General features: G+C 48.5%; 3 protein-coding genes, 2 long non-coding RNA genes and 1 pseudogene across 5 annotated transcripts; 4 read left to right on the forward strand and 2 right to left on the reverse strand.

Moving 5' to 3' along the window:
- Window positions 1-12849: 12849 nt before the first annotated feature.
- Window positions 12850-14602, forward strand: LOC139356944 (uncharacterized). The gene is made up of 3 exons (XR_011609483.1): window positions 12850-13242; window positions 13504-13633; window positions 13979-14602. It is a non-coding gene; the product is annotated as an uncharacterized lncRNA (long non-coding RNA).
- Window positions 14603-27514: 12912 nt separating this feature from the next.
- Window positions 27515-33665, forward strand: LOC105464158 (uncharacterized). Its single transcript, XR_011609631.1, has 3 exons — window positions 27515-28217; window positions 31327-31440; window positions 33475-33665. It is a non-coding gene; the product is annotated as an uncharacterized lncRNA (long non-coding RNA).
- A 7114-nt stretch (window positions 33666-40779) lies between these two features.
- LOC105464156 (cryptic protein) lies at window positions 40780-81956 on the forward strand. Its single transcript, XM_024787466.2, is given in 10 exon segments — window positions 40780-41249; window positions 67010-67419; window positions 67726-67775; window positions 67870-68043; window positions 68712-68826; window positions 68959-69068; window positions 73462-73625; window positions 73627-74094; window positions 75938-76124; window positions 81800-81956. Coding segments are annotated over 7 exon segments (687 nt in total). The 5' UTR covers window positions 40780-41249; window positions 67010-67396; the 3' UTR covers window positions 73678-74094; window positions 75938-76124; window positions 81800-81956.
- LOC139357037 (putative uncharacterized protein encoded by LINC00242) lies at window positions 40878-41499 on the reverse strand (annotated as a pseudogene).
- A 911-nt stretch (window positions 81957-82867) lies between the features above and the next one.
- On the reverse strand, window positions 82868-93533 carry LOC105464155 (serine protease 40). Its single transcript, XM_011711818.2, has 5 exons — window positions 93370-93533; window positions 92515-92701; window positions 89449-89723; window positions 87295-87470; window positions 82868-84008 (listed from the first exon to the last, which is right to left on the reverse strand). The coding sequence occupies exons 1-5, from the start codon at window positions 93491-93493 to the stop codon at window positions 83694-83696; spliced, it is 1077 nt and encodes a 358-aa protein (XP_011710120.2). The 5' UTR covers window positions 93494-93533; the 3' UTR covers window positions 82868-83693.
- A 20910-nt stretch (window positions 93534-114443) lies between these two features.
- LOC105464154 (G protein-coupled receptor 148) lies at window positions 114444-115774 on the forward strand. Its single transcript, XM_011711817.3, has one exon. The coding sequence runs from the start codon at window positions 114576-114578 to the stop codon at window positions 115617-115619; it is 1044 nt and encodes a 347-aa protein (XP_011710119.2). The 5' UTR covers window positions 114444-114575; the 3' UTR covers window positions 115620-115774.
- The last annotated feature ends 9591 nt before the right edge of the window (window positions 115775-125365 follow it).

Here is a 125365-nt window from a genome sequence, read left to right on the forward strand (position 1 = left end):
AATGGGTTCTAAAGCAGGGAAGACAACTCACAACATCAACGCATTTGGCCTAGGAACTGCTAATTAATGTACCTCGCAGTGGTTCAAGAAGTTTTGCAAAGAAGGCGGGAGCCTTGAAGATGAGGAGCGAAGTAGGCAGCCATCGAAAGTTGATAACGACCAATTGAGAACAACCACTGAATTCCATCCTCTCACAGCTACACGAGAAGTTGGCGAAGAACTGAATGTCAACCATTCTATGGTCATCCGGCATTTGAAGCCAATTGGAAAGCTGAAAAATCTTGATAAGTGGGTGCCTCATGAGTTGACCAAATATTTTAAAAACCATCCTTTTGAGGTGTCATCTTCTCTTATTCTATGAAACAACAATCAACCATTTCTTAACCAGATTGTGACACGCCACAAAAAGTGGATTTCATACAACAGCCAACTCAGTGGCTGGACTGAGAAGAAGCTCCAAACCACTTCCCAACGTCAAACTTGCACCAATAAAAGGTCATGGTCACTGTTTGGTGGTCAGCTGCTGGTCTTCTGATCCACTACAGCTTTTGAATCCTGGTGAAATTATTACATCTGAGATGTATGCCAAGCTAATCGAAGAGATGCACGGAAAACTGCAGCACCTGGAGCCGGCACTGGTCAACAGGAAGGGCCCAGATCTCCACAACGCCTGACCACATGTCATACAACCAGGGCTTCAAAAGTTGAATAAACTGGGTTATGAAGTTTTGCCTCATCTACCATATTCATCTGACCTCTCGCCAATCAACTACCACTTCTTTAAGCATCTTGACAACTTTTTGCAGGGAAAACAAGTACACAACCAGTAGGATGCAGAAAATGCTTTTCAAGGGTTCATCCAACCTTGAAAGCACAGAATAAACAAGTTTATTTCTCATTGGCAAAAATGTATTCATTGTAATGGTTTCTTTTCTTTTTTTTTTTCTTTTCTTTTTTTTTTTTTTTTTGACAGAGTCTCACTCTGTCACCCAGGCCAGAGTGCAAAGGTGCAATCTCAGCTCACCGCAACCTCTGCCTCCTGGGTTCAAGAGATTCTCCTGCCTCAGCCTCTTGAGTAGCTGGGATTACAGGCCCATGCCACCACTCCCGGCTACTTTTTGTCTTTTTAGTAGAGACGGGATTTCACCATGTTGGTCAGGCTGGTCTCAAACTCCTGACCTCCTGATCCGCCTGCCTCAGCCTCCCAAAGTGCTGGGATTACAGGCGTGAGCCACTGTGCCCAGCCCATTGTAATGGGTTCTATTTTGATTAATAAAGATGTGTTACAGCCTAGTTATACAAATTTAAAATTCATGGTCCAAAACCACAATTACTTTTGCACCAACCTAATAATTTAAGAATTAAAAGAAGCCTTTATATTAGAGAGCCCATGGATGATAAAATCATAAAGAATATTACAATCTCCATAACCCACAAACTTGGTAACTTAGACCAACTGGATGAATTAAAAGACACAATCTATTAATACTAAAACACAGGAGAAATAGGTAATCTATATATATAGATATCTATTAATAAAATGGAATCAATACCTAATAACCTTACAGAAAACCTATATATTCCATAAATCTGACATTCTGTCATATTATTCTAACTGGTGGGATTCAGGGATTTCCATTTTGATAAGAACATAGGTGAGTCGCACACACTTAATTTTAGTGCTCATTGGTCAGAAAAGCCATGTCCACTATAGGATACTGTAGAGCGATGCGTTATGGAGAATTTAGGCAAGATAATATGATTTTCAGAGTTAAAGGAAGACAACCTGATTTATGTAGAGTAATTCCTCATAATATCATAGGGGATACTATATTTAAACTTTGGGGTATCCCCAGGTATAATTCTTATTTGAGCCACATGTGAATTTCAGACGCGGAGGCTTCCCAACTTTGGTGGCTTTCAATAAATGTGGAAGTTAACTCACAACCTATTTTGTGGAGGCATAAAATTCAATGAGCACTCATTTAACCTTTTATTTTAAATATTATTTTTGTAAACTTGCATTTCCAATTAGTTGAAATTTTAAACCTGTCTCAGTTCTTATCCACTTTTTTTTTTTCCTCCCTGAGACGGAGTCTTGCCCTGTCACCCAGGCTGGAGTGCAGTGGTATTGTCTCGACTCACTGTAACCTCTGCCTCCCAGGTTCAAGCGATTCTCCTGCCTCAGCCTCCCGAGTAGCTGGGATTACAGGTGCCTGCCACCACGCCTGGCTAATTTTTGTATTTTTAGTAGAGATGGGGCTTCCCCATGTTAGTCAGGCTGGTCTTGAACCCCTGACCTTGTGATCTACCCACCTCGGCCTCCCAAAGTGCTCGTATTACAGGCCTGAGCCACCGCACCTGGCCTCTCCACTCATTTTAGGTGGAGGGGAGTAAGGGTTTCTTGGAATTAGGAGGAACTCCCAGGTACTCAACCCATTTGGGTAAATTTCTTCCTTAAGAGTTTTTCAAATCAGCATCACCATTGTTAAAGGCCTCCCACATGGTAATAATTGTGCTACAGGGTTTTACAAACATGAAGTTTATGTTTGGCTGAATGAACCTCCTTGCTGTGCACAAGGGGGCCACAGGTGTTTTCACCAATTATGAAGCGGGTTCACTGTGCAATGGCTACCAACTTTTCTGAGTACAATGAGGCCAAATACATTCATAGATAAATTCCATGAAGTGAATTTATTACTTACAAATAGCAAACAAAAGACAACAGAAGTCTAGGATTCAATATGAACCGCTACCACAAGATCAGGAAGGCTTCCCAGAGCAGATGGATGGAGTTTTGACTGTAAATGCTTCACTTGCACTACAACTGAGGGACCCCAGAAAGAAGCCCACATTGAGTTTTCTCCCAGGATGTGGTTTGCTGGACACAAGCGTTAAAGGCCATTCTGTTTCAGGTAGGGACTATAACAGAGCCTGGGCTGTTCTGATCAATGTCACTTGATTATCAGGATATTGCCTTCCCAGCATATCATACAGTTATCTTGAGAACTACCAGTAAGAAAGGGAGGAAAATGGCCCTGCACCCTTAAAACTGAAGGATCAGGATATTTGCTGTGACAGAGGCACAGACAGTAGCGACAGAGTGTTCTTGTGAGCCATCTACTAGTTCTCTTAACCGGAGCGTGGCACCAGACCGCTTTTCTATTTCCTTTCAATGGAAACTATTTCAGAATATTTTGAATATTTTGAATTTCCACATCTATAGAGTTGTGGCACATGATCACTGGCAATGTAGACTCTCTGCATGGTTAAAGGAAAGAGTTCAGAAGCCCATGAATCCTCCAGAGAGTGTCACTCCATCTTCCTGGGGTTAGCTCCACATGCAGTAAGGCCACTATAACTAAGGCCATCAAGACTTGCAGTCCGAAGATGAGACTTTTGACATGCTGATAAGCAGTAGTTATAAGAAAAGCCCACACACTGGCCAGGAATTTTTCAATTAAAGCAGCTGAGACGCTTCTTCACATGCTTCGGTAGGGGCTAATATCAAACTATTTCTTCCCATTTTCTTTACTCAGCAGTGCCTGAACCATGAGGCACCATAGACGTACACCTCATCAGGAGGGTGTATGGTACAGCAGCAAGGGGAGCAGCAGCACAAGAAACAAACAAGGCCACTACTTCTGCTTACATAATAACTATTGTCTTGGAGTGTAAAATAATTAATAATGTTCACATGGCTGCCCTAAGCACACAGAGATGGTGACCAGAGCAGATGCAGGGACTAGAGATACAGCCTGATTCTTGCTAATTAGGACTTAAGTGTTGGCTTATGTGCTGTGCTTTTGTGCATTCATAAGCCAGGGCCTCAAAACTGCCTGCTAAGCACAGGCCAAAGGTCATGCTGGGGTGCAGTTAAACATTGATGTCTAGGAGATGAGAGCATTTTAGTGTGGGAAAAGATGACAACACCTGAAGACCACAAAACACTGTGCAGACCAAAGGGAAGGCCCATCGTCAGCTCACGGTTCTGACCCAGGTGACTGCTGATGTGTTACGGAACAGTCAGCCCACAGCAGGTAGGTCAAGTTGAGCAGGTGTCCTGCATGAGGGCTGATCCATTCCATTCGTGTTGCCAATTGTTTCAATAGCGTCTCATGCACCCCACTGTTGAGGAAGGAATTAGCACCCTACGTTTACTGGCACCGTTAAACACATAACATCTATTACTAAACAGATAAGCCAGACATCAATTATTAATTACATAGAGGAGGATGGTGTAAGCTCCCACAGGCCCAAACAGGGATTAACTTGAGCACAGACAGTGGTATAGCATTTAAAAAGTGAGGATATTCCTTTTTTTTTTGACACAGAATCTCGCTCTGTCACCCTTGCTGGAGTGCAGTGTGTGATCTAGGCGCACTGCAAGCTCCATCTCCCGGGTAAACTATATGTACTTAGGAATTAATACCAACTCATTATTAGCAAAAAATAAATATCTTTACATCAAGAGTAGTTTTTCATATAATAAAAATAGGTGGGATGTATATAATGGACAAGGGATAATCAAAATTTGCCATACGAGGCTAGTAAGACAATCCCAAGAATTCACAATCATTATTCACTGGTCCATTAATCACAGGACAATACATACAAATGAAACTTACCTGGCCAGGCGCAGTGGCTCATGCCTGTAATCCCAGCACTTTGGGAGGCCGAGGCGGGCAAATCATGAGGTCAGGAGTTCAAGACCAGCCTAGCCAACATGGTGAAACCCTGTCTCTACTAAAAATACAAAGATTTAGCTGGATGTAGTGGCGTCCACCTGTAGTCCCAGCTACTCGGAAGGCTGAGGCAGGAGAATGCTGAGGCAGGAGAATCGCTTAAACCCAGGAGGCGGAGGTTGCAGTGAGCCGAGATCACACCACTGCACTCCAGCCTGGGCAACAGAGTGAGACTCCATCTCAAAAAGCAATAATAATGAAATAAAAAAATTAAACTTACCTACATATTAGAAAAACATCCAAATTCAACCATGAATCCAGCACATTATCAAATGAATAGACAAAAATTCTACCAACAGACTTAAGAAAATATCATTATCTATGAAATTCAAGTACTACTGCTTAAAGAACATTTACAGAACTCTCACCTCAAGGTTTCCCTGCAAAACAAGGTGAAATGCACACTCAAGACTCTTTAAGAATGGGCCACTGATAAAAACAATATACTTGTAACTTGTGTAACATTTCATAGATTTTTTTCAAGCACTGCACGATAATTAATTTGCATCAGGCTTTCCAAATTAGAAAACCTTCACTTATAGAACTTCTTTCCAATGGGAGTTTTCACACAGCTTTTCAAGTAAATGTTAAAACTGAAAATATTCTTGCAGTTTCTAAACTGTTAGAGTTTTAATCCTGTGTACGTTCTTGTATTTACAAGGTCCAGCCAGCTACAGTGTGCATTTTCATATGTCCTTGAGTGGATATGAGAGAAATTAAACACTCAAACATTCTGGACATTCACAGGGTTTTTCTCAGGAATCAGCTGATGTCTTCAAATGGAACTAATACAACCGAAGGCCTTACCACAAATTTAAATTCAAAAGCCTTTTCTCCACTCTGAGCCCTCCCAAATCTTCAGGAAAATCTGAAGGCTTGACCACATTTCCTACATTCTTAAGGTTTCTTTGCAGTGTGAGCTCTTTCATGTTTATGAGGGAATGGGAAAGAGTAAATGTTTTACCACATTTCTTACATTCAAGGGGCTTTATTTATTTATTTTTGAGATGGAGTCTCACTCTGTCGCCAGGCTGGAGTGCAGTGGCACAATCTCGGCTCCCTGCAACCTCCGCCTCCTGGGTTCAAGTGATTCTCCTGCCTCAGCCTCCTGAGTAGCTGAGATTACAAGCATATGCTACCACACCCAGCTATTTTTGTATTTTTAGTAGAGACGAGGTTTCACCATGTTGGCCAGGATGGTCTCGATCTCCTGACCTCGTGATCCGCATGCACAGGGCTTCCCCCCAACCCCCCGTGGCCTTTTATGTCCTTGAAAAAGAACTAAGACAACTGAAATGTGCCACCATGCCCAGCTAATTATTTTCTTTGTTTTTGTTTTGAGATGGAGTCTGCCTCTGTCGCCCAAGCTGAAGCGCAGTGGTGCGATCTCGGCTCACTGCAAGCTCCGCCTCCCGGATTCACGCCATTCTCCTGCCTCAGCCTCCTGAGTAGCTGGCATGAGCCACCGGCCCGGCATTATTTTATTTTTTGTAGAGACAGGGTTTCACCACGATGCCCAAGTTGTTTCACATTGTTTTAATCCAGACTGGTTATGAACTCCTGGGCTCAAGTAATACACACACCTTGGCCTCCCAAAGTGCTGGGATTATAGGCTGAGTCATTACACCCAACCTCTATATCATGACTCCTTTAGTGGCACATAAGGTAACTGGAACAAGTGTAGGCTTTACCGCATCTCTTACATTCATAGGGTTTTTCTCCAGTATGAATTCTTTGGTGGAGGTGAAGGGAACTGAGGCGACTGAAGGCTTGGTCACATTGTTTACATTCATTGGGTTTCTCTCCAGTATAAGTACTTTTATGGTTACAAAGGGAACTCAAATGACTAAAGGCTTTGCCACATTGTTTACATTCATAGGGTCTCCCTCCAGTATGAATGCTTCCATGGTCATGAAGGGAAGTGGAACAGCTGAAGGCTTTATCACATTTGGTACATCTTTCTCCAGTGTGAGTCCTTTCATGCATCTTAAAAGAACAAGAAAATCTGAGTGTTTTCCCACATTCCTTACATTCGTAGGGTTTCTCTCCAGTGAGTTCATCCATGTATTATACAAGAACCGGAAACAGTGAATGCTTTACCACATTGTTTACATTTATAGGGTTTTTCTCCTGTGTGAGTTCTCTGAGGTCTTTCAACTGATTTGAGAAAATGAAAAGCTTTCCCACATATGGTGCATTTATAACTGGATTTCCACTGTGCATTATCATGTGTCTTCTAACACCCGGAACAGAAACGAAGAGTTTCCCACACTGTTCACATTGGTTTGCATCCTGAGTGAGCTAGGATGTGCCTATTAAGGAGGGAATGATGTACAAAGACTTTTCCACAAACACTGCATACACATTGTTTTAATCCAGTAGAAATGTTCTCATTCAGATCAAGATTTGGAATGTGGCTGACAACTTGTCCATACTGACTACCTTCTTTGCTTTCATGCAGTCTCTGTACCATAGGATTTCTGTAAAAAAAAACGACAAGCACATTATTATTGGTTGGTTTAATAACTTTCTACTCATTCATAGGTCTTCGACTTACACTGCTACCAATACCAGGGAAAATGCATTTTGTTTTTGTTTTTGTTTTTGTGCCATGACTGAATTATTTGAAAGTAAATGGGCTACTACTGAAAACACAGCTACCACCTGCATGGCTATGACCAAAATAGTAACATTCATATACACAATTTTGTAGTACTATTTTCAAGTAAACTGTTTTCCAAACACTGACTGCTACACTGATGTACGTTACATTTTGGGTGAAATTTTTCTAACAGGAAATGAATTTCAAGTGATTCTTATTTGCTTTGCTTGTTTTTAAATTCATGACATGCTAAGATTCCTTCAGAGGACTTTATTTCCTCTTCTCGGTGCAAATTATCTGGAATCTTTCCCAAGTTTTTTGAAGTGATCTTCAATATTCTGGTCTTCCTGTTTTTTCCTAAAATGCAGATGCACAAAATTATCATGAATTATTTCAAACTATAGAAACATTACTAGATTTCATGTTCATTGTACACAGTGCCCATGCCTGATTTATTCACCAAATCATTCCCTTGCCCCATTCCAAATCACAAATAGCACTGATGATAGGGAAATACCTCTGTAATTAAGTGAAATGTGTTGTCATTCTTACCTACAGAAGCCAGTTTCCTGCAGGTTTCCTGCATCACTTCTCTGTAGAGATTCTTCTGAGAAGAATCTAGCAAAGCCCATTCCTGCTGGGTAAAGTTCACAGCCACATCCTCAAAAGCCACGGAGTCCTGGAACATTCCACATATGTGGATAGAAGGATGAGTGAGACTGAGAGCACTGGGAATGTATACTCAATTCATAAGCTGTTTACATGATTCTAAAATTTCCAAGCATTTATTCTATGACTTGACTGTCACAACTCTTACTCTGTTCACACACGCTCCCTCCCACACAGCAGTACTAATGCTAGAATTGAACTATTCAAAAAGGCAACAGCAAAGTAGAAACACCCATCTCATTAGAGAATCCAGGGAGTGAGATTACGATATGCTGCTAGGAGTTACCTTTTAACTTCACTTTGTACATTTCTAGTATCTGTCATACTAAAGTCCTACCTGATGTGCATAAGTGAGTTAATATTATCAGTCCTGAGACTACTTATTCTTAAAAATGCCTGCTCGCAAAGTTCAATCTTTGTTTGTATTAGGAACTTACATTTTGAAAGGGATTCCACCAACCCAAGTAATAAGAATGACTCACTGCATCTAAATGTCTTATGCAGTGTATTTTCCAAAACTTCTTCTGCTGAAAGTCTATTATTTTGTGTCACTGCAGTGGTGCTTAGGGAACCAGACACAAAAACACAGTCTGAACACTAAGTGTTCAATGAATTTCCCTGGTAGACAATATTTTACATGTGCTGTCACTTGTTAACTGGGGAGTTGAGCCCATTCCATGTGATTACACCAAGAGAGAAAAGGCTTATTAAATTTAATTGAGTAGTAAATAAAACCAATAATTGATATTTAACAATACTAATACAACCATTTTTCAAATTTCTATTGCACAATATCAAGGCAGAAAGGAATAAGAGGACATAGGACACATGCTTTTTAAAATGACATTAATGTCACCACTTCCAGATGCTATTCCTATGAAACCACATAAATTCCCAAATCAGGTGGTTTTAGGCAAGAAAAGCTACTCTTTCATATGTAGTAAAAATGACCAATGTCTAATCATTTTTAGTCATCTAAAAAAGGAGTGATGGCTTATCTAACATACTTCTAAGATTTTCAAACAAAAATATTCAGGACAGCACAGTGTTAGCAGAGAGATGAGCAAGCAGACCAAGGGGAAAAAAAGTTTTAATGACCCAGCATCTATATGGAAAGTTGAGGAATGATAGAGTAGGCACTATAGAATAGAAAAAGAAATTACATGCACTTTAAAATATGAGGGAAACCAAGCTGGCATCTACTTGGGAAAATGCATTGCATTCTTCTCTATTCCATGAATAATAATCATCTTATTATATATTCAAATACAAAAGATAAAACCAGAATACTTTCAGAAGTCACTGGAAGATTTTTTTTTTTTAATGAAGGATTAGGCAGAATTTTTTTTCTGTAAGAAAAAAGTGATAAAGGAACAGACAAACTCAAACATATTAAAATTTAGGGAATAAAAAGAAAATAGAGTGGGCCAGGCGTCGTGGCTCACGCCTGTAATCCTAGCACCTTGGGAGGCTGAGGCAGGGAATCACCTGACGTCAGGAGGTTGAGATTAGGCTGGCCAACATGGCAAAAATCCCGTCTTTTTGTTGTTTATTTGTTTGTTTATTTGTTTTTGAGACGGAGTCTCGCATTGTCCCTTGGGCTGGGGTGCAGTGGCAAGATCTTGGCTCACTGCAACCTCCACCTCCCGGGTTCAAGCAATTCTCTTGCCTCAGCCTCCCGAGTAGCTGGGATTACAGGTGCCTGCCACTATGCTCAGCTAATTTTTTCGTATTTTTAGTAGAGACAGGGTTTCACCATGTTGGCCAGGCTGCTCTGGAACTCCTGACCTCGTGATCCGACCACCTTGGCCTCCCCAAGGGCTGGGATTACAGGCATGAACCACCGTGCCAGGCCTAAAACCCTGTGTTTACTAAAAATATGAAAATTAGCTGGGTGTGGTGGTGGGCGCCTATAATCCCAGTTACTCAGGAGGCTGACACAGGAGAATCACTTGAACCCGGGAGGCGGAGGTTGCAGTAAGCAGAGATGGCGCCACTGCACTCCAGCCGGGCTACAGAGTAAGACAGAATCTCCAAAAAACAAAAAACAACACTCAGACACCCAGATAAGAGGATACACATGTGTCCACTGTCATAAATTCTTCACCAAGCTACAAGAGGGGAACTGACATTTTGGTGAATCTTTATAAATCATCAATTTATCTATCACACTTTTATTTCACCAGTAGCATTTACAAAGCTAAGTCCTACAATTCCATTTGAAATTACCCTTAAAAAGAACAGAACTTTAAAACTTACTACACTCACTCTGGGGAAGAAATAAATACGAATTTTTAGCAAATGAAATACATCATTTTACCTTGCCTCTTTGGAAATAGTATTTTTATCTTTCAAGCCGTACTGACAAAATGTATCTTAGTCAGTGAAAACCTGAAACTCAAATAAGCGGACAAGCCTTTGCAAGGTAACAAACTCAGGGAGAGGCAGTGCTGACTCCAACGTAGACCTTTCTAAGTGTCACGGCAGGCCATTCTATCCCTTAGGACACCCATCCTGTTCCATAAAGTACTCAATGACCACCTAGGAGGCACTGGCACTGCTCTTTGTCCTCCTATGTGCCTTAAGTGCATTTTAATATTCAGGTTCTTGCACATCCTCTCTGGGGTGGGTTTTCCTTGTCCTTTGGGACAGTTTTTCTCTCTTCACAAGTCTGAGACAAGCTAGAGCGCAGAAATCATTTCTGCCTTTTCCTCTCAATATCAGCATCCAATTGGCAAACCATCAATGTGTCTTCGAGGAATAAAAACTCGGGCTGGAGGAATAATTTTAATGACCTAACTTTCATGACATTACATTGTATTGTCCATTCATTTTAATGTCCTAAAATTTTAATGACCCTCAGGGGTCACCATTTTAGATGAAACTATACCAGGAGATTCCTCTAAGGCCAAGAGCATCCAGCTGCTCCCCTGAGAGACTCTACCCCCTACCTCAGGCTGTCCTTGGGGATGAGATGAGGCAGGGGCTGATACTCATAGACCCTCCAATAGACATGGCCACTGTGGGTATCCTGGGTCATCCCCAGACAGTTCTAAAATGCCAGGACTAGGAAAAGACAGGAGAGTGGCTGAGGACACAACACCCTGTCAAGTTTTCACGGGGGGACCTCAACCTAAAGACATTTGGGTAATATGTACACTTAGGAAAGATGAAAAGAAGAGAGGCACAAAGATTTTTTTTACAGTAGAGTGTTAGATGATTTATTCTCCGCTTTCCTCTCCTGTAAAATGTTTGGAAACAGAAAAATATTTTGGCCAAGGTGGCTCACGCCTGTAATCCCAGCGCTTTAGGAGGCCGAGGAGGGTGATCAATTAAGGTCAGGAGTTCGAAACCAACCTAGCCAACATGGCGAAACCCTGTCTCTACTAAACATACAAAAATTAGCTGGACGTGTTGGTGGCGCCTATAAGCCCAGCTATTTAGGAGGCTGAGGCAGGAGAATCGCTTGAACCCAGGAGTCAGAGGTTGCAGTGAGCTGAGACTGCACCATTGCACTCCAGCCTGGCGACAGGGTAAGACTCCGTCTCAAAAAAAAAAGAAAAAAAAAAAAAAATATATATATATATATATGGACATATGTGTATATATATGTGTGTATATGTGTGTGTATATATATGTATGGTTTGCTTCCTCATTCACCTTATCAAAGCCTCTCATTTACGCCCCTCCCGTGGACCCCAAACCACAAACCATGACTGCGGTACCCGTTTATGAATCGCGTTTGCTCAAACACGCCGTTTAACGTTTTAACAAAGCCTCAGGTTAATTTTAGGGGGAGAAAGGTGGGACCGGAAGCTCCATGAACCACAGCTCCTCCCACGCTGGAACCACGCACACCGAGTCGGGGCTCTCCCGGATCACCCTCCCGTGGTCACTGCACTACCTGGGTGGGGGAGGCGCGGGGTTCCGGAGAGGGCTCCGGCCGGCGGAAGTGGCGCCCGCAGGTACAGACAGGACGCAGGGGTCCAGCTCCCCGCGCCGCCCGGCCCTGCGCAGAAGGTGGCTGAGGCCCGGCTGCGCCGCGGCGACTCGGTCCGCAGGTTCAGCAGCCCATGGCTGGTTCCAGCAGGTTTCAACCAGCCCTCTTCCCCACTTCCGGAAGCCAGGTGCAGTCCACTCACGGTTCCTCGGCTTCCCGGGTGTCCCGGGGTCAGCTAGGGATGTCCCAACACCCGCAGGTCACAGGGTGGCCGAGGCTGCTGCAGAGCCACCGGGCCTCCCAGAGCCAGGAAGTAGCAGCGGAGACTAACAGGAAGAGCCTACGGTGGCGAAGGCGAGACAAAGCGCCCGCCAGCCGGATCCCGGAAGCCGCCCTCTCCTTTCCGGCGGCGCGCCTGATTGACGGGTCCCCACCCCAGCGCCCCTGATTGTATGGGGCTTCCGGCCCCGCCCCCTCAGGCCCTGAGTGACAGGAGGTTGCGATCTCACGTGAGGCTGGATGTGGCCAGAATGACCGTTTTGGCCTAGCGGTTTGTAGGGGGTGCGTCCTTCCTGCGCTGGGATCTGACCATGCAAGGAGCACATTCGCATTTAACCTTGTATACAAGATTATAGCTATTTGTGCATAATATAGATATAAAATTGCAAGCAATATAATGGCAATTCTGTAACTGCTCAGTGGGTTCACCTTGCCCGCTACCTAGACAGAGCCGGTTTCTCAAGAAGGGGGAATAGCGATAGAGAAGGAGTAATTCACGCAGAGTCGGCTGTGCGGGAGACCGGAGATTTGATTTTTATTTTATTTATTTTATTTTATTTTATTTTATTTTATTTTATTATTTCTGAAACAGAGTCTTGCTCTGTCGCCCAGGCTGGAGTGCAGCCTCGGAGTTTTATGATTATTCAAATCAGTCTCCCTGAGCTTTGGGGATAAGAGTATTTAGAAAGTTTATTTTGCCAAGGTTGGGGATGCTTGTGCATGACACAGCCTCAGGATGTCCTGATGACAGTTGCCCAAGGTGGTCAGAGCACAGCTTGGTTTTGTTGGAGATAAATGCTCGGTGACGCAAAGTGAAACCAGCACTTAAGCAAAAGTTTTCTCAGCAACGCAATTTACCTCTGCGGAAGCGTGCTGCTCGCATCAATCACAATCGCAAGAGCACACGGAACAAAGGAAAGCAGGGGTTTTTATTCCTAATGCAATCCCTACCTCTGGCATGGGCTGGGGCCAGACCTCAAGATCTAAACTGACCCAGTTGGCTATTTGTGAGTATTTTCCCAAATAAGGAAGGGGGAAGGGGGTTGTGAGTTACAACGGTGGGACGTGTGGTTTGGAAGGGAGAAATGGGTGCAGAGCAGGTAACCGAGGGAACAGATGTGAGTGATTGATTAGAACTGAAGGGGGGAAGGTTGTTTACAGTAACTAAGGGCAAGGAGGCATGGAGAACAAGAAAGTTGAGTTCGAGAACAAAACACAAGAACGTTAACATGCCAAACCTTGGAAGAGAAACTGACTGTATCTGACAGTTTTACACATTTTAGGGAGACAGGAGACATCAATCAACATATGTAAGATGAACACTGGTTTGATCCGGTACAACCTGAAGCAAAAGTGGGTCAACTGGAAGCCAGGAGGGGGCTTCCAGGTCACTGGCAGGTGAGAGAGGAACGGTTGCATTCTTCTGAGTTTCTGAAGAGCCTTTCCAAAGGAGGCAATAAGATATGCATTCTTCTCAGCGAGCAGCGGATGACTTTGAATAGAATGGGAGGCAGGTTTGCCCTAAGCAGTTCCCAGATTGACTTTTCCCTTTATCTTAGTGATTTGGGAGGCCCAAAATATTTTCCTTTCCAATTTCCCCCTTTTGTTTTAAAAATATTTTGGAGAAAGCATTTTAGAAGAAAATCAGTCTCTAGTGGCAGGTTTTGTCTGACTTCTCATGGAGTAGCTGACATTACAGGCGAGCGACACCACACCTCGCTAATTTTTTTTTTTTTTTGGTAGAAACGGGGGTCTCCCTCGGTTGCCGAGGCTGTCTCTGGTGCCCAACGCAGGGCTCCCCGTAATCTCTACAAATAATCCAGTGAAGGAACACCAGAGCGTGGAAAGCTGAGGACGACCGACAAAGGACTCCCGAGTAGGTTTTCACTTCAAGCTCTAGGGTAAGGAGGGCGCTCGGGGAATTCCAGGGAAACCTCGGGAAAATGTGGGTCGAGCTGAGAGTAAGTTCGCTAATTACTTAAGCCTTGTGCAGGAGTTACTGCGCCGTGGAGGGGTAATTGTCAGTACCCAAAATCTCACATCTTTGTTCCGCCTGGTAGACAAGTATTCTTCTTGGTTCCTGGAATATGGAACCATGAATGTAGAAGATTGGGACAAGGTCGGATCAGACTTAAAACGAGCACAACAAGAGGGCCGTGATATTCCCGTCTCTGCTTGGTCTGTGTCGTCTGCAATTAAAACAGCCCTGGAGCCCTTCCACACTGAGGAGGAGGAGGAGGATTTTCAGGATGACATAGGAAAGTTGAATAATCAGGAGTCTAATTATCAGCAAAGTGAACCATGACAGTCTAGTTTAAAAAAGGGCGAGAAATGGGAAGGTATGTATGCTAATCTCCAAAAACTTATAAAAGAAACTGTGCCACCTACTGCGCCTTTAGGGAAAGGTCTGGAATGGCCACCCCCAGGCCAGCCTCGTGAATACTTGGAAGGGGAGCCTGAGACCCGCACCTTGCCGCTCCCAGGCCCCGCCAGTAACTATGGCGAAGGGAAGCTTCAGGCTTGTCCAACAGCCAATTAGGATGAGGGAATGATCCAGGCTTGCCCACCTGTTAGTTATGGTAGAGGAGTGCTGCTGCGAGCGGGTCCAAATACAAATTATGGCACAGGGACAATCCAGGCATCCATTCGCCAGGCACAAGAAATGGGGGATTTGAATGCTTGGCAGTTTCTGGTAATTATTTCACCAGCTCAGGAGGCCAGAGAACTTACTCAAGCATGCTGGGAGCCATTTCCTTTTAAAATATTAAAAGACTTAAAGCAAACAATTGGACAATATGGGCCAAATTCCCCTTATGTTCATTCCTTGTTACAGTGTGTGGCTTATAACAGACGTTGAATACGTATGGATTGGGAGGCATTAGCGCGATCCACCCTGTCCTCCTCTGAATTTCTCCAATTGAAAACCTGGTGGACGGATGAAGCAACAAATCAGGCAGAAATGCTCAAGCCCAACGTCCCGTTAATATCACACCTGATCAATTGCTTGGAATCGGACAGGCATGGGGTACTCTAAATCAACAGATGGTAATGGGTGATGAGGCTGTTGATCAGCTCAGAACTACATGCCTAAGAGCCTGGGAAAAAATTCACGATGCTAGTTCTGCTTATACTTCTTTTAACACAGTTCAACAGGGTCCAAGGGAGCCTTTTCCAGATTCTATCACTCCTTTGCTGGATGCGGCTCAAAAGGCTATTTCCAATTCTCATGCCAAGAAAGTGATCGTTCAGCTGCTTGCTCATGAAAATGCTAATACAGAATGTCAGGCAGCAATTAGACCTATTAAGGGAATGACAGATCTAAATGAGGAAAAACTTTAAGTGAATACATTAAAGCCTGCGATGGCATTGGGGGGCACTTATATAAGGCCAGCCTCCTTATATAAGGCCAGGGGGAGAGAGGGGGATGCTATTACTCCCCATATCGTGGGGGGTTCCTCATGCCCTGCGATGTGGATTGTAACAGTGAGGGGGAGAGAGAGGATCGCTATTACTCCCCTTTACGATGTAGATCTTAATAATTGTTCCCCCCTGAAATGTCTGTTCATTATTAGCAGTCTCTTTTGTTCACGATATTAGGAACAATTTCACAGGTTATGTGTACACAGCCTGCGATGGGAGAAAGATTACCATCCTCTGCACCTCCCGATATTAGGAACCATATCACACAATGGGTGTACACTTTTTCGGAGATTTGGGGTAATGTCTTCCTATTTTTCCCTGAATATTCGGAGACATATCACAGGGTGGCTGTACACCCACTACTCTCTTGGCAGGAACATCATACTTTACCTACTGGAAATTAGGAGCAATATCACAGATTAGGTGTCAAGCCACTGTCACACTGGAAGTAATATCTTGCTCTCCCCCCAAGTTATGAGGAACAATATCACAGGGGGCTGTGTACCTTCTCCGGTAGGGGGAGTAGTATCATCATCTCTTCCTTTAGATGACAGGAACAATATCACAGGGTAGGTGTACACCCCGTGTGTTTTTGGAAGCAATGTCATTCTCTCGTCTTCTAGGTTTTCGGATTCATATCACAGGCAGGATGTACACCCCTTGTTGTATTGGAGAGAATCTCATCCTCTTTCAACCTGCATCTTTAGAACAATATCCCATGGGGGCTGTCCATCCCTTCGATATTGGTACTAATACCATCTTCTCCTTTCCTGGATATAAGAAACAATATCACAGGAGGGGTGTACACCCCTTGCAATATTGGTAGTAATATCACCTCTCCCTTGTGGTTATTAAGGACAAAATCCCAGGGTGACTGAATGGTTCCTACTTTCTTGGGAATAATATCCACTCACCTCCTGGATATCAGGAACTATATCACTGAAGAAGTGTCCACCCACTTCGATATTGTCAGCCATGTCATCTTCTTCCCACCTGGATATTAAGAACGATACCCCGGGTTTGGGGGCGCTATACACCCACTGCGATATTGAAAGTAAAATCAGCCTCTTTCCCACTGGATATTAGGAACTCTATCACAGGTGTGTGTGCACCTTCTGGGATATTGGGAGTACTATGAGCCTCCACCCTGCTGCATATTAGGAACAATATACGGGGGGGCGGGGTGGTTACAGCCTCTGCGATATTGAGAGCAATATTCTTCTCTTTCCCCTGTACATTAGGGTCTACATCACAGGGGTCTGTACACCTTCTGCGATATTGGGATTAATGTTGTCCTCTCCCCTACTGAATGTCAAAAACAGTATCATAGAAGGGTGTACACCCCCTGCGATATGGCCAGTAATATCATCGTCTCTACCTTTGGATACTAGGAACAACATCACAGACGGTGTGTACACTCCCCTGCGATATTGGGCATAATGTTATCCTCTCTTCCCCTGGATATTAGGACTGATATCCCTGGTGGTGGGAGGTGGAGTACATTAAGAACAATATCACTGGATGGGTGTACACCCCCTGCGATATTGGGTGTAGTATCCTCCTCTCTTCCCTAGGACATTAAGAATAATATCACAGGAGGGGTGTACCTCCACAGCCCCGGTGTTATTGGGAGCAATAGCATCTTCTCCCCCTCTCGATATAAGGAACAATATCCCAAGGTGGGTGTACATCCCCTGTGATATTGGGTGTAATGTCTTCATCTTCCAACGTGGATATTGGGCATAGTGTCACAGGGGAGTGTACGCCTTCTTCGATATTGGGAGTAATATCATCCTCTCCCCTCAGGATTGTAGGCAAAATATCGAAGTGGTTTTACAACTCGTGTGATATGGGCAGTAATATCATCCTCTCCCCACCTAGATGTTAGGAACTATATCACAGGCGGCTGTAAACTTCTTTTTTTTTTTTTTTTCTTTTTGAGACAGAGTCTAGGCCTGTCACCCAGGCTGGACTGCAGTGGCCGGATCTCAGCTCACTGCAAGCTCTGCCTCCCGGGTTTACGCCATTCTCCTGCCTCAGCCTCCCAAGTAGCTGGGACTACAGGTGCCCGCCACCTCACCCAGCTACTTTTTTGTATTTTTTAGTAGAGACGCGGTTTCACTGTGTTAGCCAGGATGGTCTTTTTTTTTTTTTTTTTTTTTGAGACAGAGTCTCGCTCTGTCGCCCAGGCTGGAGTGCAGTGGCGCGATCTCGGCTCACTGCAAGCTCTGCCTCCCGGGTTCACGCCATTCTCCTGCCTCAGCCTCCCGAGTAGCTGGGACTACAGGCACCCACAACCGCACCTGGCTAATTTTTTGTATTTTCAGTAGAGACGGGGTTTCACCGTGGTCTCGATCTCCTGACCTTGTGATCCGCCCGCCTCGGCCTCCCAAAGTGCTGGGATTACAGGCGTGAGCCACCACGCCCGGAAGCCAGGATGGTCTTGATCTCCTGACCTCGTGATCCGCCCGTCTCGGCCTCCCAAAGTGCTGGGATTACAGGCTTGAGCCACCACGCCCGGCCTCGGCTGTACACTTCTTGTGATATTAGGAGTCCTATCCTCTCCCATCATGGATATTCAGAACAGTATTACAAAGGAGGTGTACACCCCCTGCCATACTGAGAGTAATATGCTCTCCCCTTTGGGATATGAAGAACAATACCGCAGGAGGTATGTACAACCCCTCTGATAATGAGAGTAATATCATCCTCTCCCCCTGAATATAAGAAACAATATCACAGGAGGATGTACACCTCCTGTGATATTGGGAGTCATATCATTTTCTCTTTCTGTGGATATTCGGAACAATATCACAGTGGGTGTGTATACCCCCTGCGATACTGCCACTAGTATCATCGTCTCCCTTCAAGGATATAAGGTATACACCCCCTTGTGATATTGGGGATAATATCTTCCTCTACCCCGCTGGCTATTAGGAACAATGTCACGGAAGGGGTGTACACCCCCTGCTCTATTGGGAGTGATATTGTCCTCTCCGTCCATGGATATTAAGAACAATATCACTAGGGAGTGTACACCTCCTGCAATATTGAAACTAATATCATCCTCTTGCCTCCTGGATATTAGGAACCATATCACAGGGGTGGTGTACACCCACTGCGAAATCGGAAGAAATGTCATCCTTTCCACCTTTGGATGTTAGGGACAATATCACAGGGGAGGTCTACGCCTCCTGCGATATTTGGAGTCCTGTCATCCTCTCCCACCCAGGATATAAGGAACGAGGTGACCGAAGGGTTGCACACCCACTGCGATAGTTTCAATAATGTCACCCTCTACCCCCTGGCTATTAGGAATAACATCATAGAGGGGTGTACACTTTCCTCGATATTGGGAGTAATATCCTCTCCCCGCCGGATATCAGGAACAAGTCTATTAATTATTAATATTAATAAATATAAGAAAAATTAAGAGTAATCATCAATGTTAATAATCACAATAAAGATAGTAAAAATTAATACTGGTTAAAAATGTTAACGATTAGTATTAATAATTAATAGTAATATCACTGTTAAAAATAAAATAATGATATCAGCAATTAATGTTACTTAAATCAATACTAAGTGATGGTAGTAATAAAATAATAATTAATATTAAGAACTAATAATATTGTTAAACGTGATTAATGTTAATAATTAATTTTAAGTGTGCATAATCATATATTTAAAATAATTATCCATAATTAATAAATGGATTCCTATTAATAGTATCATTGATAATTATTAAAATCGATCATTGATGTTTAATAATTAATTATATTATTACTCGTAATACTGCAGGGGGTGTACACCTACCTGTGATGCTGTTCCTAATATCCAGGGACGGAGAGCATGATTTTAGTTTTAATATCGCAGTAGGTGTACACTCACCACGTGACACTGATCCTAATATAAACGGGGGTAGAGTATGACATGACTCCAATCATAGCAATGAATGGACAGCCAGCCGGTGATACTGCTCCTAATATTCATGGAAAGTGCGTGTTATATTACTCCCAATGTCACAGGGAGGGTACAGCTCTTCTGCGATATTGTTCCTACTATCCGGATGGGGAGAGGATGATAATAATTCGCAGGCTGTGTTCACCCGCCCTGCGATATTGTTATTAATATCCTGGGAGGGAGAGGATGATATTACTCCCAATATTGCAGGGGTCATAAACACTCCTTTGATATTGTTCCTAATATCCAGGCGGGGAGAGGATGATATTCCTCCCTATATTGCAGAGGGTGTACACCCGTCTTTGATACTGTTCGTAATGTCTAGAGGGGGAAATGATATTACTCTCAGAATCGTAAACATGCTGTGTGTCCACCGTGGATCCTAATATCCAGGGAGGGAAATTACTCCCCAAGACGTGGGGGGTGTCCACCCCGCCTGTCACATTTTTTCTTATACCCAGGGAGGAGAGGATGATATCGCTACCAATATTGAAGAAGTGTACACGCCCCCTGTGATGTGGTTCCTAATATCCACGTTGGGAGAGGATGATATTACTCTCAATATCACAGGGGTTGTCCATCACGCCTGTGGTATTTTTCCTACTATCCAGAATAAGAGAGAATGATATTACTCCCAATAGTGCAGGGGGTGTCCCCCCCCATGTGGTATTGTTCTCAAGAGCTAAAGGAAGAGAAGATAATAGTATTCTTTGTACTGCAGGGGGTGTACAACCAACTGCAATATTGTGAGGCACCCCTTGTGAAAACAAGAAAGACTGGAATTTGATGAGACTCCAGTACCACCTGGGCAGCTCTGCCTTCCCCACAGTCTCTCCAGCTCCCTTTTCTGTCCCGTGGGTGTAGGAGAACAGCTCTCCACAGCAGGGTCCCACCCAGGGCTTCAGAGGACTTGATGGATTCACTCTTTCCTTCTGTTAGCAACACCAGGCACGGCTCTCTGCTGCGGATACTAACAAAACATTTTCTCTGTTTAATTTCTGAAAGGAATTTCTCTGGGATTTCCTGAACCATCAGGAGGGTCCCCGCATAAGAGATCATTTAAGCCACGGGGAGATCAGCTTACATGAATTTTTAAAAGAAACAACTAATCAGTTGCTGCATTTTCTGTTGTACTGTTACTCAGATCTGTTGATGAAGGTCTACTATCAGTTTTTAAGATAATTTACAGGGAAGAAAATCATTAATTAGATTAACTCATTCAGCTATGAAAGGATGTAGTTTATTTTTCAAATGTAATTAACTATTAATCATCTTTTAGTATATCTGAGTTACAGTATCCTCCATCAGAAAAAAAAGTGACTGGATTACACAGAAGTTTATATTCTCTATCACAGATCAATCAATATTAATCTTAGCTAAAATAATTTAACTTGTTTCTTAAAAACACATTTGCTTTTGTATGTAACAGCAGCTAAGTATTGAAAATCAAAGAGCAAATTATAAAACAGGATTAACCAAATATTAGGAAATTTTTACAGATGTTTGCTGCATCGATGGGGTAGGATATTTGCATCATCAATAAACTATTTTATTATTTCAAAGTAAATAATTTAGGTTAGAATATTTGTTATTGACATTTTAATCTTTTTTTTCAGATTATACATGTGACAGTTATTTTAAAAATGTTTAAATGTTCAAAGAAAAATTACTAGAAATAGAAAAACTAATGTGAAAAGTAACAGCCCTCAAGAATTCCATCTCCCAGAAATAACTACTGTTAATAATTAGGTAGTGTTGCTACCACATTTTTGCTATGAGTGTACCAAAGTGAGTTCGTAGGAAGGTACGTTGTGTTTTATAGCTAGCATTTTTTCATTAACAGCGTGTTTTTGGCATCTTTGTTCTGCCTTATTCTTTTTGTCAGCTGTTTGATATTCCATTTTATCAATATGTTATTATTTACCTAAGCAGTCCTTCATTGATGGATGAGTTGTAATGTTCCTGATGTAGAAAATTCCTAATTATTATGCTGAAATGAACATCTTTGTTCATTTGGGCACTTATGTAAATACTCTTAAAAAGTAAAGTTCTAAGACAAAAGATATCAATAAGGTTTTTTAAATTCTTTTCTTTTATTTTTTTATTTATTTTTTATGAGACAGGGTCTCACTCTGTCGCCCAGGCTAGAGTGCAGTGGTGCAGTCATGGCTTATGATAGCCTCGACCTCCTGGGCTCAAGCCATCCTCTTGCCTCAGCCTCCTGAGTAGCTGGGACCACAGGCGCGAGCCATCATATCCAGCCAAGATTATGTTTTTATTTTCATTCTTTTTTTATGTTTACTAGATGTTTATAATTATTTCATTAATTGCCTATTAATGTATTTTCTCCATTTATTTCAGTTTCATTTTTCCCACTGGTTCATTAGCCTTATTTGTGTACATATTGCTTTGTTATTTGTTCATAGGTTTTGATTTTTTTTTCCTCTGGCTTCACATTTGGAGTCATTCTGAAAAGAATCTTAGCTTTTCAAAATTAAAAATATAGGTATACATTTTCTCTGGTACTTCTATTTTTTCTTTTTCTTTTTCTTTTTTTTTTTTTATTTTTTTATTATTATTTTTTTTTTGAGACAAAGTCTCACTCTGTCACCCAGGCTGGAGTGCAGTAGCACAATCTCAGCTCACTGCAACCTCTGCCTCCTGGGTTCGAGCAGTTCTCTGCCTCAGCCTCCTGAGTAGCTGGGATTACAGGTGCCTGCCACCATGCTCGGCTAGTTTTTTTGTATTTTTAATAGAGGTGGGGTATCATCATGTTGGTCAGACTGGTCTTGAACTCCTGACCTTATGTTCCACTCGCCTCAGCCTCCCAAAGTGCTGGGATTACAGGCATGAGCCAACGTGCCCTACCTATTTTTTCTTTGTTTTCCATTTACGTCTTTGGATCCAACTGGAATTTATTTCATCTTGAGAGTAAGGTACAGAGTCTAGCTTTACTTCAAAAAAAATTAATAGTTATTATTCTGTGTAAACTTGGACAAACATAAAACCCCAGAAACAAATAAGAACACCTCATGGATTGAGTTAGGGATAATTGACATTTTTCACAATATTGAAGCTTATTCAGGGACACAGTGTCTCCCCATCTTCGTTCCTCAAGTACTCCCATCTACGTGGCACCTCCAGCCTCCCAGGTGGCTGCTCAGGTTGGAAGCCTCAGATTCCTCTCCTCTTTTCATACTCCATCCTTGTAACAGGTTTTAGAAATATGTTCCACAGTCCAGGCACGGTGGCTCATGCCTGTAATCCCAGCACTTTGGGAGGTCAAGGCAGGTGGATCACCTGAGGTCAGAAGTTCGAGACCAGCCTGGCCAACATGGTGAAACCCTGTCTCTAATAAAAATACAAAAACTAACTGGGCATGGTGGTGGGTTCCTGTAGTCCTGAGAATAGCTTGAACACGGAAGGCAGATGTTATAGTGAGCCGAGATTGTGCCACTGCTTTCCAGCCTGAATGACAGAGCAAGACTCCGTCTCAAAAAAAGAAAAAGAAAAAAAAAAAAAGAAATATGTTCCACATCTGCTTCTTCCTGTCCCTCCTGTGCCACCACCTGGCCACACCGCCTTGGTCCCTCCCTGGAATGTCGCTGGCACTGACTGGTCTGCCCACCGACTTCTGCGAGCCCTTCCCCTTGTCATAACACAGCAGCCAGACTGATCCTTCCCCAACATGTCATCCTCTCCTCAGAAGCCCTCAGATGGGTTCACGTCTTGGAACAGAAGCCAGCTGCTCTGCAGTGGCACACATACGCCGCTCTGCAGTGGGATATATATGCTGCTCTGCAGTGGCACACATATGCCGCTCTGCAGTGGGATATGTACGCTGCTCTGCAGTGACACACATACACCACTCTGCAGTGGCACACATATGCTGCTCTGCAGTGACACACATACACTGCTCTGCAGTGGGATATGTAGGCTGCTCTACAGTGGCACACACACGCCGCTCTGTAGTGGGATATATGCACTGCTCTGCAGTGACACACATACGCCGCTCTGCAGTGGGATATATACACTGCTCTGCAGTGGCACACATACGCCGCTCTGTAGTGGGATATATATGCCACTCTGCAGTGGGACATATATGCCGCTCTGCAGTGGGATATATATGCCGCTCTGCAGTGGGATATGTATGCTGCTCTACAGTGGCACACATATGCCGCTCTGCAGTGGGATATATACGCTGCTCTGCAGTGACACACATACACTGCTCTGCAGTGACATATGTACGCTGCTCTGCAGTGACACACATACACTGCTCTGCAGTGGGATATGTACGCTGCTCTGCAGTGACACATACACTGCTCTGCAGTGGGATATGTACGCTGCTCTGCAGTGACACACATATGCCGCTCTGCAGTGGGATATGTACGCTGCTCTGCAGTGACACATACACTGCTCTGCAGTGGGATATGTACGCTGCTCTGCAGTGACACACATATGCCGCTCTGCAGTGGGATATGTACGCTGCTCTGCAGTGACACATACACTGCTCTGCAGTGGGATATGTACGCTGCTCTGCAGTGACACACATACACTGCTCTGCAGTGGGATATATACGCTGCTCTGCAGTGGCACACATATACCACTCTGTAGTGGAATACATACACTGCTCTGCAGTGGCACACATATGCTGCGTGTGGGTCTGCCCTGTGGGGACATCACCCGTGCAGGCACATGTGTGTGCCTCCCGTGTTCTGCCCAGCACACTCCCTGGTGCACTCCAGGCTCTCACACCTCTGAGTGAAGGGAAGGCCAGCACATTTCTTCCATAGTTAACATCTAGCTACTTGAGTTGTTTGTTTTGTGCTTTTAAGAATTGTAGGTAGCGGGCCGGGTGCAGTGGCTAACACCTGTAATCCCAGCACTTTGGGAGGCCAAGGCAGGTGGTTCACCTGAGGTCAGGAGTTCGAGACCAGTGTGGCCAAATGTGGTGAAACCCCGTCTCTAATAAAAATACAAAAAAATTAGCCAGACATGGTGGTGGGTGCCTGTAATCCCAGCTACTCAGGAGGCTGAAGCTGGAGAATCACTTGAACCTGGGAGGCAGAGGTTGCAGTGAGCTGAGATCACACCAGCGCACTCCAGCCTGGGCAAAAAGAGTAAGACTCTGTCTCAAAAAAAAAAAGAAAAAAGAATTGTAGGTAGTTACAGATTTTTTAATTTGTCAACTATCAATTCACTGACTTTGTTTCTCATAGGTTTCAGTTCACTGACTTGGATTTTTAAGTTATGTGGTTATATCAGCTTCAAATAATGTAATTTTTATGCTTGTAAAAATATGTATGTGCTTAGCAATTAAATGATTATGTGATTTTTTTTTTAGTTGTATTGTTTTTTAGTGTTTAAGTAACTATTTCCTAGTTAAATTTCCAATTGTTTGGAATCCTTTTTTTCTTATTTATCTCCAGTTTTGTGCACAGAAGGTGGGTGTGGCATTTGTGATCTATTATTGTTAATGGCCTCCATTTAAAATCATTTTATTGGCTGTGATTTCCTTGCCATGTTAAACCTATTTTAATGAAGCGTTTGCTTTTCTAGCTGCAAAAAATTGTTTGAAGAAAGATAATGAGAAATGGGGACTCTAATTGGCCTACAGTTCGATAGAAGAAAACTAAGTCTACCCAAACACGATAGTAGCCACTGTTTTCTCTAAACTAGGAAAAAGCAGCAGTAGAATTGTTGATTAGTCTTGAAGAAGGCTATAGTTCTCCCTGCCATCCGGTTTTTCAGCCTAAAAAACAGGTATGCCGAATGCAGGGTGCTGGGAGGGGTGTGTACGTCTCTGAAACCACCTGTCTTTTGCAGAGATGCTGGAAGGGTGCAGTTTGCCTGCTGAGTTAGACTTTGCCTGCTGAGTTAGACTTTGAGTTGGGCAGATCCAGATTTCTAGCCAGCGTGGTGCTTGCTGTGGCCTTGGCCTGGTTGCTCAGTCTTCTGAGCCTCAAGTTCCGTGTCTCGCAGTTGAAAGTAATGCAGTGCTGATGGCACTGAGGTTTTTAGTGTTAAATGGATGAGCACTGGGAAGTGTTTTTGCTGAATCCCCTGGCAGGCTTTTATTGCTGTAGGCAGTAACGCAGAGCTGGGAGCAGTTTTTATTTGTCAGTGGTGAGTAATGTCAGTTTTTCTTCTCCTACATGGACTAGCTTTTGTTAACTTACTGAAACAAACAATTTTTTAAGCATTTCTGCCAGGAAGTTCCAATTTGGCAATCAGTAAAGTTGCTTTATTCTACTTACGGGAGGATACAAGGGTAGTGCAAGGGGATGAAAAAGACAGTCCCCAAGAATATAAGCATCATGACAGCTGTGCAGGTGAATATTCATAAATGAGACTACCTTTAAAAGGAAGCTGTAAAATCAACATACAGCGGGTCAGGAGAGATTTGCAAAGGCGCTTTAAAGAAATGGTGCCTTGAGGGCCGGGCGCGGTGGCTCAAGCCTGTAATCCCAGCACTTTGGGAGGCTGAGACGGGCGGATCACGAGGTCAGGAGATCGAGACCATCCTGGCTAACACAGTGAAACCCCGTCTCTACTAAAAAATACAAAAAACTAGCCGGGCGACGTGGCGGGCGCCTGTAGTCCCAGCTACTCGGGAGGCTGAGGCAGGAGAATGGCGGGAACCCGGGAGGCGGAGCTTGCAGTGAGCTGAGATCCGGCCACTGCACTCCAGCCTGGGCGGCAGAGCGAGACTCCGTCTCAAAAAATAAATAAATAAAAAATAAAGAAATGGTGCCTTGAGAAGTCGGAGGCCTCCCTTAAGGAAAATACTGTCAGAAGGGGGTTGTCAGCAGTGAAGTTGGGAAAACAGCCTCCTGGAGGTGTGGCTTGGAGGCAGAGCATCGGGCTGCACTGGTCGGATGCCATTCCTGGTTGGCGCCGCAGACCAGCTTTACCAGTGGGGATGGCCGTGCTTTCCAAGCGCAAGCCCTTAGGAAGGTAGAGGTGGGCAGGTAGGGAGGAGGGAAGATTTAGGAAGGAAGAGGAGCTTCAAGAAGGCAGCCTTTGTCTTCCAACCAGAGCTGCTGAGGCTCCAGACCATCCTCTCCTGCGCCCCACGGTGGCTATTTGGGTCCTTACCACTTCCTGTCCCCCTCCTGGCATCTCACAGGTATTCAGGCAGCTTTGCATCCTGGGCTTCGGTTATTCCTGCTGTTGAGACCACTCACGCTCCGTGGTGTCAGCAGCCACCGTTTGACTTGCTCATGTGCTAGTGGGTTAGAAATGGGGAGCATCTGCCGAGGGATCTGTTCTGTGGCCTGGCCTGGGTGTGGACAGCTGTGGTCCCCCAGGGCTTCGTGGATGTTGCGTCTGAGAAGACTGGAAGTTGGCCAGAGGCCTCATGGGGGTCCTGCAGGGGTCAAGGTGACAGCGGCTGCACCCCGACTGCGGCCTGAACTGGAGAGGCACCTGCGCCTCTGACATGGCTTTGCATAACGTGCAGCATCTTCACACCTGCTGTGTTCTGCTGGTTCCAGGCCAGTCACCAGAGCTCGTGCAGATTTGGTGGGGTCCTCCCTCTCAATGGCAGATGTCGAAAGAACCTGTGGATATGGTCATAGCCACCCCCGACGTTCACTCCCTACCAATCCCCTGGCAGTTTCCCCAGCCTTCCCCCATCTGTACTGAAGAACTGACACCCACCATCTGGTTTTAAAATGTTTAGAATTTGTAATAATTTTATAGATACGTATTTTCTAGAGAGTGACATAACATCCATAACAATCTAAAAACAGATTTTCTAGGAAGTTACTGTGAAATCTACAAAAGCAATAAAACATTTCATCCAGGTGCTGAGCTTTGAGGAGAGTATCAGGGTTTGGGCTCTGCTGCCTTTCCCCGAAGAACTCATTTGGGAAGCAGTCAGGTATGTGGCATCCTGGGGCCTGGCTGACCTCAAGCTTGTCTGGTACTGTTAGTTTCAGCAGCATTTCTTCTTTAGCGAGGCTGTTGGAAGATAAAAGGGGAAGGAGGAATTTCTGGGCCTTGGTGGCTGTGAGGAGCTGCAAGTGATGCTGAATGCGATCTTCCAGCTGGCCTGGGGCCCTGGTGGAGACTGAACATGGAACGAGAGGCAGGTTTTGTGGGTAGACAATGGCGTCCATGAGAACTACTGAGTAGGCAGAAAGAAAGATGGGTCTGAAGCTCAGGAGAGAAGTGGGGATGGAGGCATGCATTCTGGAATCGTAGACAACAGCAGACATACTTGTTCAGCAGGAGGAATATGCAGGTGGTTCATTGTCTCGTCATCAGTTATCATTGGACTTTGCTTTTGGCATAGGGCATCGTTTCTTTCTCCACTGTCCCGTGATGGTGGCTTTTTACATTTTATATTTGGGGAAACTAAGATTCACAGTCAGGTTGCTGCTCAGTGAACCATTAAACATTATTGCGCATGGGCACTACTGTGGGTATTTTAATTGTCACGTATCTTTAAATATTTTCTATTTTTCAGATTAGAAGATAATTCTGAAACAAATGCCAGCCACTCTTTAATTACAAAAATGACGGATGAGCTGTATCACCATGTGCCTGAGAATCATTGTGTTTTAAAGGACTTGGATCATCTTCCTACTGAGACGTAAGTTCCAGGACATCCTGACAACTGCTGAAACATTGATTCTGCAGATTAGCATAGCAAACTTAGACATTTTCTATGTTTTAGATTTTATAAAGTAGTCTTAGAATCCCACTGTTACTGCTCCAAGAGGAATTATGAGATCAGTTTTGACAATCTCTGTGCAAGCGTGGCACATCTGATGAGGCTGTGAATGTCACATTCTGTTTGCCACAATTCAGTGTATTTAATTAACACCTGCCACATGTCACGGTTGTCCCTGCAGACCCACCAGTGATATGCAGCTAGCCCTGGCTCCCAGAAAGCCGCAGCCTTGCAGGTACAGAAGGAGAGTGAGGTACAGGTGAGGATCACAATGCCTGCTCCAAGTCTGGCTCTGTTTGCAGGTGGCCCCAGCTGCTCCGTGAGCTCTGCAGCACACCCTTTCCTACCCTCTTCTGCCCCAGGATTGTGCTGGAAGTGCTGGTTGTGCTCCAAAGCATCGGCAAGTAGTGTCACCATGAGTCTGGCCAGGTCACCATTGCCTCGGAGCTGAGACACAGGCAGTGGGTGGCGAGGACGCTGCAGTCTCGCCAGTGGCAGAACTACCTGCGTATATGGAGTAGGTGTGCACTCACTTTCCTGTTTTGGAGGGGCACTGTGGGGCAGGAAGTTGTCACAGATGCAGTTCCAGTCCCCACTGAAGACACACACAGTAGGCACCTCACTGAACCCATCGACAGGTGTTGATATACTTGGAGTTCACAACTGATAGTATGAACCCAACGTATCTGAGACAGGTCTCAATCCTTTTAGAAAGTTTACTTTCCCAGGGTTAAGGACGTGCTGTGACAGCCTCAGGAGATCCTGACAGCATGTGCCCCAGGTACTTGGGGCGCAGCTTGCTTTTACACATTTTTATACATTTTAAGGAGACATAAGACATCAGTCAGTAGGTGTGAGGTGTACATTGGTTCCATCTGGAAAGGCAGGAAAACACAAAGGTGGGGGCCTTCCAGGTTCTAGGTGGACAAGAGACAAAGGATTGCATTGTTTTGAGTCTTTCATAAGCCTTTCGGTGAATACATAATTGACTTGTGAATGGGGGTAGAGGAATAGTGACTTACACCTTAGTGTGGCTCAGTGAAGCTGCATTTTACACAGGGCAGAGGAAGCAACCATATAGGTATTTGTGTCAGGTGAGCTGAGGGATGATGCCCTGTCCCACCCCTGGGAAGATCAGCTGGCAACTGCATTGCCAGGGTGAAATTCAGCAGAAGTCTTTCCGGGTAGAGATCTTGAGGCCCACGAGGCATTTCCTTGTGGACAAACTGTGAGGGAGGTCTGTATGTAGCTTTTTTCTCTTGTAGCCACCTTATTTAGGAATAAAATGGGAGGCAGGTTTGCCTGAGGCAGTTCCCAGCTTGACTTTTCCCTTTGGTTTAGTGAGTTTGGGGTACTGAGATTTATTTTCCTTGTACAGTGGAAACAAAAGTTAAGTTCCCACAGCATGATTCTGGTCATAAAAATATTACCAAACTTCTAAAGAAAGACCCAAAGCACTTACAGTGTTAAACATTGAGACACATGTGAGCTCTATGGACATTTAAGAAAGATGAATAGAAACAAGTGAGAACTACTCAGTGTTTGGCGAGGCAGTGAGTGACGGCAGTCCTGTGGTGGTTAAATGAGGCAGTAAATGTTTGCAGAGCGAGACCTCCCCAGGCCCCCCCTTCCCCCCACCCACAGCTCCAGCACCAACAGGAACAAATGTGTGGGTCACTGAGCACTTTTGTACCGACACGCACCGTCGAGCACTTGTATGATGATGGTAGACTTTACAAGTTCTTATAATTTGTATTCATTCATTCATTCATTCATTCACTCATTTTCCAACCTGCTCATTCCAATTCAGAGTTGTGGGTGGCTGGAGCCTATCCCGGCAGTTCCGGGTACAAGGCAGGACCCACCCTGGACAGGACGTGGTTCCTTCGCAGGGCCAGTCACACACCCACACTCACTCTGGGACCATGGAGATGCACCAGTTCACCTAATGTGCACGGCTGTGGGATGTGGGAGGAAACTAGAGGACGGGAGAAAACCCATGCAGAATGTGCTTCTCCACACAGACCGTGGCCTTCACGGTGTATCGATTTCTTTTCTCACTGATGTTGTGATGAAACGGTGTTGAATGAAATGATGTTATCTGAGGACTGTGAGGACTCCCCATGCTGATTTTCATAGAAAGTTATAGTACATACTATTTTAAATAGTGTTTGTAATTTGGCCTATGGAAATGTGGGTTCTATCTACCTAAATGAATATTTGGATTTAAAGTATAACAGCAGATTAACTGGATTTGGATTTAAAATATAACAGCAGATTAACTTAATAGCAGATTAACAGCATTATGGTTCCTTCACTTACAGTGTATATTTTAGAATGTGCTACATCCTTAAAAAATGACCATTTTGGATACATTTCTAGAACTTTTGGGTTGAGTGGTATCTGTGTTTTTAAAGCTTTAAATAGATATCACTGGATTCCCCTCCAGAAGGGTACTACTCAATTTACACTCTTACCAGCAGTTTATAAGACAAGATCATTCTCTTATTACCACTCTCCAAAACCAGAATATTTTTAAATGTCTCAACTAGTTTCATGGGAAAAATAAGATCTTACTTTAGTTGGGATTTCTTTAATCTGGTGGCATTGAGCCTGCTTTCATATTGAGGCCATTTGTTTTCCTCTGGTGAGAGTCCCTCCCTAGATGTCAGAGGGCAGGGAGCAGGGGGGCTGCTGGGCGCAGACTGGGCCTGCCTGGTGCCCCGTGAGTGTGCAGAGCCCCTGGCAGCCCTGACATAGACCGTCAGATGTCTGAGAGTCTCAGACGATGACTGATGAGCAAGGAATGCGGACGTGCAGGATGGGCCGGGAGCAAGGGCTACACTGGGCACTCCCGCCAGCCACGGGCCTGGGGGCTGGAAGCAGGCATTGGGCTCTGAGGATTAGGAAAATTAGTTTTTGAGAAATTGGGACTTAAGGATGTTGATGAGGTGAAACATCTTTTTCCTGATGAAGGTGGAAAATACCAACGTTCCTCACGTTTGAATTTCCTTTCATCTGTTTTTAGTATCAGACTACTGTCCCCTGTGCTCAGCCTGATCCTGTTCCTCATTACGCTGGAGTTGGTCAACGTTCATGCTGTTCATGGGAAGAATGCGCATGAGTATCAGCAGTACCTACAGTGAGTATGTTCCACTTCTCTGTAGTCGCATTGCATCGTGGGCCAGATTGGGGGTGAGCCTGTAGGAGTGAGACTGGGGCAGCATGAGGGCCACCATCTCCTTAGTGGCCCCACCGCCATCTCAGGCAAGGGTCTGACATCTGGCCTGCAAGAAGAACTCCCACATCCAAATGTCTCAAAACCACATTTTGTTTGTTTGTTTGTTTTTCGGAGACAGAGTCTTGTTCTGTTGCCCAGGCTGGAGTGCAGTGGCATAATCACGGCTCACTGCAGCATCGACCTCCCAGGCTCAGGTGATCCCCCCACCCCAGCCCCCTGAGTAGCTGGGAACACAGCCATGCCACTGTACCTGGCTAATTTTTGAATGATTTTGTAGAGATGAAGTCTCACTGTGTTGCCCTTCAGGGATCATCCCACCTTGGCCTCCCAAAGTGCTGGGATTAGAGGTGTAAAAGCCACTGTGCCCAGCCAAAAACCAAATTCGCGTATGTAACTAATAGTTTCAAATTCGGGAAGTCCACTTTTAAGACCATCCCTATCTGGGAGTCTGAAGTAGTGTGACACTTGTGTGACCCACTTTACATCCAGAGATTCCAAACCAAGGAGGCTTCTGGGCAGCGGTGACACAAGCTGTCATCTGGGCTTGAGTGCAGCTCCAGCTCCAGCCTCCCTTGGCTGCCAGGAAGTTCTGGATATCTTGTTGGTTTTAAGCCAGAGTTTTGCAGGTGCCAGGCACCTCCGTACACATTTCAGTGAACATGAAAATACAACTGGGGTGTCTTGTGGAAAGAAGCATAGACTCCTGCTGAGAGTGAGGGGAGCAAATGTGCAGACTGTTAGCAGCTGAGGACTCCAGCTCAGTGTGCCCCATGCTTGGCACTGCTGGTATTGTGGGGCTGGTGCAGGACTGCCCTGCTCATTGTAGGACATTCAGTAGCAGCCCTGCCTCTACCCACAAAATACCAATGGCACCCCTACCCTCCGCATGACAGTCAAAAGTGCCCTAGACATTGCCAGATATCCCCTGGGGGACAAAATCACCCAGTAGAGAACCCTCCTCTAGACAAAGTGTTCTGTGGCTTTTCGTTATATTATCCTTTTAGCTCCTCTTTAACTTTGAATATTTTCAAGATAAAATGTTGGTGAAAACTACCTGGCAAACGTAGAAAAAGTAAAGATGACATTTGTTGTCATCAGTCAGAGTGACCCCGCTGTTAACATTTTGACAAATATCTTAAGTAAAATCTCTTTAACAGCAACAGCTGTCTCTGGCACATGTCTCCTCTGAGCCGGCCCCTCCATCGTGGGGGATGGAAGCTGGATGTGTGAGGAGGGGGAGGGCACGTTGCCTGCTTGTCATTGCAGCCGACCCCTGGACAACGCAGGTTAAAAGGTCTGCTTGTCATTGCAGCCGACCCCTGAACAATGCAGGGGTGCACTGCCCAGGTCCACTTGTCCAGGGAGCTTTTTCAGTAAATACAGTTGGTCCTCTGTATCAGCAGGCTCTGCATCCCATGCAAACACAGGATGAAATTGCAGTGGTCTTGGTTGCAAACATCAATGTGGGGAAAAAAACAAAACACAAAAATCTCATTGCGAAACCTGCATGTTCAGGGGGCCGATTTTTTCACGCTGAACTTGAGTATGCTTGGATTTTGGTATCCAATGGATGACTGTGTGTTGTGTGTTTATTTTGTATTGTGTGTTTATTATGTGTTAAGTGTCAGTTTGGTGCAGATGACCCTTAAGTTCCTTCCTGGAATGACGGCTGTCATGTCCGGGCTGGAGAAGAATGTCTGAAAAGGTGCTCGTGTTGGAGCCTGTCCAAGTGTCCAGTAGCATTTACATTTCAGTATTTTTCTCTTTCCTCTAATTTGTATTCTCTTATTTTTGTTTTATATGGATTTATTTTTCTTGAATCCTCAGACATAAATCAAGTGCAGTTGAGGAATAATTCCAAGAATGAAGAGAAGACATTTAATTCATTGTTTCATTTTATAATGGAATGGATAAAGAAATTAATTTTTTTTATAGGTTTGTGAAGTCAATCTTGCAGTACACTGAGAACCTGGTGGCTTACACCAGTTATGAAAAGAACAAGTGGAATGAAACTATCAATCTTACACATACAGCTTTGTTGAAAATTTGGACTTTTAGTGAGAAGAAACAAATGTTAATACATTCAGCCAAGAAATCCACAAGTAAAGTACTCATGAAAACCTATAAGTCAGGATGTCTTTAATTTTAACAGATTTTAACAGCGTGCAAATTGAAAACCCAAAGGTAAGGTGGAGTTGAGGGTCTGCTTGACCAGGGTCCAGGTTCTGTTTCTCTGCAGTGTTCTGATCTACCCTTTCCGAGTGGTCAATGTGAGTCTCAGTCTGGCTTCCTTTGTGGTAACCAAATGGCTGCTGTAGTTTTTGGATCCATCTCTCCATAACACACTGTCCAGAGGAAGAAGGGGGAGCTACTTTCACCCGACTGTTACTCAGAAAGGTGTAGTTCCATTGTTACTGGCCACATGCCTACTCTTGAGAACGATTGCTGTGGCTGGGACCTTCCCCTGCATTCACCGGCCAGGCCTCGGGAGACATTGACTCCTAGACTAGCCTTCAGGGCAGGGAGGGTGAGGCCCTGGGACTAAGGAGAGGACCGATAAATTTAAGCTTCCCAGGTCAGTGCTGGAGACCAGCTCCTGAAAGGGGAGGTGGGCAGGCATGGGTGCTGGACAGCAGGCCTCCTGGCCAGCGTTTGGCAAAACTAGCAGATGCCCTTCCCTGTTTTTAGATGTGGGGGTTTCACATCCCAGGGTCTGGGAGAGCTGGGGGAAAGATTAGGGAAGCTGCTATTCACAGGCCCTGCTTGACGAACCCAAGTCTCTAACTCGAGGGTTCCTGCAGCTGCTGCAGCTCTCGAGGGTGCCTGAGAGCCCCCACTGTCTGAGTTGGCAGCTGCAAAGCTGGGGCTCTCCGGAAGCCTCTGGGCGGCCACCCTGACCTCATGTCTGCTTGGGCATGGGCCACCCTGCCCCACCCTCCGTGAATCACTGCTTCTCTTTTTCCACCTTCCAAACATTGACAGGGTGCAGCTGGCAGCCATCGAAGGACTGGCATTCTGAGGCTGCTTCAGCTGAGGAGACCTGGGGGCCATGGGTGGCAGCAGAGCTGAACACATGCTGTTTGTCCTCTGCCGGCTCAGCTCCGGCCCCTTGTAAACAACACCTCTGGGGAAGCGTGATGCTTCTGGCTAATGTGATACAACTCTCTCTTGTGCAATTGAAGACGGTTCCTCCTCTTCCCAAAAGTGGAGACACAAAGCACAAATCCCATGTGTCAGTATTCCCACTCTGGGACTCTTCTTTTATAGAGCCATCACACCTTTCTCTGATACACTTGCATGTAGGGTGACTACAGGGTTGACTATCCTGCTAATGGTGGTGCTGGGATGGGAAGAGGGAAAGAAAGAACTGACTGGTAGAGTTAGCTCATAGATACCGGTGTATCTTACCAAAGCAGTGAGGAGACCACACAGAGCTGCTGCGTGCCCTGTTTTTGCAACCTGATGATCTGGCAGAAGTTTGTGTTTGAAAATTCCTTTCTGCCACTGTTCCATGTTCCTTTCCTTTGCCTCTCTGGGTGGTGGTTTTTCACCTGCAGAGTTAACCCAGCCCTCATTCCTGAAAGGTCTTTCCCATTAGAAATCTTTCTTGTTTTGGGTAGCTGTAGGTTTCCATTGACTTGTCCCTGGACTTAGGAATACTAAGAGGTTCCCTAGAGAATCCCGTAAATTCCAGACCCTCCTCCCAGCCCCCCAATCTGTGGTGGGAGCTGTATTTCCCCAAGACAATTGAGAACAGTCCCCTCGCCATAGCAGTAAACTCTTCTGGCTCATTGGCACAAGGCGTCCAGTGCGGCTGGGTGGCAGCCTCTGCCTGCAGGGCAGTGGGCACCTCGTGTCCGTCTGTGGAAGCATCTGAGGAATGAAGACACCCAAACCAGCAGAGTCCAGAATTGTGAGTGGAGAATCCAAAACCTTGCTAGTTGTGTGGGGGCGTAATGAGAGGAGCCATTCCCGTTCCACGTGTGCCTCCACCCGTGTTTTCCGGCCATGGGAGAACCCATACCACTTGTTGACTGATGGCTCGGAGTACAGGGCACATCTTGGGCAACCCAGCAGCCTTCAAGGGGGGCCTTATCACAGCCAGCACTGCCTGGTGCTTGGGAGGCTCCCCGAGGTAGTGGGGTGTGCGCCGGGATCACGATTGTCACAGGCCTCACTGCTGAGCTCTGCTGTCAGACAGGTCTCCTGGAAGCAGTACTGGAAGCAACTCGTGCAGCAGATGAGGCTTCTGTGAGCCAGGTGCAGTGGCCAAGAGGTGTCTCTGTCCCTCCCAGAACACATGGCCCGATGTACTTGGGGGCTGGCTCTTCTTTCCAGTTGAGTTTTTCATACTAGGAATTGTGTTGGTGTCTCCCACTAGCAGATTTATACATTTAGCAGTGGACCTTAGCCAGACTAGCCTTGGAGTGAGGACGTCCATGTGGTTGAAGCCATTGACAACATCCTTCACTGCCTCCATGGCCACTTTGTTGATGAGAACATTGAGCAAGGCTGGGTGGCTGGAGAGAAAGGCTAACATGCATGAGGCAGCCATCGTGCCACCTGCCTACTGAGAGCATGGGCCCCCTCCCCTGCTGTTCTTTAGGGCCACTCAAATGAGTTAGAACGTTGCCAACTTTCACCTTCAAGTGGTGTCAGCTGTCAGCATCTTTTGAAGAAATCAAATCCAACTTTTAATTCGGGTGAGTGGTCCTAGGGAAGTCCCCGTGGGGCCAATAGGTGCATGGTGAGGGGTGCTGTCCATGCAGCTGTGGGCTCGAAGAGCATCGGAACCACTTGCTTGTGTATCTTGTGTTCCAGAACATGCCAAAGCCTAACCTGTGTGTGTGTGCGTGTGCATGCATGTGCATGCATGCTTGTGTGTGTGTGTACACCTATATACCTATTAAATATATACATCTTGCCTGAATGTAATGAAGGCATGCTCCTGCAGTTGACTCACCTGGTGACATGACAGGTCAGAAAACGCAGTCTTTGGTGGTCTGCTCAAGTTCCAGCTAGCTGTCACTAGCTGTGCCATGGTGAAGTATAGATGTTCAGTGTCCATCAGGGCCTAGAGGACAAGCTGAGAGCTGGTTCTCAGAAGAGCAATTATCTGCAGAGGAGGCTGTGGTTTTGTCCCAGAACCCTAGGTGTCTTTGCTCTGGGCCTGTCTGTGACTCTGCCATGCATCATGGGATCTAATTGCCACCACGGCCTGATGGGGAGACCAGCTTTTACATCTACCTGCTCTGGAGGCTTTGCTCTTTCTAGGCCTCATGTGAAACTGGCAGTTTGTAGGTTAATTGGAAAGTGAGCAGAGTAGCGTGTGTGGCCTAGTGGATGTTGCTTGCAGAGCTCCAGAGAGACTCAGAGTGCCTGCCCGTCTCTAGTGCCGGTGGACATGGGCACAGCACCCTGTCCTCCCCCTCACAGAGTGCATCCATACCTTCCTAGATCACGGGCCTCGGAAACTTCAAAGCAGCAGCCCTGTGCATTCTTACGAGAGTTACATCCCAGCCCAGGTGGTCATAATTTCACCAAAACAGTGGGGTGTCTTGTTTCCTGTCCACATCACTAATGTGATGGGCCATGGTGGCGTCTTGTGGAATGGCAAGACAGCCGACAGCCCTGAGCTCTAGGTTGCATGGAGGAAGTGGAGAGGTAGCACAGCCCTGATGCACTCCCACCAAGGCTGCTGCTGTCCCTGCCAGATGAGAACAAGACAGCTTCTGGACATGAGATTGCAGAAGACAAAACCTCAACCTATATCAGTAGGTACAGAGAAAAATCATCTGCCAGATCAGTGGCTGCAGACCAGAGATCTGGGACTATATTGATTTGTTCCAATAAAGAGACCACATCTGAAGTAGCAGATGCTCAGGCTCCTGGGCTGGGGTCTTGTGTCCCTGGGAGGCTCTGCTGTCTTAAGCAGTGACTCTGTTCCCTGCAGGTGCGTGGGCAGCCATGCTGCTGGGCTACCTCACCTTCCTTTGGTATTCTTTCCCCAGTTGCCCATCCTGCTTCTGATGGACACTTCCTTGGTCAGTTGCAGTATATGTCCATTCAGGTTACAGTCACAACGTATATGGCTGCAATTTGTTGTTTTTCCTTAAACAGTGTTACATGTCTCTGCTCACAATTGAAGTAACTTAGAGTTTAACCTTTAAGAGGCAAATGTCCTCTGTTCTCACCTTCCTGAGGGATCCCGCCACATTGACCATCTTGCTAGCAGGGGTCACAGGTGTAACAAGAACGGATTTCTGCTGGCTGATGGTCCACGGTATAGCGTGACTCGGGGAACCCAAGAACTCAATGGCAAAGCTACTTCAAATTCTCCTGCATGCTTGTTCTTTTCTTTTTGCCCTTTTTTCTTCTTTCTTCCCCTTCCTTCCTCTCCTTCTTCCTCTCCTTCCTTCCTTTCTTCCTCTTCCTCTTTCTCTCTCTTTTTTCCTTTCTCTCCCCCTCCCCTCCCCTTCATCACCTAGGCTGGTGTGCAGTGACACAATCATACCTCACTCCAGTCTCCAACTCATGGGCTCCCATGCTTTTTCTTTTCTTCCTTTCTCTCTCTCTCTCTCTTTTTTTTTTTTTTTTTTTTTTTTTTGAGACAGAGTTTTGCTCTTGTTGCCCAGGTTAGAGTGCAGTGGTGCGATCTTGGCTCACTGCAACCTCTGCCTCCCGGGTTCAGGCGATTCTCGTGCCTCAGTCTCCCGAGTAGCTGGGATTGCAGGCATGTGCCATCACACCCAGCTAATTTTGTATTTTTAGTAGAGATGGCGTTTCACCATGTTGGTCAGACCGGTCTTGAACTTCTACTTCAAGTGATCTACCCACCTTAGCTTCCCAAAGTGCTGGGATTACATGTATGAGCCACTGTGCCTGATCTTTATTTTCTATCTCTGCTGGCTGGCTGAATACCTTGAGCAGACCAGAATTACTGGAGGCAAAGAAAAAATGGAAGATTAGCTAAATTTGCTTTCCATCAAAAGCAATGATGAAAATGCTTCTTTTCAAAGAGCAACAGTAAATATTGGTTCAAATTCACAGGTGTTCATCCGACAGGCCATATTGGAGAGTAAAGGTAGTTGTGCCTGGTCCTGAATGCATGAACATGGAATTTAGCTACAGGATGAATATTCTGCTTTCGTAAGCTGTTTTGATGAGATGTGAAGACATGTTCTGAACAATATTAGAAGAATGCATCACCTCAGTACTTTTGGCACCTGCCCTGCCCCTGACTTTTTCCTGAGTGAACAGGAGTCACCTCCCCTTTTAAATTAAATGATGGAATAGCCTGGCCTGTTCCAAGCCCTTGCTGCTATCTCCTGTGCTCGCTCCTCTGGGTCTCCAAGCATGTGGCTGAGAATCCATTTGGGACGTCTGTTCCCCGTCCCTACCTGTGTCTATCGTTAAACGAAGTGAAGATAGTCCGGTGTGACTGGCTCTCCAAACTCTTATTTAGATTCACTGTAATGTGGACTAAACAAATGGCTTAAAATTCACTGTTTGCAGACACCCCATCCTCTGCTCCACTCAGTAGAGACATGACCTGCCCCTCGAAGCTCTGCTCATTCCACCGCCTTCCTGACAGGCGTGTGCACAGCTTCAGGAAGCTCTCTGAGGTCAGAAACCCTGTCGTTTTACCTGTTTGCACCCCCTCTTTGTGTGTCCTGAATATTTTTACTACCTTAAATGCATGCTCTTTCCCCCACAACATTTGTTTTAAATAATTTTAAAGCTACAGAAATGTTTCTAGAATAGTCCAGTGAGTTCCCACATGACAATTCAACTGTCGTCGGCATTTTGTCACACTTATTTTCCCCTTTTAATTGCACATATGTCATTCTTTTGACTGAACCATTTTGGAAGTTAGTCATTGTGAAATTTTGCCCCCAAATACTTGAGCATTATCTGTTGAGAACAAAATCATTCCCCTTCAGTTACCACACGAAGGAAATTTAACAATAACACAGCACCGTTATGGAATACATGGTCCATATAAAGTTTTTCCCAGTGTGTCTAATAATGTTGTTTATACCTTCTGTTGTTTGTTTTTATCCAAGCACCACAACTGCTTTTAGTTACTATATCTTTTAGTTTTAAAATCTGGACTAGCTCCCTTTTTGTTTTTTTCTTTCAATGTCAGAGACATTTTTGAAATATTTATGTCACCTTTACAGAATGTTCATCAAGTGACTTTTGTTAGATTGTTTCCTCAAATTTGACAGTTTTAAAGAAACATTGCCTTCGTGATATTGTCTGAACCAGTGCATCACATCAAGACACATGATTGACACAATAACGCTATGTACCACTCGGTGCATCACAGCAGGACACATGAGGCACATATGTGCTGCCATGCACTCTTCAGTGCATTACTGCAGGGCGTGTGGGCGGGGCCAGGTGTTGTTACGTCCCAGCTGGTTGCTCTGCCCTCTAGACAGTGACTGGATGGGCGCTGGACACCTGCTCCGTGCAGCCTGGGCAGCAGCTGGAGATGATGCAGGGAGGGCTGCTCAGTTGGGGCTGGAAGGTGAGGAGGACAGGGCTGGGCTGGCCGCCTTGTGGAGATAGCAGGACATGTTGAGGAAGAGTCAGGCCAGGGATGCAAAGTGTGAGGAGAAACTGCAGCGCCCTGCATGGCCTCAGCTCCCTTCTGAGGCCACGTTGACCTGAGTGCTTTCAACAAGCCCTCGAGGGAATCTCTGCTGCTTGCAGCCAAAAAGTACTGACCACTGGAAGATCCAGTCCCTGTGAGGGGATAGAGGCATGGCAGCCATCAGAAGGCAGGCAAACCCCAGAGAAGGAGGCCACGGAGGTGGCAGTGGACGACTGGTGTGCGATCTCAGCACCACAGGTTACTGGTTTTGTGGCAAGATGTGGACCTGCTGACAGCTTGGCTTCCTCGTCTGCAGAGTGTGACAGTGACATTCCCTGCCTCATTAGACAGATGTTAGGATACAGTGAGGTGGGTGCTGACCCCATTCTGGACACGTAGCATCGATGAACACCAGCTTTTACCGGATCGTTCCCTTATGCTGGGAGGAAAGAAAGGATTTGGATTTCGTCTGTCTAGAAGTCCAGCTATCTGCATGTGTGTTCAGAGGACGTTCTCGTATCTCAGGAGTGAAACCAGAGCATCCCCTGTACATCTTTCCCCCACCTCCACTCATAGCCTCGGATTCTCTGCACAGCTTTAGGTAAAGGAGCTGATGGGGAATCGGATGCCTCACCGCGTGTGCTCACTCTGGGGCCCGAGCTTAGACTAACATCAGGTTCAGCTGAGAAGGCCTCTGAACTGTGACCCCGCGCCGTGGCCGCCTGCGTCGAAGCTGCTACCTGCCCTTTGCCCTTCTCGAGGCCAGTGCTTGCCTGGAGGAGGGCTGGCAGCAGAAATGCAGCTGACCAGGTTGCATTTTCCGTACAGCCTACTCAAGGGGATACCCGTGGAGACTCATTTGTCGTTTCAGTTTTCGATGATTTGGTGGAGAAGCTCCTCTGGTGAATGGACTTGGGATTTCTTGGAGCTGCGCTGCGGGTCCACAGTGTGGCTTTCGGCCCGTGTTGCGGGGGTACTTGCACTTCCTCTGGCGGGGCACGGGGTGGCGCTCCCGGGTAAGGCAGCGGCCGGCGGAGCCGTGAGCGAGGCGCTGCCTCTCCGGCTGAAGCCAGATCCAAGGCCACCGTGAGGGGGACCCGCCATCCAGGTAAGACGTGTTGTTTCCTTGTTCCTTGGCGAATCGATGGGGACCAGGCTTCCCCAGGCGGTGAAATGAGGAACAGGGACCGCGGGGCTCGCCTGACCAGTGGGGTCTCCATCCTTCTCTGTGTTGACAAAAGACAAGAACAGACATCGCCTGAAATCTTCCCGCCTCCGTGAGGGAACCTGCGTCTGGGAAGGCGCTGCAGAGAAGTGATCGCTGAGTGAGGAAGGAGGTGCCGGGCCTCATTAATCATACCTCGGGAGGCAATGCCGGGAAGGTTCTTTGTTTAAAGAAATACTCATTTTTTTTTTTTAATTTTTAATTTAAGTTCTAGGGTACATGTGCACAACATGCAGGTTTGTTACATATGTACACATGTGCCATGTTGGTGTGCTGCACCTGTTAACTCGTCATTTACAATAGGTATATCTCCTAATGCTCTCCCTCCCCCATCCCCCCACCCCACAACAGGCCCCCGTGTGTGATGTTCCCCTTCCTGGGTCCAAGTGATCTCATGGTTCAGTTCCCACCTATGAGTGAGAACATGCGCTGTTTGGTTTTCTGTTCTTTGGATAGTTTGCTGAGTTTAAAGAGCACTTGTTGCGGACTTGCTGTGGCCATCGCCTTCAACAGCTCATCTGTAGGAGGTGCAGGCTGAATTCACACCTCCGTGTCATCCATGTGTGCCTGCTGGCAGAGGAGACAGGAGAGGCCCTCCCACCCGCGGCTTGTACGGGAAGCTCTTCGTGTCGGCTAGAGGGGTGTGGTTTGGTTTATAGCCACACCAAGTCATTTTAATACAACTCAGTTAACTGTGTTGCCTTGCAGGCTCCGAGTGTTACAGGCAGACCCGAGTCCGAGTCTTCCTACCATTCACTGTCCCCTTCTGGATTCCTAGGGACCCCAGATACGATGGCATCAATGTCAGTTAACTTGGCACTGTTTAAAATAGATCTATGATCAAATCTTAAGTTTTTCCAAATAAGACCCTGGATGAATGCAAGAAGGTCATTTGATTACTTTAAAATAAGAGTATTTTATGTTAAGTTTGAAAAAGCCAGTCATAAAACTAAACCCTGTACCAATGAATATAGTTCGTGAAGCCAGCAGCACAGGCTTATTATTATAAATATCAAGCACCACCGTTATGAGTAAGCTCATTTATTTTCAAATGAGCCTTTGCAATCGTTAATTGTTCACGTCTGTGAATATCCCCGAGACAGACAGTATTATTAACTCCATTTGAAAGGAAGAAAACTAAGGCACCGAAAACCCGTAACTCATTGCCCTGAGGGGAAAAGGAGACACTGGCAACACTGGCTGTCCTTTCACTGCATCTTCTGTTTGGTAGAGATCCCAGGACATCTGGAACATCCACACTCTCTCTCCCACTCACGGTCATGCCACCATCTAGTGCCGCATTGACATTTCCTCTCAATCTCAGGATAATCACATCGATGTAGCTCTTGGCAGGTTTGTTATCTCAATGTCTATTATCTCAAAAATTAATCCTCATAGCAACCTTAGAAAGAGGCAATATTAGCCCCATTGCATAGGAAAATGAAGGATCAGTGAGAAAGTGACAGTTCTGCCACTGGCGATGGAGGACAGGGCCATTGCGGCGAGTCAGGCCTCAGCTGCAGGTCTGACTTTATGCCACTGCCCCCATCTGTGGGCTCCAGGAGGCTGCTGTCTAAGCAGAAGGCATGGCCCATCAGGGGCCATGGGTAGTGGGCACAGAATTGAGTCATCTGCCTGCCTTCCCACCCACCTGTGTGTGTTGTTTGTTTGATTTAAGTCCTGTGAGCGTAGTTTAGGACCTTGTCCCTTCCCACAGCATAGCATAGAAAATTGGGCAAGTCCAGACCATGACTAAATCCACTTAAACCCCCCCCACCAAGACCGGCGGATTCTCTCCCTCTCCGCCTGAGATATGATGTTGCCTTAAATGGTCCAGCAGTCGCGGAGTCTCAGGGGAGCTCTCTGCCTTAGTTGGTGCATTCCAGTGCTGCTGGGTCTGTATTTCCAGGTCTTGCTTTATCCTTTTATTTTTTAAAGTAATTAATAATTCCAATCTCTCTGGCCTGCATGAAATTTATAAAATAAATGGACATGATAGGAAATAAATATTTTATGGAGCCACCGCTGTGTGCGAGACGTTCTGCTAGGGAGGCTGAGGGTCCCACAGCTTCCAGGCACCGGTCCTGGCCTAGTGGAGCTCACAACATATTGAGAAGGGAGGACGGACACCACTGACACAGCCCACGCTGCCCAGTGCCGGGTGCAGGAGGGGCAGTGGATGTAGGGGACTGAGGGCAGGGTGTGCTGGGCCTGGGCCCTGGCTCTGTTTGGGAGCCTCGTGGCTGCTCTGCTGTCTTCCTCCATGCATGGCCTGGGCCACATTGTGTGCTGTGGAGTTGTTGGATCAGACCTGGATGCTGCAACCCAAGGAGAGAGAGGAAGACAGAGCCCGGGAGAAGAACAGCACTCGGCAGTCTGACCCCTAAAAACCAAACACAACAGAAACCAAGCCAATGGCAATGGTTGAGAAGAACCAAGCCAACGTGTAGGGGAGGCCAGGGTGGTGCCCTGGGCATCCAGGGTGGAGGCACTCAAGGAAAGGAATGACCAGAAACACAGCTGGGGAGGCCCGGAAGGCCAGGGGCTCAGGCTGAACTGTCTCAGGGGTCCCAGGGGACTGACGGGGGAGTGAATCGTCAGAGGTGGTCAGAGCCACAGATTCCTGGGGGACATGTGCTGTGGCTCAGGATGGAGAAAAGGTGGGCTGAGGTCGGGATAGTCGGTTCAGTCCAGTGCACAAAGGCGTCTGGAGGAAGAGAAACTTTACAGCCCATGTCCTGGAGGGGCCGCAGACAGGAAGCACCCGGTGCTGGAAACCACAAGCTGCTCCTTTTCATTGATGAAGAGGGGAGTGGGGAACATAGGGCGAATTTCAGTGTCTACTGTAAAGAGGAAGGATTTACCTGATATGGTGTTGCTGTGTGATCTGGGCAAAGCTAGGGGAGCTGGTTTTCGAGGAGTGAAGAGATAGGGTGGGGAGGGGGTGATCCGGAGATGGGTTTGGGAAACATGAGGGGATCCAACTGTGAGAGACCAGAGGCACCCTGAGGACAGTGGAGCCCGGTTCTTTTCTCTGCAAATAAATCTCACTTTCCTACATCTCAACACATGAGGCAGCTCACCCCAGTTTCTTGTTCTTTCTCTAAGGGGGTTTGGCCTTCCATTGCCTCTAAATGGGGGAAAAGCTAATGGGGCTCACGTCCATGGAGGGGAGTTCAGGATGAGGCTGGTGGTTCAGGCATCCTATGAGCCCGAGGGGAGGCCGCTGGCCTTGTGGTGCTTACGGAGACTTGCAGCGGCTGTGATCCACATTGGGGGTGAGAAGAAACAAGACGTGAGGCTGCAGACACCCGAGAGGCACTGTGGGGGCAGCACCCCACAGGCAGAGGCAAACGGTGGGCATGCAGTTTCCCTTCCCATCTGGTGTCCACTGGCAGCTGGCAACCCCATGCGGAGACCTTTGGTGCCTGCGCTATCCCCACCCCCTTTTACCCAGGGCCCCTGATGTGCTCGGCTCTGCCTGGCACGAATCCCAACAACTCTCCCTGCCTCCTGCTTGTGCGAAATGAGCAAATGTGAAATTGCCCAGGATTGAAGAGCTCAGGACCTTGAATTCCAAGAGCCAGGGAGAAATACTCTGTTGTTCTTTAGACCCAACAAGCCAAATCTGTTCACGCCAAGCCTTCATTCCCAAGGCAACCCTCCCTTTTGACGGTCCTAAGGTGTTGCCACCTAATTTCATGACTTTTGCCACTGCAAAGGCTTCCCAAATTCGTACTGGGGCCACGCCTCTCAAAACGGATACAGGAAGGAGTCCAGATTCTCCTCTCCAGACACTCGGGCAGTGCATCGGAAGTGAATCTGAGATTAAACCCGTGTATCTTAGCTCCTCAGTGCTCCCCTTCATCATTTCTTGAACATACGTAGTAGCATGTCCTGGTCTTCTTGGCAGTCTCCTTAGGGATGTAGGGGAAAGGCCATTTTCATATCAACTTTCTTTATGTTGCCATGAATTAGCTGCTTGCTGACTAAACTTCTCAGACAAAAATCACACACTTCCCGAGTATTCACCCTTTCACACCACAGTCACCTGCTCTAGTATTTGCACACAGTTACATGATTATCAAAACTGCAGTTCAACTAAACGCTCTAAGTGCAGGTAAAGGTCTGTCCTCAAGGTGCTGGTTGAAGCAGGTGAGTGGAACAGTTCCAGGTCCCTGCCGTTCCGGGGTGTCAGTATCAGCTCTGTTCAGGGGTAACAGACAGCAAGGCCCCAGCCAGGAGAGGCCAATGGGATGAGAGGGAGAGGGAGAGCTCAGAGGTGGGGCAGGAGCCCCAGGATGGGGGACGCCAGAGCCTTGGCAGGTGGCCACCTCAGGACCGGGAAGCTCCCCAAGCCAGGGGTTCTTTCCCTCCCAAGAGCAAGACTGATAGGAGGCTTGGGAGTCAGGGGCGAGGACAGATGGTGGCAGGTGCAGGGGGTGAAGGGGCCCTGCCTGGGATAAGATGGCAATGGAGCTCAAGGAAATAGAAGCAGCCACGTGGCCACAGTGGCCACAGTGCAGGAGCAGGTGCTGCTGGGGAGCTGGGCCCCAGGCTTTATCTACACTGTCTCGCTGTAAGTCCTCTCCCAACTTGGCACCATCGTCTGACTCCACACATTGCCATAGCCCTGCCAGGCAGGTGCTTGCAAAGGCCACAGAGCCATTGAGTGGGTGCAGGAGGGAAGCACACCAGGAATTCGGCCCTGGTCTGAGGCAGCAGGGGACAGTTGACTGTGGTCAGCAGGGCCTGAACCCCAGCTCTGGAGCCTGCGAGCCACCCTGAGAGTGCAGAAATCTGAGTGCCTGGGGCCATGTGCAGAGTGTGGCCATGTCACAGCTGTGGCTTCAGCATTCAGAGCCTCTGCCTCCACTGGGGATGAATGCAGGTTTCCAACATCTCTGTTTGGGCGGTGCTGATCTTTTTCCTAACTGGCGACTTACTGGTTCCAGGAGAGTTCTGGGCAGGCTGCAAATGTCTGCGTTAAAACAGCTCTGCTGGGCTAAGACAGGACAGAAGCAGACAGCAGGTGGAGGAGACACACTTTCCTATCCAGCAGAACCTGCGGCAAGCTCCACAGCGCTCTCCAGTCTTGCTTCCAGGAAGGTGGTTAATTCCATCTGGTCAGTATTTCCACACCGCGCGAGCCTCCACTTCCTGGGCTTGCCACTTAAATGAGTCCAGAATTGCCTCACCACCCTTTTACTTGCAGAACCTGGCCTTCGTGTTGTGGGGATGATTAGGAAAGAAATTTGCTTCAGGAAATGGCCAGAAAGGGGTTCCACAGAACTGGCTTATGAAATAGTTTTGCAGAATCTGTACTTAGGAAGCTGGAAACAAAGGCAAAAGAAAAAATAGAAAATCTTATTGTAGAAAATATGCTTTGCAGTGTTTGAAAATGCTGTTCTTGTTAAATTAACCCATTAATAAATACAAACCACTTAACATTTGCTTTTTAATTGTTGTCTCTAGTGCCAAAATAATTAGTCTGTGAAGCCAGTGGGAGTCTGTCTAGTTGGAAAATAGTAGTATTTATTCTTTGAGGCCCCAAACATCAAAGAAAGTGTTGTTTAAATAAAAAGATGGGGTGTAAGCATGCGAGGTGAGTGGACAATGGGAAATTACTTAATGGGTACAATACTCATCTTTTGGGTGAACACTAACAGCTCAGACTTCAGTACTGTGCAACATATCCATGTAACAGAATTACACCTGTACCCCCTACATTTATAGAAATAAAAAAGATGCATCATAAACTGAACAAAACAGCCTATATCTTGAAGAAATCATGCTTGAAAAGTGATAATTTCACTCTCTAAAATTTAATTTTTAATTTTAAATTATTGTATGGGAGATAACTCCCATGGCTCAGAAATGAAAAACATGAAAAGCATTCAGTATAGTCTGTTCTCCGTCCATGTCCTCCTCTGTCTGGTTTCATTGCACTCATCTGTGTAACAAAGTCTTTCTTATTGATTTCTAGGAACTCTTTATATGTGGCACTAAGGGCATGAGTTATGGTTAACTTCTTGTGCATCCCTAGAGCTTCCTGATGCAGATGCAAACACACAGGAATGTGAGTGCTCACCTTCATCTTCTCTGTGTTTTACACAAATGGTGGCAGATTACATGCACTTTACCACACTTTGCTCTTATAAATTGGATAATCCCCCATATGAATACATGTAGCATTCCATTTTCTTACAGCTGTGGAGTATTTCGGTCCCACACTGGATGGATGATTGGAGTTGATAGACACAGATTCTTTCAAATCTTTTGTTTATCTGTATAACAGATAATGCTGTTCTCTTGCTAATATATCATTTTGCATCTGTCTTTAGAATCAGTCGTGAAATTGCTGGGTCAGAGGACACATATCTTGGTAATTCTGTAGGTGTTGCCAAATTATCCTGCCTGTGGTCATGCGATTTGCTCTTCCCAGGCGTGAAGGCCACTGCTTCTCCGCGGCTCCTTACCTGCACATCTGGATGTCTTCTGACATTTGCTGATTGAATAGGTTTCCTATTCTATTATTAGTAAGGCTGACCATCTATTTAGTTTATTTTCACTGGATCATTCCATCAAAGTTTTTTGCCTATCGATCTATTGAGTTTTTTTATCTTTTTCTTTCTTATTGATTTTTTGGAGCTTTTAATATATTAAGGATGTAACTTATGATAAGAGGTGAAAATACATTCTTTCCCTCAGTGTCTGTCTTGATTTCTTAATTTGCTGATGGTAGTTTTTCATGCAGAAATTCCTATTTTTGTGTAGCTTAACTTACAAATTCTTTTATTGCATTTGGATTTTTCAGTTTTAATTTAAAAAATCATGGAATTTGGCCGGGCGCAGTGGCTCAAGCCTGTAATCCCAGCACTTTGGGAGGCCGAGACGGGCGGATCACAAGGTCAGGAGATCGAGACCATCCTGGCTAACACGGTGAAACCCCGTCTCTGCTAAAAAATACAAAAAACTAGCCGGGCGAGGCGGCGGGCACCTGTAGTCCCAGTTACTCGGGAGGCTGAGGCAGGAGAATGGCGTGAACCCGGGAGGCGGAGCTTGCAGTGGGCTGAGATCCAGCCACTGCACTCCCGCCTGGGCGACAGAGTGAGACTCCCTCTCAAAAAAAAAAAAATCATGGACTTTGTCCATGATTTCTTTTAGTATTTTTATGTCTTTACTTACAACATTTAAATATTTTATCTTTTTGAAATTTATTTTTATATACATTGTGGGACATGGGTGCAACTTTCATCTTTTATTATTTATTTTGCTGAATGCTACTCAGTTGTCCTAATGCCATTTATCACAGTTTTTTTCACTAACAATTTTAGATGTCACTTTTATGACTTACTAATTTCCCTCCTATTTTTGTGTCTATCTGCATTTCCCGTGCTTTTCTGTTGTTCCGTGTGTTTGTTCATGACCCAGTACAACAGTGTTTTAGTTATTAAAACTATTATATGATCTAAGAACTGGTAAGGCTAATTCTTTCTCTTTACTCTTTTTTTTTTCTGGATTTTCCTATTTTTGTTTGCTTCTTTTTCTATTTGAACTTTAGAATCAGATTGTCTAGTTCTCACCTCACAGTAAAATATGTAAATAAATAAATAAAATACAAAGATCCAGAAAAACTTCAATCTATTTTTATTTAGGTGCATTAATTTGCATAATAAGTCAGGGAAAGTTGGCGTTTTATGATGTTGAGTCTTCCTAGTCGAGAACATCATAAGTCTTTCTATTTGTTCAAGTTTTCTTTTATAAACTTTCGAGAGTGGATAAAAACATATCTCATATAGATCTTAACTTTCTTGCTAAGTTTATTCCTAGGAACTTTTTCTTCCTAATTAAATAGGAGTAATTTCTTGTGCTATATCATCCAAAGCTATTGGTTTCTGTACATCAATTTTATCCCTACATCTTACTAATTTTCTTATTATTTGTTGAAGAAATTAACTTGATATTGTCTTTTGGTTTGAGATAGGTGTATCTTTCAATGTTATGAAAATACTTATCAAATCCTATTTTATTAAGTTTTTTAACACTAAATTTCATCAAATACGAAATGCAGTGTCTGTATAGATTATCTTATTTTTTTAAATCTTGGATCTGTTTGCAAACATTTTTTAAAGTTTTTGAATTTTATTTTTACATACAAATGTGTTTGGTTGTCCTTTACAGCATGTGTCATTCAAAACACAATTTCCCATAAGGATGCCATGTTTTCCTAAGCATTTAGAGTTCCACAGCATCTTGAATTCATTTAACAAAATGTTATAGAAGAAACAACTTAATACAGTTGTGTCATTATTTAAAAGCTAACATTTTTCTCTGAGCTTGAAAAATAATAGATACCTTTTCTAGTGAAGAAAGCACCTTAAATTCTTTCTTGAATAAAGTAGGTGTGTGTGGATAGATGAGTAGATTGGCAGGCAGATAGATTAGATAAACATTGTCAATAAAATTAAATGGACATGATGCACACTTTAAAACTCTCTCTGAAATAAAATAATGAGAAGTAAGAAATCCGAGCCCACGGATGTCAGCCTGTTCAGGTGGTCCTGCTGGAGCACTGTCTCCATGGAAACAGAGGAGTGCCGGAAGGAAGGACTGAGGAGACGCGGCAGTGAGTCCACTTTTTTCCCCAAAACACCATCATTTCCTAAGCTTATTTATCACCTTTCAATTCTACAGAATCACATTATGATTTTATGGTGACTAAGGACCAAGAGTAGAAATGTCTTATCTCCAAGGCATGGAGCAGGCACTCACCATTGAAAGGAAGCAATCTTCAGGCTTTTTACAGGATGTCGATCTCCGGGGAATGTCAGCAGGGGCACAAGGAGAGCAGTTGATGCATCTGGACTCATAAATTGCTCACGTTACATCCAATATGCAATGTATGATATGACAGGTGTCATGGAGGTGTCTGTAAAGGCGCCACAAACACCAACATCTGGGTTACTTATTTGTCTCCTCTGCAGTGAAGCTGGCAATAAACGCATCTCCCAGAGGCCGGGGAAGGTGGGAGAGAATGATCAAATGAAAGCTGCTAAAATGAGGGCATTTTTTCTGTCTTCCTGAATCATCAGCCATAAAACAACAGCAAGTCAGGGGTTGCGTCATTCTCTCTGCTGCTACAACCAGAGGGTGATGGACTGGATGTGGTGGCTCCAAAATGCAGATGAAGGTCAGCACTGCGTTCTGGCTAAGACTTCCCAAACTCTCACTTCACAATTAATTTGTGTTTCAAACAATGAATGTTGTTGTTATTTTAATGATAACATGAGTTTAAAACTTTGATGCTTCCATTTTTCAAAAAGGGCAAACCACCACGGACAATAACAAAATCCTTTAATACAACAGCACTGGGGAAGAGAGCCCAGGGCTTCTGCAGTTGCTGATTCTCGGCACCTCCGTCTCCGTTACTCTCTGATGTTTCTTAAAGGCTTTCATATACGCATGAGATAAAAGCAGCACGGCAGAAATAAATACAATGAGAATGAAGACGAGGCGGTTCTGGACAAGGTGCTGCTCAACCAGGAGGTGGCAGCAGCAGGAGAGTGGACCTCCTTCCACTGAAGCTGCACGTAAACAGGACCTTGGAGGCCAGTGAGCTGGGTACAAAGCTCCCTGCCCCAGTAGGGACGTGGCCTGTTCTAGGCAGAAGGCAGTTGAGCAAAGGAGAGAGGCGGCAAAGTAGAATGACTTCAACTCTTTTAAAGGTTGAAAAATGCTGAATAAAGGCATAGCTGTGAAGAGTATGGGATTGTTTATATTTGCTGAGTAATCAATACCACATATTGCTTTCACGTGGTTTGCTCAGCTCTGTCCCAGGGCACATCCAAGAAGCATGGGCATGTTTCTGTGCTCTTACAAAGCCTCCTTTCTGTTAGGAAGCCTGCAGCACACACAAAATAGCCATCGGCAAGAGTGTCTGGCCCCAGTGCTGCCCTGGGCAGCACACGAGAGTGATGGACTTTGAGTCCCTTTATTTTCTGCTCTCTGGAAGGAGGGGTTTTAATAGGATTTATCTTTTTATATGTTCTGCCTAGCATTAGAGAAGCAGACAATTTTAGTCAATCATTCAAGACCATCCTGCAACCTCAGCTTTTGCGTTTTACAACCTTGTAAAGAAACGCAGCACCATAATTAATTACAATTACAGCACTGTGATGTGAAATATCAGTCAAAAATCTAAGTCTGCCAAAAATCTAAGTCATTGTCTTTGGCCTGAATTCCTGTAGCATAATCTTAGATAGGCGCACACATCCCTGATCCAAGGGCCTGTGCACACCAGGTGCTCCTCCCAGCAGGGAAGGCTCGGAGGTGTGGGCCAGGGAATCATGCAGAGTTGGGCTTTCATTCAGCATCTCCGGGAATCAGGACACTGCACTCACACACACGCTTGCCACACAACCTGGCAGGAGCCAAGACAAGGCGGCAACACTTTCATCTTTGAGAAAGGAGTTTGAAAACATTCACTGCAAATTAACACAACTTTTCTGACTGGCGTGTGCCCACAAATGGGTGCAGCTGCACCCCGAACCGGCCTGGGCTCCCTGAAAGATCAGAGGGAAATGTGAGGGGCAAACGCGTTCAGTGCAGATCTCTCTTTCTTCAAGCAAGGGAAGAGAGGTTTCCAAATTTGAAAGTGACCTTCGCACCTCCTCTCCTTTCCGCTCCCCTCTTCAGTGGAATGTTTGAACAAGCACTGATGACTCACCCCCTAATAGCCCAGATAAGGTTTTATAAGAACAGGTGGGCCTGCTTGAAAAATAAACTTTTCCTGAAGCCACAACAAGACAAATGATCCGAAACTTGCAATTTGGTTAATGTTTCTCTCTCCGCCTTGCTGTGTACACAGCTCCTTCTGGCCGGCAGCAGGAAGAGTGGGCCTGTGTGTGCCAGGCCCTGCAGTCTCTCCTCTCACCTGGTGTCTCCAGTGAGGGGCCTGAGTCACCGCACACCATGAGCTTGTGCTCAGCCTGCACATCTCCCACCTCCCACCAGCTGCTCCTCAACTGGCAGGGCCTGATTCTAGCAAAATCTCACTCCTGTGCAGATGCTCGGGTTTCCCTGGTGTCTGAGGGGTGGTGTGCTTGGTGGCCTGAGCACTGCAGTGAATCCATGTTTCCCTCCCAGCACGCTCTTCTGTCCTCCAACTTGGCGGACAGCTCTGGCCAGGGACGTAGCCCAGCCGATGCCCACCCTGCGCTCTGTCCATTTCATAAGAGCCCCCGGTTTCCTCACTTCCCTCAGATTTTGACAAGGGAACGGTCCCAGTGTGGCCCAGAAAGGCCAGCAGGGTGCAGCCTGGGACTGACAGCAGAGGCGGCTCTGGTGGGGAGAAAGTAGCTCTCCCAGCCTAGCCCCACTGGTGGGCGGCACCTCCTGGCTTCAGGCCATCTTTTGTCCCAGTCCCAGGTAAGAAAAACACAAACAAAAGCCAGCGTCACGGCGCTCGAGAAGCAGGAGGCCATTCACTGACAGCAACACACTGTGTGCACAGACACACGCGTGGACAGGAGGTAGAGCTTGGGGTTGCTGTGGAGTGGACAGGACACTGGAGCGGCAGGCGGTGCGGACCCGCTGGGCAGCCGAGCATGGTTGTCGTTTTGAGCAGCAGGAGCCAGTTTGTTGCTCAGGGCCTTGTCTTCTTTACAAAGAGCCCCAGGCCACGGGGGCTTCTCTGGGTGCCTCTTTGCTGCCACGCTTGCACGCGGGCGGAGAGCAGACCCGGCCACCGACTCACTTGCTTTGCTGTCTTCAGATGGAAAAGCCACTGTCATAGCCCCAAAGGAGGGAAAACTGTACTGATTTGGGGAACCTCTATGTTGATTTCAAAACAGATAGTCTCCTGTGTTCTCAAAGACTGGAAGTGAACCCCACAACCGCCTTAGGCCGCAAAAGCTTTATCCTTTCTAATGAGCATCCCTGTGACCTGCTCTGTGCCCTGCAGATACTTTGCTCAGCCAGCCAGAAGGAGGGAGGCCAGACACCAGCCCCCACGGACCTGCGGCTGGGACCCTCTGCCTGGGGACGATGGGGTCGGGGTACAGTAGCTGCCCCAGAAACAAGTGGGGCCGCAGGAGGCTGATGGTGAGCTTGGAGGTTGGCAGAATTCTAAATCTGGGCACTACAGGGTCCACACAGGTCATGACCCTACTCTGCTCCACCCAGACTCCGGAGGACCTGAGCAGGAACCTCTGCAGGGCGGGCCCAGGGCCCCCTACCCTCTCGGCAGCCGGCAGTGCTCCCTGACAGCCCGGGCCTCTCCTTCTGGTAGCTCTGTAGTTTGCTGTCGCCAACGTGGCTGGGCCTGGGACAGGCTGCTCCTCTCCCTGCTGAAGCCAGGCAGTCCCTCCTGCCTCAGTTTCTCAGACTAGACCGTCTCTCCCATCACGAGCCACTGAAGACGCTCAGCTGTTTCTCTCTGCCCGGTCTGACTGTTGGATCTCCCTCTGCATGCGTCGATTTGCTGTGTTCTCGCTACTCGCCCTTGGATAAAATTTCTTCTCGACTCACCAAGGTGGGTGTCCTGGAGGGCAGGGCCGCACCTCACATGCATATTGCCCACATAGCTCAGAAACAGATGCATTCACGCTTGTTAAAAGTAAAACGGGGTCGGGCGCAGTGGCTCATGCCTGTAATCCCAGCACTTTGGGAGGCTGAGGCGGGTGGATCATCTGAGGTCAGGAGTTCAAGACTAGCCTGACCAACACGGAGAAACCCTGTCTCTACTAAAAATACAAAAAATTAGCTGGGTGTGGTGGCGCGTGCCTGTAATCCCAGCTACTCGGAGGCTGAGGCAGGAGAATCGCTTGGAGGAGGCAGAGATCGCGCCACTGCACTCCAGCCTGGGTGACAAAGCGAGACTCCATCTCAAAAAAAGAAAAAAGAGAAAAGAAAGACATGACCGTGTGGTGGCAGTAGCACACAAGATTGATGTGGGCAGTGCTTTGGCTGAATTGCACAGAAAGGGAAGTCATGAAGCAGGGCCACCCCCAGAAGGAGAAGAGGTCAAGGCAGAATCTGAGGGGGGCTGACAGGTCTAGGAGATGCCAGCTCAGCAGCCAATGGGGAGTACCTGGGCCAGAGACTCTGAAGGGTGGCAGTGGCTTGGGGTCTTCTGTGGCCCCAGGGTTTGTCTTCTCTGTGACTGACAGATTTGGGCACAGTTTTACGGGGCATGCAAAGCAAGTGGGCTCTAAGGGACTAACAATGTGCTTATTCGGACATGTTTCAAACAAATTGTGTGCGTAAGAATTTGGGTTTGGCGGGAGGGGGCTCCTGTGAGTGTTGTGAAGGATGTGGGAACCGGAATGCTTGTACGTTGCCGGTGAGATGGTAAAAAGGTGCAGCCCACTTTGGAAAACAACTTGGCAGTTTCTTGAAAAGTTAAACACAGATTTACTAGAGGACCCAGACTGTCACTAGGAGTCGTACACCCAAGAGAAATGAAGACACACATCCACACCAAGTCTCGTACCTGAAAGTTCATGGCAGCATTACTCACAATCGCCAAAAAGTAGAAACAACTCAAATGTCCACCGACCAGGATTCACTAACAAACGCGGTATGTCCTCGTAGAAATACCATCAGGAATACAAAGCCAGGACCCACAGACCTGTGCTCCGCCACAGGAACTTCAAAACATCACCCTCCGTGAAAGAAGTCAGACACAAAAGAACAACTGTTGTATGATTTTGTTTATATAAAACACCCGAAAAGGACAAAAGTAGAGAGACAGAAAGTAGATTAATGGTTGCCCAGGTTGGAGGGTGGGAAGGACAGTGACTAACAGGGGGCGGGGGCAAGGGGGGCAGGAGCTTTTTTTCTTTTGGTGAGACAGACATTTTAACTAGACTCATGTTGTCATGGTGGTGCAAGGCACTGGGTCCTTCTCAATACACCAAAATTCATTTAACTGCACATTGAAAACAGGTGAATTTTACTGTGTGTAGATTAAATCTTATTTGGAGTGTTAAGAGAAAAAGAAGTAAACACAGAAACACAAAAACCTATGGCCCATATCCTCCAGAGCAGTTCACCTTTCCAGAGGGCACATAGCATTTTGTGAATTTACCTGGGCTCGCAAATAAGCTGACAAACAAACAACATGAATGGAGTGAAACAGAATGTCTCGATTTAGTCTCAAAAGGCAGAGCACACTCGACCTGGCAGGAGCTTTCTAATTATGCTGTTGTGAATTGCAAAGGCTGTCTCTCCATTCTCTCCTCTCCACCCCAGGCCAAAGCTCAACGCCTTCCTGCTAGACCCACCGACCCATCAGCATCTGAACTGATTCCTGGGTTCCCTCCCCTGTCACCTGTTTGTGTTTTTGGTTTTGTTTTTGAGACAGGGTCTTACTCTGTCACTCTGGCTGGAGCACAGCAGTGCAACTGTGGCTCACTGCAGCCTCAAACTTCTAGGCTCAAGTGATCCTCCCACCTCAGCCTCCCAAGTAGCTGAGACTACAGGTGTATGCCACCACATCTGACCTCTGCTTTTTTTTTTTTTTTTTGTAGAGATGGGAGTCTAGTTATTTTGCCCAGGCTGGTCTCGAACTCCTGGGCTCAAATGATCCTCTCACCTCAGCCTCCTAAAGTGTTGAATTACAGGCATGAGCCACCGTGCCCTGCCAACACTGAAATGATGTCACTCCTCTGATCAGACTCTTCTCAGGACCTGGAAGCCAGGACTTCACCATTTTGCTAGTGTCGGGGCCGTGCTTTCTAGCACATGGGCTCTTGTGGTGCCAGCGGTCACAGGACAGCGCGCTCCCCTCCTGTGGATGACTCCTTCATGCCCTTTCCTCTCTCTCCTAAGGCCTCCAACGTTTTCTGTCCCACCCATATGCTCCACTTATGACCCTGCTTTTGCTTTGATTTTCTCATTAAAATAAATCGGCAGGCTGGCCAGGTGCAGTGGCTCACGCCTATAATCCCAGCACTTTGGGAGGCCAAGGCAGGTGGATCACCTGAGGTCGGGAGTTCGAGACCAGCCTGACCAACATGGAGAAACTGTGTCTCTACTAAAAATACAAAATTAACCAGGCATGGTGGTACATGCCTGTAATTCCAGCTACTCGGGAGGCTGAGGCAGGAGAATCGCTTGATCCCAAGAGACGGAGGTTGCAGTGAGCCAAGACACTGCCATTGCACTCCAGCCTGGGCAACAAGAGCAAAACTCCATCTCAAAAAATTAAAAAATAATAAATAATAAAATAAATCTGCAGGCTGCCCCCTCACGGCAACGTGTCTCGCCTGCATTACTGCAGAAGGATGGGCCACACCCCTGCCCTGGCGGACTAGACCTCTTAAGGACACCTCTGCCTTCCACCTCACTCCTAAATCACCCACATCTTCTTCTCTAGTGAGTTGTACAAACGTGCTTTTTCCTGACCCATCTTTAAAACATCTTTTGCATGCTTTGCTCTGCAGCTGCATCCCATTTCTCTGTTCCCCTGTAGAGCGAAATGGTTCCAAAGCGTGGTCTCAACTTACCTTGAACACCCCTCCTCCCTCTGGCTATCTGAGCTACTCCAGTTCAGCTCTCCGCCTCTGCACTGCCCTGCCAGCCTCTGCACTGCCCTGCACTCTACCTGCTCCTGCCAGCAGCCACGGCCTATGCAGACGTGCAGCCCCCAGCTGTAAGACAGGGGCCCCCCTCCCTGCTGCTCCTGAGCACCTCCTGCAGGTGGTTTCCTGAACCACTCTCCTCCCCCCCAAGCCCCCTCCTCCGTGCAAACTTCGGGACTCCTGGCTGCCCAAGGCCGCTCTGCCGTTTTCTGTCCGCACCTGCTTCCTGGGGTTGCATTTATTCCCACAGCTCCAAATGCCACCTGCCTGCTCATCGCACCCCGCCCAGGCCTCTTCTCCCTTGCTGGGAGCATGTCCTCCGTTTCTCCACTTCATAGACACCACCTCTCGCCCTTCCTTCCCAAACAGCTCCAAACAAAACTGTCTCCGGTTCAGTTCTCGGCTCCTCAGGATAGAAAACCCCGAGTCCTCCCTCCCCGTGTGCTCTTTCTCTCACACCCAGATCCAACCCAGCATGAATCCCCGCGACTCATACCCGCTTCCAGCCTCCACCGCCCTGACCCAGGCTCAGGGTCCGCGCAGCCACCTCCACCCTGCGCCCTGCGGTTCACGCTCCACACAGGCGCAAAAGTCAGATGGGGCCCCCGGCTCCACCAGGCCTGCGAGGCCTCCAGCAGGGGCCGGCTCTCCCTGCTCCCTCCCGGGCCCAGCGCACTGTTCACAGGCATCCCGGCTCCCTTGCCAGAGTGTCACTTTCTCTGTGAAACATGCCAAATGTCCCTTTATGCCCTCATGTTTTGACTCTCCATAGCATTTTTCTTCCTCTAATATACTATTTACTTACATTGTTTATTTTCTTTCTTCTCCTAACAGAATGTACTGGCTGTAAAGGCAGAACATTTTATCCTGCTTTGCATACTTTTGTATCCCTGGTAGCACAGACACATTTAATATTTAATTGTTGAGAGAATGAATGAATATGCTCCCCCTATTTACCTATCACTCGGCTGCCCTACAATGGACCCTCAGATTCCTGCTGACAAAGATTCTCTGCTTGGCCAAACAATAGTCCGGCTCCTGAACCTCCTCCTACCTCCATCTGTGCACGTCCTTGTAAAATCTATTTTCACCAAGAACCCTGCTAAGTCAGGTTAGCAAGAAGCCCCTACCCTCAATACCTCATCTCCCTCCATATCTGATCAGGCTCCTCATGCTCCGGTGTCCCCAAGGTGAAGTCTGACCACCAGGGCCTGTCTTCAGCAAGAATCCTATTGGGCCGGATTAGCCAGAGTCCTTTTTACTCTGAATTACCTTTGAGTTCTTTTCCACCCACTGCCCCCAACCCCGCTGCTTGGTTATCAGCTCCCCCTCGCCCATGCTGTATTTGGAGCTGAACCTGATCTATCTCGATCCACTTATACCTGCCTCAATGGTCTGGAATAAAGTCCACCTGCCGTGCTAGTCACGTTGAGTAATTTTTCTTTAACGTTGCTCACGCTGACCTTATACATGCTGACCTCAGCCCCTCTCTCCACCACTCTGTGTGCTCTGCCCAGCTTTGCTGTCTCTTCCAAGCAGAAAATATCCTCCCTGCTTTCTGTTGCCAGAGTCCTTCCTCCACATCTCTTCTTGAACGCTAAGGATTGATGTGTTATCTCCCCTCCCTTCCACACTAAGCTCAGCCCCGCAGCCTTTTGTCTGAGACAAGCTGAAGTAGTGCTTGAAGAAACCAGCTCTGAGACATTCAACGGTCTGCCAAAGCCAGCGAGGCCCCCGCCGCTGTGCATCCACACCTGCCACCTCTGGAAAGAGACCTGGCAGTGCACCCTGCTGAGGCTGCCCAGCTGCCCTGAGCCCTTGCCCAGTGCCACCAACAGTGAATCTGCCTCAGAGACACGGGACTGAGCCCAGCCTTCGGCGATTTGCTAAGAAATCACATGTCGAGCACTGAACCCAGACAGCACCTGTTTTAGTCCGTTATATGCTGCTCATGGCAGAAAACCTGAAACTGGGCAGTTTATAAAGAAAACGAATTTTCATTTCACTCCCAAGGTCGAGGGAGCATGTCTGGTGAGGAACTTCCTGCTGGTGAGGACTCTGCAAAGTCCCAAGGCAGTGCGGGACAGTCCATGGCAGGGAGGTGGAGCGTGCTGATGCTACCTTTTCTTCCTTTAAAGCCACCAGTCCCACTGATATCATAACGCACTAATCCATTAACCCCTGGTGGATGAGTCCATTCGTGAGAATGAAGCCCTCCGGACCCAATCACCATTTAAAGGATCCACCTTCTCCACACTGCCACTCTGAGGATTCAATTTCAGCAGGAGTTTCAGACAGGACAAACACTGCCATCATAGCCACCCCCTTCTCATGCCACCCAGGCTGGGACCCCAGCCTACCCTGCAACTTAACAACTTAGCCACAGAGCATGAGCCGCAGGGCCTCCTACTACCCTCTGCCACACTCAGGAGTCCCACCCAGTCTTCCTGAAAGGCTCCCATTCTTCCTTCTTCTCTTCCAGCCAGAATGGCCATACCTCACGCACCCCTCCTTCCTGTTCAAATCAGGTACCCCTCCCAGCAAGTGACCTCCATCACACCTCACACCGGAGCTGGCAGGGGGAAGGTGCCTTCTTACCTTAGTGAGCCAGGGCCTGAGCAGGCTCTCAGGAGTGCTGGCGACTGAATTAGGGGGGTGGGAGTGTGCAGCCATGCCACCAGAGGCACACCTGCTGGAGAGATTTCAGGAAATCCCTAAGCAGCTATTGTTCATAGACAGCTGTGTGACAATAGTTATTTGCAGCTAAAACACAAAGTCAATAATTAATAAACTATGTGGCATGAGGGGATTATTGTCTTTGTGAAAACAGGAAGCTTGTTTTTTCATTTGTACACATTCATGGGGCACATGTGCAATTTTGTTACATGCATAGATTGCAGTAGTCAAGTCGGAGCTTTTAGGATGTCCATCTCCAGAATAAAGTACACTGCACCCCTTAACCAATTCCTCCTCCTCCTCTTCCTCCTCCTCTTCCTCCTCCTCTTCCTCCTTCTCCTCCTCCTCTTCCTCCTTCTCCTCCTCCTCTTCCTCCTTCTCCTCTTCCTCCTCCTCCTCTTCTTCCTCCTCCTCCTCTTCCTCCTCCTCCTCTTCCTCCTCCTCCTCCTCCCGGCCACCCCTTCACCCTTTGTCTCCATTGTCTCTCATCCTACTTTCAACATACATATTTTTTAGCTCCCAATTATGAGTGAGAACACGTAATGTTTGTCTTTCTATGCCCGGCTTGTTTCAATTAAGAACCCAAGATATTGGCTTCCATTTCCATCCATGTTGCTGCAAAAGACATGATTTCATTCTTTTTATGGCTGAATAGTTCACCACTGAGTATATATGGCACATTATCTTTATCCATTTATCCAGTGATGGACACCTTGGTCGATTCCATATCTTTGCAATTGTGAAGCTTTGGCTTATTAATGACATGGCTTGAAATTCATCCAGGAAATTGCTGAGGTCTTACCAGAACTGAGTCCCTTGCTGGGTCTGCAGTCTTTTGGATCAAGCATGACCTTATTCCCAGCAAGGTGGGCATCCAGAACTCTGCATACCTCTACTCCACACAGCCCCTCCAGGTCCCTTATTGAATCTGGGCCTGAAGAAAAGAAAATCTGTCTCTGCATTTTACGTAAAACTATGGTTATTACTGGTTTGGTTTGTTGTTGTTGTTGCTGTTTGTTTTTCGTTTTTTTTGTTTTGACAGAGTTTTGCTCTTGTCGCCCAGGCTGGAGTGCAATGGTGCGATCTTGGCTCACTGCAACCTCTGCCTCCCGGGTTCCAGTGATTCTCCTGCCTCAGCCTCCTGAGTAGCTAAGATTACAGGCATGTGCCACCATGCCCTGCTAATTTTGTATTTTTAGTAGAAATGGGGTTTCACCATGTTGGCCAGGCGGGTCTCAAACTCCCGACTTCAGGTGATCCACCTGCCTCGGCCTCCCAAAGTGCTGGGATTACTGGTGCGAGCCACCGCGCGTTGCCTGGTTATTACTTTTTATCTTAAAACCTTAAAATTGTCCCTCAAAAAAGGTTGTTCATTTTATTAACTCTCTCTTTTTTTTTTTTTTGAGATGGAGTCTCGCTCTGTCGCCCAGGCCGGAGTGCAGTGGCCCGATCTTGGCTCACTGCAAGCTCCGCCTTCTGGGTTCACGCCATTCTCCTGCCTCAGCCTCCCGAGTAGCTGGGACTACAGGCGTCCGCCACCGCGCTGGGCTAATTTTTTGTATTTTTAGTGGAGACAGGTTTTCACTGTGTTAGCCAGGATGGTCTCGATCTCCTGACCTGGTGATCTGCCCACCTCAGCCTCCCAAAGTGCTGGGATTACAGGCGTGAGCCACCACACCTGGCCCATTTTATTAACTCTTTAATTGAGTTCAGTTCTTTATGTGAATTCAGTTGTCAATGATTAAAACTGGTAGGTTGGCTGTTTCAAGGCAAAATCTACTTCTTATTCAAAACTGGTTTCCTTTTCAATTTTTTTTCTTTTTCTTTTTTTTTTTTTTTTGAGACGGAGTCTCGCTCTGTGGCCCAGGCTGGAGTGCGGTGGCACAATCTCGGCTCATTGCAAGCTCCACCTCCTGGGTTCCCGCCATTCTCCTGCCTCAGCCTCCCGAGTAGCTGGGACTACAGGCGCCGCCACCACACCCAGCTAATTTTTTGTATTTTTTTAGTAGAGACGGGGTTTCACCGTGTTAGCCAGGATGGTCTCCATCTCCTGAACTTCTGATCTGCCCGCCTCAGCCTCCCAAAGTGCCGGGATTACAGGCTTCAGCCACTGTGCCCGGCCAACTTTTCAAATTTAAACCAGGAGGAAGCCCCAGCCCAACTGGCTGGATCCCAGAGCTGCAGGTGACAAAGCCCACGCACCCTGAGTCTCACTGTGAAATCCAGAACATTGGTGTGCAGTCTGGAGGGACTAGTGTTAAGCTCTTTTTGTGCCAAGTGCTATCTATGAGCAAATGTGGTTGATTCACAGTTTCATCAGCAGGGCATCATCTGCCAATAAAATACTAGTTTCAAAGTTAATTCTTCTCGTAGATCTGTATAGAAGTGCTTCGTATAGAAGATTACCTTTTAAGGAGCCAAAAGACAAGTGGTTATACCAAGAACAAAATGCAGGTTAGCAAAGCCCTGCATAAATGTTTATAATTAAGTGGTTCCTATTATATTGAGGCAAAATCCAGACTTTTGCTTCATCAAATTTTAGAATAAATCAGCTTTAACAAATAATATTAGGCCGGGCGCGGTGGCTCATGCTTGTAATCCCAGCACTTTGGGAGGCCAAGGTGGGCGGATCACGAGGTCAGGAGATCGAGACCATCCTGGCGAACATGGTGAAACCCCGTCTCTACTAAAAATACAAAAAATTAGCCGGACGCGGTGGCGGGCGCCTGTAGTCCCAGCTACTTGGGAGGCTGAGGCAGGAGAATGGCGTAAACCCGGGAGGCGGAGCTTGCAGTGAGCCGAGATCGCGTCACTGCACTCCAGCCTGGGCGACAGAGTGAGACTCCGTCTCAAAAAAAAAACAAAAAACAAAAAACAAACAAACAAAAAAAACAAATAATATTAAATGAGATATAATCTAATTACGAGTTTAGAAGTTAGAAATTGAGAATAAAATCCAAGAAAAAGGAAGATTGAGATACCAACGGAGGGGTTCATGGTGCTTACCGCTTGGGACTCAGACAAAAAGGCATCTCATCCCCAAATGGAATTTGGGCTGGATGGTCCGGTGTCCTGGAGCACTGTTGTTAATTCCATTCCATCTAATACAGATTGTGGGAACACAGCCTCACTTTTCAGACTCCCTAAACATGAAAATACTCAGGGAGAAGAAGACGTCATGATGTATGTAATTTACTTTAAAATTCTTCACTAAAAACAAAATAACAAATATGGCAAAACGAGTTTAATCTATGTCTGTGGCTGAGTCTCTGACAGGGCCCCAAAGAGTCCTTCCTGGTCTTCAGGCCGATGTGGGACCCCCACCCTGAGAGTGGGCCTGGACTCACCTCTAACAGACAGCAGGTCACAAAAGGTGGGGACTCCCGCTCTCACCCTCTCCCTCCTGCCCTGGGGGAGGCCGTGGGTGCTGGTGCAGGGGAGAGGCCACGGGGCTGGCAGTGGAGGGTGTGGGGGCTGGGTGGAGGAAAGGGCAGGAAAGACCCTTCCAAGCCCAAATGCTTCTGGTCAAAGCACTCAGGCACTGCAGGGTGCCACGCAGTTGAAAAGGAAGTTCTTGAGGGAGGGTGCTTCTCTGCGTCCCAGTCCCCAGGGCTCTGCAGCGGCACCGGCACTGCCATGGGAAGATGAAATGGTCCTGATGCCTGGCCCAGCTCTGAGCCTGGTGCTGAGGACAGGCTGATTCCCCTCCTGAGCCTGCGCTCCCAGGAGGGCCCCTGCACGCCAGGCCTGTGTTTCAGCGTGCGACCGCCTGTCTCCCTGAAAGATCCAATCTCTTTTTTTCGAGACCGAGTCTCGCTCTGTCACCCAGGCTGGAGTGCAGTGGCACGATCTCAGCTCACTGCAACCTCCGCCTCCCAGATTCACATGATTCATTGTTTTTTTTGTTTGTGTGTGTTTTGAGGCAGAGTCTCACTCCGTCACCCAGGCTGGAATGCCGGCTGCTTGCGGAGGTGATGTTCTGTCCAATATGGTCGCTGCCTGGTGGCCAAAATGAGCATCTCAGACTGTGCTGGGCTTTCTGAAGGGCCACACAACAGTTCAGGTTCACCATTTGATTTAAAGGAACATCAGCCGGACTCACGCCGTTGCCTGTGAGGGCTGCCTGCAGAGTACCCCCCGGGAATGAAAATGTCTGTGTAAGGACCCTTTGTAAAAGGTGTTCTCTGTACTTCCGGAAAGCCACCAGTACAAATGCACTCTACATGCAGCAAAAATTACTAAATTACATAATACATCACAATCACGGAAAAACAAAAACCTGGTGTATCCGTCAGCTCGGGCAGCCCTAACCAAATGCCGCAGGCTGGGAGTCCTGAGCCACAGAAATGTTTCCTCCCACGGCTCTGAAGACTGGAAGTCTGAAATCAAGGTGTCACCAGATTTGGGTTCCCCCGTGTCCTCCCTCATCGGCATGTAGATAGCTGTCTTCTCACTGTGCTCTTCCAAAAAGTAGAAAAAACAAGTATGCGTCAACAGATGACAAATAGACAAAACAAGGTGGATGCGTGTCGTGAAATATTTATTATTCAGTCACAAAAGGAGTGAAGCCCTGATGGGCGCTACAGCACGGACGGACCTAAGACATTATGCTATGTGGCATAGGCCGGACGCAAAAGGAAAATACTGCATGATTCCCCTCACATGCAATCTCTAGATGAGGAAAATGTGTGGAGACAGACGGCAGCCCCGCCCAAGAAGCCAGGACGATGGAGAAAGGTGTTTCTCACTCCCCACAGGTGCCAGGGGCAGCCTGCTTGGACAGCCATTGCTTTCAAGTCCTCCTCAGAGAATCCCTTCACACCTAACTTGTTGCAGAGCATTTTCCTGCATGATGGATGTGCCGAGAACACTGACAGGGCCTCCAGTCCTGGCACGGGTTCCGGTCCCACACACTCTTTGAGCCAGAACATTCCACTGGAGTTTTGATGGGTGGGTCGGCTCCAGCCTTATCTGTTTACAGCTGATAAGGAGGAAAGAGGCCTTTCCTGGCAGGGACCCACCTCCACCCTTCCCGTGCTCCCGGCAACGCTTCCAGCTGGGCCTCTTGATGGCAAACAGGGCAGCTCCTCTGCAGTAAAATGCAAAACCCTTTTATAAGACCTTTGAGTCAACGCGGCAACCTGGGACCACAAAGCTTTGTGTGGAGAGCAAGTGACAGTTTGGCGAAAATAGGTCATCAGAAGCTTTATCGCCAGGCCGTCGGCCCTTCTCAGAGCCAACTGCAGAGCTTAAGCAAGCAGCTTAAGCATATCGCACTGCTATTTCTTGCCTCTCGGTTCTGTCTTGCTGGCAAGACATTTTTTTTCCTAGTTTCCACTTATAAAGTGCAGATTTTCAAAATCTTACTCTACATATGAAATGTCATGATGTATTGGAGTTTTTAAAACTTCAAGAAAAAAGTTAGGGAGGAAACAAATGAGATAAGATTGGCCAAGGCTGATACTGAATTGCTGAACCTGGGCTTATTGGCTCATTCTCCCAGCCTTTGTGTATGTTTGGAAATGTCCACTAAGGTAAAATTTAATAAATAAACTATGCGGGAAAGTTAGATTTTAGACGCTGCTTTTAAAGCTTTCGTATTGTCAGAGAAGTTTGGTTTCAACATCACTCTGTAAAGTGAACAGTTTTAAAACGTATTTAGACAAAAAATACAATCCTCTAGCTTATATACATCTTCATTTTAGTATACAAATAATTTAGCTCATGCAGAAGATTCTATTAATTTAAAGTCATAAAATGTACTTACTTTTACATATAATTAAATGATGTAATTAACCAGTAGTAACCATTGAGTTTAAAAGTGTATTTTTTGACCGGGTGCGATGGCTCACGCCTGTAATCCCAGCACTGTGGGAGGCTGAGGCGGGTGGATCACAAGGTCAGGAGATCGAGACCATCCCGGCTAACATGGTGAAACCCCGTCTCTACTAAAAATACAAAAAATTAGCCAGGCGAGGTGGCGGGCGCCTGTAGTCCCAGCTACTCAGGAGGCTGAGGCAGGAGAAAGGTGTGAACCCAGAAGGCGGAACTGGCAGTGAGCCAAGATCACGCCACTACACTCCAGCCTGGGTGACAGTGAGACTCCGTCTCAAAAAAAAAAAAGTGTACTTTTCACCGGGCACGGTGGGTTTGTCCCTGTAATCCCAACACTTTGGGAGGCAGAGGCAGGAGGATTGCTTAAGGCCAGAAGTTAGAGGACAGCCTGGGCAACATAGCAAAATAAAAAACAAAATTATCTCCACAAAATAAAAAACAAAATTAGCTGGACATAGGGGCACGAGCCTGTAGTCCTAGCCGTTCAGAGGCTGGGGTGGCAGGATCACTTGAGCCCAGGAGTTCGAGGATGTGGTGAGCTATGATCACTCACTGCACTCCAGCCTGGGAGACAGAGTGACACTTTGCCTCTAAAAAAACAAAATTAACAAGGTGTTTGTCTCATGACTCCACTTACAGATGCTTGATGAAGTTCTGGGGCACCTTCCTCCGTGTGCTCTGCCCGCTCGGGTCTGCTGGCCTTGACCTGGTCCTGGCAGCCCACAGGACCCATTGCTGGGAGGTCGCCGGGACAGCCCGGTCCTCCAATTTCCCTTTGCTTTATTCAACAGCCTCTTTAATAAACCTCACATGTAAAGGTGTAAGAAATTAAATCACCACTGAAGATTATTTCAGCCTTGGAGGAAGAATACTATTTTTAGAAATAAATTTTTATATTAAAATCACAGAACAATTTGCAACACTGGGTTGCAGAGTGTTTTCTTTAGTGCTGATAAAAGGGCCTCAGTCTCTAATCCCGTAGTTAGAAAAACAGATTTAGAAGGTGCTAGAAAAGACCACAAATCACTCCCTCTTTGAGTTCCGTTTGGATTCAGCAGGCTCCTCTGGCAAGGGCAGGCGCTGCAGTTGCCCCGTGCTCCCAAGGGCTCCCTGTAGTTGCCTTAAATACCTGTGGGTATCTCATCATATCTGTGCCATGCATGTTTTACAGAGATCGAACTGCCAAGGGATTGGAACTCTCTAAGCCTCCCTATCTCTCTTTTCATGTAGGGGATAATAATCGTGCCTACCCTAGAGGGTCCTATAGTAAATGGGGGCAGTGCCCCTCCCCCACTTGCTGGGCACAGAGAAGAGGCACTATCTGCGGAGTGATGGGGACTGTCTTAAAGCAGGGGGGACATGCTTTCCCTTATCCTTGTGTTCCCCATTCAGGGCAGCTGGGACCCCAGGCTGTGCCCCACACGGCAGCTCCCTCTCCCACAGGGCCCTTCACCATCTCCCAGTACAAGGAGTACGCGATAGAAAATCTCCATCTTCCTATGAAAGCTTTTTGTTCATGTTGGGTTTTTTTTTTTTTTTTTTCAGTGAGAATATGGCTCGTCACCTTGGATACCAATGTTTTACCCCAGGGATTGGTCACTCCTGCTGCTGTCAGCACTGTAAACACTGCTGGGGGGAGTCGGCCCAAGTCCCCACCCCCAGCCAGGTCTCAGAGGGGATCGTCCTTCAGGCTCGGAGGGGCCTGCCTGTCACTGCACCCCCAACCCTAGCTCAGGGGCTGTAGAACTCGAGATACCATCCTGTTTCTCCTGGCTGAGGAAGGAAAAGGAACATCCACACCTTCCGTACTCGCCCATTCTGTGTCCCCGGGGCCTGGAGTAAAGACACCTTCAAATGCAGAGGCTCTTCAAACTCAGCTTTCCTGGAAACTGATCTTCAATGCACTAAGAGAAGGAGACTCTCAAACCAAAAATGACCTGGAGGCACCATGCCAGGTAAGGACAGAGGTCATGAGATCTTAGAGCCAAGAGGGGGGTCTTGAGAGCCTCAGAATCAATCGTAGTGCGTGAGCCACTGTTCATTAAAGGAGGTGTACACTTTCTGTCTCAAAATCTCTCTAAGCCATAGCAAAATTAACAAAAACCTACAAGTTACAAAATGATTGCCTTATTCATTATAATTATTTTACATAATTTTATATTTATATATAATGATTGCATTGTATTTTTAGGTATAGGTGAATTTCTGCTTATACTTTTAAAGACATTTTCAACTTCAATGATTTTCTTTAAATATTCTAGGTTTCTGTTTACGGTCAGTTTGGCATTACAGATCATCAATTTGGGAAACAGTAAGAAACATTTTATTCATAATTTCAGTTTTAATTGCATAAAATATTTGTTTCTCAATCATTATCAGTCTCACATTTTCGGTAATTTTTAAAGGCTATCAAAGAGAGAAACATAACGGCCGTAGAGAGGAAGTCACCAAGGTTGCCACTCAGAAGCACCAACAGTCACCGCTCAACTGGACCTCCAGTCATTCCGGGGAGGTGACTGGGAGCGCCCAGGGCTGGGGGCCGGAGGAGCCCCTCCCCTACTCCCCGGCTTTCGGAGAGGGTAAGTTGCGGTGCTGCCCACAAAATCCGGGGCGTCATCTCAGTCTGCGGACTCAGAGTTTAGGATATAAGAATATGTAGTATAAATTCAGGATAAAATTCAAGGAGAGCATTTTGTTGTCTTCAAATGATCATGCACTTATAAAGCTATAAAGCTAGAGACAGTTCCTAGTGAGGTGTTAAAAAGTTTTATTCTTTCACTGGCAAAACGTCGTGTTTGCTCTTCAATGGCTATTCTGCTGCAGATGTAGAGAACTGTGATTTAAATGTGTTGCAAATAAGTATCCCAAGCCCAGATAACAGTGGACCCTTGCTTGGCTTATCGCAGACACCGCGTCCCCCAGGAGGCCCCTCGCCGGTAGGTTTGGCGTCATCACACCCGTGGGTGGTCCCGCCCGGGAGGCCTGTGCTTAATCACTGTCAGGTGAAGCCACTGCCAGAGGTTAACATGTGAAAGGAAGGGAGAGAGCAAGCCGGGTTTGCAGGCCGCAGCCCTGGTCGTTTGTTTCATGTCCCTAACAAGCAGGGTTTACCTGAGCAAACACACTTGGCGGGGAGCTGATTTTACTGCCTCCCCGGGGCGGCCACGTTCGGCCCCGTCCCTGCGGGAGAATCGGGAGGGCCACGGGCCGCTGGGGGCGCGGGGCTGACGCGCGGGTGATCCCGCAGGTGCGTCCGCGAGGCCGCGCTGCTGCCGGAACGGCGGCACCTGCGTGCTGGGCAGCTTCTGCGTGTGCCCGGCCCACTTCACCGGCCGCTACTGCGAGCATGACCAGAGGCGCAGGTGGGCACCGGGGTGCGCGGGGAGGACGGGAGTGGGCGCCGGGCGAGGGGCGTGCGGGTCGGGGGCGCGGGAGTGGGCGCCGGGCGAGGGGCACGCAGGCCACCGCATTGATGCAGGTCCCGGTCTTCTCAGTGAATGCGGTGCCCTGGAGCATGGCGCCTGGACCCTCCGCGGCTGCCACCTCTGCAGGTGCGTCTTCGGGACCCTGCACTGCCTCCCCCTCCAGACGCCTGGCAGCTGTGGTAAGAGGCCCTGCAATTCGGTCCCCAGCTCACCACCACACCACACACTGCTGCGCCTTCACTGCAGCGCCTTCACTGCAGCTCACCCTCCATACCGATCCACAGTGCATCTTCCATTGCCAGGCTACATAGCATTCAGCAAACTAGATCGATTCATCATTGAAGAAAATCGCATTCATTGGGAATCATATAGTGAATTAAATTTTGGTTTGAAGTTGCTCATATCCAGATTGCTGAGTTTAAAAATGATTTCCAGTGTCCTCACGTGTCCATTTCAGTGAGCGGAATTTCAGGAGATGACCAACTGGTAATTGAAGAGGAATCTGGGAGACAGGTTAGCTGTGTAAATCTCAGGTGGTTTCTCTGCACTAGGCCAGCACCATCTGCTCAGCTGTGGGACCAGCAGGGGCACAGGCAGCATGGCATTGGCAGCACGGCATTTCTTTCTGGAATCCTGTGCCTTCTAGCCTCTCCTCTTTGGCGAGCACTGGCTGACACTAGCAATGGAGGGCACAGCCAGTGAAGGCCCAGCCTCTCGGCCCCAACCCTGGCTCTGCCCTCTCCCAGGCCTGAGTGGTCTGGTGGTGCAGTGTCCAGGGGCATGCCTGATGAGGCCAAGGCCCCTGAGCCACTCTCCTGCCCCCTCCCTCCACTTCAGTCAGCCCTGGGAACCTCCATCTGTCAAAGGGCACAGCCCTGCAACCCCACTTCCCACCTGTCGTCCTCAGGCCATCCTGCTAGGGCTGTGTGGAGGGCAGTACCAGTGGCCAAAGATCTTCAACCCGGCTCCCTCAGCTTCCCTCTTGCTCTTGGAGGCCTGCAGTGGAGGAGAACACTTAATGCATGCTTAGCTCTCCTTCACCTTCCTGTCCTCTCTTCTCTCCCTGGTAGGACCAGCAGTCAAGGAACACTCTTAGTACAGGCACAGCCCCTAACCCCACTTCCCACATTTTCCCAAAGCACCCCCTCTTATATATGTGCTCCTTTTGCTGGGCCTCTGCCTCTGAGTCACCAGCTGCTCCTCTAGGCCCCAAAGAAAGGAAGACACAGATTTCACGGACAGGCATCAGAATCACAGCGGGTGCTTGTGTGGTCCTCATAGATGAAGTCAGTTCCCACCTGCCATTAGACCGCCCAGGTTGGAACGTGGGGAACGGACTAGCTGTGATGACTTCCAGGATATCTGGTCACGATTTTACATTCTTGGAAACATCCAGTGCTGAGACTGCTATTTACCAAGGACAGTGATAATGGGTCTGAAAATGTGGCCTCTGTTCATCAAAGCTGGACGAAATAGTACAGTCATCCTTCAGAGTCATCTGTCAGGTGCAGAGAGGGTAGTAACACCTTTGTGTTCTTTTACCTATTCATCCTGCTTCGAGGCAAGTTACAGTGATGCTTTGATGGCTGTGCAGATGGTGGTTATGATGACTTCAAGTTCACAAGGGCGATGATAGATGGAACATCCTCCGTAGCAGGTGCCATTGCAGTAGGGCAAGCTCTTCTGGGTGTTACAGCAGGAGAGGAGATCTCAGTGTATTTCAGGCACTTTATATACCCATTATCCCATTTAACTCTTACGAAAGCCAATGAAGTAGGTACACCTTTTACATTTGGGGAAGCTGAGACACAGACAGATCAACTCCTACAGATAGTAAAAAGGGTCTGATTCTGATTCTTAACCTTGTGCCATTCTTGTACTTTTTTTTTTTTTTTTTTTTTTTTTGAGATGGAGTCTCGCTCTGTCGCCCAGGCTAGAGTGCAGTGGCACGATCTCGGCTCACCACAGGCTCCGCCTCCGGGGTTCACACCATTCTGCCTCAGCTTCCTGAGTAGCTGGGACTACATGTGCCTGCCACCACACCTGGTTAATTTTTTAATTTTTTTAATTTTTAGTAGAGACGGGGTTTAACCATCTTAGCCAGGATGGTTTTGATCTCCTTACCTCGTGATCCACCCACCTCGGCCTCCCAAAGTGCTGGGATTACAGGCATGAGCCACCATGCCTGGCCCATTCTTGTTCTCTTTCTATAAGAGTAATTATCAATATGACTGGGTACAATGGCTCATGCCTATAATCCCAGAACTCTGGGAGGCTTATGTGGGAGGATTGCTTGAGGCCAGGAGTTTGAGAACAGCCTGGGCAATATAGCAAGACCTGTCTCTACAAAAAATTTTTAAAATTAGCCAGGTGTGGTGACGAGCACCTGTGGTCCCAACTACTTGGGAGGCTGAGAGGCAGAAGGATCACTTGAGCCTAGGAGTGTGAGGTTACAGTGAACTATGACTGCACTCCAACCTGGGTGACAGAGCAAGATCCTCTCTCTTAAAAAGAAAAGAAATAATAAATATGAAACACATGAAGATATTTTTTATAGTGTTGTATAGAATATAGAAAGTTTGGTCATGGTCCAAAGCCAACAGCACAGTAATAGGTAAGTAAATGTTTTAAATCCTTTAATGCGAGATTAGGATGGTTTCGAAGAATATGTGGAAGATAGAATGTTGCTACAAAACGTGGCCCCCTGTCTCCTGCAGGGACTCTCTCTCTGGGGATCTCCAAGAGCACTCATTGCTCTGACCGATGCTCTGCGGGTCCAAGAATGAAAAGCTTCCATCTAGCAGGGACCTTTCCCCACTCCTGAGCTAGCCAGGATCTCCTTGTTAGTCTGAGGGGGTGGCTCTTTCTACTGTGGCCCTACAGCATCAAGTATCAGTTTTCACAAGTATCAAGAGACAATTTAATTCCATAGACTCTAAAATTTAGAGTCTACACGATGTCACGGTGATGTAGCCAAGTCAGGTGTCTTCAGAGATGGACAGGTAACATAGAAGTGAGACAGGGCCAGGTCAGGACTCACCTCACTGCTGCAAACTAATTTTTAAAAATGCAATTCTGGCAAAAACCCACCAACCAACCAACTAACAAGCAAACAAACATCCGTGGGCCAGACCCAGTCTACAGACCTCTGGGATGCCATTGGAATGGCTCTCGCAGGTCCAGCTGGCTCTGAGTCTGTAAGCATGCACCCTGTGTCCAGCCCTCCTGTTTCCTTCTATCAGAGGAAGGCCAGCACAGACCCAGTACTGCTGACCCCTTTCCCACCTGAATAGCTTCACATGCTGTGAGCGCCTGTCTTAGCATAACCTTCTCTGGAGCCTCATCTGAACCTAGATGTTAGTATTCCTGTTTGGGGATTCCAGCACCCCTGGAACAACCCTCTCTCCCAAGGTGGGGTGCTATGGGGAGGTGGCACCCAAGCCTGGAGTGAGCCTGACCTGGCCAATGCCACCACAGCCTACCTGTGGACAGGTGTAGAGTGGTTCTTGCTGCAGGCGCTGGTCTGCATCATTCCTTGTTAATTTCCAGTTTCATACTCATGCCAGGTTCCCAAGTCCAGAGGGCATCTCCTGGAGGTATAGTAGAGGGTGGGGCAGACCTGGTCAGCGGGTGGGGAGGTGGCTGGCCTTTGTTCAGTTGCCCCGGGGAGAGGGTCCCTGTAGTTGGCCATGCTCTTCCACCAGCCTGACCCCACTCCAAGCCAGGCCTGAACTCACTTGTGAGAATGTTCTAGTGGTGTTGGCTGCCATGCCTGCAAGGTTGTCCACTTCACATGGCAATCACCACCCAGGGCATTAGCCAAGACCCTGCCCAGCCCCACCACTCCAGAGATTCCCATTCCACTGTTCTGGACTGGGGTCCCAGCTACATAGAGACCAAGGCTCAGGGACCCTGAGGGTTCAGCATGAATGAGGCCTGCCGTGAGGGGTGGGGAGGGGAGACAGGGACTAGGCGTTCAGGCATGGCCTCCTGTGACCAGCGATGTGGACAAGGGGAGCAGCAGGTGAGTCCCATCGGGCGCGAGGGCACTCACAGGGCTAGGCCTCCTCAGAACAGCAACCAGCCTTTGAGTGGCTGCACCCTCCTGCTCCATCAGCTGTCCCTCGTCAAAGAAATATTTCGAGCACTCACTTGGGGAAAAGTGGAACCTTTGTTGCAGCAGATGGAGGTGAGCTGATTTATATACTACAGCACTGTTTTAAATCGGGTCTATTTGCCCAATCGCTCAATGACCTGGAGCGGGACTCCCTGAAAGGTCATAGGCCAAATGAGAAAGACGGAAGGGCTGTTCTTCGTTCCCCTTTAAAAACAGTACTGTAATTCTCCTTCAGCGCTCTGAGTTCTACACACACTTAGAGGAAACCCTCCGTGCAGCCGGCAGGTACCAGCCCCCGCACACCTCGCCCTACAGCGCGGCCCAGGGGTGGAGCCTAGTGAGGGCTTAGGAGAAAAGGGCCTGCGGAAAGCAGGGAGCAGGCGTTTCTACTGCACGCCCTCAAACCGAGCCGCAACGCTGTATTCATACATCTCCGGTTCGTCTTTTTTTTCCAGACCCCAAAGACTTCCTGGCCTCCCACGCTCCAGGGCGCGGCGCCGGGGGCGCGCCCAGCCTGCTGCTCCTGCTGCCCTGCGCGCTCCTGCACCACCTCCTGCGCCCGGACGCGCCCGCGCACCCTCGGTCCCTCGTGCCTTCCGTCCTGCAGCGGGAGCGGCGCCCCCTGCGGAAGGCCGGGACCTGGGCATCGCCTTTCATTTTCACTGTTGTAAATAATAGGTGTGTTTAGTTTACCGTAAGCTGAAGCACTGGGTGGATATTTTTACGGGATAATAAACATTTTCATGAAAGCGCCTTTGGCTCCAGATCCTTGGATCTGGTCTCCAGATCCAGATCCGTGTGTCCCCAGCACGGCTGGGACCTGTAGGTAGAGATAGCAGGACAACAGCGAGAAGGAACCAAAGCTGGAGCCGGAAAGCCTGGCACCGCCTCCTTCCCCCGACAGTTAGCACCTTCCTTTCACAACATCTCCCTTAAGGGGGGCGCGTCTGCTGCGGAACCCACCGCAAGGCGAGGCAGGCAGAGTTCAGCCTACAGAGCCCCAGGCAGCCTCCTCCGTCTCCTCAGCGCCGCTTCTCAGGCCACTTCCACAGCCCGGCTTGGCCATGCGGAATGAGCGAGCACCTCAGGTAAAGGACACTTGCATTGAGCGCTTCAGCTTTTAAAATGCACGGTAGTTCACGAGCCTGCCGTGACACAATTACTTTTACGTTTTATATTGTCAATGAGTTTATTGGCATTTTCAGTCTTTTCAACTAGTGGCTATGAAAATACAAATTTAACGTAACATTCAAATGAGTGTTAAATAAAAATAGAGTAGAACTTCATTAGAGGGCTGGCTTGGAGTTCACTGGTTCATGAGAAAAATAATTATTCAAGTTTTAAGACATAAATATTTCTAGGCATTAATATGTTTTGAGGCCGGGCTCACGCCTGTAATCTCACCACTTTGGGAGACCGAGGTGGGCGGATCGCGAGGTCAGGAGCTCGAGACCATCCTGGCTAACACGGTGAAACTCCATCTCCACTAAAAATACAAAAAAAAAGAAAAAAAATTAACCGGGCGTGGTGGCGGACGCCTGTAGTCCGGGGTACTCGGGAGGCTGAGGCAGGAGAATGGTGTGAACCCAGGAGACGGAGCTTGCAGTGAGCCGAGATTGTGGCACTGCACTCCAGCCTGGGGCAACAAAGTGACAAAAAAATACATATATATATATAACCAAAGTTGTCTTAAGGTAGTTTCAAGTGCATTCTGAGCAGTGCCTTTTATTTCATTTTATTGTAGGAATAAACAAGTGATAAACTTTGCAAATTATCCTAAGAGCTTGATGAATATGTATATGCTATTCATAAAATTTGTGTTTACAGAATGCCTATTTTTTACAACATTGCCAGGCAAAAAAGACACTGCTTTATTTTCAGTAGGTGCACTTAGGAAATGGAACTGAGAGGTCACAGTTGTGGTTAAAAGGAAACCAGAACTGTTCAATATTAGTATGAATATCTAGGGTATAAAAACGTTTTAATTAGAAAATTAGAAATCAGGCTGTATGGATTTCTGTACTAGAATACTAGAAAGGATCCTTCCAGTGAAATGATTCTTGATTATAGGCAAGAAAGTCAGAGTCACCATTTATCTGTCTACTAATTGAAAAGCCTTTACCTTCCTAGCCCTGAAAAGACAAGGAGAATTTGAGGATAAAAGGCATTTTCTTTTCACAGCCCAGGCGTCCAGGGAGACAGTTAAAAAGGAGAAACTTCTCAGGAGAGAAAAGAGCAATGCTGGGCTCATGGCTGTTAGCGTCATATAAATGTGTCCCAGATCTTATCTGTCCCCTGCGGTTGAGGAGGACAAATAGAGACATCCCCCAGGCCACTATCTGCCAGCACCCCTTGCTGGGAAGAGCCTGTTCACAGCCCTGGGTTTGCTCACCCAGATGCAGGGAGGGCACCTCCCTTCCCAGAGCAGTCCCCAGCTGTGTCCATTCTGCAGTGTTTGTAGAAGCTGCACTTTACTTGCCAGCTTAGCCCTGGCTCAGTCATCCCCCACACATCCCAGAAGAGCAAAATCTGTCCTCACATGCCTTCTCCGAGGGAGCCACTCGCCGGGGTACTGGGAGGAGATGCAGGGGATGCATAAGGACTTACACCAGCACAGGGCTGGTATGTTCAGCCCATTCCTATGTCCGAGTTTCACTTCAGAGCCCCAGCGCATGCCTGCCAGCTGAGGGGCGCTCTTGTTCCTTTCAGCCACATCACAATTTCCCCGCTCTAGCCTAGAACCAAATGGTCTTTTCTTGCTGTGAGCATTCAGAAGCAGCCTCTGGATACTTTCCCAGTTTCCGTTGTCTGCAAAGCCACTCTGGCACGTACAGCCATACGTCACACCAGCAAGAGTTTCTGGGAGTGACTTTTCCGTGGAATTCAGTTTTGAGTATTTAAAATTAAGTTTGATAAGCTTTCTATGCACAGGTACTTCTCCTCTCACTTGGACTGTCTGTTATGGGGAAAGGAAAACAAGGGGCTGTGTCTCTCACGGTTACAGCTGCTCGACTCCCACTGATCTGGCCAGCTCCTGGACCCCTTGGGAACCGGCACAGTGCTATGGAAGTTTGTGGCCACAGAGCTAGCTGGATCCCCAGAAGCCGAATGCTGCCAAGTGAGTGGAGAACTGGGCTGGGAAATGTCTGCAGCACTCCCACGGGGAAGGACGTGCTGCTCAGTGTGTAAGAAGTGGCTCTCCAGAAACAAAAAAGGTGCATCAGTATGCTGATATAACTTTTTTTTTTCTTCTTTTTTGATACAGAGTCTCACTCTGTTGCCCAGGCTGGAGTGCAGTGGCACGATCTCGACTCACTGCAAGCTCCGCCCCCCGTGTTCATGCCATTCTCCTGCCTCAGCCTCCTGAGTAGCTGGGACTACAGGCGCCCGCTATCACGCCCAGCTAATTTTTTTGTATTTTTAGTAGAGACGGGGTTTCACCGTGTTAGCCAGGATGGTCTTGATCTCCTGACCTTTGATCCACCCGCCTTGGCCTCCTGAAGTGCTGGGATTACAGGCGTGAGCCACTGCGGCCGGCTGATATCACTTTAAGTTTTACTGATATAAAGTACATTATAGCACAGAATTCACAAGTAATAACAAAATATACAATACTCTTTATTCCATAGAGCCTATATGTGTTTGTTTATTTTTATCAGATCGTCTATCTGTACTCAAACCTACAGTTGTGATGCAACCATGATTTGACAAATGGAGTTGCATCCTAATTCACGGCTTCTCCAACAAATTTATTGACATTAAATCTGAAATGAGATCTACTGTAGAGATATTTCTAATCCTTATACAAATTATGTTAATTACCTGAAACAGCTCAACTTTGGCACTATATATGTGAGAATGTTACCAGTTTGTTGACATGAGTGATTTATTTGCTGAATCAGTTCGTTTTCAAATGAGATTCGTTTTAATCAGGTAAGGTAAGAATGCAGACATGGGCCGGGCGCGGTGGCTCACGCCTATAATCCCAGCACTTTGGGAGGCCGAGGCGGGCGGATCACGAGGTCAGGAGATGGAGAGCATCCTGGCTAACACAGTGAAACCCCGTCTCTGCTAAAAATACAAAAAATTAGCCGGGCGTGGTGGCGGACGCCTGTAGTCCCAGCTACTCGGGAGGCCGAGGGAGGAGAATGGCGGGAACCCGGGAGGCGGAGCTTGCAGTGAGCCGAGATCGTGCCACTGCACTCCAGCCTGGGCGACAGAGGAAGACTCTGCCTCAAAAAAAAAAAAAAAATACAGACCTGGAAATGATAAGGAGGAAAAAGTGTGTGTACTCACTTAGAAACAGGAGGGGTGTCTTGCAGGGCCACATGGGGCAGCCCCAGGGTGGGCTGGGAGGCAGAGGGAGCGGGCACCGTGGGCAGGAGCCTGTACTGTGACTTCTGTGGGAAGGAGGCAGGGGCAGATAGTGTAGGGTTGGCTAGTGAGCCATTTCTGCAGACTCCAGGGCACAGGGGCTGTCCCTAGTTGCCTGGTACATTTTCCCCTTGCTCCCTTTGCTTCCGGACCGACCCTGGTGCCTCTCCATGTGGCCCTGTGTGATGTGGAATGGCCTGTCCTCTTGCCCTGTGAATATAACAGACTATCTTTTCATCATTTCCATGTGTGCATTCTTGTCCTACCTAAATAACAATAAAACACCCATTAAAAACAAATAAGAGCTGTTCACGCCATTAGAACCACCACGGACTAAGAGTCACTGAGGCCTTGCTCCTGGGTTGTCCTTGCTGAAGCTACAGCGATGCTAGTGGGGTGACTTTCTGTCTCGTTGGCGGGGCACGGCCCAGAGCCAAGACGAGGATGGTGAGTAACCGGCATCTGCTCGGACCCAGCATTGTGCTCCGCAGCCTGCTGCTGCCTCTGAGGTTTACTCTCTGCCAAGGGCACCTCACTAAACCTAGGGGCAATCTCATCACCACCCAGAAAACGCTCACTGGGTTCTAAACAGACACACCCTGCTTCTGAATCCGTCACTGAATCAATGACTTCATTTAATAATAAATCTCACCTCCAGGCAGACCTTTGTATTTTTCCTTCATGGCACGTGATAGATCACGATGAAAGAAAAGCCACTTTTATGGTCTTTGTTTGACATATGCGGAAACCCAGGCTTGAGGAGGTGGGAGAATCCAGCAGGTCCCGAAGCCAGCGAACGGGAAACCAGGGGGCTGCAGTTCAGTTCCTTGATTCCAACCCCCAGGCACGTTCTCTGCTGTCTAGGAGAGACTGTAAACCTCCACTACAAGTTTGACGTCAATTATCATTTTAATCCTTGTTCCTGAGTCTCCCTGTGTGGGGTGCTTGCCAGGCCTGAGACTTCAGTCATCCCAGAGTCTTTGCTCCCTCAGACACTTCTAGCATCAAATGAAAACTTCCAGCCAGGTATAGTGGCTCACCCCTGTCATCCCCACACTTCGGGAGGCTGAGGCGGGAGGACCACTGAGCCCTGGAGGTAGAGGCTGCGGTGAACTATAGTATGATGGCACTGCTGCATTCCAGCCCAGGCTACACAGCAAGACCCTGTCTCAAAAATTTTTAAGTTAAAATTAAATTATATATATATATTTTTGTTGTTGTTGTTGTTGTTGTTGTTGAGACAGAGTCTCGCTTTGTTGCCCAGCAGACTGGAGTGCAGTGGCTGGATCTCAGCTCACTGTAAGCTCCGCCTCCCGGGTTCACGCCATTCTCCTGCCTCAGCCTCCCGAGTAGCTGGGACTACAGGTGCCGGCCACCTCGCCAGGCTAGGTTTTTGTATTTTTTAGTAGAGACGGGGTTTCACCGTGTTAGCCAGGATGGTCTCGATCTCCTGACCTTGTGATCCGCCCGTCTCGGCCTCCCAAAGTGCTGGGATTACAGGCTTGAGCCACCGCGCCCGGCCAATATATTTTTTTTAACAAAAGAAACTTCCCCCACTGCAGCATCACTCCTGCCCCTCCCTCATTCCCACTGGTATTACAGGCGACCTCAGCCCTTCCAGGATCTCAATAGCTTCAATGCAGGACAGGGCTCCTGCCTTCTGCAGTCAGACCCCGGTGCAGCTGCATCCACCCAGCGCTGCTGAGAGCCTCAGGGAAAAGCAGCCCAGCAGGCAGAGCTGGGGGAATCTTCCTCCAAGTTTCACCGTTTGGGGTCTAGTACTTGGCTTTAAACAATGTTGCCAAGAATAGGAAATGCCTTTCTCCTGTGGAAAGCCTTGTCTCTTTCACTCCTGCCGGCCATTCCTGTGTGGTGAACAAGAAACACTGTAATACATGAGGAGCTCTTTAGAGTGTCAGGATCGCACACGGCCCTCTTCCTGCCCTCGGAGGCCCAGGCTGAGAAAAGCTCCGCAGGGGATGCAGGAGGAGGTGCCACTCCCCTCCTGAGTCCGCCCAGTCTACCCGTTGAAATTCTTGCCGTGCTCTGCACACCTTTGCAAGGAAACCTATCAAGGGTGTCATTTTGAGTAAATATAAATATAAAATGAGGCCAGGCACAGTGGGTCACCCCTGTAATCTCAGCATTTTGAGGGGCCAAGGCAGGGGAATCACTTGAGCCCAGGAGTTCGAGACTAGCCTGGCAACATGAGATTCCTTACTACAAAAAAGTTTTAAAAAATTAGCCAGGCGTTGTGGTGTGCGCCTGTGGTTCCAGCTACTCGGGAGGCTGAAGAGGGAGGATCACTTGAGCCCAGGAAGTAGAGGCTGCAGGGAGCCCCGATCACACCACTGCACTCCAGCCTGGGAGACAGAATGAGACTCTGTCTCAGATACATGAATAAATAAAAGCACAGATGGCCAGGCGCGGTGGCACTCACTCCTGTAATCCCAGCACTTTGGGAGGCTGAGGTGGGTGGATTACGAGGTCAGGAGTTCAAGACCAGACTGACCAACATGGTGAAACCCCATCTCTACTAAAAATACAAACATTAACTGGGTGTGGTGGCACATGCCTGTAATCCCAGCTACTCAGGAGACTGAGGCAGAAGAATCACTTGAATCTGGAAGGTGGAGGTTGCAGTGAGCAGAGATTGACCACACTGCACTCCAGCCTGGGCGACAGAGTGAGACTCCATTCAAACAAAACAAAACAAAACCTCAAACAGACCCCTGGTTTGAGTTTCCTTCTGGCTCATGTATATGTGTGAAATACATTGTGTTTAAATAGAATTGTTTGCCCCACAGAGACCCCCTCACCCCTTTTGCCAAGTGAGGACACAGCCAGAAGGCATAATCTATGGAAGTGGGTCCTCACCAGACACCAAGTCGGCCAGCACCTTGAAATTAGACTTCACGTCTCCAGAACTGTGAGAACCAAATTTCTGGTTTTTCTGTTTCTCGTTTTTTAGACAGAGTCTCGCTCTGTCGCCCAGGCTGGAGTGCAGTGGCGCAGTCTTGGCTCACTGCAAGCTCTGCCTCCCGGGTTCACACCATTCTCCTGCCTCAGCCTCCCAAGTAGCTGGGACTACAGGCGCCCGCCACCACGCCTGGCAAATTTTTATGTTGTTGGTAGAGACAGGGTTTCACTATGTTGGCCAAGTTAGTCTTGAACTCCTGACCTTGTGATCCAGCTGGTTCGGCCTCCCAAAGTGCTGGGATTACAGGCATGAGCCACCACGGCCGGCCATTTCTGTTCTTTACAAGCCATCCAGCCTATGGCATTTTATTATAGCAGCCCAAACAGACTAAGACATTACTTATGTTCCTTTTACCTGTTTCCCAATTTTGTAAATGAATAAAAATCAATATAGGTCGATTTTTCACATTTAAAAAGCAGTATCTTCTGTAACATTTTCATGTTGGAACATACTGTTAATCATAGAACTATGTTTTTCTTACCAGTGCATATGTTTTTAAAATTGAAAGTTTGGTGGTTGTGTTTATAGAAAGAAAAATTATCATTAGGGGACAAAAAAAGAGCTCCAGGAAACTTTTCTTGTTTAGGAGACGGGGTCTTGCTCTGTCACCCAGGCTGGAGTGCAGTGGCGTGACCACACCTCACTGCAGCCTCAGACTCCTGGGCTCAAGGGATTCTCCTGCCTCAGGCTCCGGAGAAGCTGGGATTACAGGCGCACACCACCATGGCTGGCTAATTTCTGTATTTTTATTATAGTAAAGATAGGATTTCACCATGTTGGCCAAGTTGGTCTCCAACTCCTGGGCTCAAATGATCCACCCACCTCAGCTTCCCAAAGTGCTAGGATTACGAGCATGAGCCGCCAAGCCTGGCCACTTTTTTTAGTTGTATATTTTGTAGCAATGAGATCTTGTCGTGTTGCTCAGGCTTGTCTCAAACTCCAGGTGTCAAGCAAGCCTCCTGCCTCGTCCTTCCCAAGTGTTGGAATTGTAGGCATGAGCCACCGCTCCTGGCCAGGAGCTATTCATCTTTAACATGAAGATCTCATGACATGGTTGTATTGAGTGGAGGAGTGGCAGGAAAGGTTGCCTCTTCCAGCCTGTTCCACGAGACCTGAGGCTAATCGGCTCCTCACCCAGCCCAGGTGTGTGGGACTCTGATTTTCATCCCAGAGTCTTGGGGACTTCTCTTCCTTCGGCATCTGTTTCACTGTCCAGGGGACCAGTCAGCTACAAGCTGCCCAGCTGAACGCCCAGGTTAAACTGCCTCTGTGTGCAACGGCCCACACCCTCAGCACTGAGGCGAAAAAAGGCCTCAGCGTCCTGTGGCCTTGATGCCTGGATGTCAGGGCCCAAGGCTGACATGCCACACACAGCCTGAGGTTCCTCCAGCCACATCTGTGCCTCCCCAGTGACTCTAGCACCTGCATTTGTGTTGCAGATTCTGGGATTCACCCTGCAAAGGCTGTGACTGTGACCTGACCGTGACCAGAGGGTCAAAGGCCGAGCCTCAGAGGAGCTGAAGCTTCAATCAGACGCTTGGCTGAAGGACAGCAACTGCCACGCAGCTCCTCCCTGAACACCTGTCTCTCAAATCAGCTAATTTAGTGATTTGGTTTTCGAATGGGATAGATTTAGAATTAGCTTTGGTGATATTTAGTTTTTAGTTTACTAATGGTATAGATTTCTAATTTGCTTTGGTGATTTTTTTGCATTTTATGTTGTAAGTTTTTATATACAACAATAATTACGAGTTGTTTGAAACTTTTTTTTTTTTTTTTTTTTTTTGAGATGGAGTCTCGCTCTGTCACCCAGGCTGGAGTGCAGTGGCGCGATCTCGGCTCACTGCAAGCTCCGCCTCCCGGGTTCACGTCATTCTCCTGCCTCAGCCTCCCGAGTAGCTGGGACTACAGGCGCCTGCCACCATGCCCAGCTAATTTTTTGTATTTTTTAGTAGAGACGGGGTTTCACCGTGTTAGCCAGGATGGTCTCGATCTCCTGACCTCGTGATCCGCCCATCTTGGCCTCCCAAAGTGCTGGGATTACAGGCTTGAACCACCGCGCCCGGCCATTTAAAACTATTTTTACATAAAATGAAGCAAATATGTAGAAAAGAATCCAAAACAAAGATAGCTCTTAATAAATTATTGTAAGGCAATGCACCCTTGTGATCACCACCAAGGCCTCTCTGCCTCTCATTCACAGAACCCTCATTTATTCTTTTTTTTTAAATGGAGTCTTGCTCTGTCGCCCAGGCCGGAGTGCAGTGGCATGATCTTGGCTCACTGCAACCTCTACCTCCCAGGTTCAAGCGATTCTCCTGCCTCAGCCTCCTGAGCAGCTGGGACTGCAGGCACCCGCCACCAAGCCCGGCTAATTTTTTGTATTTTTAGTAGAGATGAGGTTTCACCATTTTAGCAAAGATGGTCTCAATCTCCTGACCTCGTGATCCGCCTGCCTCGGCCTCCCAAAGTGCTGGGATTACAGGTGTGAGCCACTGCGCCCGGCCGGCTGCCCCCTTTTCATTGTGAGTTCAGGTTGGGGGTTGGGGGAGAGCTGTGGTGTGAGGCCCTGCGAGAGTCCTGCTGACTCATTGGGATGCAAACCTGACTCAGACAGGCTTGCAGGGGCAACTCAGAGTCTGGGTTATGGGCTCAGTGCTGGACCAGCAAGTCCTGGGTCAGCCAAGCCGCAACCCCTACAAGCTGGAGCAAGCCACAGGGGTGGGGGCTGGGTTTCCGGAGGCAGGGAGAGGGCAGGGCTGTGAGTAGAGGGGGCAGTCAGCTGAGAGCTGACCCCTGGGACAGAACTCTGGGACGGCTGACCCAAGACCTCAGCCCCCTTCACAGTTTACTCGCAAGCTGTCGAGGAGAGCCTCTGTGACCTGTGTGCCTGGAAGATACGACTTCATCCCTGACCGGCGCACAGCACCTAGCTCCGGGAGGACAGGCGGCTGCTTCCATGTGGGGAGGCCCTGGCGCCATTTTTCTGGAAGACTGCATGCCCTGGAGGACAGGAACGGAGTCTGAGTCTGCGCGACCCAACTTCCCAAGGAGAGTGACTTGGCTCCCATATCCCTGTCCAGGGAGGAGGGAGACCTGCCCTCCCTGAGGAGCTGGAGACACAGTGGAATGTGGGAGATGGCTCTGGTGGGCCAGAAACCAGAGCAAGAAGCTTCTTGGGTGGTTTTTATTTTGTCAGGCCTGGGGCAGGGGTGGCCTTGGGTGGACAGGAGAGCCCAGAGATGGAAACACGTCAGGAACATGCAGAGCTCAGCAAGGAGGCCGGCCTGAGGTGGGCACACTTGTGGTTAGGAGGCCAGGGGCCCCGGCCCTTCACAGGCTCCCCAGCAGAATCAGCAGCAGGAGGAGGGTGTGAGCAGCCGGAAGGGCTGCGCAGAGCCCAGGTTTATAGACGGTACCCTGAGAGGTCATGCTGTCCAGGGCTGGGGGCATCTCCTGAGGAGGAGCCAAGGCAGGATCCAGAGGGGGACTCTCCCTCTTCTTCTGGCTAATCCAGTTGGTGAAGTAGGAGAGCCTGGTGAAGACGCTGGGGCCGATGGGTGAGCGGCAGTTGAGGCTCCAACTAGACAGCCCCATCAGGAACCAGGTGCCATTTAACAGGCAGACGAGGGGACCCCCGGAGTCTCCCTGAGAACAGAGAGGACATGGGTGGTGGGGACCAAGACAGGGAGGAACACGCATTGTTCGGGGCAGGAGGGGGCCTTACGCTTCTCCAGGATGGAGTGTGGGAAGCAAGGTGTGCGGCAGGTGTCCCCACTGTCTGAGTGAGTGGCGCTCATCAGTCACCTGGGCGATGTTAGAAGCCCAGACCCAGGACAGACCTCCTGGATCAAAATCTCGAAGACGGGGCTCTGGAGCCCCACTCCACAAAGCTCCCAAGGAGACCCTGGGCAGAGCCTTCAGGCTGGCAGTCACAGACCCATGAGAATAAGCAGGGGGATTCTAGGAGATGGACATCCAGGCCTAGCCCTCCTGACCCGAATGGGGAGAAGGCGCCGCCTGTGGTCTCCGGGGTGGCTGGGTCCCAGCCTGGAGGGCTGGCTGCGCCTTGGCCTGAATCCTTAGCCCAGCACTGCATCCCACCAGTATTTTGTTCTTTTTTAAGCTTTTTTTTTAAAAATTGAAATGGAGATGGAGATCGTGCCATGTTACCAGCTGATCTTGAACTCCTGGTATCAAGTGATCCTCCCACCTTGGCCCCCAAGGTGCTGGGATTAAATCTAGTCCCGAATCCAGTTGTCCTTGACTTATTAAGGTCTCTAGTGTTCCCTCCATTTCTTAGTTGAGCTTTTCAGAAAATGCCAGGCTGTGGGATGTGCTGAGGGGAAAAGAGGTGCTGCCTGTGCCCAGCCTGGGGGTAGGGCAAGTGCCAGGGGCTCCCAGGTGAGCGCGGGGGATTGTGAGTGTGGCAGAGCCCCCAAACGGGGAAGTCCCTGACATCCTGGGCAGGGCACCCCCATCCCATAGGCCAAAAAGGGAATCCCAAGGAAACAAGCATCCTCCTGCCATGTGTGCCATCAACAAGACCAAGCCTCTTGTGCAGACAGCGCCCAGGAGGCCCCGAGGGACATTCCACATGAACAGACATCACAGACGTGGTGTGTGGACGGGGGCGACCTGGAAGGACCCCAGAAGGGCTGCTCTAATCCTAGAGCTGCTCTGAGCCAACACAGGAAGGAGGGGCAAGGCCTGAATGTGCCAGCCCACAGCCTCGTCAGTGGGCAGGGAACCCAGGGGACCTGGTGCAGATTCTGTCTGATAGGATGGTTCTGGCCTGAGCCCCATCAGGACACAACTGCAGGAGAAGGGATGGCAGAGGCTGGCAGGAAATGGTCAACAGACAGGACTTGCCATAGCTGACCTTTTCTCTCTGTCAAAGGAAATGGGCAAGGCAAGGGAATCAGCCCAGTGGTACACAGTGGGCTGTGGGTGTCAGGAGGCTGAGGAGGCCGCTCCAAGGAGGACAGCAGAGAGCAGGAGGGGCCGCCCGCAGTGTCTGATGGGGGATGCTGCACCAATGCCTGATGGCATAGCTGTGGTGAGGACAGAGCCCAGGAAGCGAGAGGGCACAGGCAAGCACCCTGGGGTGAGCCCTGCTGGGACGGGTGGAGTGGGAGGAGGTTGTGGGGAGCAGGGAGGGTGCCTGTAGGGCATTTTATGATGGGAGTCATCAAAGAATGTTTCTGCACCATGGGGTGACCAAAGAGAGAGAAAGAAACAGAGGGAGGTGCAAGAGAGGGAGAGGAGGCCGGGCACGGTGGCTCACGCCTGTAATCCCAGCACTTTTGGGAGGCTGAGGCAGGCAGACCACTTGAGGTCAGGAGTTCGAGACCAGCCCAGCCAAGATGATGAAACCCCATCTCTACTAAAAATATAAAAATTAGCCGGGCATGGTCATGCATCCCAGTTACTCAGGAAGCTGAGGCAGGAGAATCACTTGAATCTGGGAGGCAGAGGTTGCAGTGAGCCGAGATTGTGCCACTGCACTCCAGCCTGGGCCCTGTATCAAAAAAAAAAAAGACGGAGAGGATGCTTCACTTCCTCTCTGGGCCTCAGTCCCCCACTATAAAATGGAAAGATTACACACAGTGGGAAAAGACATTCGTAATATATGAACATATCCAATAATGGGCTCACGTCCACAATAGACAAAGAGCTCCTGTGATTCCAAATGAAAGGCAGACAATCCCATAGTTGGCAAAAAACTTGCACGGACACTTTACAAAAGAGGCAATAAACATATGACAAAGGGCTTATCTTCACTAGTCACTGGAGAAATGCACATTAAAAACCACACACAAGAGTTCATACGAAAATGGCAAGACAATTTGAAGGACTGGCAGCAACCTGAACTATCACTCACCAGCTGGTGGGAATGAAAATTGGTACAACCAGGTTGCAGAGTTTCTCAGATGATCAACGAGAGATGAACATGTGAGTATCTCATGGCAAGGCAATTCCATTGCCAGGGTGACTGATAACCAGAATGGGAACCTGCGTGCTCTGAAACGCGTACACCAGGAGGTCCACAGAAATTCTATTTGCAACAACCTCAAATGAGAACCACCCAAATGCCACGCGCACTAGAATGGATAAGTAAATTGCAGTGTCTTTGCACAGTGGAATAGCATACGGCAATAAAAATGAACAATACCGACTGCACACCAGATGGATGCAGCCCACAGACACAACATTGACTAAGCGGACCAGGCAAAAGCTTGCATACCATACGGCTTCACTCAGCTAAAAGTCCCCACATGAAGCCATGGTGCTTTAGAAAGCAGGCAGGGTTAGCGTCAGGAATGAGGCACGGATAAAACCCATGGGTGCCAGGTACATGAGTGGTCAGTCTCTGAAAATTCCTCCGCAGGACACTTGTACTTATGCCCTTCCCTGTGCATGGTGTGCTTCAACAAGGTTTTTTTTTTTTTTTTTTTTTTTTTTGAGACGGAGTCTTACTCCATCACCCAGGCTAGAGTGCAGTGGAACGATCTCGGCTCACTGCAACCGCCGCCTCCCGGGTTCAAGCGATTCTCCTGCCTCAGCCCCCCGAGTAACTGGGACTATAGGCACACGCCACCATGCTTGGCTGATTTTTGTATTTTTAGTAGAGATGGGGTTTCACCATGTTGGTCAGGCTGGTCTCGAACTCCTGACCTCGGGTGATCCACCCGCCTCAGCCTCCCAAAGTGCTGGGATTACACATGTGAGCCACTGTTTACCCGGCCAACAACGCTTCTTAAAAGATACAAATAAAACGGATGGGCCAGTGCTTTTGGGGGGTTTCTGTCCTGGCTCTGACACCTCAGGCTTGGCTGGGCTCGGGAAGAAGTCAGGGCTGGGGCAGGGTCCAGAGGAGACCCTGTGGCAGAGGCCCGGGACAGCACAGGCGAGAGAGATTGAGCCCACTCACCCGGCAGATGGCCTTTCCTGTTATGAGGTCCCCAGCGCACAGCATGTCCTCGTGGATGGTGTAGTCACTGCTGCTTGGCTGGCCGGGGTACTGGGGCTGGAAAAAGGATCCGCAGACACTATTTTCCATGACACCGACCTCTGCCTCCTGAAGCTGGAAGGGCTCAGGCAGGAAGACTGTGGGAGGAGGTGTCAGATGTGCAGCCAGAGGGAAGCCCTCCCTTCCCAGCCCGCTCACCCAGGGAGGGCACCACCAAGACGAGGGGACAGGCAAAGGGGAAGGGCCTGCAGTAAGACGAGCCAGGACGGAGGCCAATGTGGCTGCAAGGGAGCAGGCGTGGGGTGAAGGGTGAGGCGCAGCCGCCTCGGGGCCCAGAGCGGGGGCCCTCCTAGCCAGGATGTGGTGTTGGAGGTGTCATTCCAAGCACACTGGGACACAATAGAAGGGTCTTATGCATCAAAAACAAGCCCTCTGGCTGCTAAGAGGAGGCAGAGCTGGAGGCAGGGAGGGTGGCAGTTGGAGTGGCAGCCCGGCTGGTGGCATACCTAGCAGGTGCCGGGCAGGCTTGAGCAGTGTGACAAATCAGACACGCCCTTCCTCAAGGAGCAACTGGTCTGGGGACACTTGGGCTGTGGTTCCAGCTGTCACCCCCAGATCTGGCCTGGGGTCCCCATGTGGGCAAAGCCTGATGACAGGGGCCCACCCCTGCACAATGCCTGCCCTGTGTGGGCCTCATGGGTCCTTGGGGGCTGCTGGTGTGTGGAGAGAGAAGGATGACTGGAGCCCAGATCTCTCATCAAGGTCAATGGCTCTCTGCTCGGAAGCTGCTCCAACTAACTGATGACTTCCCCAGGCCCTAACTCCTCCTCTCCCACCTGGAGAATCTTCTCTGCCTTGATTCTTAGAGAATGACAGTCCCTGGGAGGCCGAGACGGGTGGATCACCTGAGGCTGGGAATTCGAAGCCAGCCTGACCAACATGGAGATACCCCATCTCTACTAAAAACACAAAATTAGCCAGGTGTGGTGGCTCATGCCTGTATTCCTAGCTACTCAGGAGGATGAGGAGGAGAATCGCTTGAACCGGGGAGGTGGGGGTTGTGATGAGCCAAGATCATGCCATTGCACTCCAGCCTGGGCAACAAGAGCGAGACTCCATCTCAAAAAAAAAAAAAAGTTGGAGAACGACAGTCCCAGGAGGCTGTCTTTGGAGGACCAGCTGCTCTCATGACTAGGGCCGAGTGACTGACATTCAGCGGCAAGGGCAGGGAGGCCAGCTCTGGCCTGCTCATGGAATGCCTGTCTTAAACGCCTCCTCTGAGATAGTCTGCCAGATGATGACCCCACAAATAATTCCAAATTGCCATTCCACTGTTTTGCACTCATCACTATATTTTCCTAAATCAAAAGTATTTGTTCTTTTGCTGGAGTCTTTACCTAACATTTCTTCCCTCTCAGTCTACAAATATACAAATATATGACAAATATGCCAGGCGAGCAGCGAGGTTCACATCCACAGAGGTGAGTGTTCTTCAGACATAAACACCTGGGCCGAGGACAGACCTGCTCTCTCTTTTTTGTTTTTGAGACAGTCTTGCTCTGTTGCCCAGCTGGAGTGCGGTGGTGCGATCTCGGCTCACTGCAACCTCTGCCTCCCTGGTTCAAGCGATTCTCCTGCCTCAGCCTTCCCAGAAGCTGGGATTACAGGCACCCGCCACCATGCCCAGTTAATTTTTGTGTGTGTGTGTGTATATATATATATGTGTGTGTGTGTGTGTATATATATATATATATAGTTTTTTTTTTTTTTTTAAGTAGAGATAGGGTTTCACCATATTGACCAGGATGGTCTTGATCTCTTGACCTCGTAATCTGCCCACCTCGGTCTCCCAAAATGCTGAGATTACAGGCGTGAGCCACGGCACCCGCAGGCCTACTCTTACTTGCTACTGATGCCCAGCACCTTCCACCGCCATGGAAGCTCCAGGGCGCTTGGTGAGGCCCTGGAGGAGGTCAGACCGCAGCAGGCCCTTGTGGTCAGGGTGGAGTCAGTAACATTCAGAACCAGGGAACCCTGAATGGCTCAGAGTCAAAGAGCCCAAGTGCCTGCCTCCAAAAGCGGGAGATGCTCAGGCCACTTGACTGCACTGCTCACCATCCTCGGTGACCATTCCCCAACCAGATATCCAGCAGGAGCTGTCAGGGGCCAACGACGTGGTGGGTTCCGGAAGGCAGGCGGGGAGGATGTGGGAGCTGAATTCCACAGGACGGTGCAGTTGCAGCAGGGTGATGTCACTCCCCATGCGGTGCCACTTGTTATAGTCAGCGTGCACCATGATCCTGTTCACCGTCATCTGCCGGCTGTGCTCTGTGGGATGGCTTAGCTGGTTGTACCCAAGTAGGATCCGGTAATCAGATGGGTTAGTGGACCTGTTGTGGGGAGGCTCCTCTGAGTGCTGGGCCGGCACCCTCACCCCAGCTGCCCACCTGGCAGGCACCCAGACCCCACCATCACTCTGGGGTTACTCTCTCCTCCCTTCCTCATGTCAGAGAGCCCTGCTTTGGTCTTGACAAGAGCTTAGAGGCCTTTGGGACACTTGGCCAGGGATGATTCCTGTGGCTTTCTCAGCATGCCCCAGACTCAAAGGAGTCAAGAATCTTAGTGCAGAAAACACTGGGGGTGCATTACGTCACCCCTTCATTTCAGAAGAGAAGAGACTTGGCTCATTCCTAGCTCTGACCAGAACCCTCCTGAGGCCCCATGACCTACAGTAATTCTCGAAGACCCTATTTCCCTAGCCAGTATGCTCCACCCCCTTCTCCCCAGTCCTCGTGCACCACCATCTCCAAGGCTGCCCCACCTGGTGACGGGAACTCAGCAGGTATTGGTGGAGCACATGGAGGAGTTCATGGAACTGAACTTGTTTCCAGAAAACAAGTGACTTTCCAACCCACAGGTCCTGGCTGTATGGTCCTCCTCCCCCCACATGCCTGCATCCACCTCCCCAAAGGCCTCTCCTGCTCCGAGCCGCTGTCTGGCGCAGGGTCTACCATGGTCCTGGGCTTGTGCCTCACTTTCCTGACAGGATGAGAAGCCTCAGGGTGGGGCTTGCATCTCTGTGCACCGCACAACGGGCCTGACTTGAGGCCTGGCACCCGCGGGTGCTGAATAAATGAGTGGGATCTGAGGAGGATGCTACAGCCAGCTATGTCCAAAGCTCTGGCTTCCTGGCTCAGAATTTGACATCCTCCCCGACTCCCTCAGAGCACACAGCAAGCCCAGGAAGCACTGGAGGAGTAACTCAGTCTGCTGACCCTCTCTGCCTCACACCTCCTGGGACAGAGGCCGTCTGTTTCATCTTTCACTCTCGTCTGTGGGGACGGTGGCACATAATTCTCCAGAAGTGACAAAACCCCCCTGGCTGGACATAATGTGCCAGCATGTGTGGGTAGCCAGGACGTAGGGGAGCCTTCGGCAAGTGTTCCCTGGACAGCCTGCAATGAGCCCTGGCTGGAAGGGGCCAGGCACTCGACTATGCATGCCTGGCCCTGGGAAGCCCTGGAACTGTCACTCTGTCTCATCACCTGAAGCGTGTGTCAAGTGTGTGTGACCTGGGATGCTGCACACCCACTACCACTTACACAAGAAAAACCGAGGCCCACTGAGATTGTGTGGATGGCCTAGAGCTGGGCAAGATGCAGAAACCAAAGCTCACATTGACTGGAACATCAGGATTTTGATTCCTAAAGTTTACAGCAGATGGAGAGTGGGCTGGAGGTGGTTCCCTTTAGAAATAAAGTCTGTTTTCCTCTATTTATTGATAATCCCAATTAGAGTGGATTAATTTTCATTTAGCTATTTATTTTATTTTGTTCTATTTTATTTTTTATTTTTTTATTTTTTTATTTTTATTTTTTTTGAGACGGAGTCTCACGCTGTTGCCCAGGCTGGAGTGCAGTGGCGCGATCTCAGCTCACTGCAAGCTCCACCTCCCGGGTTCCCGCCATTCTCCTGCCTCAGCCTCCTGAGTAGCTGGGACTACAGGCGCCCGCCACCGCGCCCGGCTAATTTTTTGTATTTTTAGTAGAGACGGGGTTTCACTGTGGTCTCGATCTCCTGACCTTGTGATCCGCCCGCCTCGGCCTCCCAAAGTGCTGGGATTACAGGCTTGAGCCACCGCGCCCGGCCTATTTTATTTTTGAGACAAGATCTGGCTTTGTGGCCCAGGCTGGAATGCAGTGGCACAACCACATTTCACTGCAGCCTCAACCTCCCTGGGCTCAGGTGATCCTCCTGCCTCAGCCTCCTCAGTAGCAGGGACCACAGGCATGCCCCGTCATATTTGGCTGATTTTTTATTTTTAGTAGAGATGGAGTTTTGCCATGTTGCCCAGGCTGGTCTTGAACTCTTGGGCTCAAGCAATCCACCCGCCTTGGCCTCCTAAAGTGCTGGGATTACAGGTGTGAGCCACCGTGACAGGCCTTAACTATTTATTTATTTTTACTTTTAATTATTTACTTATTTTCAGACAGGGTCTCATCGTGTCGCCTGGGGTGGGGTGCAATGGTGTGATCACAGTCACTGCAGCCTTGGCCTCCCAGGCTCAAGTGATTCTCCCGAGTAGCTGGGAGTACAGGCGCACACCACCAGGCCTGGCTAAATTTTGTAATTTTTGTAGCGATGAGGTGTCACTATGTTGCCCAGGCTGATCTGGAATTCCCGGACTCATACAATCCTCCCACCTCAGCCTCCCGAAGTACTAGGATTACAGGTGTGAGCCATCACACCCGGCTCCATTTAGCTGTTTCAAAGTCATGTGCGTGTAATGAGACAAGCACACCATCTTAGCAGGTTGACCAATGTGGGGTGGAGTGGCGGGGGGGGGGGGGGGGGGGGGCGGTGGTGGTGGGCGGGGGGGGGGTGGGCGGGGGGGGGTGGGCGGGGGGGGGGGGGGTGGGCGGGGGGGGGGATGCCCAACCCCAGAGTGAGAGATGAGGTAGGATCCTTTGCCTGGGAGATGCCACACACTTGGTCAGGAGACTGGAGCAGTCTGATGGGCAGGGACAGCATTCCAGGCACAGGGCACTGCTGGGTCAAAGGCAGGACACCCGGGGGCAGCAAACTGTCCCAGAACAAAGCCTACAAAGAAAAGGCTGCACCCTCACTTCAGGCTTCCCTCTCGAGTGCCCTCCCACAGCAGGGCCTTGAGGGAAGATGCACCTTTGGAAGCAGTGAGCAGCAGAGGCCACCCAGTTGCTGTCGATGAGGGCAGCTCCGCAGATGTGCCTGCCGAGATAGAGTAGACTGGCCTGCCATGGCCACCGCTCAGGTTCCGCCCTCTGGCCTCCGAAGATCTTCCCGGTGGGCCTCCCGGAGGAATTCCCGCTGAATCTGGTCTTCCCACACACTGTGGAGACAGCCCAGCAATGAGGTGCCTGCATGAAGGACGCCAGCCCCTGGTGCCCCCAAATGTCAGGATCAACAGGACCCGGGGCCGCCGTGCCCCTCCTCTCACTTCACAGGAGGGACATGTCCAAGGCTCAGGGTGAAGCCACGCGGCCCATGGGACAGCACCACCTGGATGACCTGGGAACACACAGCCCAAGGCCCCCTGTCAGGGGCGACGGCCGGTGGGGCTGGGGGGTGAGCACCGGGCCCGGCTTCTCCCAGGCTTCATGCCGTGTGTGTTGGCGCAGAGGCTGCAGAAGGGATGCACCGCTCCACCGCGCGGCCCCTAAGCGGCTGTGCCCTCCCTTCCCGGCCCAGTGCGCCCCCAGACTGAAGCGAACCAGAGACACTCCGGCCACAGTCCTGTCTGCAGTAGCATTTCCCCATCCTGGAAATGAGGGTGTGTGGGGCGCTGGACTGCAGAGGCCTGAGATCCAGCCCGGCAGGGCCAGCGCGGGAGCCCCATCCTCTCCGCTCCTTCCAAGGCGCCTTCCTCCCAGGGCCCGGGAGCCAGACCTGCCCGGCCGGGCCTTCCGGGCGGGTGTCCGCGTCGGGCGGCAGGGCAGGGCCACGAGAGGCAGGCGACCTCCGCTCCTCGCTCCGTCCGGACCACCCCCGCCCGCTCACCTGCAGAGAGGGACGAGGCGGACGGGAAGCGCAGCAGCAGGAGGAGCGGCCAGAGGATCGCGGCGGCCAGCGCGCAGGGTCCCCGCCGGCCCCGGCCTGAGCGCTCTGCCCCCGCGTCCCTCATCCGGCCGGTGGCCTGGGCGTCCCCAACGGGGCGGAGAGCGCGGCGCGTGGCCAACCGCGGGGCTCCGGGAAACCGCCCGCGGCCATCGGGGTGCTGGGACCGGATCCCAGGCGGGCGGGTGTGGGGAGCCCGGGCTCGTGGGAGGCAGGGGTCACTGGGAACCCCCAGAGCGTCACAGGGCCCCTCCCTCCAGGGACTCCACTGTGCAGAGGAGACACGAAGGCAACTATGGCCCAAGCGCAGAAATACACAGTAATGGTGAGAGGGCGAGTGCTTACATCATGTCATCAAGCATTTCCAGCTTGATTTCCGAGTTTAACCCACTCCTCCACAAGGACGCCGGCCCTGGGATTAGGTCAGGCCCACCAGGGACAATATAATATCCTTTTCTTAAACTCCAGCATGCCACAGTCGTGAGAGGCCTGTGCCGTCTCAGTCGTGAGAGGCCTGTGCGGTCTCAGTCACAGGTCCCTCCACACTCAACAGGAGGGTCATAGACAACAGCTGGGTGGCAGGGAGTCATCTGAGAACTCTGCCTAACACAACCTCCGGCCTCCAGTGACGCATGTCCCTCCCAATCCCCAGAATGCATTCAGCATACCTCAAGGTTACCAAGAGCCTCATCCTGTTACCGGAACAGGGCCTGATTCAGACATGAAGAGAGGAATTCGGGCGGTCCATAAAGTGAAAGCACGTTTCTTAAGAAAGTAAAGGAATAAAAGAATGGCTACTCCACAGGCAGTTGCCCATTTTTATGGTTATTTCTTGATTATATGCTAAACAAGGGGTGGATTATTCATGAGTTTCCAGGGAAAGGGATGGACAGTTACCAGAACTGAGAGTTCCTCCCTCTTTCAGACCATATAGGGTGACTTCGTGACCTTGCGGTAAACTGTCATGGCACTGGTGGGAGTGTCTCTGAGCATGCTAATGTGTTATAACTAGCATATAATGAGCATTGAGGACCACCAGAAGTCACTCTCGTCACCATCTGGGTTTTGGTGGGTATTGGCTGGCTCCTTTACCCCAACCTATTTTAACAAGATCTTTATGACTTGTATCTTTTGCCTACCTCCTATCTCATTCTGTGACTTAGAATACCTAACCTCCTGGGGGCCGGGCATGGTGACTCCCACCTGTAATCCCAGCACTTTGGGAGGCCAAGGTGGGCAGATCACCTGAGATCAGGAGTTCCAGACCAGCCTGGCCAACATGGTGAAACCCCGTCTCTAATAAAGATACAAAAATTAGCAAGGCATGGTGGCAGGTGTCTGTAGTCCCAGCTACTTGGGAGGCTGAGGCAGAATAGCTTGGACCTGGGAGGCAGAGGTTGCAGCAAGCCGAGATCATACCACTGCACTCCAGCCTGGGTGACAGCTAGACTTTTTAAAAAAAAAAAAAAAAAAAGGCCGGGCGCGGTAGCTCACACCTGTAATCCCAGCACTTTGGGAGGCTGAGACGGGCGGATCACAAAGTCAGAAGATTGAGACCATCCTGGCTAACAAGGTGAAGCCCCATCTCTACTAAAAAATACAAAAACATAGCCGGGGGTGGTGGCAGGTGCCTGTAGTCCCAGCTACTCGGGAGGCTGAGGCAGGAGAATGGCGTGAACCTGGGAGGCGGAGCTTGCAGCTAAGATTGCGCCACTGCACTCCAGCCTGGGCAACAGAGCGGCAAGACTCCGTCTCAAAGAAAAAAAAAAAAAAGCCTAACCTCTTGGGAATGCAGCCCAGTAGGTCTCAACCTCCTTTTACCGGCCCCTATTCAAGATGGAGTTGCTCTGGTTCAAACGCCTCTGGCAATCTCGTTAGAGTCTCAGCTTAAAATTCAAAATCTCATCATCTACATCTAAATAGAATTATCTCATCAGCTCAAAATCCAAAATGTCATCATTTAAATACTTCAGATGGAATATGGATCAGGTTCCCGGCTGTAATCTGCTAAATACAGCTCTTGAGCACAATTCTTCCTGACCTGTGGACCTATGAAACGAAAGAAACTTCCTACCCCAACATTCTGCACATACAGTGATAAGACGGGCACAGCATAATGCTCAAAAGGAGGTTGGGGGAATGGACAGTAAAAAGCAGTGACTAGTCCATAGCAGCTTTTATATCCTTCTGGAACAAACTCCATTAGGTTTCAAGGCCTGGGAGAAAATCCTGTGGCTCTCAGCTCGGGTCATCCTTCCTTTTTCATGCTAAGTAGCACGTTTGCATCCAAGTAGTTCTACTGCCTTGCTTCCTGCAAGTGGAATTCTGGGGGCCTTCTTTCATTGTGTACTTTCCCTGTCCCTGTCAGTATGAGCTGGGAATGTTCTGCTGAAATAAACATCTCAAGAACCTCATAGTCCTTGTGTGTTTCACCAGTTTCACTTCATTAGATAAAGTCACATGCACAATCTTTTCGAGATAGTCCCTCCTCCACCTGGCCTCCTGCTGAGATGGCAGCGTCCTTGGGGCCCTCTGTTGTGACTATACCTCAATGTCTTGAAAGGGCCCTTGGATGGACTGACTATTCTGACCTCTTGGTCTTTCTGGGGTCTTAGCAGAACATTAGAGTGTCAGACTTTTCTCTGTGCCATGGTTTCAGCGACCATCTCTGACTTTTAGCATCTTTTGACATCTGGAGAGGCTAAGAATTTTTGAAACCCTCCAGTCCTGATTCCTTTTGGTTTAGCAGTTCTTCCCTCAGTTTATCCCTCTTCCTTCACATTTTGCTATAAGTAGCAAGAAGAAACCAGGTAGGACCTCAAAGCGTTGCTTAGAAATCTCCTAAGCCACATGAAACTGCCTTTGCCAAATTATAACTGTAAGAGAAATCTGACATAGTTGACTCCATCTTGCTTTTGACCTCCAAGCTGTCCTTGGTCATTCCTGGGGCTAAGCCAAGCTAACTTTAAGAATAATTTAGTTTATAGTTTAATTTGAAAGCAAGGATAATAATAGTTCCTCCCTAAAACTAATCCCTTCCTTGCTCAGGGACTGAAAACCACCTTTGGTAAGATTAATGAAAGGCCACAAGAATAGGATTATGGGAGGGGACTGAATTCTGATAAGGTAGGCATAGTTTCTATAATCCCTTACAGCTCAGGAGTCATATAGCCAGAGGTCACAAGATTTGTGACTCTCCCAATTGCTCCTATAATGTTACTATTGTAGAACCTGAGATTTTTTTTTTTTTTTTTCCGGCTTTTTTCAGACTGACCCCACCTGAACTTGTGACTCACGACTCAAATGGCCCTGTGGTCCCACCCAGAGGTGGACTCAGTGCACAGGGACCATTTTCCACACCTCTGTAATTTTCATCACCAACCAATCAGCTGCACTTATTCCCTAACCCTCCTGCCCATCAATTGTCCATAAAATCTCCTGGCCTCTGAGCCTACAGGGAGACCAATTTGAGTGAGAACGCCAGTTCTCCTGTGTGAGCTGGGCCCTGGTCAATGAAAGTCTTTCTCTACTGCAACAGCACGGTCTCAGGAGTTTGATTCTGTCTGCGCAGCAGGCAGGAAGAACCTATCTGGCAATTACACATACGTGCAAATGGGCCCCTGAAAGTTTGCTCCCCACACAGCAGCGGGAAACAGTTTCTGCTGTGACACCATCAGGACCTACCCCATTTCTGGTAGCATACCCCCCACCTGCTAAGCTGTCAACCACAGAAGCCTTAAAGTCTATATTTCTATGCACAGTCTATCCAAGGAAATAGAGGCCTTCTCTAAGGTAATTCAAGTTTTTTTTTTTTTTTTTTTGAGATGGAGTCTCGCTCTGTCACCCAGGCTGGAGTGCAGTGGCGCGATCTCGGCTCACTGCAAGCTCCGCCTCCCAGGTTCACGCCGTTCTCCTGCCTCAGCCTCCTGAGTAGCTGGGACCACAGGCACCCGCCACCACGCCCGGCTAATTTTTTTGTATTTTTAGTAGTGACGAGGTTTCACCGTGTTAGCCAGGATGGTCTTGATCTCCTGACCTCTTGATCCGCCCTCCTCGGCCTCCCAAAGTGCTGGGATTACAGGCGTGAGCCACTGCGCCCGGCCGGTAATTCAAGTTTTTTAAATGATGCTCCTCAAAATATTTCCAGGCCCCACCCACTGCCCAGTTCCAAAACTACTGGCATATTTTAAAATGTTTCTTACAGCAGCACCTCATTCCTGGAACCAAAATTCCTATTAGTGTTCTGTTGCTGTGAAAGTTTTAACCTCATGGCTTAAAACAACACAAATACATGACCATGCCATGCCCATGGGTAAGAACTCTGCCATGGCCCGACTTGGTTCTCTGCTGAAGGTCTCATGCTCAAGATGTCGACTGGCCACAAGCTCTCTGAAGGCTTTGCAGAAGAATTTGCCTTCCAGCCCATTTAGGTTGTGGGCAAAATTCCGTTTCTTGCAGTTGAATGACTGAGGCAGGCGTTTGCTAGTTGGGAGCCACTGTCAACGCCTAGAGGCCACTTGGCTGCTTCCCACAGGCCCTCTCACAATACCGCAGCTTCCTCCTTCAGGGACAGCCTCAGGATCTCTTGCATCAAATCCTTCCTAGGCTTTGAATCTCTGACTTCTCTTGTCTGTGACCTCTAGACCCAGATACAAAGGACTCCCATGATTTGGTCAGAACTTTCAAGGACATCACCCTTCCTTAATCAATAATCTCCCTTTCTTAAAGTGCCATGTGATTAACAGTCACGAGACTGATAGCCCATTATATTCACAGTCCCTCCCACCCTTGCAGGGAGGAATTATATACGATGTGGGTTGTTGAGGGTTATCTTAGAATTCTCCCTACCACAGTCTCCTCTGAGACAGATTCTGCCAATGCAGACACAAGAGTTTCATTCAAAAGCTCAAGCTCTAGCAGAAGATGCAGAAAAGTAAATTGATAATTTCCTTTTTTTAATTTTTTTTTTTTTTTTTGAGACAGAGTCTTGCTCTGTTGCCCTGGCTGGAGTGCAGTGGCACTATCTCGGCTCACTGTAACCTCTACCTCCTGGACTCAAGCCATTCTCCTGCCTCAGCCTCCCAAGTAGCTGGGATTATAGGCACATGCCACCATGCCCAGCTATATTTTGTATTATTAGTAGAGATAGGGTTTCACTATGTTGGCCAAGCTGGTCTCGAACTCCTGACCTCAGGTGATTTGCCCACCTGGGCCTCCCAAACTGGTGGGATTATAGGCATGAGCCACTGTGCTCAACCCGTTTGTTTGTTTGTTTGTTTGTTTGTTTGTTTTTAAACAGTTTCACTCTTGTAGCCCAGACTGGGGTGCAATGGTGCGATCTTGGCTCACTGCAATCTCTGCTTCTTGGGTCCTGGGTTCAAGGCTGGTCTTGAACTCCTGATCTCAGCCGATCCACCCACCTCGGTCTCCTAAAGTGCTGGGATTACAGGAGTGAGCCACTGCACCCGACCAAGGGATGATTTCAATGTATTGTGAAAAGAACCAGAATAAACACAGGCACAAGAGTCTCAAGTTTACACATGGAATAATAATGTGTTTTTCTAATGTATCTACTTTCTTTTTTTTTTTTTTTTTTTTTGAGACGGAGTCTCGCTCTGTCGCTCGGGCTGGAGTGCAGTGGCCAGGTCTCAGCTCACTGCAAGCTCCGCCTCCCGGGTTAACGCCATTTTCCTGCCTCAGCCTCCTGTGTAGCTGGGACTACAGGCGCCCACCACCTCCCCCGGCTAGTTTTTTGTATTTTTTAGTAGAGACGGGGTTTCACCGTGTTAGCCAGGATAGTCTTGATCTCCTGACCTCGTGATCCGCCCGTCTCGGCCTCCCAAAGTGCTGGGATTAGAGGCTTGAGCCACCACGCCCGGCCAATGTATCTACTTTCATCTACCCTTTAAAAAAACACTTGATCTTTTTATACTCTCTGAACTGTTTTTTTTTCTTTGTAAATCATACATCTGGTAAGAGGTTAATATCCAGAATATTTTCTTTTTAAACTTCTACAACTGAACAACAAAAATCAAAGAACCCAATTCAAAAACTGGCAAAGGACTTGAATAGACATTTATTTTTATTTTATTTTTTGATACAGAGTTTCGCTCTTGTTGCCCAGGCTGGAGTGCAGCGGTGTGATCCTGGCTCACTGCAACCTCTGCCTCCCAGGTCCAAGTTGTTCTCCTGCCTCAGCCTCCTGAGTAGCTGGGATTACAGGCGCCTGCCACCACCCCCAGCCAATTTTTTTTGTATTTTTAGTAGAGACAGATTTCACCATATTGACCAGGCTTGTCTTGAACTCCTGACCTCAGGTGATCCACGCGCTTCGGCCTCCTAAAGTGCTGGGATTACAGGCGTGAGTCACTGCATCCGGCCTTAAATAGACATTTCTCTAAAGAGGATATACAAATAGCCAATAACATATAAAAAGATGCTCAACATCACTAAACATTAGGGAAATGCAAATGAAAACAATGAGATACAACCTCACATCCATTGAAAACACAGAAAATAAAAACTGTTGGCGAGGACGTAGAGAAAGCAGACCCTGTGCCTGCTGTTGGCGAGGACGTAGAGAAAGCGGAACCTGTGCCTGCTGTTGGAAATCGAAAACGGTGCAGATGCTGTGAATGCCAGTTCCTCAAACAATTGAACATCAAATTAAAAAATAAAACTTCAACTTCACTGAACATTTAAACATAAAAGTTTGGCAGTTCCTCGAAAAATTAAACAGAATTACCCTTTGGTCCGCAATTCTGCTTCAGGGTATACACCCGGAAGGATTGAAAGCAAGGTCTTGAAGTGACAACTGTCTGCCTAGAAGCATCACTCACAAAGCCCAGAGGTGGAATCAGCCCAAGCCTCCATGTGTAGACGAATGGATACATAAAACGTGGTACAGTCTTCACCCTTGAAAAGGAATGAAATTCTGATGCATAATACAACGGCTGAACTTTAAAGACGTTACATTAAGTGAAAGAAGGCAGCCACACCAGCACAGGCACTATGGGGCTCCACTCCCATTAGTTGTGTCTCGAGAGGCCAGAGAACTAGAGACAGGAAGTAGAATGGTGGGAGCTGGAGGGAGGGGAATGTGGGGTTTGTGTTGAATGGGGGCCGAGTGTCAGTCTGGGAAGATGAAAAAGTCCTGGAGATGGACGGTGGTGACGGCTGCCCAACAGTGTGAATGTACTTCATGCCACTGAACTGTACACTTAAAACTGGTTAAAATGACAAATTTATGTTATGTATATTTTACCACAATTTTAAAAAACTGGAAAAAAGTAATGCGCCCCTCCCTAGTATGGCCAGAGGTGTAGAGGATGAGACTGAGAGTTGTATAGGGAAGCTGGAGGGGTAGGCAAGGCAAGAAGCCTGAGGGTGGCTGCAGAGGAGGAGCCCAATGTGGGGTGTGGAAATGTCACACAGGGTGGGTGACACTGGGTGGGGCCGAAACACACTAGGCAGGTGGCTGAGGACAAAGGTGGCCTGGCCCCGGAAAGCTGCAGAAACACTGTCTTCAGGGAGGTGAAAGGGGCTTTGGAGAGCTGGGGTGCTGGAATGCACTGCCCACCATCTGGGCTGTTCCTCAGGCGTCCAGGGACCCACCTCCCACACCACGTCACCTCACAATGATGTACATTGTCAGTCTGAGACGAGGAGCCTGAAGCCAAGGACAACCCACCTCATGTGGGGAGCATGGGTGTGGGCGGGCCTGCCGGCCACCTGCCCCTCTTTGTCCTGCTGTTGGCCCTCAGCATGACCCCACCTGCCTGGCCCAAGCTGCTCCCAAGGGAGCGCAGAAGACAGCTATTGTTCAGTCTGGATATGGGACAGGGTTGCCAAGTCACAAGCTGGGTGGGCCTACAGAGTAGGAGGTTCCCAGTGACAGCCTATAGTGCTGTGAGCAGAGGAGGGACTCCAGGCAGGCTGTGGGCACCCCGTGGAGCAAGTGCCCTGAGGCCTCACAGCCACCCCTGCGCTCCCCCTCACAGACGCGGTGCCGGCATCACCCAGTGGCACAGTGACCTGCAGGCAGGGTCAGGGCAGCACTGGGCCTCAGCAGAAGGGCTCTGGTGACCACTACCCCCACGGCCTCTCTCCACAGGCTCGAGGTGCCAAGGGGCTGTGCTCTCCCATGCCATGCCCTGCATACCAGACCAGACAGTGCCTTCCTCTTCTCCTTGCACGCTCACCACCAGATGGATTTTTCCTGTCCCTGTTCTCCAGGAATAAGTTGCTCTGAGCTTGCCACCAGGTGGCATCGTGAAACTGTTTTACAAGGGCCTAATCAGCTAAACCCCAGACTCTGAACTGGTACCTACTCTTCCCTCCCTCGGCAGCCTGTTTACCTGTGGCTCCCGCATCCCCTCCAAGCCATCCACACCATCCCAGACCCGCAGGAGTGTCCCGTGTCTCCTCCGCCCCTCGGGAGGGGACGCTCACTCTGGGAATCCCTTTAGCGCTCAGGGGGGACTTTCAAATTCGTTCTCCTCCTCTGTGGGTCCCCGGGTGTGCCAGCCGCCTTTCTCACTGTGTTCATCAGTGTTCTCCAGAGGCACAGAACTAACACATGAAAGGGCATTTATTGAGAAGAACTGACTCACACGATCCCAGGGTGAAGTCCCATGACAGGCCGTCTGCAAGCTGAGGAGCAGGGAAGCCAGTAGTGGCTCAGTCCGAGTCCAAAAACCTGAGAAGTAGGGAAGCCAAGAGTGCAGCCTTCAGTCTGTGGCCGAAGGTCTGAGAACTCTGGCAAACCACTGGTGTAAGTCCAAGAGTCCAGAAGCTGAAGAACCAGGAGTCTGATGTTCGAGGGTATGAAGCATTCAGCAGGGAAGAAGGATGAAGCCTGGGAGACTCGGCAAGTCAGCTTCCTCCACCTTCTTCTGCCTGCTTTTTCTCGCCATGCTGGCAGCCGATTGGATGGTGCCCACCCACATTGTAGGTGGGTCTTCCTCTCCCAGTCCACTGACTCACACGTGAATCTCTGCTGGCAACACCCAGAAACACCCAGAAACAATACTTTGCATCCTTCAGTCCAATCAAGTTGACACTTAATATTAACCACTAACTATCACATTCACCTTCCCTGCTGCTCTGCAAGCACCCTTGGGGCAGAGGCCACATCTCACTCGTGTTGCCAAAGGCCTGGGCAGTGGGAGATGTTGCTCCCTGAGGCCTCTGTGGCTGCCTCCTCCTCCCCAGCCACGGTGATGGGGCTGCCGGAAGGCAGTGACTGCCCTCCATTCCAGAGCCATGTTGTTGCAGGATCAGGAAGAACAGAGGGGTAGGGCTGAGGGGTGCGGCCCCACGCTGTGCAACCCCGTGCAGGGCCTACCCTCTGAGACTGAGGTTGGTATCACATGGTCCCCTGATGCCTTCAGATCATCTACAGGAGTGCAGACTATGTTCCATTCTGTGTTGAGAGTGAGGGGTGCCGGTACCATGTTGTCTGAGAGGGGAAAGTGCTCTTCCTCTTTGGAGGCAGTTCCAGAGGACTCGGGTCACCGATGTTGAAGGCAAAGTATCTCTTCCCTCCTCAGCTGTATTTGAAGAAACCTTCAGGGCCTGCCTTGACAGAGCAGGTTCCAGTAAGTGGCAGGTGAAGACACCTGGAGAAGTGGGGCCATCCACTCCTGCTGGCATCAGATGTGCTGGTGCTACAGGGATGGTGACGACAGTTGACTGTCCTACCACATGACCAGGCGGGGAACACAGCTCCTTGTGCTACCTGTAACGCAACACATCTAGATCCAACCAGTAACCCTCCTTCTCAGTGCTGAGGGTCCGTCTCCAAAGTGGTGCCTGAATGAACTTAGCAAACCTGACAGCACTTGACGGGAGACTGGCCCACCCTGGAGGGCCTAGGCTCCTCCGAGGGTCCCCTGGCCACTCCAGCAGGGCCTTCTCACACGCTGCTGGGAGTGTGGAGTAGATGCCGTGGAGGGTAAAGCAGCACATCTCGCACAGCTGACCATGCGATTCCTCCTGCTAGAAAAACATCCTAGGTGAACATTCAGACTCCTCCACCTAGCAACCTTGTCACTGCCCTGCTGGTAAGACTGGAAAAAAGCAAAAGCATCCATCAGAGAACAGCGGTGAAATAAGTGGTGAGGTGCCCAGAGAAGGGAACGCTGCAGAGCATTTTCGTAGAATGAACTAGGCTTGTGAATGGCAACAACATTGGCCTGGAAGGTAGGATGTTGAGTGGAAAACGCCAGCAGTAGAATGAAGCAACCATACCAAATACAGAATAAATGCTATATATAGTTCAGGGACTGTGTATTTGCAGCAAAATTAAAAAACACGGGCAGGAGGAAGATATGGTAACTCCGGGGTGGATACTGCACAGGGAGGGAGAGAATAGGCCAGAGGATGCGGTCAAAGGGGTCTGTAACTGTATGTGAGAGGCTTTGCTATGTTAAAAAATGTATACAGTATGTAATATATGTTTACATGTAAATATATTTATATCTAGTTATATGTAACATAAAACGTTATATAAAAATAATTGGAGCCGGGCGCGGTGGCTTAAGCCTGTAATCCCAGCACTTTGGGAGGCTGAGACGGGCGGATCACAAGGTCAGGAGATCGAGACCATCCTGGCTAACACGGTGAAACCCCATCTCTACTAAAAAATACAAAAAGCTAGCCGGGCGAGGTGGCGGGCGCCTGTAGTCCCAGCTACTCGGGAGGCTGAGGCAGGAGAATGGCGTGAACCTGGGAGGCGGAGCTTGCAGTGAGCTGAGATCCGGCCACTGCACTCCAGCCCGGGTGACAGAGCGAGACTCCGTCTCAAAAAAAAAATAAAATAAAATAAAATAATTGGAAGCTCGCCAGACACAGTGGCTCACACCTGTAATATCAGCACTTTGGGAGGCCGAGGCAGGTGGATCACTTGAGGTCAGGAGTTCAAGACCAGCTTGGCTAACATGGCGAAACCCCATTTCTACTAAAAATAAAAAAATTAGCCGGGCATGGTGGCACACACCTGTAATCCCAGCTACTTGGGAGGCTGAGGCAGGAGAATTGCTTGAACACGGGAGGTGGAGCTTGCAGTGAGCCGAGAGTGTACCACTGTACTCCAGCCTGGGCGACAGAGCGAGACTCTGTCTCAAATAAGAATAATAATAATTGGAAGCAAATATGGCAAAATGTGAACATTTGCTAATCCTGGATAGTGGGTCCATGAGTGTCTGCTAATCCTAGTCTGCATTTCTCAGTGTATTTCAAATACTTCACAGTGCTAATAAAAGAACAAAGTGTTTGCTATAAAAAATTTTTTTTCTAGAGATGGAGTCTCACTCTGTCACCCAGGTTGGAGATAACCCCAATTTCCTGGGCTCAAGCGATCCTCCTGCCTCAGCTTCCCAAGCAGCTGGGACTACAGGCATGCGTCACCAGGTATGGCTAAGTTTTTAATTTTTAATTTTTATTTTTGGAGAGACAGAATCTCATTATGTTGTCCAGGCTATTCTCAGACTCATAACCTCAAACTTCTGGCCTCAAGTGATCCTCCTGCCTCGGGCTTCCAAAGTGCTGGGATTACAGGGGTGAGCCACCATGCCCAGCCTTTTCAGTATATTTGAAATAAATAGGACACAGTGCTAATAAAAGAGTGCTTACAAAGCGTTTGCTGTAAATTAATCTTTTTTTTTTTTTTAAGACGAGTCTCACTCTGTTGCCAGGCTGGAGTGCAGTGGCGCTATCTCGGCTCACTGCAACCTTCAACTCCCTGGTTCAAGTGATTCTTCTGCCTCAGCGTCCCTAGTAGCTGGGATTACAGGCACACACCACCACATCCGGCTAATTTTTGTATTTTTAGTAGAGATGGGGTTTCACCATGTTGGTTAGGATGGTCTCGATCTCCTGACCTTGTGATCCACCCGCCTCAGCCTCCCAAAGTGCTGGGATTACAGGCATGAACCACCGCGCCCGGCCAATTAATCTTTAAAGTTAAATGAACACAACAGGCTGGGACCTGCATGGTAGGACTGCTCCAGGCAGAGGGGCAGTGCGTAGGTGGACTCTGGGCTGGGCATGGGCGGGGTGTGCTGAGCAGAGGACAGCGGGTGGGGCAGCTGCCGCCCTGCAGGGAGGGTAGCCACAGGGCTTGACAACAGACCAGGACAGCTGGGATGACTTTAATTATCATCCAGACTTTATGGACCTTCGGGAGGCTTCAGTGGGGGTGGACATGGTGGTCAGAAGAGAAATATGGTCATCGACTAAAAAGGCTTTTCGTTTTCTTTTTTTTTTTTTGAGACAGAGTCTCACTCTGTTGCCCAGGCTGGAGTGCAGTGGCATGATTGCGGCTCACTGCAAGCACCGCCTCTCAGGTTCACGCCATTCTCCTGCCTCAGCCTCCCGAGTAGCTGGGACTACAGGTGCTGCCACCATGCCCAGCTAATTTTTTGTATTTTTAGTGGAGATGGGGTTTCACCGTGTTAGCCAGGATGGTCTCGATCTCCTGACCTCGTGATTAGCCTGCCTCGGCCTCCCAAAGTGCTGGGATTACAGGCGTGAGCCACCGCGCCCGGCCTGAAGAGGCTTTTCAAAGGCTTCACATGTGTGCTAAAATCCAATAAAATAAACTCCACCACTCAAGTCAATGGATAAATAAAAAGTCGCTCTGCCATGAGGAGAAGGGTGATAGAGGAGCTAGTGTGTGGAGGAGCAGAGCCCACGCACACTAGGAGGAGCGGGAGGCGGGCCAGTTGCATGTCGGGAAGAAGGACCAAATGCCATTATCATCCTTGCCAGCGCCCCTAGGTGCATACAATCATTATATTTATCCTTCTCAGAACTGACTGGGCACCGCTCTGAGCCAGCAGTCACCATGTGAAGTGGGATTGGGGCATGGGGCCAAAGAGACCCAGCCCGGCCAGGAGCTCAGTGTGGTAAAGGGGATCAGGCCAGAAATTGAAATGGGGGGGGAAATATTGGGGGGCTCTGGGAGCTGTCAGAATTAGTTTATCTTAAGCAGTACATATTACTTATTTTTTAAAATCCAGGTTTAACCAAGAGATGCAGCAACATTCCAATATCCTTTGATATGGATTGGAAATCTCATTGTAAAGATGTCAATACGCTCAAGATCTCTCAGATCTCCAGGAACGTTCCAGAAAAGCGTCATACCTCTGACACTCCTGATCAATTTAGAACCTGGCTTTGGAGGAGCACTCCTCTTCTCTACCTCTGGCCCATCACAAGGACACCTCCCTCTGCTTCCAGGACTCCTCCAGCCCCTCGTCTACCTGGATGTTCACTCTATCCTTGCAGATGCTGCGTTTAGTCTTGTTGCTCTGCAGTTTAAGTTGCTTCTCTCTACCTTCCTGTCACAGCCAAGGGAGCCCACGTGAAATGCCATGGCATGGCCCTGGCCTCTGCTCAAACTGAGTCTTTGGCCTCAGATTTCCCTCTCACTTTTTCCCCCAATTTAAATCCGCTGGTCTTAAAGACAAGCCATTTTAATCTTCAGTCTGGCATTTACCTCTCTGCACAATAGGCACTGAGGGTACGCTGGTGGGCAGGACAGACACAGCCCCTGCCTTCATGGAGCTGGTCCTCATAGCAAGCTTAGGCATAAACCACACATTAAACATTAAGAAAAATTGTAGTAAATGGTGTAAGAGGAATAAAGGGCAACATATGAGTACAGGCATACCTTAGTGCATACAAGGTATGTACCGTAATAACTGATGAAGGCAGCTACACTAAACAACAAATTTTCCATGTAGATGAAACAGCTTTCTGTTGAAAGAAGATGCTGCCAGCCTGAGTAACATGGAGAAACTCCTTCTCTACTAAAATACAGAAAACAAAACCAGGCCGTGTGTGGTGTCTCACGCCTGTAATCCCTGCACTTTGGGAGGCTGAGGCGGGCAGATCACAAGGTCAGGAGACTGAGACCATCCTGGCTAACATGGTGAAACCCCGTCTCTACTAAAAATACAAAAAATTAGCTGTGCGTGGTGGTGGGTGCCTGTAGTCCCAGCTACTCGGGAGGCTGAGGCAGGAGAATGGTGTGAACCCGGGAGGCAGAGCTTGCAGTGAGTGGAGATCGCACCACTGCACTCCAGCCTGGGTGACAGAGTGAGACTCCATTTCAAAAAAAAAAAAAAAAACCCAGCTAGGCATGATGATGCATGCCTGTAGTCCCAGCTACTGAGGTGGGAGAATCACCTGAGCCTGGGAAGTCAAGGCTGCAGTGAGCTGTGATTACACCACTGCACTCCAGCCTGCATGATGGAAGTGAGACTCTGTCAAAAAAAAACAAAAACAAAAAACAAGAAAGAAGATGCCATCTAGGGCTTCCATAGCCAGAGAGAAGTCAATGCCTGGCTTCAAAGTTTCAAAATAACAGACTGACTCTCTTGTTAGGAGTTAGTGCAGCTGGTGACGTTAAGTTGAAGCCAGTGCTTATTTACCCTTCTGAAAATCAGAGGGCCCTTAAGAATTACACTAAATCTACTCTGCCTGTGCTCTATCAATGCAGCAACAAAGCCTGGGTGACAGCACATCGGTTTACAGAATGGTTTACTGAATATTTTAAGCCTGCTGTTGAGACCTACTGCTCAGAAAAAAAGATTCCTTTCAAAATATTACTGCTCATTGACAAGGTGCCTAAGAGCTCTGGTGGAGGTGTATATAAGGAGGTTAAGGTTTATGTGCTTTCTAACACAACATTCATTTTTCAGCCCATGGATCAAGAAGTAATTTCAACTTTTGCCTTACTATTTAAGAAATACATTTCATAAGGCTGTAGCTGCCATAAATAGTGATTCCTTTGATGGAACTGGGCAAAATAAACTGAAAACTTTCTGGAAAGAATTTACCATGTTAAATGCCAATAGGAACATTCATTATTCATGGTAGGAATTCAAAATGTCAACATTAACAGGTGTTTGGAAGAAGTTGTTTTCCACCCCCATGGATAACTTTGAGAGGTTCAAGACTTTGGTGGGGGAAATAACTGCAGATGTGGTGGAAATAGCAAGAGAGCTAGAATTAGAAGTGGAGTCTGAAGATGTGACTGAATTGTTGGAATCTCATGATCAAACTGTAAGAGATGAGGAGTTGCTTCTTATGAATGAGGAAAGAAAGTGGTTTAATGAGAAATGAATCTACTCTTGGTGAAGATACTGTGAATATTATTGAAATATTACATCCATTTCTTCGATAAGGCAGCAGTAGAACTTGAGAGGATTGACTCCAGATTTGGAAGAATTTCTATTTACTGTAGGTAAAATGCTATCAAACAGCACTGCATGCCATGGAGAAATCTTTCATGAAAAGAAGAGTCAATCAATGCAGCAAATCTCATTGTTGTGTTTTCAGAAATTGCCACAGCCACCCCAGCCTTCAGCAATCACCACCCTGATCAGTCAGCAGTCGTCAACATTGAGGCAAGGCTCTCCACCAGCAAAAAGATGATCACTTGCTGAAGCCTCAGATGATTGTTAGCATTTTTTAGCAAGAAAGTGTTTGAAAATTAGGGTGTATACATTGTTTTTTTAAGACATAGTGCTATTGCACACTTACTAGACTACATTATAGTATAGACATAACTTTTATATGGACTGAGAAACTAAAAAAATCATGTGACTTGCCTTCTTCTGATATTCACTTTATCGTGCTGGTATGGAACCAAACCTGCACTATCTCTGAGGTATGCCTGTATAAAGCAAGGAGTCAAGGTCCATTCTAAGCATCAGGAGACATTTTCCAGAAGAGTCATTCAAACTGAGATCTGGCTCAGCAGAAGTGAAACGTGCAAAGAGGGTAGCAGTGTCACCAGATAACAAAGATTGTGCATTCTTTTTTTTTTCTTTTTTCTTTTTTCTTTTTCTTTTCTTTTCTTTTTTTTTTTTTTTTTTTTTTTGAGACTGAGTATCCCTCTGTTGCCCAGGCTGGAGTGCTGTGGCACGATCTTGGCTCACTGCAAGCTCTGCCTCCTGGGTTCACGCCATTCTCCTGCCTCAGCCTCCCAAGTAGCTGGGACTACAGGTGCCCACCACTGGGCCCGGCTAATTTTTTGTATTTTTAGTAGAGATGGGGTTTCACCATGGTCTCGATCGCCTGACCTCATGATCGGCCGGCCTCGGCCTCCCAAAGTGCTGGGATTACAGGCATGAGCCATGGCGCCCGTCCTAGGTTGTGCATTCGTTAAGGAGTAGAAGGGATGCAAGAGAACTGGAGTACAGAGGATTGATGTGGGAGGGACAAGGGATAGTGATATAGTTTGGATGTTTGTCCCATCCAAATCTCATGTTGAAATGTGATTCCAAATGTTGAAGGTGGGGCCTGGGGGAGGTAATTGGATCCTGGGGCAGATCCCATTATTTGGCACCATCCTTTTAGTGATAAGCGAGTTCTCACCCAGTTAATTCATGTGAGATTTGGTTGTTTAAAAGTCTAGGACCTCCCCCCACACCTTGCTTCCACTCTCGCCATGTGACACGCCTTCTCCCCCTTTGCCTTCCACCATGATTATAAGCATCCTGAGGCCCTCACCAGAAGTGGACGCTGGTACCACACTTCCTGTGCCACACAACATGATATGATGGTGGTGATGATGATGGTGATGATGATAATGATGGTGATGATCGTGCTGACAGTGATGATGGTGCTGATGATAGTGATGGTGATGATGATAATGATGGGGTGGTGTTGCTGATGACAGTGATGATGGTAATGACGGTAATGAAGTGCTAATGATAGTGATGATGATGATGATGATGATGATGACAGTGATGATGGTGCTGATGATAGTGATGATGATAACAGTGACGGATGGTGCTGATGATAGTGATGGTGATGATGATAATGATGGTGGTGGTGGTGCTGATGATAGTGATGATGGTGTTGATGATGATAATGATGGTGGTGGTGGTGCTAATGATAGTGATGATGGTGCTGATGATAGTGATGATGATAATAGTGATGAGTGGTGCTGATGAAGATAGTGATGATAATGATGGTGGTAATAACAATGGTGGTGGTGATGATATGGCTGCTACCGTTTGAATGTGTTTCTTAAACTTCATGTGTTGGAAACTTAATCCCTAATGCAACAGTGTTCAGAGGTGGGGCCTCTAAGAGGTGATTAGGTAATGAGGGCTCTGCCCTCATGAATGTTATAATGGAAGTGAAAGTGGGTTAGTTATCTTGGGAGGGAGTTCTTGATAGAAGGATGAGTTTGGCCTCCTTCCCTTCTCTTTCTCACATGTGCTGTCTTGCCCTTCCACCTTCCATCACGGCATGACGGGCAAGAAGGCCCTGGCAAGAGGCTGGCACCTTGACCTTGAACTTCACAGCCTCAGAAACTATAAGAAATAAATCTGTTTTTTATAAATTACCCAGTCTCAGGTATTCTGTTATAGTAGCGTTAAACAGATTATGACAATGGTGATGGTGGTAATGTGATGATGGTGATGATGACGACGATGAGATAAGGATGAGGGTGATGGTGATAGTGATGAAGACGTGAAGATAATAAAGATGTGTTGACTGATATTGATGGAGATTATGATAATGATGAAGAGTCCAGTACCAATGCCAGCCAGGAAGGTAGAGGTAGAAAGATCATCCAGGAAACAGATGGAGTGAGGATGGAAATAACACAGGATTTGGAGTGAGACATGCCTATTCTCCACCACTTGTTTGTTAGGTGGCCTTAGGAAAATTAATTGGCCTCATATTGAAGTCAATTTCCTGATCCTCGGCAGGGTTCTGGAGGGTGAAAGGAAATGTAAAATGGTACCCAGAATTTGCCAAGTCAGTTCTTTGTGCATTACCTCTGCTACACATGTATGTACCCAGGTGCAATGATGAGGGCCCGGGGGTGGAGATGTTCTCTGCTCCTGCAGCTAGGTCAGGTGACATGGCCAGTTGCTGAGGGACACTGTATTGCTGCCAGGAAACCAAGAACCCCTGTTTAGATAATCCTTTTCAACCTGGTAGTCCTGGCTGCCGGCTGCCTGTAGGAGCTGCTGTGTGATGGGGGGCCCAGCTGGGAGTCTCAGTCACCTCTGCCAGTGCCCAGTGCCTACACTCTGACTGCCCGAGCCTCGACCTGGCACCACGGTGAGTAACTCCTGTCCTGCTGCCACCACTAGGGGACATAGCAACAGGGTCTGCATGTCTCAGGAAAGATGGCTTTTTTTTTTTTGAGATGGAGTTTCGCTCTTGCTGTCCAGACTGGAGTGCAATGGCTTGATCTCAGCCCACTGTAACCTCCACCTCCTGGATTCAAGAGATTCTCCTACCTCAGGCTTCTGAGTAGCTGGGATTACAGGCATGTGCTACCATGCCCAGCTAATTTTTATATTTTTAGTAGAAACAGGGTTTCTCCATGTTGATCAGGCTGGTTTCAAACTCCTGACTTCAGGTGATCTGCCCGTCTCGGCCTCCGAAACTGCAAAGTGCTGGGATTACGGGTGTGAGCCACCACACCCCGCCAAAAGATGGCTTCTTCATAACACAGAGGTGACCTTAGGCAAGGCACTGAACCTCCCTGGGCTTCAGTTTCCCACAGAGCAGCATGTCATTTCTGTGAGATGTGCTCAGTGTCTGCACAGAAGGTGTCCCACGGTGAGGCCGTGGGTGGTCACTATTACCTCACCTCAGCGGTAGGGCCCAGGAGCATGTCCGTTCTGTGGTTTAAACATGTTGGCATTAGGCACACCTACAGTCTCAGTTTACCTCCAGCTTCCTAGAGGGCAGGGACACTCCAGCATCCCCAGGCTCTTGAAGTGCTACGGATGGCTGAGATTCGACTTCCAAAGCTATGTTCAGATTCATTAGCCTGTGCTGCACACCCACCCTGCGTCTGCACCCAAGGCCAGCAGGCCGGTCCTGACTCATAATGACTACAGGAACGGGGGCAGAGGAGTTAAAGGCTGCAGGGTCCTAACCAGGGAGGCCAGCCCTGGGTGACTCCACATTTGGGGTCGATTACAGTGCAGAAACTAAGGGTGGTTCGGAGAAAGCCCATCTTCCCTTCCGGAGGAACGGCAGTGCCATAGGGCGGACCCGCCTCCCTGTCCCCGCCCCTGGCCTGCACTCCCTAGGGGCTCGGTCTGCATTTTCCCAGGAGGGCAGCCCGCATAGGGGACCTCGGCAGGTGACACCAAACTGATGTTCCCTTCGGGGCAGCACCTGCGCGGTGCTCTGAGATTGTTTTACGGGCTATTTAAGTCCTAAGATGATTCTCAGCAGGAGGCAGGCTCTGTAGCATCCTAGCGGCTCTTTCACCATGGGAGGTACGCGCTTTCCATTTCCATGACGTTGCTGCTTGTCACCTCGGCCACATTTTTACTGAGGGGTTGTCATTTAACGAGTTTCCCTCTCCTAGGGAATCTGCATTCTAAGACGCCAAAGGCCGGCGAGGGTCGTTCTGCTGGGCTGGACAGCACAGAGAGGCTTGGTCTGGGCCCTCAGCCCTGCAGCATACAGGACACTGGCGCAGAGAGTGTGGCCTGCGAAGGGCTCTGCGGCCTCTCCCGGCCTCGGGCCGATTAGACTGGTCAGGGCATCTGTAAAGTGCAAGGGACCCCTGGGGAGTGCAGGCCAGGGCAGCTGGGGCAGGGAGGCGGGGTCCGCCCTATGGCATGGCGGTTTCTCTGGAAGGGGAGACGGGCTTTCTCAGAACCACCCTTGGTTTCTGTACCGTGATCGGCCATAAGGGCGCAGGCGCTGCTGTTCCTGGCAGCTGCTGTGACAGACCCTATAGGAGGACGCGGTTCCGGGCTGCGGCGGGCGTGGTCCGGGACGGGTCTGGGCGTGGTCTTCGGCTGTGACGGGCGCGGCCTTGGGCTGCGGAGGGCGTGGTCCCAGGGCTGCGATGGGCGTGGTCTGGGGCGGTTCTGGGCGTGGTCCCCGGGCTGCGGTGGACGTGGTCTCACCCCCACCGTCTGAAATTTCTGCCTCTTCCTGACCCTAAAAATATCCTGCCTGTTCCCACGCGGCTCCTGCCTTCTGGAGCAGTCTGCCAGGCCGGCGGTGGGTGTTGGGCAGGGGTCTCAGGCTGCCAGCAGTCAAGTGCAGCCCGTTCTGCAGTGATGACAGGGATCTGTGGGCAGAGGGGACTGAGCCTCGGAGGATGCTGTAGGTGGGAGAGTTAACATTGACTCAGCACTTACCTCAGGCTACGCCCAGTGCTGAGTCCTTTACCTCTGGGCTTCTGCCACGTTTCCATGAGGTCAGTGTGGTTGGCATTCGTGTTTCACAGATAAGGAAACCAGAACAAAGCTTTTCAAGGCCACGCAGCCAGCACCTCGAGAGAGGGGGAGAGCTTGTTCATCTGAACGGGATCCCCAACCACCACCAGCCACCCTGGCCACTGGCCCTGACTGAGCTCACCCCACGCCCGACCAGCCAGGTGCCTGGGGAACCTGCCTTCCACTCTTCCCCACTAGCTCCTGTGAGGTCTCTGCCTGCCAGGCCTCCTCCTCCCCAGAGGAAGGGGCGTTTCCACCACACAGCGACCCCACAAGTCAGCTGAGGCTTTGGGGGCACGGAGCACTCACATGGAGCCCTGAGTGGAAGGCGTGTAGAAGACACACGCATGCACAGGGTCACCCTGAGCTGGAGACCACACCCAGGGCTCTGTGAGGAAATGTGAGTGCGCCCGGGCCCCTCCAGCCTGGTCCAATTTGCTGAGCCTCTAGCTGGACAGAGGTCAGACCAGGTCCATAGCCCGGAGATCCTAGTTCCAGACAACTGCTCCTTCCTTTCCTGGAGGGCAGGACTGATACTGAATATAATCCAGTGTGGTGAGAGTCCATTGCACACTCCCTGTGAACCAAGCGGACAGGTTTGGGGGCCACTGAGATAGGGGACACTTCTGGAGGGGTCAGTGACTGCAAAATGGTGGCAGTGGGATGATCTGTTATGTCTACCCACACACATGCAGCTGCACAGTCGCAGAGATGGGAATGCAAGAAGCCAGGTGTGAGTTTGAATTCACTTTTTTTTTTTTTTTTAATCTTTATTAAGCAGTCATTCCTAAGGCCTGCCAGAGCCCGGCATCTCTACAGAGGAGTGGCACCATCAGGACTCCTTTGGGGCAGATCAACACTCAGGGCAGATGCAGAATCAACAACCTGTGATAAAGCCAGCCATTCCTGCCAGGAAGCATGAGGGATGAGCTGGCGCCTTGCCCCGCGGGCACTACAGCTTGGCCGGCTGTGATCCAGCTCATTAGCAAGACACCCTGCATGCCCCAAGCAGCCAGCAACACCTCCTTGGGCCTGGGGGACCTCAGAATGCCCAGCTCCATGCTGTACTGGCTTTTCCTTCCCTCGAGCCTGCTGGCTGCAGCCACACTGGCTGTGAGCCCCCTGCTGCTGGTGACCATCCTGAGGAACCAACGGCTGCGACAGGAGCCCCACTACCTGCTCCTGGCCAACATCCTGCTCTCAGACCTGGCCTATGTTCTCCTCCACATGCTTATCTCCTCCAGCAGCCTGGGAGGCTGGGAGCTGGGCCGCATGGCCTGTGGCATTCTCACTGATGCTGTCTTCGCCGCCTGCACCAGCACCATCCTGTCCTTCACAGCTGCTGTGCTGCACACCTACCTGGCAGTCATCCATCCTCTGCGCTACCTCTCCTTCATGCCCCATGGGGCTGCCTGGAAGGCAGTGGCCCTCATCTGGCTGGTGGCCTTCTGCTTCCCCACATTCCTTCTTTGGCTCAGCAAGTGGCAGGATGCCCAGCTGGAGGAGGAAGGAGCTTCATGCATCCTACCACTGAGCATGGGCACCCAGCAGGGATGCGGCCTCCTGGCCATTGTTACCTACACCTCCATTCTGTGCGTTCTGTTCCTCTGCATGGCTCTCATTGCCTACTGCTTCTGGAGGATCTATGCAGAGGCCAAGACTTCAGGCATCTGGGGGCAGGGCTATTCCCGGGCCAGCGGCACCCTGCTGATCCACTCAGTGCTGATCACATTGTATGTGAGCACAGGGGTGTTGTTCTCCCTGGACATGGTGCTAACCAGGTACCACCACATTGACTCTGGGACTCACAAATGGCTCCTGGCAGCTAACAGTGAGGTACTCATGATGCTTCCCCGTGCCATGCTCCCATACCTGTACCTGCTCCGCTACCGGCAGCTGTTGGGCACGGTCCGGGGCCACCTCCCATCCAGGAGGCACCAGGCCGTCTTTACCGTTTCCTAGAGTTCTTGGGTCCACAGTCTGGCAAGTTGAGGTTAAAAATCGTATGTTGAATGCAGCAGCGTCCAGTTATGGCTAACTTCTTAGAACAGCACATTATAATCGTGGAATTGGGCCTTTCAGAGGACCTCAACTGATGTTTTTCACCATTTTGATAGTTTTTATTTTTTATTTTTTATTTTTTTTTGAGACGGAGTCTCGCTCTATCACCCAGGCTGGAGTGCAGTGGCCGGATCTCAGCTAACTGCAAGCTCCACCTCCCGGGTTTACGCCATTCTCCTGCCTCAGCCTCCCGAGTAGCTGGGACTACAGGCGCCCGCCACCTCGCCCGGCTAGTTTTTTGTATTTTTTTAGTAGAGACGGGGTTTCACCGTGTTAGCCAGGATGGTCTCGATCTCCTGACCTTGTGATCCGCCCGTCTCGGCCTCCCAAAGTGCTGGGATTACAGGCTTGAGCCACCGCGCCCGGCCATTTTGATAGTTTTTAAATAGAGAAAGCTCTTTTATGACACTGAAATCCTACTTGGAAATGGAAGCAAGTAAAGGCAATCAAGCAGGGCTCCGGTCTAAGTGAAGCCTTGATCTGCATCCCTCCAGTGGCTTGCTGCACACCCTCCATGGCCACTGTGGATGCATCCTTGCTGACCAACACACAGAAGCCAGAATGTTGCTGACAGTGGGAACCAGGGAGGTGAGCAAGCAGAGCTGCTGAATCCTGGGACCATGAGCTCTATTTGGGCAGCCACTCAGGATGTCAGAGGGAGGAAAGGAAGCCAAGGACCCACAGCAGTGGAGAGTGTCATGGAGATACCACTATAAAGCTGGAGTGTGCAAGGGTTACACTCTCACAGTAAAGGTAAATGATAACCTAACCTTACAGAAGGGGGCAGCAAGGGAATTTGCCTGCCTTGACATTGGTGCTGTGTAGAAGAAGAAAATTCCTTAAGAATTCTTAAGCAGAAGCCACTCTTCAGACAGTTTTAGAGCTAGGCTTCAAATCATGTTAGTGGTCAAAACACCTCAGTCTGTGGTTAGTGTGGTTCTCCCGGATGATCTGAGCTTCAGCTTAGGCTTCGGAGAATTGCCAGAGTCAAAGAACCTCAAATAATGGAGTTTCACATGGTCAAATCTCACAAAACCACACAGGGAGATAAGGCACCACGAACGAGAACAAGATGAAACAAGAAGACAGCAGCGTAATACCACAGCTCCTTGAATTACCAACACTGGGTTACTATAAAAATGTTCAAGATGTTTTAAGACATTAATAAGGACATGAAAATATGAGCAGGGATAATACTTTTTTTCAAATAAGCAAGAAAATTTGGAAAAGATTTAAATAGAACTTCTTGAAATAAAAATATTAGAATTATGAGTTAAATTTAACATGGATTAAAGAGTATGTTAGACATAACTGGAGAGGGACTCTGCAAATTGTAAGACAGCTCCAGATAAATTACCTAAAATGCAGCCCAGAGAGACAAAGAGATGACCGTGTAAAAGAGAGATTAAGAGACATTGAGGTTGGGATGGAAAAGACTAATACACATTTAATTTGGGAATATAATACAGAAAATGTAGCAGGGGAAATACTTGAAGAGATAACAGCTGAGGATTTTTTCAGATTTGTTGAACGATATCAAACCTCAGATCTAAGAAATCTAACCAATTACAAATAAGATAAACGACCAATAACCTACCACGAAGCACACCACGCGAAACTGCAAACAGCTAAATACAAAGACAAGATATTTAAAGCAGGCAGAGATAAAAGACAAAGGAGCAGCGATTAAACTCACCTTGACTTCTCAAACAATGGAAGAGACCAGCCTGACCAACATGGTGAAACCCCGTCTCTACTAAAAATACAAAAAAAAATTAGCTGGGCTTTGTGGCAGGTGCCTGTAGTCCCAGCTATTCGGCAGGCTGAGTCAGGAGAATGGCGTGAACCCGGGAGGCGTAGGTTGCAGTGAGCCGAGATCGCACCACTGCCCTCCAACTAGGGCGACAGAGCGAGATTCCGTCTCAAAAACAAACAAAAATACAAAAAAAAAAAAAAAAAAATTAACCAAGCGTGGCGGCACGTGCCTGTCAGCTACTCAGGAGGCTGAGACAGGAGAATCGCTTGAACCAGGGAGGCGGAGGTTGCAGTGAGCCGAGATCGCACCACTGCACTCCAGCCTGGGCAACAGAGACCCCGTCTCAAAAAACAAACAAACAAACAAAAAGCACAGAAGCCTGAGCGACTGGAATAATGGTGCCAATGTGCTTAGAAAAGAACTGTCTTCCTAGAATTTTATACACAGAAAAACGACCTTTCCAGACCTTGACAGAACATAGAAGCTAAAAGACAGCATTCCTAGCAATACGCATTAAGAAAATTTCAAGGGATGTATTTGTTGCAGAAGAAAAATTATTCCAGGTGGAAGGTTTGAGATGTATGGAGAAATAGAAAAATCACTGGAGACTATGCACATAAACAGGAATAGCCATTATCTAGTTGCCTACATAAAAGCAGTAAAAATGTCTAATTTCGGCCGGGCGTGGTGGCTCGATGCCTGTGATCCCAGCGCTTTGGGAGGCTGAGGCGGGTGGATCACCTGAGGTAGGGAGCTCAAGACCAGCCTGACCAACATGGAGAAACCCCGTTTCTACTAAAAATACAAAATTTTGTATTGGCATGGTGGCGCATGCCTGTCATCCCAACTACTCGGGAGGCTGAGGCAGGAGACTCACTTGAACCCAGAAGGTGGAGGCTGCGGTGAGCCAAGGTTGTGCCATTGCACTCCAGCCTGGGCAACAAAAGCTTAACTCAGTCTCAAAAAAAAAAAAAAAAAAAAAAAAAAAAGTCTAATTTGAAGGTTTAAGAAAAATGGAAAGAAAGGATTCTATAACAGTGGTATATGTGTTAGAAAGGTGTAGTTGTACTTCAAGCATTCTGAAGTCTAGCAGTCTTCAGGAGGAAGGTAGAAATATTAATTTAAGACCTTGTTAGGCATGCCAGTTAAAATGTCTGAGGTAACCACTAACGGACTAGACAAAACGAGGATCACTCTCTAAATAATCTAAGGAACAAATGAAATGAGTAAGAGAAAATATACCTCATCCAAAAGAAGGCAAGAAAAAATATATAGAAGTCAGGACAAATAGAAAACATAAAATAATATGATAGAATCCGAACAACTCATTTAGATTTACTAAAAGAATAAATTTAAATGACTAAAATTTGATGGTGGGGAAACAGTATTGTCCATTTACTTTTAAATCAGATATATATTATTTATAAAAGATTATGCTAAACAAACAACAGAGCGTGGGTGGAAGTAAAGCAATCAGTTGGAAGTATAGAAAAAGATAGAAAGCCTTTCCTGGATCCTCCAACCAAAACTTCACTCAGGCCAGGTGCAGAAGCTCAAGCCTGTAATCCCAACGCTTTGGGAGGCAGAGGCGAGAGGATCACCTGAGGTTGGGAATTCAAAACCAGCCTGGCCAACATGGTGAGATCCCGTCTCTACTAAAAATAAAAACATTAGCCAGGCATGGTAGAGGGCACCTGTAATCCCAGCTACTCAGGAGGCTGAGGTGGGAAAATCGCTTGAACCCAGAAGGTGGAGGTTGCAGTGAGCTGAGATCGTGCCGTTGCACTCCAGCCCAGGTGACAGAGTGAGACTCCATCTCAAAAAAAAAAAAAAAAAAGATAGAAAGCAAATACTCGGCCGGGCGCGGTGGCTCAAGCCTATAGTCCCAGCACTTTGGGAGGCTGAGGCGGGTGGATCACGAGGTCAGGAGATCAAGACCAGCCTGGCTAACATGGTGAAACCTCGTCTCTACTAAAAAATACAAAAAACTAGCCAAGCAAGGTGGCGGCGCCTGTAGTCCCAACTACTCCGGAGGCTGTGGCAGGAGAATGGTGTAAACCCGGAAGGTGGAGCTTGCAGTGAGCTGAGATCTGGCCACTGCACTCCAGCCTGAGCAACAGAGCGAGACTCTGTCTCAAAAAAAAAAAAAAGAAAGCAAATACTCACTAAATGAAAGCCAATAGAAGAGACAAAGCTGACTTTACAGCAAAACAGCCTTTCTAGAGTAAAGAGGGTGACTACATGGTAAGTTCCAATTTATCAAAGGAGATAAAAGTAACATATAATAAGAGAATGAAAATTTATAAAGCAAACATTGACAAAATGACAAAATTTTGAAGGGAAATTAGCAAACCAACCTTCAAAGCGAAGTTTAAGAGTGCTCTCTCTCTAACTGGTAGAGCAACCAGACAAAATAAATAAGGATATTGAATATTGAACAACACAATTGACAAGCTTGACCTAGCGAATAAATTTAAAATATGGCACTTGACAATTGGAAAATACATAATATATACAAGCATGCCTGGAATTATTAAGAAAATTGACCACATGCTACCCTCATAAAGCAAACCTCAGTAATTTCAGAGACTTGATTCCTATATAGATTGTATCATTTGGGTCCAGTGTAATTAAGTTAGAAATAAGTAGCAAAGGCCAGGCGCGGTGGCTCAAGCCTGTAATCCCAGCACTTTGGGAGGCCGAGACGGGCGGATCACGAGGTCAGGAGTTCGAGACCATCCTGGCTAACACGGTGAAACCCCGTCTCTACTAAAAAATACAAAAAACTAGCCGGGCGAGGTGGTGGGCGCCTGTAGTCCCGGCTACTCGGGAGGCTGAGGCAGGAGAATGGCGTAAAAACCCGGGAGGCGGAGCTTGCAGTGAGCTGAGATCCGGCCACTGCACTCCACCCTGGGCGACATAGCGAGGCTCTGTCTCAAAAAAAAAAAAAAAAGAAATAAGTAGCAAAAAGATAATTGAATAAAATATGCTTGGAAATGTAAAAATCACATTCTAAGCAATTCATAGATCAAAGACTAATTAATTAAAAGCAGAAATCAGAAAATTATTTAGAACTGAGTGATAATAAAAATAGTACACTTCGAAATGTATGAGATGCAGCCAGCAACATTCAGAGGCAAATGTACTCTTACGTGTGTTCTACCCAAAATGAAAAAGGCTCAAGATTAATGAGCTAGCATCCAAATTAAGCAACTGGAAAAAGAACAGCAGGTATGTGTGAGTTAGCTCTGACCGTGTCCCACAGGGGCTTTGCAGATGTGACTGAGTGAAGGATCCTGAAAGGAGGGTTATCCTGGACTATCAGGTGAAAGGATGAAACCCCAAGGGCCCTTGCAAGGGAAAGAAGGAGGCAGGAGGGTGGGAGAGATGTGTGATAATGATGGCAGCCAGGCTAGAGACCAGGAGAGATGGGAAGATGCTGCGCTGCTGGCTTTGAAGATGGAGAAGGAGCCACCACCCTAAGAATGTGAGCAGCCTCGAGAAAAGGCAAGGAGGTGGATTCTCCCTTTGAGCCTCTGGAAGGACACAGTCCTGCCTGCACTGATTTGAACTCAGTAAGACCCGTTTTTAACCTCTGATCTTTAGAACTGCAAGATAATACATCTGCATTGTTTCATACCATAGATTTTTGGTATTTTGTTACAGCGGCAACAAGAAACTCTTCCAGTGGCCTTGGCTTGGATGCTCTTCTCTGCTTCGCAGCGTTGCCACTGCCAGCAGGTTAACCCAGGCTCATTCGCAGGCTTCCAAGAGAGGTTCACAGGTTTCCACGAGAGCAGACGTGCCAGAAGCTGAGAAGCAGCAAGCCATGACTTTGCTGCACTCTGCTTGACAAAGCGCCACGCAGCACAGCACAGCAGCAGGCTCATGGAAGAAACAGTAGACTCTACCTCCCCATAAAAGGAGCTCCAAGGCCACACGGCAAGGGACAAGGATAGAGGGAAGGGAAATACCAGGGCCATTGGCATAATCTTCAACCACAAATACAGCAAAGTTGAGGATGTCCTTACTTCAGCAATTACATTCCCACATATATTCCCTAGATAAACACTCGTTCATGTGCTCCATGTTCACAGAAGCACTATTAGCTAAAAATGAGAAACAACCCAAACAACCGTCAATTAAAGAATGGGTCAATGCCTATGGAAGAGTCGTGCAATGGAATACTATACAGCACTGAAAAATAAATAGCTGTACACATCAGTATGGATGAATCTCATAAGTATATGGTTTTCGGATGAATCCCATAAGTATATGGTTTTTGGAAAAAGGCAAGTCCCAGAAGAATACATACTAATATGACTGTATTTGGAGATAAGGCCTGTAGGGAGTTAAGTAAGTTAAAGAGGTCATGAGGGTGAGGTCCTAACCTGATAGGATTGGTGACCTTAAAAGAAGAGAGATATCTCTCCCTTCCTCCAGGGAAAAGATAGCCACCTGCAAGCTGGGAAGAGAGGCCTTGCTGGGAACTAGTGCCGCCTGCACCTTGATCTCAGACTTCTGGAGCCTCCAGCACTTTGAGAAAGTATGCTTCTGTTGCTGAAGCCACCCAGTGCGTGGTATTTTGTTACAGCAGCCTGAGCAGGCTAATACAGTGGGAAAGTATTAAAAAAAGATAATAACGAACACAAAATTCAGTAAAATGCCTATTGATATGTGGTGGGGAGGATGATGCAGAGTTCTAAACTGTGGTTCACATACTTCTTCAGCAGGGTGATGGGCATACAGCGTCTGTTCCTTTGTCATATTTAAAATTGCATAAAGAGGCCAGGCGCAGTGGCTCACGCCTGTAATCCCAGGATGTTGGGAGGCCGAGGTGGGCGGATCACAAGGTCAGGAGATCGAGGCCATTCTGGCTAACACGGTGAAATCCCGTCTGTACTAAAAATACAAAAAATTAGCCCAGTGTGGTGGCGGGCGCCTGTAGTCCCAGCTACTTGGGAGGCTGAGGCAGGAGAATCACTTGAACTCGGGAGGCGGAGGTTGCAGTGAGCCGAGATCACGCCACTGCACTCCAGCCTGGGTGACAGAGCGAGACTCTGTCTCAAAAAATAAATTAATTAATTAAATAAAATTGCACAGTTTATATACACCATTTAATGTATGATGCATACCAAATAAAATAATTAAACCACGTAGCCTACAGCCTCCCCCCAGCCCTCCCACTTCCCCTCTCCCCTGTGCACAGAAGAAAATAAGACCCAGGAAGGACAGAACGTGCCCAAGGTCACAGGCTGCTCATGAAGAGACCAGCCTGCCAGCTCCTGGCCATGTGCCTCACCGGCTTACAGCCAGCAACAAGCCGCTGTGGTGTGGTGGACTGTGATCACCCCAGGCTCCCTCTGCTCAGGAAACCGCTCGGGTGGATTTGTGAATTTCCCCTCAAAATTTTGTCAATGTTGGCTTTATACATTTTCATTCTCTTATGATATGTGTTAATTTTATCTCCTTTCATAAATTGGAACTTATCAGGTAGTCACCCCCTTCAGTAAGACTGTTTGGCTTTAAAGTCAGCTTTGTCTCTTCTGTTGCTTTCATTTAGTGAGTATTTGCTTTCTTTCTTTTTGAGACAGTCTTGCTCTTTCACCCAGGCTGGAGTGCAGTGGTGTGATCTCCGCTCACTGCAACCTCCACCTGCCAGGTTCAAGCAATTCTCCCGCCTCAGCCTCCTGAGTAGCTGGGATTACGGGCTCCCTATACCGTGCCTGCCCAATTTTTGCATTTTTAGTAGAGACGGGATTTCGTCATATTGGCTGGGCTGGTCTTGAACTCCCAACCTCAGGTGATCCATCTGCCTCAGCCTTCCAAAGTGCTGAGGAGCCAGCTGGGGATAATGTGAGTGAGCATTTCTGTTATTGGTGTTATTGGTCCAGAGTGGCATGTACTGTAAGCAGTCCATCAACGGAATTCTTCTGTCCCATCTGAGGGCTCTGTGGCCTGTGGCTGCCATCTGTGGCCGCTAGGACAGCAGAGGTCCCAGCTCTCCTGATAAGTGGCCAGTGAGATGCCCCACCCCAGACCCAGAAACATGAGCCAGTGATGCCAGAGCCGGGGCAGCCATTGTGGTCGCTGCAACACCATCCCTCGGGCAGCAGAGCCCCTCTGAACCCGCCCGTGTGGTCAGGCAGGCAGGCTGCGGCCTCACTGGCCAGCAGCAAGGGTGGCACCGTGGTGACTCTGAGACCTACCCAGGACCTCTCAGCACAGCTCTCCTTCAGTTAAACCAGCCAAGGTTGGATTGTTGCTTGTGACTAAGAACTTGGATTTATACAGAATTTGATACAGGAAGAGGCAGAGTCATTACACGTTTAAATAATAAGGCTTAGGCCAGGCGCGGTGGCTCACACCTGTAATCCCAGCACTTTGGGAGGCTGAGGCGGGCGGATCACGAGGTCAGGAGATCGAGACCATCCTGGCTAACACAGTGAAACCCCATCTCTACTAAAAAAAAATACAAAAAATTAGCCGGGCGTGGTGGCGGGCGCCTGTAGTCCCAGCTACTCGGGAGGCTGAGGCAGGAGAATGGCATGAACCCGGGAGGCAGAGCTTGCAGTGAGCCGAGATCACGTCACTGCACTCCAGCCTAGGCAGCAGAGCAAGACTCCGTCTCAAAAAAAAAAAAAGAAGTGAACTCATGGGAAGCCCTGTCCTGGTGGTTCTACATGAGAAACAATTCTCCATAGCAACTTATGAATGTAACATGATCCCAATCCATACTTGAAGCAATATTGCCTTTACAAAAAAATGAATGAACAAGGATAGCCAGGAATGTCCTGGAAAAGTAAGGAGCGGACACTGGGCCTGCCAGCTACAACCATGGGGTGCTAGCAGGGGATGGAACGGGATGCTCAGAAATCGCTCCAAGACACAGGGCATGTAGGTATCAAGCCTTCTTCAGCAGAAGCCCACCATCTGTACTCCTCCTTGTGGCACTGGGGCTGGGCTCTGCACACCCCGCTTGACCAACTGCCAATAGGCTCTGCCAATAAGGCTCGCAAGAGGCCAGCTGGAGGGGAGGTGAGACACTGGGCCTTCCTGTTTCGCCCCCTGTTTCTGTCTGCATCCCACAACAGCAGCCCTTCCCCTCAGCAGGAACCGCTGGTTCCCTCTCACTGTGGCAGCAGCCACTGGAGGGCACCCCTTTCTCTGGCTCTGGTATCCACAGCCTCTTCCCTGTGTCCCACAGTGCTTGGGGAGGAGCCGGTTCCTAAGGTATTATCTCTTCCTTTCTCAGGGTCCCCTCCCGCCCCTTTAAACATGTTCAAACAAGTCCCTATGTCCAGTTCTTTCTATTAAAAGAACAGTGTGGTTTTGTTTTTCTGACTGGTTCCTGACTGATAGAATTAAAGAGATGATAGATATATAGCTTGACAGACACCATTCCATAGCAGTGGGAATGATGGATTATCCGATCAATCATGTTGGAACGCCCAGGAGACCATCCAGACAAAGACAATTTCCAGGCTAATCAAATAGTTAAACATCAAAATACAATCATAAAGAGCTAGAAGTTGTTACACTTTTTTTTTTTTTTCTCTTTTTTTTGAGATGGAGTCTTACTCTGTAGCCAGACTGGAGTGCAGTGGTGTGATCTTGGCTCACTGCAACCTCCGCCTCCCGAGTTCAAGTGATTCTCCTGCTTCAGCCTACTGAGTAGCTGGGACTACAGGTGCATGCCACCACGCCCAGCTAATTTTTGTATTTTTAGTAGAGACAGGGTTTCACCGTGTTGGCCGGGATGGTCTTGATCTCCTGACCTCATGATCCACTCACCTCGGCCTCCCAAAGTGCTGGGATTACAGGCGTGGGCCGCCGCACCCAGCCAGTTGTTACACTCTTACAGGATAGAAAGTTTCTCAGTAGAATACAG

Source organism: Macaca nemestrina, chromosome 11 (genome assembly GCF_043159975.1).
Source record: "Macaca nemestrina isolate mMacNem1 chromosome 11, mMacNem.hap1, whole genome shotgun sequence".
NCBI classification, from domain to species: Eukaryota; Metazoa; Chordata; class Mammalia; order Primates; family Cercopithecidae; genus Macaca; species Macaca nemestrina.

Excerpts from the sequence above, each read along its gene's own strand:
- LOC105464155 (XM_011711818.2), bottom strand. The coding sequence starts at position 93,493 with ATGAGGGACGCGGGGGCAGAGCGCTCAGGCCGGGGCCGGCGGGGACCC. Across the intron at positions 87,471-89,448 it reads GGGAATGGTCACCGAGGATG|TCTTCCTGCCTGAGCCCTTC; the intron begins GTGAGCAGTGCA and ends CTCCTCCCACAG. Across the intron at positions 84,009-87,294 it reads CAGGAAAGGCCATCTGCCGG|GGAGACTCCGGGGGTCCCCT; the intron begins GTGAGTGGGCTC and ends CTCTGTTCTCAG.
- LOC105464154 (XM_011711817.3), top strand. The coding sequence starts at position 114,576 with ATGAGGGATGAGCTGGCGCCTTGCCCCGCGGGCACTACAGCTTGGCCG.